Source organism: Epinephelus fuscoguttatus, linkage group LG17, assembly GCF_011397635.1.
Source record: "Epinephelus fuscoguttatus linkage group LG17, E.fuscoguttatus.final_Chr_v1".
Lineage (NCBI taxonomy): Eukaryota > Metazoa > Chordata > Actinopteri > Perciformes > Serranidae > Epinephelus > Epinephelus fuscoguttatus.
In genome coordinates, this window is record NC_064768.1 from 11,642,821 (window position 1) to 11,747,063 (window position 104,243).

At 39.6% G+C, this 104,243-nt stretch overlaps 4 protein-coding genes and 1 long non-coding RNA gene across 6 annotated transcripts; 4 read left to right on the top strand and 1 right to left on the bottom strand.

Moving 5' to 3' along the window:
* The first annotated feature begins 4,530 nt into the window (after positions 1-4,530).
* Positions 4,531-74,145, top strand: LOC125904445 (uncharacterized). The gene is made up of 15 exons (XM_049601839.1): positions 4,531-4,763; positions 11,498-11,764; positions 12,001-12,330; positions 12,505-12,843; positions 14,584-14,850; positions 15,780-16,109; positions 16,208-16,510; positions 26,118-26,384; positions 26,572-26,850; positions 47,183-47,245; positions 59,197-59,436; positions 71,255-71,362; positions 71,886-71,987; positions 72,362-72,379; positions 72,553-74,145. The coding sequence occupies exons 1-15, from the start codon at positions 4,544-4,546 to the stop codon at positions 72,621-72,623; spliced, it is 3,204 nt and encodes a 1,067-aa protein (XP_049457796.1). The 5' UTR covers positions 4,531-4,543; the 3' UTR covers positions 72,624-74,145.
* On the top strand, positions 43,703-46,464 carry LOC125904456 (major histocompatibility complex class I-related gene protein-like). The gene is made up of 4 exons (XM_049601853.1): positions 43,703-44,089; positions 45,084-45,231; positions 45,416-45,679; positions 46,172-46,464. The coding sequence occupies exons 2-4, from the start codon at positions 45,183-45,185 to the stop codon at positions 46,462-46,464; spliced, it is 606 nt and encodes a 201-aa protein (XP_049457810.1). The 5' UTR covers positions 43,703-44,089; positions 45,084-45,182.
* LOC125904458 (uncharacterized) lies at positions 60,077-65,293 on the bottom strand. The gene is made up of 3 exons (XR_007451452.1): positions 65,156-65,293; positions 62,325-62,369; positions 60,077-60,309 (listed from the first exon to the last, which is right to left on the bottom strand). It is a non-coding gene; the product is annotated as an uncharacterized LOC125904458 (long non-coding RNA).
* On the top strand, positions 65,774-68,961 carry LOC125904454 (major histocompatibility complex class I-related gene protein-like). Its single transcript, XM_049601851.1, has 3 exons — positions 65,774-65,925; positions 66,707-66,976; positions 68,669-68,961. The coding sequence occupies exons 1-3, from the start codon at positions 65,877-65,879 to the stop codon at positions 68,959-68,961; spliced, it is 612 nt and encodes a 203-aa protein (XP_049457808.1). The 5' UTR covers positions 65,774-65,876.
* Positions 74,146-75,630: 1,485 nt separating the features above from the next.
* LOC125904451 (major histocompatibility complex class I-related gene protein-like) lies at positions 75,631-103,418 on the top strand. 2 transcript variants are annotated; one of them, XM_049601848.1, is made up of 9 exons: positions 75,631-75,693; positions 76,195-76,295; positions 92,987-93,161; positions 99,499-99,777; positions 99,991-100,293; positions 100,371-100,478; positions 100,750-100,767; positions 100,869-100,929; positions 101,379-103,418. In XM_049601848.1, exons 1-8 carry the CDS (start codon positions 75,648-75,650, stop codon positions 100,922-100,924), a joined length of 1,086 nt encoding a protein of 361 aa, XP_049457805.1. In that variant the 5' UTR covers positions 75,631-75,647; the 3' UTR covers positions 100,925-100,929; positions 101,379-103,418. The 2 variants fall into 2 exon arrangements, with proteins under 2 accessions (XP_049457805.1, XP_049457804.1); XM_049601847.1 differs by lacking the exons at positions 75,631-75,693; positions 76,195-76,295; positions 92,987-93,161 and adding exons at positions 97,378-97,502; positions 98,727-99,002.
* Positions 103,419-104,243: the final 825 nt, after the last annotated feature.

Sequence of the window (104,243 nt, forward strand, 5' to 3'; positions counted from 1 at the left end):
GGCCTACTTTTACTGCAGTAAAAGTTTGAATGCAGACTGTAAGAAATGTAGGCTAATCTACACTGTGGTATTGTTACTTTAAAGTAGACTACAAGTTCTGAGTATTTCTTTCATCACTATATTGGGCAGATTTGTGCATTTTTTTAGATTATCCTAACGTTTTTCAATTCCTGTCCAGTGAAAACCATGTATCTCCAGATGTTTCAGATAAACTTAATAATGAAATGTTCCTTTAAAGCTTCAAAAACATGCGTCGCTTTAAAGCAGAAAGTAGCAGTTGTAAAATATATTTCCATGATCATTTATTAGCCATACAGTCCCCCTAATGACTGCTGGACACGCCCCCACTCTCCGCAGGTTCAGTATCGGTAAATGTCAGCTGACTCTGTTGAGCTCCAGGCTTACTTATCAAAAAAACAAGATGAAGACGTTATGTGTGGTGCTCCTCTTCTGTCACGTTGCATCTACAGGTGAGAGCTCACTGTGACATTTACCGATATAGGCTTCTTGTTTGTCATGTCGTTGTTGTTTGATGGGAACTAGGAACTAGTTTCACTTTCACACTGTCACACTGAATTTACAGTAACAACAGTGTTATGTGATCTCTCCTGAATAACTACGATAGACTGAATCATCGTGTATTTGCAATAACTTCCGGAGAGAAAATCCTTGCATCATGAAAGTCAAACGGTGCTGAGCAAACGCTGCCTTATTTAGCAACCTAAAAAGAGCCATCAAAGTTTAAAAGTAAGCTGTCTTTAGAATATGTTTACCGCTTTACCCTGCTGTCAGATAGTCTCCTCTGATGGGTAACTGAGGCCGTTACATCAGAGCCACCAGACCCATCTGACAAAAATGGTTAATTAAGCACAACACTGAGTTGTTTGTTCACCACGGCCTGTGCAAGTGTGCAAGAGAAACTGGAGCAAATATTTAAATATAGCTTACACTTGCACAGACAAGGCCATAAAACAGTGCAGGCAAACTGGGGCCTGTGAGGTGGGGGGCCCATAGAGAGTGGGCACTCCAGCAATGTGTTGGGTGGAGAATGAGCCCTTATGAGTGATTGCGCTCATTAAATTAAAAGCAGTGCAATTTGCTATGTATGCCCTCACAGAGTCAATAACTGCTTATATTTCTTTCTGCGTGGACTTAATAATACCGCAGAGAACTGTTACAAATCCAAACAATAGACCTTATTTCACAAAGACAATTAAAGAATGTATCCATAGGAAGAAGACAGCCTTTAAATCAGGCGACACATTAGCATTAAAGGCTGCAGTGAAAGAACTGAATCAAAAACTGAGTGAACCCAGAAGGCAGTACAAGGAGCGTGCGGAGCAGGACTTACAAAACTCAAACACAAAGAGACTATGGGAATCAATTAGAAAAATGACTAATATGAAATCTGAAAGGAAGCTGATAGTGGCCCAGGACGAAGGGGCAGAAGCTAATGAATTGAATGCTTTCTTTGCACACTTTGAAACTGACACCTTTAATGAATGTTGTGATATTATTAATTCCCTGTCCTGTAATGATGATGATAGGATGATGTTAGATCTGGGTTCTGTTATCAGAGTATTTAAAACCATACGCATGAATAGAGCGACTGGACCAGACGGCATGTCTGCTTTTTTACTAAAAACATGTGCAGAGGAACTATCACCAGCCTGATATCGTCTATTCCAACTATCCTTAGACTCACATACAGTGCCAGAGAGCTGGAAACAATTGGCGATAGTCCCAGTTCCTAAAAGGACATACCCGCAAGAAAATAACAATTACAGGCCAGTAGCCTTAACTTCAAACATGATAAAGTCAGTGGAGAAACTTGTGATAGAGGAACTTAGGAGAGAAACAAAGCAACACTTCAATTTCAGTTTGCTTACTCAGAGAACCGTAATACGAGTGACGCTATTTCCACAGTAACACATCTTATTTTGAAGCATTTAGAAAGTCCTATAGCATATGTCAGGCTGCTTTTCATTGATTTTAGTTCAGCCTTTAATTCGATTCATTCCGATATTCTCTTTCGTAAGTTATCTTAGTTAAATGTAAATCCTCGTATTATTAAGTGGTACTTCTCCTCTTTAGTAAAAAGGTCACGGGCGTGCCTCAGGGAACAGTCAATTCTTCCCTTCTGTTCACTCTGTATACTAACAACTGTGTCAGCTCACAACCCAATCAATTTGTTATTAAGTTTTCAGATGACACTGTCATCCTTAGCTTGCTCACAAGTAACTCTGGTGTCAGCATCCACACACAGGGGGTGGTTAGGTTTGTTGAGTGGTGCGACGAACACCACCTGCAAATTAATGGTAAAACTGGTAAAACAGTTAAGCAAGTTGTCTCCTATAAGTATCTAGAAGTACAGATTGATAGGGATATGAGCTGGCATTCACATGTGCAAAATGTCTGTGGAAAGATACATCAGCGCCTGCACTTCCTACGGAGATTAAGATTGTTTGGGGTCAATAGAAACATAATGATGATTTTTTACAATGCTAGTATTCTGTCTGTCTTAAGATATGGTATGTCCATCTGGTTTGGAAACCTGACTGTGAAATTTAAATCCCAAATTGCTATGGCAGGGAAGATAATGGGTGTGTCCACACCCCTGATCACTCCTCAAGTCATTTCTGAACAATCAGTGATAAGACAAGCTCGTAAAATCGTGTCTGATCCTGACCATGTACTGAATTCTGAATATGAGTTATTGCATTCGTGAAGAAGGTACAGAGTACCACGATGCACGTATAACCGGTACAAAAACTTGTTTATTCCGTTGTCGATCAAATTGATTATTGAGGAGTGTGTCTGATGTATGTATTGTGTATTTAATTTGATGCACTGAGATTAACTTGGTGACTAAGTGCTGTAATGTGTCTATTTTTATGTTGGTGACTCTATGTTGATTGTATGTATGTGTATGCTGACCCCTAGCTCCAAGTCAAATTTCTCTGAGCAGACAAATAAATGAACTTAATCTGAATCTTAAAGGCAAATCCATCTTTGTTATGTTTTCATTTCTTTTCTTTTTTTTGTAAAATAGTCTGTTGCATCTATAGCAATATTATATGCTTATTCAAAATAAACTATAATAAACTATTGAAATTGTTAAATTTAATGAATAATTTCCTATTTTCTTTGGTATTTTCTGTCATATACAGATTCGCAATTACGATTGTTTGGTAAATGTATGTTGACATTATCCAATGTCAAGTCTCTAATCACGTGACGAGATGATATGTGTACAATAGCATGCACTGGGGCCTATCATAATAGTGTGCACTGGGGCCTGTCACAGCTATCTTACGTCACTGTGACACAGATATAGATTTTTTAGGTGGCCAAAATATGTTTTTCCTGTGACCCCGTCCACAGAAGTATAATGTTGAGCTTCTGTGCTGGTAGATTTGGTTTTATCATAACAAAGCAACAGAGTAAGAAGACAAAGCAAGCACAGCAGAAGTGTCACATAGGTCAGACCACCATAATTTGAAGAACTTTATCTGTCATTATATGACCGAACATGCAATGAAACTGCACAGGGGGCTGACAACCAAGGGATCAATCAGTAATGTCAATAAGATAAAATACTTTATTTGTCCTACAGTAAAACACTCCCTGAAATATTTCCTCACTGCATCTTCTGGAGTCCCAAACTTTCCAGAGTTTGTGGGTGCTGCCATGGTTGATGACGTTCAGGTGGGTTACTGTGACAGCAACATCAAGACAGCAGAACCCAAACAGGACTGGATGAAAAAAATAATAAAGGCTGACCCACAACACTTGGAGTGGTACACTCTGAAGTGTTTTGGTAGTCAGCAGGTCTTCAGAGCCAACCTTGACAACTTGAAGCAACGCTTGAACCAAACTGGAGGTACAGTATGTTTATGTGTATTACATTTTTTTTACAAGTGAAATGCTTTCTCCCTCTGAGTCTGGTGATGATGTGACAACATCTGTTAATAGCCAATAGTGCTGGGATGCCACTTTGTCATCTCTGTCTCTCTCAGGTGCTCACATTTTACAGAGGATGAATGGCTGTGAGTGGGATGATGAGACCGGAGAGGTCATTGGATTTAATCAATACGGTTATGATGGAGAAGACTTCATATCATTGGACCTGCAAACGCTGACATGGACTGCTCCAAAACAACAGGCGTTTATCACCAAACTTAGATGGGATGCTGAGAAAGCTAGAATACAATACAATAAAGACTACTATACCCACAAATGTCCTGACTTGCTGAAGAAGTATGTGCAGTATGGGAGGAGCTTTCTGCAGAGAAGAGGTAGGATCACATGGCCAGATGTCCTGTTGCACACAGACTCAAAGTTCACGTGCCTTTTCTGTTTCTGATGCAATGTAACATTCCAACTGAAAGGAAACAATATAGACACATACCATCTTTGTTTCTCGGTACAGACTCATTTGTGTCTGTCTGCCTCTCCAGAGCATCCCTCAGTGTCTCTCCTCCAGAAGTCTCCCTCCTCTCCAGTCAGCTGCCACGCTACAGGTTTCTACCCAATCAGCGCCATGATGTTCTGGAGGAAAGATGGAGAGGAGATTCATGAGGATGTGTACCACGGAGAGATCCTCCCCAACCACAATGGAACCTTCCAGATTACTGTTGAACTGGACTTTTCATCAGTCCCACCTGAAGACTGGAGGAGGTTTGACTGTGTGTTTCAGCTCTCTGGTGTGAAGGACGACATCGTCACCAAACTGGACAAAGCAGTGATCAGGACCAACTGGGGTAAGACTGATAGGAGTTTTTTTTACTTGGCAGGATATCTCAAAGAGTGAGAAACAGATTTCTCTGAAATGAGGGGGACAGTAAGATAAACCAAGGAAGAACTTATTAGATATTGTTGTGCATAGTGCCACAGTTTTTCTTGCAGGAAATTTGTCTCACAAAACACAGACCAGGCTTAACATGATAAATACTAAATGCATCAAGCTGTTCTCATGCAGTGTTCAAATGAAGCCTATACCTACGAAAAGTAATGCATTAGACTTCATATATAATCTGCGTAATCGTGAGCCACTCATACATAACCCACGTAATTGTAAAAGCTGCAATCGTGAGGAATGCGCTGATGGGAGTATAGCAGGACGTAGTATAAAGAGCGAATGTCTGCATAAGGAGGCAGTTTGGGGTGGTGGATGGGTCAAACAAACGCAGGTGACGTCCGGTGAAATCAAGTGAACTACCAACCTAACTAATAGGGGCACTTATTTGTTGAGCGTTAATTCTTTATATATCATACAAACCTTTGTATGAGGACAGGTTTAACACATACTGTAATACATATGTAAAAACAAATACAAAAAAAATCCCTCAAATAGTCACATAAAACAATGTACAGCAGTGAAGATTTGTGCCTTTGTTGGAGACAATATTGAGATGACAGGAAGCAAGTTAGAGAGAGATGCAACAGATGTGTTTAATGGCTTTTCACATATAGATGGCGCTACAGTGGTAATGTAGTGAGCCCATGCGCCATGGGACAAGGAAAAAGAGCATTGAGCAAATGGCTCCACCATGTGGCTAATTTTGAAAGGTACTTTTTCATTTTTGCTTCTACATCTTGAGCTCTGATGTGAAGAAGCAGGATTCCAAGCACAGCTTGATAAGTTGTAGCACCGTATAACTTAATAGTAAATGACGTACTCATGAGAATATGCTGAACGAAAAGGGTAAGGGTAGGCTTTAGCTTGAGCCTACATCTTTTCAGTCTTTTTTTTTTTGTGTGTGTTTTCCTTTTTTTTTTCTTTTAAATTAATGCCTTAATGTTATGCATTCTTCATTTTGTTGATTCCTCCTGGAAAATTGTTAACAAGGACTGAAATTAATTTCTGCTTTGGGTCCAGTTTGTTCCTATGAGTTCCCTGTTGGTGGTGTTATTGGAATTGTTGTAGTACTTCTGCTGCTGGCACTGTGCATCACTGGACTCTTCATCTGGAGAAGAAACTATCATGGTGAGGGACAGAGATGTTTTTAGTCCACTAATGAATTCAGAATAAATAGTCTACCTGTGATAGTCTTTTCCTGCATATTTGTGCGGTAATCAGTCCATTTATTTGACAAGTGATAGTGAACCACAAAGAACATATTTCTCTTCTTTTATAAATTCTGACATGTGAATTATTTTCTAACATTGATTTCTCTTATCTTTATGTCAGGGTTCCAGCCTGCTAACAGTAAGTATTGTGGTTAGTCCTTAGGACAAGCAATTAATATCCTGTTCACCATATAAACCATTGTCCTGCATCATGTGGACACAAATATGATAAAGTTGTCACATCTCTGTTTATTTACCACTTGTCTTGACAGCGGGGCAGTGACGTTTAGAAGAGGCTGCTGAACTCCACTTAGTGAGGAGTCAACAAAATCACAAGTTCCTAGACAGGATTGTTTCTTAGAAAAAAAACATCTACAAAGCGCTGACTGATGCAGGACCAAGTGGCAACCTCGGAGGCTGAAAAATGCAACCAATGTGGAAGTGCCAAAAACTGCAGTTCAACTAGTGGCCACTTGAGGCTGGCTCCAAAACAGTCGATCCCCATAGATCCGCATGTTTAAATGCCCAACACCATAAATAATATATGTGTGACCCACTGCCGGGAGATTTAAAGAGCAGCTGGTAGGAGTTAGCAGATAACTCAAAGAAGAAGAGCAAGAGTTGAAAATATCTGCAAATTGGGAAAACAATGAGGCCCGGGAGCTCCTTACCCGCCGAGCAGAAGATGAGATCAGCTGCCATGTAACATCGTTATTTCCATGTTATGTCATTGTTATTTTTTATAAAACTCTGCCAATGCTGATGTTTTATGCTGCAGTGGAGGCCTACACTGTTGTGTTACATGTCACACCTGCCACGCCTCTTTTGCTTCCATGATGCCAGCCTGCCATCTAAAATCACTCATGGAGCAGCTTGATGCTGCGGTTGTAAAAATGCAATGGCGTCACAAACAAGGGACTTCACTGAGGTTCTTTAGCACAAGCTCTGTGTAAAAAAGGCTTATGAGTGAAATGCACTCTTCACTCCTCCACAGCTTCAACCTCTAATCCAACTATGGTCACAATTAGCTAAAAAAAAAAAAAAAGCAAGCTGGGGACAGCTGAAATCCAAAATTTGAGGCTTCAAAACAGTAGTCCACAAACCAATGGGTGACTTCACTGTAGCTGCTTCTATTATTTCACACAGTCTATGCACAGGACTGACAGAGCTGGAGGTTGCGTCTGATGGCTTTACGACTCAACAAATAGGATCACTCACACACACACACACACACACACACACACACACACACACACACACACACAGCTTGCGTGAGAATTAAAACTAATCATCACGGGCCATCAAACCCTCTCAGTGGGTCTTCACTGTGAGTAAATCGGACAGCTCCAGGATCAGCACACTGGACAGCATTCATGAGTCCACCATGTTGAAACACCACAGCTGTCTTTAAGCAGAGACAGCTGTGACAAAAATTATTCTATAAGCACTTTAATTGTGTTAGAAGTGGGGAAAGAGGGTATAGTCTGTTTCTTGTTTTTATTTATTTATTTATTATGTGTTTAGTTTGTTTTGTTTTTTTCTCATCTGTTCAAGCAGGTTTGTTCTCTTGTAACCAAGGATGTCAGTTCAAGGCAGCTGTAGTGAGATGGAGAAAGGCAACCTGTTATAAATGTAAAATGACTTGATGATGGAGGAGGAATAAAAGAGTGAGAGCAAAGTGGCAAATGTGTATACACACAGTTGTCTGTTAGTGAAGCATATGGCATATTTGTGAAAAACCCTAAATGCATTCCAAAGTAATCAAATGATCCATAGTTTTTGGTGGGGGGCACCAGGGTAAACCGTGGCCGGAGGCATAATGTTTTCGGGTTGTCTATCTAATTCTCCCGAACACAATATCTCAAGAACACCTTGAGAGAATTTCTTAAAATTAGCACAAATGTCCACTTTGACTGAAGAATAAACAGATCACAATTTGGCAGTCAAGGATCAAGCTAACTATGACCTCACAAAACATGTTTTTGGCCATAACTCAAGAATTCATATGCTAATTATGACAAAACTTCACACAAATGTCTAAAAGGATAAATAGAAAAACCTCAATTTGTGGTGTTTTACTAACGTTGTGTGTTTATTTGGAAAGAGGCTGAATGCAAACAGTACATTTCCTGTGGAAACGTGAGTGTATTTAGAAAACAGACATTGCATGTGACAGGCAGAACTTGACACGGCATCCCAGAACGTCAACAACCAACGCACCCAGAGTACTTTGCGTGTCATATCTCATCTTCCAAAGTCCACGACCAAAGGTTGATATGTGACGAGGTTGGAGCGAGAATGTGTTGGAATTGGTGACACTAATCTTGGGTGCCCACCCTGAAATTTTGCTGATTGTAATGCTGCCGTGTTCAAAGTGTCCATGTTTTCACAGACATGGATGTAAATTGTAAGAGAAATTTGCCCTGTGCATGGAGGCATAGATCCACGGTGTGGTAATTCTAGTGTTGTTGTTGGTTTTTTTTAAAAGCACTTAAGTTATCAAAAACATGTTTTAAAATCTGTCTGCCTCCTTTTACTGTGAGAGCTGAAGTGATTACAAATCATGTTTGATTTGTCCCTTTACATTTGTGGTTAGCGCTGTCACCTCACAGCAAGAGCCTTCCAGGTTTGAAACCACAGGCTAGCTAGGGCCTTTCCGTGTGGAGTTTGTATGTTGTATGCTCCAGCTTCCTTCCACAGTCCACAGACAAAGACTTGCAGCCCTATGTGTTCCACCCTGATCCTTAACACCAAAGCACATGAAGTAGTTGAAATGAGCTCCACCCTTACAAACTGTAATGTAATACCTATATGCATAGATGATTATAGCCTAGCAGCCTAATATGATATGATTCTAAGATGGGCCATTCTGCATAGAAAACTTTGGTACTTAACACTCTGATGCTGATACTTTGTACATTTACTGCAGTAAAAGTTTGAATGCAGACTGTAAGAAATGTAGGCTAAAGGCCCGAACATACTTGGGCGTACTATAAGCGGAGCGGACTCCGCGAGGAATGTCCGCAGTCATTCGGGCTTCCATAGTCGAGCGCACTTCCGCGTTGTAGTTTCCTGTAAAAATATCCGTGAAACACACTACCCACAATTCTTGCGCGTTGATGTGAAAAATACATGCCGAGCAGTCAGTGGTGCGCGGAGCGGAGTCTGCGCGGTTGTAAAATCTGAGCTTTGCGCGCACAGGGCTTGCGGACATCTGCTTTTGGTCCGGGTGGACCTCCGCGGAGTCCACTCCGCGTACTTTCTGCCTGAGTATGTTCGGGCCTTAATCCTACATTGTGGTATTGATACTTTAAAGTACACGTTCTGAGTACTTCTTTCATCACTATATTTGGCAGATTTGCACTTTTTTTTTAGACTACCCTACAGTTTTTCATCTCCTGTCCAGTGAAAACTATGCATCTTCAGATGTAGTGACTTTGAAAGTTTCAAAAAAACTTAATAATGAAATGTTCCTTTAAAGCTTCAAAAACATGCATCGCTTTAAAGCAGAAAGTAGCAGTTGTAAAATATATTTCCACGATCATTTATAAGCCATACAGTCCCCCTAATGACTGCTGGACACGCCCTCCACCCCACAGGTTCAGTCTCAAAGGTCAATGTCAATTGAGCTGACTCTGTTGAGCTCCAGGCTTACTTATCAAAACAAGATGAAGACGTTATGTGTGGTGCTCCTCTTCTGTCACATTGCATCTACAGGTAAGAGCTCACTGTGACTCTTATGGATACTTGTTATTGCTATTGCTGTAAAAGTTTGATTTTGGTCATTGTATCAATAGCGTGACACTGGGAACCTTAGTTTCACTTTCACATTGTCCCACTGATCTTACAATAATACCATTATGTGCATTGTTATTTTCTGTAAACATGACAGAACATTACAAAACTAACCATATATGCCTCAGTTATATGTATGCTATTAATAAATGGCCATTGTTGTGTATGTTGTGGTTATTTTGGGAAACGGTCATTTCATGTACATGTTGCTAATGCGAACAGATGTCGAAATGCGTTCTCCATCAAATAGTGTTCCCCGCCCCTTCATCTTTCTGCTGTTGCTTTTGACACGTGTAGCTGCAGATACATTCTGTTTGTTGCATACACGACATGCCAAACCCACCAACACCACAGTTATCAAAACCCTACTACAACAGGAAGTTGTAATGAACAAATATGAGGCCAAATCCACCAAAAATAATCCACTTTATAATTTATTATCCCTGAAGACATGACTCACCTTATAGAAAACTAGATGCTAACTTAGCATTTTCTTCAGGGCTTCCACTTCCAGACCAAAGAGAGAAGGGGCTGATTGTGACTGACATGGTAGGTGAATCATAGCTAGGGGGTGGGTCACCTCCAGTTGCAGCCATACCTACTTGTTTTTGGGTGCGCAGTAAATCAAGTCACTGAGGTCACAGGAAATGGTCCTGTTGCAAAAAAGCTGCTGCAAGGGATTTCAATTAAAGCTTTTTAGTTTCATTAATCTAAAGTTATTGCATTTGTACAGGGCAACCTTCAACAAATATATTTTTCAAGTGATGAAGCTGCAAAACTGGCTGCATAGAAAGACTGCTCATTAGAGAACAGCAGTGATTTATTTAAACACTTTAAATGACCTATGTCAATGTTTTCCTTTCCTCTAATATATAGCAATACACTAAGCAATGTAATAACACAATAATATAGTTTAGTTCTTCTGTTAAATGGTTGATACTTAATGAAAAGTTAAACTAAAGCCTAATGATTAAGCAGAATAATGGTCCTTGTCAAGGTGGAGCTCATTTTAGCTGTTTTATGCATGCAGGGACCACTTTATTAGGTACACCTGTAAAATGTAATACGATACAATGCAACGACTCAGTCATAAGTCCTACCTTTACAAGTTCAGTTTTAATTGACACTGTCAAAGAGGTTTTAATTTAACTATGGCTATGTTTAGGCCTAGTCCTGGGGCTTGCAGTGGCATTGAACTGGAAGCATTATATTGAGGCAGGTTTCTTATGTTTTGCTTTCCATTTCGTTTTATTTCATTTATAATGTACAGAATGCAAAAATCAGCAACCTCATTAGGTCTGACCAGTAAGGTTGCTAGCATTTTTCTTTTTTTGTTATTTTTTTAACATAGTTTTTTGTTTTAAAAAATACAGAAATGTAAAAATTCAGTTCAAAATCTGCTTTTCAGCATAAACTTTGCAGCGTAACTGTTGTGTTTTTCAAGGTCTTCTACAAACATTCAGCGGCTTTTGAGCTTTTGAGTTTTCTCATATCTTTCTGATAAGGGGCCTAAATGTGGTGAAAAATGTCTTTCTGCACCAGAAAACAGAACCTTTAAACTAATCTCCTTATAGGATGGCCATGGTGAAAAACTGAACTGAAAAAATGATGCCCTGTTTTTTTTTTTCAGTTGAACACTCCCTAAAGTTTTTCTTCACTGGATCTTATGGCATCCCAAACTTCCCAGAGTTTGTGGGTGTTGTGATGGTTAATCACACTGAGGTGATTTACTGTGACAGCAACATCAAGAGAGCAGAACCCAAACAGGACTGGATGAAGAAAATAATAGACGATGATCCAAAACACTTGGACTTGTACACTGATGAGTGTCATGTTGGTCAACGGTTCTTCGGTTCAACCATTGAAAGTCTGATGCAGCGTTTAAAACAAACTGGAGGTGAATTTATGTTTCACTTTTTGCTGCTACAATTTTTTATCTTCTTAAAAACAGTTAAGTAGATTAATTATTAGCTTAGCTCCAACAGTAACTTGTAACAAACACCACCAAAGAAGATATATCATCACAAAATATGATTTGATCATCAGAACATCTTTATGTAATGAAGAATTAACATATAGTTGTTTTAGTAGCTGCTTACGGCAATTACTGGTATTTGTCTGTCTCTCTATCAGGTGTTCACACTTTGCAGAACATGTTTGGCTGTGAGTGGAATGATGACACTGAAGAGGTTAAAGGCTTCAATCGGTTTGGTTATGATGGAGAAGACTTCATGTCTTTGGACCTGAGGAGAGAAACATGGATACCTGAAACACAATTTTCCCCTTTTGAGTTGGACTTTAATGAAGACTTGATGGAAATATACCAACAGACTCTTAACACCAAACAAGAGTGGGACAGTGACAAAGCTAAAATAAAAAACATCATGCATCTCCTCACTCAGCGTTGTCCTCAGTGGCTGAGGAAGTATTTAAGCTTTGGGAAGAGCTCTCTGCTGAGAAAAGGTAAAGTCACATGACCTGATGTAGACTAAATGGTAAAACAATGTTCATATGCCTGTCCTGTTTTAAATGTATAGTTACATTACAGTGAATGTGAAGCAACATGTAGAGAACCACTGTACATATATATATATATATTTCTCTCTTTACACTCCTCTCATTCTCTCCTCCCCCCAGAGCTTCCTTCAGTGTCTCTCCTCCAGAAGTCTCCCTCCTCTCCAGTCAGCTGCCACGCTACAGGTTTCTACCCAAACAGAGCCATGATGTTCTGGAGGAAAGATGGAGTGAAGATCCATGAGTTTGTGTTTGAGTTTGTGTTTGAGGTGAAGAATGAGTATACGAAGCTCGGAGAGATCCTTCCCAACCATGATGAATCCTTCCAGATGAGAGTTGACTTGTATTTTCCATCAGTCACACCTGTAGATTGGAACAGGTTCGACTGTGTGTTTCAGCTCTCTGGTGTGAAGGAGGACATCGTCACCAGACTGAGCAAAGCAGTGATCAGGACCAATGGAGGTAAGACTGTGACAGAGTTTTTTTTGTGAATGTTGAATGATGTTGATGATTGAGGTTCACATAGAAGAGTAAAAATGTTTAATCACTATTCACATATTGTGTGAAAACAGTGAATTAAGAATGGTCCAGAGATATTAGAGGATCATATTCCTCATCTCTTAATGAAAAAAGGAAAAGACCAGTATAGCTCTGCCAGAGTAAAAGGCAAAAAGGTGGAGGATAAAGAGTGTGTGCTACACAGTGACATGGACAAGTACCTGCAAAATACAATGCAGCTCATGCAGCCAAATAAAACCCCACCTTGGTATGGACATGTAGGAGCCAGGTTGGCCCTACCTAGCTAAGGCCTCATGAGACCTCACTAGGCAACGAGTTATACTGACTCTAAGACAAGCCACAGCTTTCGATGTCATATATATATATATATATATATATATATATATATATATATATGAGCCTGATTTGTAAAAGAGTTAGTCTAATTTGACTTGGCTTTTGTGTGTCTCTAACAAATAAAAGCCTTTTGAATCTGATCCTGCTCGCACTAAGTGTTATTAAATAATTTTTTGACTCCAGTGGTTCTGACGAAAGTGGTTTGTATAGTGCTAACATGTCAACTTCAACTTTATTTTCCCAAAGGGCTAATTTGTCTTGTTCCAAACTAGGGATGTTGTTTGTAACCTGTAAGTTGCAGGGTCACCTCCTGAAACATACTTTATTGTAAGTGTGACTATTTGACTTCTATGTGTGTGACTGAGTTGTTTTTTCATTACAAGAGGATCTCATGTCTTCCTTACCGATGACCCTGATAAAGGCTGCAAGCAGAAATGCCTTGGTCTTGCAAAAAAGTTGTTCTGTGAACTACAAGTGTTGCTGGAATTTTGACCTCTTTAGATTTCTTTCCTTCCCTTATGCACATTGGAAGGTGAAGTTGTGCCGGAGGTGCCATGTCATAATTCCGACATCCGAAAATCCGAAAATTACCCATTGTTACGAAATCTCAATGTTTCGACATCCCATTGGTTCGACCATATTAAACCCATTGTTCCGAAGTCCCGTCGTTCCGAAATCTCAATGTTGCAGTGCAAAAAGTTGAAAAAGCAAGCAGCAAGGGAAAGCAGCAAGAGACCGTTTTGTCATGTTGTTTACTGTTGCCATGACGACAACGGTCGCACTGTTTTGCGGAAGTAGAAACAATGATGAAAGTTATCATTTTAACCCAAACCATGATCTTTTCCTAACCTTAACCAAGTAGTTCTTGTGCCTAAACCTAACCAGACCTTAACCATGAAACAGTTATTTTGTAACAATGAAAAATGAGATTTTGGAACAACGGGACTTCGTAACAATGGGTTTAATATGGTCGGACCAATGGGATGTCGAAACATTGAGATTTCGGAACAATGGGATGTCGAAATAATGGGATGTCGGAATTATGAGTGGACCCCATGCCAGAACCCCCCCCCCACGCTTCAACAGTGTCTTCCTGAGACTGTAAACACAACAATGACAATGTGACAATCTGGTTTTTTTTATTTACTTGTTTTTGGGGTTGAGTAAACTGGTACCATTAATCAAAAAGCCTAACGAGAGTTTACTAATATTAATAATATGCCTATTGTCTTTTTCTTAGCCCAAAGTGATACAAACTCTTTGTTGTACTCAGGAATTTAACAACCAATCATACAAGAAAGGATGCAAATATGTCACTCAAAAATTGAAACCCTGTTTGTCCTCCAGTTGAACACTCCCTCAAGTTTTTTTCCACTGAATCTCATGGAGTCCCAAACTTCCCAGAGTTCGTGGGTGTCGTGATGGTTGATGACACTGAGGTGATTTACTGTGACAGTAACCTTGAGAAAGCAGAACCCAAACAGGACTGGATGAAAAAAATAATAGACAATGATCCAAAACACCTGGACTGGTACACTGATGAGTGTCGTGCTGGTCGACGCTTCCTCAGTTCAACCATTGAGAGTCTGATGCAGCTCTTCCAACAAACTGGAGGTGAATTTATGTTTCATTTTTTACTGCTACAACACGTTTTTTTAAATTTAATTCTGGTTTGCTATGTAGCAAATAGATGTATCCAATATGCACAAACATTCACTGACACACACAAAAAAGACACGTCTCCAGCACCCACACATTTATATACCCTCCTGTGACCCTGTGTCCTCATTTGAGGACACTGGGTTTGCTGCACCTTTTACTTCATTTTGCTTAACTTAGACCTGTTGTAGTTGTTAAGGCTCATTGATACTCCCTGTATGTCCATTTCAAACGTAAACATCACTGCCCCCATACCTCCATGCATCCTCTATGATGGCATAGATACAACCAATAGATGGCACTAGAGGGCGGAGCCAAAAGTTTGACACAACAACAAATGAGGCAGAGACAGACAGAATGCTCCATCCATCTGCGTATCTTTATTTAACATTGTGCATAAATGAGCCCTTAGTGGACATTTTTTATATCATCTAGTGGTAGCAAAAGCACAGTAAACAAGTCCATGTAAAAACAAGATGGCAGCCATCTCTGCCAAGTCAGTCTACAGCCGATACCGACGCAAAACTGGACAAGGTACATAACCTCATGAAATTTTATGGTTGAGACTTGTTTATTGATGCTTTATAACATTTGTAGTTACAAAGGCATACAAATTTGATTAATTTTAGCAACAGTAACAACTTATTAGGAAGTACTTGTTTGAGGAACTTTTAAAGCTTATTTTCTTAAAATCAGTCAAGTAGAACGGTTTTTATTATTAGCTTAGCTCCAACAGTAACTTGTAACAAACACCACCAAAGAAGATATATCACCACAAAATATGATTTGATCATCAGAACATCTTTATGTAATGAAGAATTAACATATAGTTGTTTTAGTAGCTGTTTACGGCAGTTACTGGTATTTGTCTGTCTCTCTATCAGGTGTTCACACTTTGCAGAACATGTTTGGCTGTGAGTGGAATGATGACACTGAAGAGGTTAAAGGCTTCAATCGGTTTGGTTATGATGGAGAAGACTTCATGTCTTTGGACCTGAGGAGAGAAACATGGATACCTGAACAACAAGTTTATATCTTTAAAAAAGGATATGGTGAAAACTTGGTGAAAACACTCCAACAGGTTTCTAACATCAAAAAGGAGTGGGACAATGACAAAGCTAGAATGACAAACATCAAGTATCACCTCACCCAACGTTGTCCTCAGTGGCTGAAGAAGTATTTGGATTATGGCAAGAGCCCTCAGCTGAGAACAGGTAAAATCACATGACCTGATGTAGATTAACAGGAACAGCAATTTCATGCTCAGTGTCAAATGTACAGTTACATTACATTGAATCCTTTTACTCCCCAGAGCTTCCCACAGTGTCTCTCCTCCAGAAGTCTCCCTCCTCTCCAGTCAGCTGCCACGCTACAGGTTTCTACCCTGACAGAGCCATGATGTTCTGGAGGAAAGATGGAGAGGAGCTTCATGAGAACGTGGACCACGGAGAGATCCTCCACAACCATGATGGATCCTTCCAGATGAGCAGTAACCTGAACGTTTCATCAGTCCCACCTGAAGACTGGAGGAGGTACGACTGTGTGTTTCAGCTCTCTGGTGTGAAGGAGAACATCGTCACCAAACTGGACAAAGCAGTGATCAGGACCAACAGAGGTAAGAGAGGAATCAGAAGTCCTTGTGGTTAAGTCTTATTTGTTCATCTGTTACTTGGCAGGATATCTAAAAATCTGCACATCAGGTTTCTGTTTTTTTGGTGGACAGTAAGACATATAACAAGAAAGAACTCATTAGAAATTAGGCATTAAGAGACATCACTGAGATGATAGAAAATAGAGATGCAACAAAGGTCCCCACGTGGACTCAAAATGGGCATGTAGTGGTCTGCGCTTAACCCCTTAGCTGCAGTTGAACCTCGTTAGACAAAGTTTCTGATGTGTTCTATTTGTCTAGAGTATGACTGATAGTGAAATTTTCCAAGATATGGTTTATTTAAACCTTTAAACTAATCTCCTTATAGGATGGCCATGGTGAAAAACTGAACTGAAAAAATGACACCTGTTTTTTTTTTCAGTTGAACACTCCCTAAAGTTTTTCTTCACTGGATCTTATGGCATCCCAAACTTCCCAGAGTTTGTGGGTGTTGTGATGGTTAATCACACTGAGGTGATTTACTGTGACAGCAACATCAAGAGAGCAGAACCCAAACAGGACTGGATGAAGAAAATAATAGACGATGATCCAAAACACTTGGACTTGTACACTGATGAGTGTCGTGTTGTTCAACGGTTCTTCAGTTCAACCATTGAAAGTCTGATGCAGCGTTTAAAACAAACTGGAGGTGAATTTATGTTTCACTTTTTGCTGCTACATTTTTTTATCTTCTTAAAAACAGTTAAGTAGATTAATTATTAGCTTAGCTCCAACAGTAACTTGTAACAAACACCACCAAAGAAGATATATCATCACAAAATATGATTTGATCATCAGAACATCTTTATGTAATGAAGAATCAACATATAGTTGTTTTAGTAGCTGCTTACGGCAATTACTGGTATTTGTCTGTCTCTCTATCAGGTGTTCACACTTTGCAGAACATGTTTGGCTGTGAGTGGAATGATGACACTGAAGAGGTTAAAGGCTTCAATCGGTTTGGTTATGATGGAGAAGACTTCATGTCTTTGGACCTGAGGAGAGAAACATGGATACCTGAAACACAATTTTCCCCTTTTGAGTTGGACTTTAATGAAGACTTGATGGAAATATACCAACAGACTCTTAACACCAAACAAGAGTGGGACAGTGACAAAGCTAAAATAAAAAACATCATGCATCTCCTCACTCAGCGTTGTCCTCAGAGAGCTCTCTGCTGAGAAAAGGTAAAGTCACATGACCTGATGTAGACTAAATGGTAAAACAATGTTCATATGCCTGTCCTGTTTTAAATGTATAGTTACATTACAGTGAATGTGAAGCAACGTGTAGAGAACCACTGTACATATATATATATATATTTCTCTCTTTACACTCCTCTCATTCTCTCCTCCCCCCAGACCTTCCCTCAGTGTCTCTCCTCCAGAAGTCTCCCTCCTCTCCAGTCAGCTGCCACGCTACAGGTTTCTATCCAAACAGAGCCATGATGTTCTGGAGGAAAGATGGAGAGGAGATTCATGAGAACGTGGACCATGGAGAGATCCTCCCCAACCATGATGGATCCTTCCAGATGAGCAGTGACCTGAACGTTTCATCAGTCCCACCTGAAGACTGGAGGAGGTACGACTGTGTGTTTCAGCTCTCTGGTGTGAAGGAGAACATCGTCACCAAACTGGACAAAGCAGTGATCAGGACCAACATAGGTAAGAGAGGAATCAGAAGTCCTTGTGGTTAAGTCTTATTTGTTCATCTGTTACTTGGCAGGATATCTAAAAATCTGCACGTCAGGTTTCTATTTTTTTGGTGGACAGTAAGATATATAACAAGAAAGAACTCATTAGAAATTAGGCATTAAGAGACATCACTGAGATGATAGAAAATAGAGATGCAACAAAGGTCCCCACGTAGACTCAAAATGGGCATGTAGTGGTCTGCGCTTAACCCCTTAGCTGCAGTTGAACCTCCATAGACAAAGTTTCCGATGTGTTCTATTTGTCTAGAGTATGACTGATAGTGAAATTTTCCAAGATATGGTTTATTTATAATACCCATCCATAAGGCTTAAAACATTACACAGCTGCAGCCACATTTAGAGGGCAGGTGCTGACATACAACATAAGTTTCAACAATATGAATGAACCCAAAGTCTGAATGCTCTGCTTTGGTTTCAGTTTCTTCTTCAGGGTTCCCCACTGGTCTTGTTATTGGAGTTGTGGTAGGACTGCTGCTGCTGCTGCTGTCACTCTTCATCATTGGACTTTTCATCTGGAGAAGGAACAATAATGGTGAAGAATAGAGATGTTTTTACTCCATGAATGAATTTAGAATAACCATCTGTGATAGTGTAATCCTGCATATTTTGTGTGGTAGTTCTGGCCCCGCCCCTTTGTGATGGTCCGACAAGCTGTTAGAGTAAGCATGGAGCCCACACTGTAACTAACTGCACTCCCTGAAGAAATATTATCATATTTCGGAAAAATGAAATAGTGATTCCAGAAGGAAGCAGACAGAGGGGTCTACAAAATGTGTTTGAAGGATATATGCGGGATGTCAAACTCACTCAGCAGTAAACACAGGTTAAAAAGACAAAGACAGTTAGAAGCTAAAGCTGAACTATAGGCTACAGATCACAGTGTAAAAGTGAACCACCACATCACTGCTGATCGCCACAGAAGACAATAAATATAAAGTGAAACTGTGTCTATATTGAACCAGTGTGTGCAGATGGACGGTGTTTGTCTTCGCCCCCATGCCACTGCCAGCACCGGGACCTCCGCTGCCGGACAGGCAGGGATCTCCGGGGAAGTCAAACATTAATCTGCGCACAATGCGATGACACACAGCTGGTTGAATATCAGCAAAGGTTTCATGCCTCCCTTCACTGGTTCCTGTACAGCAGGGTCAGTCTTTGTTTCAGTGCTCAGTCATTAAAAAGCAAAAGCAGCATGTGTATACATTCAGTAGGCTGTATCTTCAGTAGCTAGCTAGCTAACCCTACACTTGTCAGGGTTTGGTTTTGGTTTTGGAACAGGGAAGAAATGTACATATTTTTCCAACCTCTCCAGGTAACGAGTATCATTAATACACGACGTGCCCCAGGCACAACATTTAGCTCCAAATTCACATAACCACCCTGAAAATGAAGGAAATCTGACACGACTGCATTAGAGTCAATGGAGCACAGCTATGTTGTTGTCGGACCCTGGTCCCGATGTTAGGTTATGATTGGCCAGTCTGCGACCGGGGGGCAGGACTTGGCAAAGGGTCAAATCATAAGTAAAGGGTAGTCACAAAGAGCCTATTTATCTATTTCTTGTTGTATAAATTCTAAAATGTGAATCATTTACTAACTTTGTTTTCTTTCATCTGCATTTCAGGGTTTCAGCCTGCTAACAGTAAGTATTCTATCGTGAAATGTTTCAAACTGATTTTCTTTTTTCCCTTGTTGACAAGCAACTAATATCCAGTTTACCATATAAACAAAAGTCCTGCATAATGTGGACGCCAATATGAGAATCATTTCACTTTCACTATTTATTTGCTTCTAATCTTCACAGGGGACAGTGAAGATTAGAAGAGGATGCTGAACTCCCTGAGTGAGGAGTAGCCGAATCGACACCAATTTGACCTATTTCACAGAGAACTGAGTGAATTTTTTTCTAACCTGCCAGAGACCTTTGGGTCAAAAATCAGGTTAGCAGAGAACATGAAGGATGTCCAATGGAATGTTGAGTGCCAACTGGTGATGAGCCAGTTTAACACATTACTAATTTACCATTTCATGAGAATGCCAGAGAGTTCTGGGGAGTGTTCCCACTTGAGAATCGGTAGCTTCTTCCCTGGCCATCTTAACTACCAGGTGAAACTTTACTTTTAGAGTAAGAGTAAGAGTAATTAAGAAATGTTAGGATATATGTACAGTCCCCCATCAATATAGAAATGATGTTGAATGGCTTCATATATTTTCCCTGTACTTCCCAACAATCTCTCAGCTGTTGAACTGTGTATAAATTGTATTTCATCTGTGGTCTCTGGTGTTTCCACATATTTATCCATCTTGCCAAGTTGTGGTCATTAATTAGTTGTTTGCTGCTGTATTCACTGCATTTATTCTCCATTGCATTTTTTCATTCATTTGTATGTTTATTGGTTAAAAGTTGTGTGTTTTACTAGCCTTTCATTTCTAAAACTAGAATTACTGCCTCATAGTTGTATACCTCCACAAATCAGTCAAGTTGCACTTACAGTTTTGATCTGTGTCTGAAAACATGGATGCTTCACACACATCAGTTAAGTATGTGACCCCGTCTGTTCCTAACTTAGGTTGAATAATGGCTGGAAAAGTGTTTTTTGCAGAACATTATGATGTCAAAGTGGAGTTGACTTTTGACGTTTTGGATATAAAATGTCACTTCATCATTTTATCCTTTCATATATTTGACTGAAATTTTGTCAGAATTAGCAGATGAATTCTTAAGTTATGGCCCAAAACATGTTTTGTTAGGTCACAGTGACCTTTGACCTTTGACCACCAAATTCTTATAAGTTTGTTAATGAGTTCAAGTGGACATTTGTGCCAAATTTGAAGAAATTCCCTCGAGGCCTTGAGATATTGCGTTCACAAGAATGAGACAGCCACAAGATCACAGTATCCTTCACCTTTGATCTTCAAAATCAAATCAGTTCATTGTTCAGTCCAAATGGATGTTTGTGTCACATTTGAAGAAATTCCCCACAAGGTGTTTCTTGAGATGTCGTGTTTACAAGAACACGCCAGCGATAGCCTAGCTCCGGCCACAGCAATCACCAGCGGGGAGGCATAAAAAAGGTTGATTACGTGGTTTGTGTGCATGAAGTCACAAGTTTACAAACTCCAGGCTAAGACTGAAGGAATTAACTGCATGTCATTTTCCTTTTTTGAATTTAATGTTAAATTAAATTCTGTTACTCAATATAAATACTGTTTATTTCTGATAGCTGAAGTTGAGTGCAATAACCTAAACTTTCATACCAAATAATGTGTACGATGCATTTTAAGGGGATAGTACGTATGTTTTTTAAAATAGGGTTGTATGAAGTATCTATCCATAGTCAGTGTATTATCTGCAGTAGATGGCAGTCAGCACGCCCCCACTTTAGAGATGCAGGCAGGAGTCCTGACACAAAAGCTAAGCAATGTACTGCTGTGGACAAGGGGCAGCAGCAAAACATATTTTAGCCGCCTAAAAAATCAATATCAGGGTAAATGTACACTATATTTGAAATACTTTCACCACTCTACCTTTCCATCAGAGAGCCCTTTGAGGTGGGGAGCTGATGCTGTAATTTATGCTCTCATCAAAGCCACCAGAATCCATTGACAAAAACAGTAATTTTACCTCAGAACACAGGAGTTCCTGGTCTAACGCTGCCTTGGTCAGTTAGTTTGTGTTATTGTGTGCTTTAAAGGGTTAGTTTGGACTCAGCAAAGTCACACAATAACAGACAAACTAACCGATCGAGGCAGCAGTGGGCCAGTATCTCCCATAGTGTGTGTGTGAGTTTGTACTTAGTTACATTCCACCGCTATTAACGTAAATACATACATTAAATGATGTTTCCAAATCTTATTTAAAACAAAAATTAAAATTAAAAAGAAATAATCATGATAGCAGTTGTATTCTGTTTCTATTCAACACTAATTGCTGACAACTGCTAATATTTGTTATAATTAATTAATTGCATTAATTAATTTTTTAATTTTTAATTAATGTGAAAAGTAAAAAACAAACGTAATTAAGGGTAAAGAAGGTGTCAGAGTGCATAAAGTAAGTGATACTGCACCAAAAAGAAAACACATGCTTAATTCATGCATAACAATGCAATCATAATGATTTCATGAAGGAATTAGGATGCATGATGAACCCCTTAACATTATGTTCAAGTCACTTTGACTAAATGTGATTTATAGTTCATTGAATAATAAATATAAGTTTACTTCATGCATCATAATTTATATGCCACCAAGTTAGTTGGAAGCCAGGAAGTGAAGTGCCCTTCACTTCCTGTTTGATGCTATCTGTCTGCATCCTTCATGTCTTTCTGTCTCCTCCACACTTCAGATATTGACATAAGCAAAACTGTTTGTCATAAAATGTTAATTCCAACATAACACATGCTGTCGATGATAAACATGAGTTTCAGTATTTCTGAAGAAAAGCTTAATGCAGGCTATATTATAAACTGTAGGCAGTCCTCAGTCGCCGTAACTGTATGGAATGAAACAACTAGCCTGCAAAGAGAGGGGGGTCTCAGAGTATAACATTTTAGAGGAAGAAATACAAAAACAGTTTTAAAAAGTAAAAAAAGAAAATAAAATATGATATAAAAAATATTTTTTTTTAAATATAAAATGCAAAAAAAAAATAGTATAATGATGGGGTTTTGGGGTTTTTTTTTTACACGACATTAAAATGTCATGGAAAATGTGCCTACACCACAAAATAGACTTGGATTGCTATCTAGCCATGGTATCTCTCCATCTTGCACTCTTAACAGTGTGGGCTTGTGGCTTACTTGAATTTGAGTTTTTTACCTCCCGCGCCTGAACATGCGCCTCACTTATTCAAGTCAAGATCAGCTCTACCAAGAACATGATGAAAAGTTTATTTTTGTTGCTCCTCTTCTGTCATGTTGCATCTCCAAGTAAGACCACAATTTATTTCAAAGTGTTGCTATAACAGCAGATTAAATTAGTATATAATTTGTTTTAACACATAGGCCTACCATAAGGGCATGTAGCTTTCTATCTCTTCAAAAATTAGTTTTGGTTGGATTTCAGCTTTTAGATTTCTTGTTTTAAGCAGAATGCCTGTTCTCAATTGTTTATTTATGCTGCTGATCCTGTAGGAAAAAAAATCAAGAGTTGGTCACGGAGTTTGAAAATTTTCAGCTTTTTAATTTTTCACCCAGTTAAATTTAATATACAGATTTCAAAGAAAATTTCACATGACACAGTAACACAGTTCACAGTATGTTCTCTCTCTGCTGCAGCTCAGAAATAATGAATAGAAACTGGAAATCAAAATATGGATAAATTCTAAGCCGCTGCAGTCACACCAGAACTTTTAAATTAGGCTAATGAGAATATAATTTTAAAAGTTGGGGGGGTTTTTTTGTTTGTTTTGTTTTTGTTTTTCTGAAAATTCTTAAAATAGTTATAATCAAGATATTTGTTTGCCAAAATGAAACAATCAGATTTTTGTAAAATTTAATTCAATTTAAAAAAAAAAAAAAAAATAGAAACTTAGAATGAGAATCTGGTTTGTATACAACAAAATTCCTTTGGTTTATTAGTGCATAACATAAATACAGTGATAGAAAATGAAATTAAAAATAAAAGCAAGTATTGCAAAAATCAAGAAACACACACACATGCATGCGCACACACACACACACACACACACACACACACACATACACACACGAAGAAATACTATAAACTATAAACATATGGTACAATTTTGTGCAGAAATGTGCAAGTATTGTGCATGGAATGAGCAGTGGTTGAGGAAGAATTTAGCACCTTAAATAAAATAATACCACACTGTAAACATAAGCATAAAAAATACTTTGATTATCAAAATATATAGTTCCCAAGTATGTTGTACTTTACTTTACTTTTTACATTTCCATATGTTTTATGTGCAAAATGTAATTTGTAATATAACCAGTAACTGAAGCCATCACAAAGGGGCACGTCTAGATTTGGAGGACAATGGGGTCTTAGCCCGGACCATAGGGGTGTCCAGGGGGTTCCTCCTTCAGGACATTTTTTTTATGATGAAATTGATGCTTATTTTATGCACTCTGGCACCTTCTTTACCCTTAATTACTTTTTTTTTTTTTTTTTTTTACTTTTCACATTAATTATGAATTGTGACATTAAAAATATTAGCAGTTGTCAGCAGTTAGTGTTGAGTAGAAACAGAATACAACTGCTATCATGATTATTTCTTTTTAATTTTAATTTTTGTTTTAAATAAGATTTGGAAACATCGTTTAATGTATGTATTTACGTTAATAGCGGTGGAATGTGACTAAGTACATTTACTGAAGTACAAGCATGAATGGACTGAAAGATGATTAAATCCAGGGCTTTTTATAATTATTTGGACTACTCTTCTTTTTGAATATTATATATAGCTTTATATTTAGATCTGGAGCTGTTTATAAAATATTCAGGGCTAAAGCCTCTGATGCCCAGGTCTAATGACACCACTGCTGTCAGATAAATCTAATGAAGCAAATAGTACAATATTCCCCTCTGAAATGTAGACGTCTAAAGTGGCACAAGAAGAAATTACTGAAGTAAAGTACCTCATAGTACTTACTGTACTTATGTAAATGTACTTGATGGCATTCCACCACTGAAATGCAGTTCAATAAATGAAGTGAGCAGGGGAGTCCTGTAGTAGTGCAAGTTACGCAGTACCACAATGTGTCTTGCTAATTAAATATGGATGGAAATTATACTGGGAAAGAAATACAAACAAAAATCCAGCTTAAATTGGGTTTTAACACAGTGCAATTGCAAGAAAATGTATTATATTTAGGGTGCTTTTTCTTTTATTAGTAGTTGTTTTGGGCCTCCAGTGCACAGTTAGCAACTTTTAAGATTCATTTTCAGTTCTTCACTTTCTATGACATGAAGCGCCTTCTGCTGTTGTTGGTAGTGACCCATTTTAAAATCGTCTGCTGTGCTCAGCAGACGATTGTGACAACCAGTCACACAAAAAGAAAAACCACATAACAGAAAACCTGCTCCTTCTTCAGTGACTCACTCCCTGCTATTGTGTTGTCGTACATTAGAATGCCCCCTGGTCTGTGTTGCTTTGGCTGACTTGAGCCTTACTGACTGTGGGGTGGGCATTGGAGAGCCAGGGGGTGGCGGAAAGTGAGCAAAGATGGCTGGGTGAAGGTGGAAAAGGAAGATTAAAGTCACCATGACTCATGGGGATGTTGTGCTCATATAACTTGTCATACAGTTATTTGACTGTAGGTGGAGGTCTATGATGTACACAAGGTCCCAGGGAATGATTACTGTGGTCAGGGGCAATTGGAATTGTTGAATGTCAAGAAGTTGATGAAGCAGAGTATGACTGTTGCTCAACCCCCTTCCCAAGGGCCTGTACATTTTTTTTTCCAGATTCAATATGTGACCTTTAAGTTGTTCTTTAAGATAGCGTGGGAGTCTAAAGGTTGAGTAATAGCAGGAATAGCTTCTGAGGGCAAGCTAGAGAATGACATCTGGTATTCTGACAGATATCTGAGTGGTCTATGGGAGAGTGCTGGCTGTCTGTATGGTTTTGCTCTGTCCATTGAATTGTTTTGCTCCAGCTCAAAGGACCATTAAGAATATTTAGTTGACTGAATACTGATTTGTGCCTTAGGATAGTTTGTTTCCAGGACTATTAACAACTCAATCGCTAGTCAGTTAGGACAAAGGAGCTTCCTGTTTCCTTCCGTCCTTCTGTCACTCAGCACTGACCACCAGGCTGAATGTGGATGGAAATCAATCACACAAGATTAATAAACACGCAACAGGAAATGTTTTCTTTTTTTTTCACAGTGTATCACTCCCTGATACTGTTCTACACTGGATCGGTGAGAGTCCCAAACTTCCCAGAGTTTGTTGCTGTTGTAATGGTTGATGGAGTTGAGGTGATTTACTGTGACAGCAACACTACAATAGCAGAACCCAAACAGGACTGGATGAAAAAACTACTGAAAGATGATGTAAAACACATGGACTGGTACAATGATGAGTGTCGTCATAGTCACAGCTTCTTCAATACCACCGTTGAGAGTTTGATGCAGCAATTTAACCAAACTGGAGGTATATTTACATTTCACTTTTACCCACTGAAACATTTTTACCCTAGCTTGTTATGCAGCAAATTAATGTGACATGTCAGAATAAATCAGATACAAAATTAAAAAGTTGGTTATGTATGTATTTCAAATCACTGTGTTAGTCTCTGTTTCAGTTGTTAGTTGACTGCAGTCCTGTCTCTGTTGCTCAGGTGTTCACACTTTCCAGCGGATGTTTGGCTGTGAGTGGGACGATGAGACTGGAGAGGTTTATGGTTTTAATCAGTATGGTTATGATGGAGAAGACTTCATAGTACTTGACCTGAAGACAGAGACATGGATCGCTCCTAAACCACAGGCTGTCCCCATCAAACACAAGTGGGACAATGACAAAACAGGATTAGCGGCCATTAAAACCTATCTCGCCCAACAGTGTCCTGACCAGCTGAAGAAGTATGTGGACTATGGGAGGAGCTCTCTGCTGAGAAAAGGTAGAATCACATGACCCGATGTAGTTTTATGAAACAGTTTGTCCTGATGTAATTTAGCATTGCAGCAAATATGAAGTAAGACACACTGTATATCCGTGTCTCTGCAGATCTTCCCACAGTGTCTCTCCTCCAGAAGTCTCCCTCCTCTCCAGTCAGCTGCCACGCTACAGGTTTCTACCCAAACAGAGCCATGATGTTCTGGAGGAAAGATGGAGAGGAGATTTATGAGGACGTGGACTACGGAGAGATCCTCCCCAACCACGATGGATCCTTCCAGATGATCAGTGACCTGGACCTTTCATCAGTCCCACCTGAAGACTGGGAGAAGTACGACTGTGTGTTTCAGCTCGATGGTGTGAAGGACGACATCGTCACCAAACTGGACAAAGCAGTGATCAGGACCAACAGAGGTAAGGCTTCAATCAAAAGTGATGATGGTAGGAAATGCATGTTTAGTTTACTTCACCTCATGCATTCTGTTTTTGCTGAGTTGATGCAACCATATGCCCCTTGTTTCAATATAGCATCTTCAGTTTAGGTTTCTCTGTTACATGTTGAAGATCCAAAGTCATCTATATAGCTGGCCACCATATGATCGTCCCCCAGGTAACCACAGTGAGGGAGCTGCTTCATTTTGAGCAGCAAACCCCTTTAGCGTATTTAACTGTTAACCTTAGCCCGAACTGTTACATTGTGTTACTGTTACCGAACATTAGCTTCCACCAGATCACCGGTGGTGCGCAATGCAGTAAACTGAGGAGTAGAAAAATTCACCTTTTGACCAACATACATACCTGGTCAAAAATATTCTTGGCGGTTAACCAATTAACAAATTAACTGTTAATCAGTTCAGATCTTTGGTTTTCTATCCCCCAAAAGGGGCATGACCTTGATGTTTTGTGAGGTACCCATATGTGCTGGTCTAGTCAATTAGACATATGGAGCTAGTTAGTGGTGGTAATGTCTAATAAGCAAGTAAAGTCAGCAAGCCCTAGCAGATGATCTGCTAATACCTGGAAACTGTCTGTTTCATAATATGTGTTTGTATTGTCAATAGGTCTACACAATTTAAACTATTTAAATACAGCCATGGAAATAGGGTAAAATATTATGAAAATACTCTGAAAAGTTTTGAAAATTAATTGGTAAAAATGTGTGGGAACCCTTCTCATCACTTGGTAGATAATGTGGTCATGACATTATTAACACAGACACTTATCGGCTTTTTAACATAAAAATCAAAACATAGTCTGTCCCTGGCCCGGTCAAAAAAGACACTTGTGTGCCAAACCACCTGGTCGCCTGCCCCATCAAAAAGATATTTTCCACCTGGCATAACAGCTGTTCTGGGGTCAACCCTGCAATCCCTGGTCACATCTGGCCATGCTTTTCATACCAAATTCTAAAAAAGACAGCAGTTTACATAATGAAGTGCTGATGTGCTTTCTGCAAAACAACAAAAAAACAGAGATCTTCACTTAGAAAAACTTCGCAAGCACATGCAAGTTTTTCACATACTCCATGTGAAATAATGTTAGCAAGCTAGCGTTAGCTTCAGGTATGTTCATTCTTCATGTGTAACGTTGATCTTTGATGTTATGATAATGACATTAAGTTATATTGTAGCTAGAGGTCTGTTGGACTTTTGAATTCATTAAACCTCATTATTAATTAACTGAGGAAAGTTTTATTAATGAGTGCTGTGTTTTCATTATTTTGCACCGGCCCACACACCCTAAAAATATTAAAGTGGAAAGTAACTTGTACTGAGTAATTTGTTAACCATGTACTTTTACTTGAGTAGGTCTCTCCAATGGTAATTTTCACTTTTACTTGAGTCATTTTTTATGGGAGTAATTGTATTTTTACTCAAGTATAGATTTTCATTACTCTACCCACCACTGCTGAAATCTCTTAATAGTGAAGAGATGATTCATACAGCTAACTGTGTGTTGAACAAATACATTTTAACTGTATGAGTACAGACGACACTTTTTCATGGGCTATAATGATGTTTAGCCCAATCTCCATCACAGGGCAGTGCACTGACATTTGCACGCACTCATATGGCATTTAAGGAACAACTCACTAATATTGTACTCTAGTACATGCGAGCTAATTGTTTCTATTCACTCATATGTAAAGAACATTCTAAGCTGAACACAGGAGCATGTGATTTCCTGTCAACTGTGGTTAACACTGCCTTCCTGTTGATGGTAACACACCAACCATGAAATGTGTAGTGACAAAATGTCTAAAAAGATGTACCCCTTATATCAGGAGTGTCAAACATACGGCCTGTGGGCCAGAACCAGCCCGCCAAAGGGTCCAATCCAGCCCTGGGTGACTTTGCACACCCCATGTTGATGCATATGCAAAGGCTTAGAGGTTCAGGAGCAATTCAAACAGTGAGCAGATACGTCATGTAAAACACTGCCTTAGAAGCTGTTCCACTCTGACAGCTCTCTGAAATAATAAGTAGGCTACTTTCTGTGGTCATATTTAAAGATTTTGAACATTGTGCAAAATATTGTCAACCAGCAGCTTCAGAACAAAGGAACCTGTATCAGACTTCTTTCTTAGAACAATATTAGTGGAACCCTGCTGCTGAGGCACTGACAAAATTTAAGATTGTAAGGCAGGGGATGACTGAACCTGCTTTGTCAATAGCTTCCACTTTAGTAGAAAAAATATGAAAAAAAGTCACATGTAACGAAGGCTGAATGTGGATGGAAACCAATCACACAAGATTAATAAACACGCAACAGGAAATGTTTTCTTTTTTTTTCACAGTGTATCACTCCCTGATACTGTTCTACACTGGATCGGTGAGAGTCCCAAACTTCCCAGAGTTTGTTGCTGTTGTAATGGTTGATGGAGTTGAGGTGATTTACTGTGACAGCAACACTACAATAGCAGAACCCAAACAGGACTGGATGAAAAAACTACTGAAAGATGATGTAAAACACATGGACTGGTACAATGATGAGTGTCGTCATAGTCACAGCTTCTTCAGTACCACCATTGAGACTCTGATGCAGCAATTTAACCAAACTGGAGGTATATTTACATTTCACTTTTACCCACTGAAACATTTTTACCCTAGCTTGTTATGCAGCAAAGTAATGTGACATGTCAGAATAAATCAGATACAAAATTAAAAAGTTGGTTATGTATGTATTTCAAATCACTGTTTTAGTCTCTGTTTCAGTTGTTAGTTGACTGCAGACTCTGTCTCTGTTGCTCAGGTGTTCATACTTTCCAGCGGATGTTTGGCTGTGAATTTGATAATGAGACTGGAGAGGTTTATGGTTTTAATCAGTATGGTTATGATGGAGAAGACTTCATAGCACTTCACCTGAAGACAGAGACATGGATCGCTCCTAAACCACAGGCTGTCCCCACCAAACACAAGTGGGACAATGACAAAACAGGATTAGCAGCCATTAAAACCTATCTCACCCAACAGTGTCCTGACCAGCTGAAGAAGTATGTGGACTATGGGAGGAGCTCTCTGCTGAGAAAAGGTAGAATCACATGACCCAATGTAGTTTTATGACACAGTGTGTCCTGATGTAATTTAGCATTGCAGCAAATATGAAGTAAGACACACTGTATATCTGTGTCTCTGCAGACCTTCCCACAGCGTCTCTCCTCCAGAAGTCTCCCTCCTCTCCAGTCAGCTGCCACGCTACAGGTTTCTACCCAAACAGAGCCATGATGTTCTGGAGGAAAGATGGAGAGGAGATTCATGAGAACGTGGACCATGGAGAGATCCTCCCCAACCACGATGGATCCTTCCAGATGAGTGTTGACCTGAACGTTTCATCAGTCCCACCTGAAGACTGGGAGAAGTACGACTGTGTGTTTCATCTCTCTGGTGTGAAGGAGGACATCGTCACCAAACTGGATGAAGCAGTGATCAGGACAAACAGAGGTAAGGCTTCAATCAGAAGTGATGACGATAGGAAATGCATGTTTAGTTTACTTCACCTCTAATGCTGTGCATGCGCTCTGTTTTTGCTGAGTTGATGCAACCATATGCCCCTTGTTTCAATATAGCATCTTCAGTTTAGGTTTCTCTGTTACATGTTGAAGATCCAAAGTCATCTATACAGCTGGCCACCATATGATCGTCCCCCAGGTAACCACAGTGAGGGAGCTGCTTCATTTTGAGCAGCAATCCCCTTTAGCGTATTTAACTGTTAACCTTAGCCCGAACTGTTAGCACCACCAGCTGTGTTGACACTGCTAAAAGCACTAACAGAGCTAACAGTAGTTATCAATGCTAAAGGGGTTTTGGGTGTACTCACCATGGCAGCCTTCGGGGTGACCAGGTGAATGGGCCAGATGTTTCCACAGCAACACTGTTGGGCTAGGAGGGCGTTACAAGCAGTTATCACCAGATGAGTAGCGCCACTAGGCTAACATTAGCTTCCACCAGATCACCGGCGGTGCGCAATGCAGTAAACTGAGGAGTAGAAAAATTCACCTTTTGACCAACATACATACCTGGTCAAAAATATTCTTGGCGGTTAACCAGTTAACAAATTAACTGTTAATCAGTTCAGATCTTTGGTTTTCTATCCCCCGAAAGGGGCATGACCTTGATGATGTTTTTGGGCCTTTTTGTTGTTGATGATGTTTAATAAGTAAGTAAAGTAAGCAAGCCCTAGCAGATGATCTGCTAATACCTGGAAAGTGTCTGTTTCATGATGTATGTCTGTATCGTCAATAGGTCTACACAATTTAAACTATTTAAATACAGCCATGGAAATAGGGTAAAATATTATAAAAACACTCAGAAATGTTTTGAAAATTAATTGGTAAAAATGTGTGGGAACCCTTCTCATCACTTGGTAGATAATGTGGTCTGTAATTGGTCGTGACATCATTAACACAGACACTTATCGGCTTTTTAACATAAAAATCAAAACATAGTCTGTACCTGGCCCGGTCAAAAAAGACACTTGTGTGCCAAACCACCTGGTCGCCTGCCCCATCAAGAACCAGACTGCAATGCTTTTTGAGTTCAAACAATGCAAGTGAATCTAGAGTGTAAATGTTCTGTTGTTTCAGGAGAGTCCCATGTTGGTGCTATAATTATCAGAGCTGTTGGAGTACTGCTTCTGCTGGCACTTGTCTACGCTGGATGCTTTATCTGTAAAAGGAAACATAATGGTGAGGAACAAAAATTTTACTTCACTCTTTAAATACCTGTGATAGTTTTAAATAAATGTTTTTATTAAGTAATCAGTACAGTAGCCCCTGATGGTCAAAACAAGACATGTCAGAAAACACAACATTACAGAAAACACAAGGACATTGCTTTATATTGTGATTTGTGGAATGTTTTGTTTTTTTGAAATGTGGCTGTGTTTTGTGACATGTTTTACTTATCAAAATTTTGTTGTGTTTTTTTAAATGTTGCCATTTTGTTAAATGTTGTTGTTGTTTAGTGAAATTTCATTTTGTTTTCTGATATATCATGCATTGTTTTCTGAAATGTAATTTTGACCCTGAGGGCCACTATAGCTCAGGGTTTAATTTAAATCCTTTAAAAAAAATTGAAATATTGACAATAATTTTCTCTCATCTGGATTTCAGGGTACCAACCTACTAACATTCAAATGGACCAAAGCTCACTTTGAAAGGTGTCCATCCACAAAGGACTGACAGGACTACTGGTTCTGCTCAGGGGAGAAAAAAATATCAATAACTTTATTTGTACAATTATTTTGTGAGACGAGGGTAAAAAGGGTTAACACTTACAAAAATTTGCTATGCCTTTTAGCTACGCTCAGGTTATGGGTAAGGGACGTGACAAAGTGTCAGTATTTGGCGCCCTAGGGATGAGAAAGGGCTGCATCATCAGGGCAAAGTTTTTATTTGTCCACTACTTAGGTTTATGACAGAATATATGCACAGCAAAGTGTGCTAAATAGCTGTAATTGTGTTTTTGTGTTTAGTGATAATTAGCATGCTAACAAGCGAGACTAAGATGGCAAACATGGTTAACATTAGCCCCTTTTCCAACGCAGGATCTTTTCTCATTTATGCGGAATTTTGAAAAACCTCTGCGCGTTTCCACAGAAATTACCCGGGTAAAAAAAACTTTTAACCGGTGAACAACTTGATCACTCAAAAATGACTCAAGTTGACGGCAGCTACACTCGTTACTGTAAGTGACATTAACCCTTAGCGAGTAAGAAACCAATACATGAGTACAGAGCAAGCATGAACATCTAAACATGTAGACAGCAATATTCAATATGCTCTGTCCACACTCCACAGTCTCTCATCCACCGGCACTAATGTTACGTCTTACACAAGGACAGCACGATAGTTCAGCTGATTGTGAATTGTTACTAATAAGCTCAAATGACAGCTGTCTGCAGGGCTGCCCCTGACCAAATTGGGGCCCTAAGCGAAATTTTATTTGGAGGCCCCCATCCCAAATGTATCATAGGTACAAAATGACCGTACAACAACTTGCCATTTAACTTGACAACATTTACTGGCAATAACAAATGTACTGTAGATACAGTAGTTTGGCTGTATGAGTCAAATAAAATAAAAAATTCAACCTGAAATAAATAAATATTAAATAAAAATAACTTCAGACTGAAATAAATAAATAAACAAATCTGAGTCACAAATAGCCATCAATTACTCATCAAAAGAAAGTAACTTCCACCACCTCAATCCCCCACCCTTGATTAAACACTGAAAATAAAATAAAAGAGGGAGACAGGTTTTTCCTATTTAATCTTATTTTGTTATATTTCTCCCTCTCTCCTCTCTGGAGGCGTCCGATCTCCCTCAGCCCTCCGCCTCTCCCACCTTAATTAAACACTGAAAACAGAAATAAAATACAGAGACATTCTTTTCTATTTTCATCTTATTTAGCTATATTTCTCCCTCTCCTCTCTCTGGGAGCATCCAACCTCCTGGCCCCGCACATACCCCCGAGGCTCGGGTCTCCCCCTCCGTGGAGCCAGCCCGCCGTCCCAACCCCGCACATACTCCTGAGGCCCTTTTGGACGACATGTCGACAACTCTTCACCTGCTGCAGCTCTGCAAGTGCCTGCCAGCGCACCCCTCTGATTGTTCAGATGTGGAGTGCTGTCAATCATTGCAGCGACGCATGGGCGATCAGGTCTCTTCTCTCCTTCCTCGAGCTGATTCTACGCGCGCCTCACGGTAGCGCATGTGCGCATCCATTGCGCATATGTGCAAATGCGTCCCCTCGCGCAAAATGTGGCCCCCCATGAAACCACAGCCGTTTCCAATTCGGTGTCTGAGACAACACATCTCCTCCGAAGGTTGTGCTCCATGCAGAATCTCCTGACGCTCATTATGGAACACTGCGTGGCCCCTTCATGCTGTAAAATGTCACTGATTTCTGTGTGTCTTGCCACTCTCAAAAAGATCACAGATCAGGTCTGCATAAGACTGGAGTGCGGCCATAACTAGGCTACAAGTAGTTGAAAATGGAGCGCTGCTCTGCGAAGTTCAAAAGCTCTTTCGCAGATCTCCCTGCATTCCCCGAATTTGTCCAAATATCACAATAACAAAACAAAGAAATTAAAAACTTCATTTTCACATTCTTCTGTTTTAATAAAACAAAACAACAACTACAAAACATGTGATTTCTGTTTTGTTTTAGAAAAACGAAAGAACAAAGGGTACACGGATTCATTTGGCCATGTCTACTTAAAAATCTGAAATTCCTCCATACTGAGAGAAACTGGTTACCAAAGTAGAAGACACTGCCAGAACATTTTCTGATCTTCAGCTGTTCATTTTTTTTCCACCTGTTCAAGCAGGTTTGTTCTCGTGATGAGGAATCTAAGTTGGCAGCTGAAGTTGGCAGTGACAGATACATTGTGTTGAAAGTGCATCATTACTTAGAGATGGAAGTTTTGCAAGACATTAATGCCAGACTTGCCTGAGACGTTCATTTCTTGCTGAACTTAATATATGAAAGTGTTTCCTCTTACAGTCTATGAGGAAGTAAGATCAAAACTTGAAGCAGGTTTTATTGTTTGTTTTTTTACAAGGAAAGCTGTGAGACTGAGATGAAGTTTAAAAAACGCACACCAGTACAAGAAATTAAACAGCTTTTGTTTGTGTGTAGTTGAGTGTAGCTACAGTTATTATCCACCTTTGTCTGTGCAGCTGTCACAGTGCACAAGAAGAAATTTGCTGACATACAAATGACCCAGAATTTTATAATCTACTGTTCTGGGATCATTAAGAGAATATTTGAAGAAATCAGGTTCTAAGTACTTATGAACTTATAATGATAATATACTCACCAGATACTTGTTTCAGCCAAGTATTCCGCTCAACCCAACAATAAACTCATCAAAATCAGTGACAACAAATTTGTATTCACTGATTTTGATGAGTTTATTGTTGGGTTGATAACGTACTTTTTTCGAGTACCAGTCTCTTACACTTGTGATCAGTCATGATGTGAAGATTTCTCTGTAAATAGTTTTCTAATAAGTAATAAATGTATGAACTTCTGATCGACCCATATCAATTTCAGGCTTAAAATAACAACTTCTGGTTAGGTCCCACTCACTTTCAGTTTGAGGTGAGTTCTCCTGTTAACAGGTACTGTGTGTCAAATATAGATATGATAAGGAAGGATTTATTTTTAATAACTAAAACACAGCCACAAATCTTTGATCCACGTCATTCATAACTAGACTTTGAAAAGTATTTATTTTGTTTGGAGGCTACAGCACAACAAAGTAGGAAATAACAAAATTTGTCATATTGTAGCGAGGCAGTAACTTATTAAAGGAACATTTCATTGAAGCCGTTTTTTAACCACACTCATGCCATAGAACCACAGCAAAACACACCTCAAAGATTTTCAGATGGGTTTAAACACCTGAACTGTGTCTACACCACCAGAACTGATTTTCTCTCAAAATAAGCTTCCCTGAAAGGAGCAGCACCTTAACACTGGCCCAGGTAACATACAGTGCTATACAGCAACATTCTCTGAACATTCTCAAATATTACTGAAACACACATTTATTTATATATGAATTCTGCCCTCTGCTCCTTTTGCGGAAAATGGTCTGTGACCCTGTCATACCAACTGCACACACACAACACAACTACAGCTTTGTGATTCAACGAAAGAGCTGCTGAAAGAGACTGACTCTGTGTTAACTCTTATTATTCTGCTCTGTCACATTATTAAATAACACAAAAAAACAACTTGATCGTTTCACTCTTTATTTATTCACTTCTGCCGCCACACTTTCCTATGAAAGACAGTTTTAAGAAGGGATTTTAAAAGGTGCTAATGGTGTAGCATGTCTGATCTCAATAGGCAGAGTGTTCCACAGTTTGGGGGTCTGACAGCAGAGGCCCGGTCGCCATTGGTCATGAGCTGAGATCATGGAACAACCAGCAGACCTGCATCCACTGACCTAAGAGAACGTCCAGGCACGTACGGGGTCAATACATCCTTAATGTAATTTTTATCACATTATTATGTAGTATCAGGTGGAAATGTTCTCATACTTAATTATGTCCTTCTAGTTTACACTGACCACGATATTTTGTAATTTATTCCCCTTTGTTCTGTGCCGATCACAAGTGCAACTGCAAAACGTTTAAAGTCAGAGTCATATGTTGATCCTCATTTAATACTAGCTCTGACACAGTGTACTGACAGAGTGATCTTCATGGGAGTAAAACAAGTTTACCAACTTCTGTATCATCCATCCATTTGTCATCAGAACAGAGACACTCCCACCTCCCTACACAAGGAAAAAACACAGAAAACTAAACAACTTAATCAGCTCAGTCCTTTACCCCTACTTCTTTATAAAAACAAGATGAAAACGTTACTGTTGTTGCTTCTCTTCTGTCACATTGTATCTCCAGGTAAGATTACATTTTTCATCTTTGATTCACTTTCCACACAGCTCTGTATTTTGCTCCTGGGCAGCTCCAGGACACGCCTGCAGATTAGCTTCTCTAACTACAATTTGAAAAGTTTTTTTTCTTTTCTTTTTTTTTTTTTACAGAATCACACTGAATACATCATATCCGTGATGAGTGTGATGATTATAATGATGTGTGTATATTTATACTGAATGTATAAACCTTGTTTGCCCTGCAGTGAAACACTTGCTGGAGTTTTTCATCACTGTGTCTTCTGGAGTTCCAAACTCCAGAAGCTGCTGCTGTTGCTGCTGGAGTGGTTGATGGCATTCTCATAGGTTACTGTGACAGCAACAACAAGATAGAAACAAACCAGGACTGGATGAAAAAAATATTTGGAAACTTTCCTCAGCACAGGGAGCTGTACTTTCAGCAATGTACTGAGGTTCAGCCTTACATCCTTAAAGCCACAATTAACAATTTCAAGCAGCGCTTTAACCAAACTGGAGGTAGGCTTTATTATTCTTGTTTGTTGATTTTTATGCCTTAAAATACTCCTGCTTATGTGGCTGAATTACTTCACCCGTATTCTTTAGCCTGCTCTCTTTGATCGAATATGCTAAATTTGCTGTCTGTTCCTTGCACCCGCCTGAAGACGTGGTGATTGAACCTTTGAGGCCAAAGCACCTACATTTGGAATGCTCTACTTGCATCCTATGTACATCGTGAAATTGCCCTTAAAAAGGATTTTGTGATCTTCGTCTGTGAAAAGCACTATATAAATAAATTAATTATATAATAAATTATTTTTTCACTTAAAATATTTTGAATACAACATATTCTTATATGACCATGTAAATATGCATACATTACAGGTATCTGCAAGGTATTTAGAGCTGGGACTGTATCTGAGACTGCAGGCGTCAAACAGATGTCACTGTTGATAAGAGACTTTAATGTGCACAGAATGCAAGAGGACATACTCACTTTGTTTACTGCCACTGGCAGTCAGGGATTCATAGAGCAATAGCTACCATTGTGACTTTTAAACTGTGAAATAAAAGTTGAGTTTCATCAGTCATATAAAAAAAAAACTGCTATTATTGTCTGCTCTTGAATCATTAGAGCACCACAAAATTGGGAGGATCATACAATATATTTAAACCATCTTTCCTCTGAATATATCATCTGTTCATCATGGTTAATTACAGTCTTTGTCTCTCAGGTATTCACATTTTACAGAGTATGAGTGGCTGTGAGTGGGACGATGAGACTGGAGAGGTTAATGGTTTTAATCAGGTTGGTTATGATGGAGAAGACTTCCTGTCATTGGACCTGAAGACAGAGACATGGATTGCTCCTAAACCACAGGCTGTCATCATCAAACGGAAATGGGATGTTAATAAAGCTGACCTTAAAAACCTTAAGCATTTACTCACTCAGATTTTACCTGAGTGGCTGAAGATGTGACCTTTGGCAAGAGCGCCCTGCAGAGAACAGGTAGGATCACATGACCCGATGTTGTTTCATGGACACAAGTTTATACAGTCTACTCAGACTGAACTGTAATTGTATTATCACTCCAATCAGTCTGTCTGTCAGTTTTTCTTTTTGGCCGTTTTCTGTGGCAGTAACATTTGTATAGCCCTCTCCAATCAGTAGAGACTGATTTTTGCATGCTCTGCAACTTTCCAACAAAGCTAAAACCACCCCCTTTTCCCTCTCTTACTCCCTTTCCCTCCATTGTCTCTATCCCTCTCTCTGCAGCCCTTCCCTCAGTGTCTCTCCTCCAGAAGTCTCCCTCCTCTCCAGTCAGCTGCCATGCTACAGGTTTCTACCCAAACAGAGCCATGATGTTCTGGAGGAAAGATGGAGAGGAGATTCATGAGGACGTGGACCATGGAGAGATCCTCCCCAACCACGATGGATCCTTCCAGATGAGCAGTGACCTGAACGTTTCATCAGTCCCACCTGAAGACTGGAGGAGGTACGACTGTGTGTTTCATCTCTCTGGTGTGAAGGACGACATCGTCACCAAACTGGACAAAGCAGTGATCAGGACCAACTGGGGTAAGACTGGAAACAGATGTGATGGAAATGGAAAAACACACCTGTTTATTTTGTGTGTTTGTTTTTTGTTTTGTTTGTCCACTATAGTTAAATCATAAAGATGTTATACCCAGAAGTATTTGATACCAATTCTAATCATCTCCATCTAGTAGTTGAGACAAAGTGTGAATGTGTGTTGTGGTTCCAGTTTCTCCCTCACAGATTCCTGCTGATGCCGTTATTGGAATTGTTGTAGGACTGCTGCTGCTGACACTCTGCATCACTGGACTCTTCATCTGGAAGAGAAACAACCATGGTGAGCGAAGACATTTTCACTCTATTTGATTCAATATGTTGGTTTAACTCCAGGATAATAACCGTCAAAAACCATTAACTGCTCAAAATACCATGTGCATATGCTGACACAAAAAAATAGTATAATTCATTAGTTTTACTGCCAACAGAACACATTAGAGATAACAAGTCAACATATGACAAGTGTTAATTTGTTTCCTCACAAATAAAGCTGTTTCTTTTCTTTTCTTTAACATATAATACTGTAATCTCTCATCTGTATTTCAGGATTCAGACCTGCAAACAGTAAGTTTTCCTTTATTTGTTTTATCGATGGAAATTTTATGTATCTGCTAATATGTGCTTGTGAACATTAGTGATCAACCATTAATGTCCAGTCTGTTTGTCTGTTTTATTTAATTAGACATTTGTGTTAAACTGTCATAATTAGCATATGAGTTCTTGAGTTATTGCCAAAAACATGTTTTGTGAGGTCACAGTGACCTTGACCTTTGACCACCAAATTCTAATCAGCTCATTGCCAAGTGGACGTTTGTGTCAAATTTGAAGAATTTCCCAAAGGTATTCTTGAGATTTCGTGTACACAAGAATGAGAGGGACAAAAGGTCACAGTGACCTTTAACCACCAAATTATAATCAATTCATCCTTTAGCCTGAGTAGATATTTGTGCAAAATCTAAAGAAATTCTCTAAAGGCTACACTTAAGTACAGTCCAGAAACTGATATATGACTAAAATATATTTATCTATTTTATTACATTTTATTTCATTTATTTATTTTTGCTTTTTCCATATTGAATGTCAAAAATGTCTCAAATACCTTTCAGTTATTGAACCATTTATACATTTGTCTTGACAGGCTCCCAGTGAGGATTAGAAAATAACTCCACTGAAGTTACTGTGGATGTGAAGTTTCTGCAGACTCATTTGGAACACTTTTTGGTCTTCAACCTTATTTGGTTTATATTATTAAACATTTAGCCAGTCATCTGTCTTTGTTGGTGAACAGTATGAAGTTCAGCCCTTTGGCTGTCACATCATGAACCTCTGTTTGGCGTTTCCATTGTTGAAACGCTCTGAAATTTCTTAGTGCTTGTATATAAATCAAAGAATGACTTAGACCCTTAGACCCAACATATCAATGAGCTGGACAAACAAATCCTCCGCACACTGACGTAGCCTTTACTATACTTTATTTGAGGGAACAACGCGCTTCGCGTTCAGCGTCATCAGGTTCACCTCAGAGGTGAATCTGATGACGCTGAACGCAAAGCGCGTTGTTCCCTCAAATAAAGTATAGTAAAACGGAAATGGAAAGGTCGGTTAGCTCCTATATTAGGAAGTGGTTGGGTGCTCCTAGGTGCCTAAGTCGTGTTGCATTGTATGGAAAAGGGATACTTCAGCTGCCAGAGGACGTGACACTCAAGGTCGGCAGTTCAGGAGGCAGAGGCAGCTCTTAGGCATGCAGAGATTGTAGGTAATGTTCAGTTTGGCCAGGGAGGCCTGGGGCTTGGCTCATGCAAACCGGTATGGAATAAAGCAGGTCTCAAAGATAAAAGAAAGCTGGTCGTGGAACAGATACGTAGACAGGAGGAGATATTAAGGGGTGCAAAGGTAGTGGCCCAGGCTAAACAGGGACAGTGGTTGAATTGGGAAAGTGTAGAGAAGAGGAAGCTTAGTTGGAGGGACCTGTGGAGTATGGAGGAGAATTGTATTAGATTCCTGGTAGGGGCTACATACGATGTGTTACCAACCCCCCAGAACCTAAAACTGTGGGTAAATGGGGACCCATTATGCCCATTTTGTTCACGTACTGCAACCTTAAGGCATATTTTGTCAGGCTGTAAAGTTAGCTTGTCACAAGGCCGATATACATGGCAACATAACCAGGTGTTGAAATGTTTAGCTGCAGGCATCGAAGGGAAACAAAGACAGGTGAATTCAGAAGGTGTTAAGAATAGAAGTTTAGCGATTCAGTTTGTCTGTGAGGGAGAGAAACACAGAAGAGATAAGTTAGTGAGGAGGCAAGGGTGTGGCCGCCTAGAAGGTGCTTGTGATTGGGAAATGCAAGTAGATTTAAGGGGAAAGCTTGTTGTTCCCCAGGAAATAGTTTGTACCAAGCAGAGGCCTGACATAGTGTTGTGGTCAATGAGTCAACGGATAGTTTATTTCATTGAGCTGACAGTTCCTTGGGAAGACTCAGTGGAAGAAGCCTATGAAAGAAAAAAGCTTAGATATGCAGACTTAGGAGCAGATTTGTCCAGTGGAAGTGGGGTGTAGGGGATTCATAGCAAGATCAGCTGTCTCGCTCCTGGGGGAACTCGGAGTGCGGGGACAGAGTTTGAGGAAGACAGTGAAGGAAATGTCAGATGAAGCAGGTAGAGCAAGCCAATGGATATATAAGAGAAGAAATAATGTCAGTTGGGGGCTAGCAGGGGGAACTACTAAGCAGGGTACATAACTCCTTGAGATCAGGTGGAGAGATCCACCAATCAGTCCTCTCAGGAGGAAGTCCAGGAAGAGGAAGGTTATTTAAGTGTGGGAGTGGCCTATTTGAATCCCTTTTGTTTGAGACCATGCTGCAAGGTGAGTGTGTTTGCTGATCCTGTGAGTTATCTATCTCCTTTAACTTTAGCTTATATTGGAGTTGTGCTATGTAGCGTGTGAAATAGAGTATGGTGAATGTGCGAGGAAAGGTAATATCAGCATTGCTTCTACCTGGAGCTCGCATGTACGGAGCCTGGGTTTGGTTGAAGGTGGCAGTGCTGTTTGGGCTGAAAAAGCCATGTGTAAGTAAGGTAAAGGAGGTTGTTGGGTTGGTGTGGGGAGCAGTGAGACCTGGCATTAGGGGAGTGTCTCTGGGACGCCAGAGATCACTGTCTAGCCTCCTGGAGGTGTCGTGGGACCAACTAGATGAAACACTGGTGAAAGGAGGTTCCCACCTGATGACCCCAAAGACATGTTAGTTATCACTGCTCACTGGTCTGTATAGTTAAGCCTTGCCATAATAGCTTATCATAGGGCATAGGAGGTTATTCACTGAGTGCTGATCCTTTCTCTAGAGCACAAACTTCTTGTGTTTATTTAAATTTTGTGTTTGCTATTGTTTTGGTTGTTTTCTTTCTCTCTGGTTCTTTTTTTCTCTCTCTCTGTCTGTGTGTGTGTGTGTGTGTGTGTGTGTGTGTGTGTGTGTGTGTTTTGCATCCTTCCTGTTGATATGGACAGGATTTACAGTTTCCTCTCATGAACTAATTAAAGCCTGATCAAATGTTTTTTATTTGGATTTTTTTTCTTGAATAATGAGCACTACACACACTTCACACATACATAGGACTAGGAGGACTAGAGGACTTCACACACGTTTCAAAGTTAAAAGAAAGAAAGAAAGAAAGAAAGAAAAAGGTGCATTTCAGTAACTTTCCACTAGAGGGCAACAACAACTTTAAAATGTCATTCCTTTATTCCTCTGTGTTGATAAACTGGTTTCCAAAGCTGAGCTACACTGCCAGAACATTTTCTGGGTTCACCTGTTACAACAAGTTTATTCTTGTGATGAATCCAAGTTCCATACGGTGTACGGCCAAGACAACTGAAGTTTGCAGTGACAAACATACTGTGTTGAATATATATCATAACTTAACATAGAGATTAAAGTTTAGCAAGAGGTGAACACTAGAAATGTGAAGATTAGACTTTGGCTGTGTCAGAAATCAATCACTACTCACTACATAGTCTGCTTTATAGTGAGTTCACATTTTGTGGTGCTATCTGAATGTATAGTGGGAATAACTATACCCTATATAGTGGACTTAAAGTATCCCACAATGCACCGTAAAAAGTAGTCTGCAACCGATGGTCACTCACCGAGCATTGTCCCATCATATATCACATCATGCACTGCACTAAAGGAACGGGTGGACCATATGGGACGAACACTGAGACAGACGAGGGAAGAGAGAGCAACTCGATTACAACCTGTGTACATGTGTAACTTACAATGACATGTTGAAGTTTGTTTCACCAGTTTTTCTTTGCTATGTAATAAACTGTCAATTTAATGTGTAGCCATCGGCTCACAAAGAGGTAAGAATAAATTGACAGTTGATCTTTTCAAATACTTAACAGTTACTGTCCAGAGTTGGGCTAATAACTCTAGCTAATGTTAGCAAGCTGAGTCGCCGACAGCTCTTATTTGTGCCATAATGGCATAATGCATAACATTATAAATTAGATTCACAAGTTACTGCATGACTGACAGCTAAAATGAAATTCAACACAACAAAAGTAAAACGCAAAATTACTTACATTAATGGCACAGGTTACAACTGCAGTGGTCACTGTCGTCTTGTCTGTCTGCCAGTGTAACCTTATCAGTATATTTAATGTGAGCAGAACAGTGCATCTTTTAACACAATCGGCCACAAATTACTTTGTAACGTTATTTATCAACTTAAGGGAAAATCAATCAGTATAATTGAATGTTTTTATCACAAATATGCATGTCAGTATTTGTTATGGATACTTTACCTGCCACCATTGATATAAAATATCATAAAATTGTGCAACAGCGATGACGTAATTAATGGCACCAAGAAAATGACCTGAGTAATTTTCGAAAGTGTTTTTAATGTTACAGGTGAGCACACTATATAGTCCTCTACATTGAACTCCCTACATAGTGAGTAGGGAGTAGTGAATGAAAAAATGATTTTGGACACAGCCATCAACCATCCCTCTTCCTTGTATTTCTTAGAGTTGTGTCCCATGTTCCCTGTGACATGTTGCTATAGTGTGGAGGACAGAACAAAACCAGGTCCCGCCATGACAGCCAGAATGTGGGGCAGCTGGAGCCGGTGAAATGATCTCTCCTGGCTTCCCTACAATCAAGATGGCAGTGAAGATTACTAAAAGTGGGAGCTAAATGATCTCGTAACTTCAATGAATCATAACATATCTGGTATGAAATTAATCTGCAGATGTTCTCACTCAAAATCAGACCAAACTTTTCTATTGATGTCAGTTTCTGAGCCACAATGGGACAAAAAACAATTTCACCACCATTCAGTCTGTGCCCAGTGCTTGGATTCTCCCTCATGCTCATGACACTGACCGGTTATTAAGAGGAGAGAGGAGTCAGCAGTCAATGTGAATCATCACAACCACGAAAGGTCCTGAAGCATACAGTCAAAAATGTGGACACAAAATAGGAGGCTGATTGGACCAGTAGTTTGCAGGATTAGCTGTGGACAGACGGATACACACACTCATATACTGTAAGCACAAACTCATTTACACACGACCAAATGCATCATAATAAGCCTTAGAGCTTGTTGTGTTACCCTGATCTTTTCTTTTGTGTAAGCACAAGTTGGTGTTCTTTTTACAAGATTGTAGTTGTCTAATAAAATCAGTCAATCAGGACTGACATCATAACCAGACTGACAAAGCAGTGACCAGGAACACCTGAAGAAAAACTGAGATTAGAAATGACTAAACTGAGAAACACACATTTGATAATTATGCTGAATGGTGCCATTATTAGGCTTTCTTGTCAGTTTATCTTTTGTATTGTTAATGATTTTAAGATCAGTACTGAATTAATTAAATCACCTTTCAATCTCCTTTGATCATAAACTGAGATTGGAAGATCAGGTGGAAGTGTTCCCAAAGTTATAATTATGTCCTTCTAGTTTACACTGATCACCATATTTCTTAATTATTTCCCTTTGTTCTTATCTCACAAATGTGCCAATCACAAAGTTCAACTGCAAAACTTTCAAAACTGTCAAAGTGATACATTTTCTGAAGCACCAGTGACACTTAAAGCTTTGGATGTCAAAGTCACATGTTATTCTACATTTGATACTAGCTCCGACAAAACGTACTGACACAGTGATCTAAATTAGTAAAACAAGTTTCCCAACTTCTTTATCATCCATCCATCTCTCTAGAACAGAGACACTCCCACCTCCTTACACCGGGAAAAAACTCAGAAAACTACACAGCTGAATCAGCTCAGTCCTGTGCCCACACGTCTTTATGAAAACAAGATGAAAAACTTACTTTTGTTGCTTCTCTTCTGTCACATTGCATCTCCAGGTAAGATCACATTTTTCATCTTTGCTTCACTTTCCACACAGCTTTGTATTTTGTTCCTGGGCAGCTCCAGGACACACCTGCAGTTTAGTTTCCCTTTTACCTAATAAGATTGTATGTTTTGAATGGATCATACTAAATACCTCATGTTAGTAAGTGTTAAGATGATGACGTGTGTATATTGCAGTGAAACACTCCTTGAAGTTTTTCTTAACTGCATCTTCTGGAGTCCCAAACTTCCCAGAGTTTATGGGTGCAGCAGTGGTTAATGAACTTCTGGTGGCTTACTGCAACACAAGCAGCATAGAACCAAAACAGGACTGGGCGAAAATATTATTAGAAAATTTTCCTCAGCACATGGAGCGGTACACTCAAGAATGTACTGAGGTCCAGCCATACTTCTTAAAAGCCACTATTCATGGTTTAAAGCAGCGCTTCAACCAAACTGGAGGTAGGCTACATTATTTATGTTTGTTGTATTTCATTTTTTCCTGCTTAAATGTTTTGCATCCTCGTTTGATGTTTGGCAAACAGATAAAACTTTTGTCATGAACATGTACATTTGTTCATGTGCATACATTACAGGTTTCTGCGAGGTATTTAGAGCTGGGACTGTATCTGAGACTGCATGTGTCAAACGTGTCACTGTTTATATAACAGTTTGATGTGCACAGAAACCAAGAAGACATACTCACTTTGTTTACTGCCATTGGCAGTCAGGGATTCATAAAGCAATGGCTACCATTGTAACTTTTAAATTGACAAATAGACATTAGGTTTCATCTCTGATATAAAGAAAAGCTGTACAGATTTTCTGCTCTTGAATCATGAGCGTACCGCAAGACTGGGAGAAAAGCAGTGCATTACACAAAATATTTAAGATCATCTTTCCACTGGAGATATCATCTGTTCATCACGGTTAATTACAATCTTTGTCTCTCAGGTATTCACATTTTACAGAAGATGAGTGGCTGTGAATGGGACGATGAGACTGGAGAGGTTAATGCTTTTATGCTGTACGGTTATGATGGAGAAGACTTCATGTCATTCGACCTGAAGACATTGACATGGGTCACTCCGAAACCACAGGCTGTCATCACCAAACTGAGATGGGATGCCGAGAAAGTTATGAAAAAAATCATAGAGATTTACCTCACTAACAATTGCCCTTATTGGCTGAAGAAATATGTCTCCTATGGCAAGAGCTCTCTGCTGAGAACAGGTAGGATCACATGACCTGATGTAGTTTCATGGACACAACAACATTGATAGTCTGCTCAGACTGAACTGCCATTGTGTTATCACTCTAATCAGTCTGATATTACTTTCTGTTTGTTTTTTTCTGTAGCAGTAAGATTTGCTTTAGCTCTCACCAACCAGTAGAGACAAACAATTTTGGTTACTCTGACATTTATTTCCTGTGGTAGCCAGTGCACACTTAGCATGAGTTAAGTAAGTTTACAGAATTTCAGTGTTTCTATTGAATATTGACACTGGTCACTGTGCTTTACTGTACACTTAAAAAATGCCTGATCCTTTCTAACTGACTAAAATGAGTTTCTTCAGAGGTGGTGTAGTTCCTAAAGTGCTATATCATAGGCAACTGTACTTGCTTGAGTTTCTTGAAGATGTTTCGCCTCTCATCCAAGAGGCCCCTTCATTCTGAGGAAGAGAGAACTGAAGGGGCCTCTTGGATGAGAGGTGAAACATCTTCAAGAAACTCAAGCAAGTCCAGTTGCCTACAATATAGCACTTAAGATTACCATGACCTGGATGACTGAGAATCTTCACTGACATGATGTAGTTCCCTTCTCTGTCTCAATACAGATGATGTGAAAGTTGTGCAGCAAATGAGTTGTTATGTAGTACTGTCCAGACCAGAAAGAAATGTTGTTTAATTTTTTTTTAACTTAACCACTGTTTTGAGTCCATAAATGTCTCATGCTGTCCCCAGACCTTCCCTCAGTGTCTCTCCTCCAGAAGTCTCCCTCCTCTCCAGTCAGCTGCCACGCTACAGGTTTCTACCCAAACAGAGCCATGATGTTCTGGAGGAAAGATGGAGAGGAGATTCATGAGAACGTGGACCATGGAGAGATCCTCCCCAACCATGATGGATCCTTCCAGATGAGCAGTGACCAGAACCTTTCATCAGTCCCACCTGAAGACTGGGAGAAGTACGACTGTGTGTTTCATCTCTCTGGTGTGAAGGAGGACATCGTCACCAAACTGGACAAAGCAGTGATCAGGACCAACTGGGGTAAGACTGGAATCATGTTGAAAAAACAGATGTGAGAGGATCGTGATTAGTGGATTAGCAAGGAATGTTGAGTCTAAAGCCAGAGTTTTCCTTCCCATGACCGTGGCTCTTTTTTAAGGTGGCAGTGCTGTTTGGGCTGAGAAAGTCATGCGTAAGTAAGGTAAAAGAGGTTTTTGGGTTGGTGTGGGGAGCAGTGAGACCTGGCATTAGGGGAGTGTCTCTGGGACGCCAGAGATCACTGTCTAGCCTCCTAGAGGTGTCGTGGGACCAACTGGATGAAACACTGGTGAAAGGAGGTTCCCACCTGATGACCCCAAAGACATGTTAGTTATCACTGCTCACTGGTCTGTATAGTTAAGTCTTGCCATAATAGCTTATCATAGGGCTTAGGAGGTTATTCACTGAGTGCTGATCCTTTCTCTAGAGCACAAACTTCTTGTGTTTATTTGAATTAAAGGATCAAAAGCAGGATCTTCTTGTAACTTTCTAGAAAACCCACAACACTTTACAACCTGTGACATGCTAGGACCTGTAACACATACAGACTTTCAACTTAACATTCTAGAACCCTGCCATTTTAGAACTGCTGTACATTAAAGACTTTATGTTCTACAATTGTACCTTACTATTCTATGGCTTCATAATTCTAGAACCACAACATTCTAGAATGCATAAGACTTTAGTATCTGTGAGGAGCTAGAAACATTCATTTCAGAGTTGATACCTAAAAAAGACTTTGCTTTGAGTAGTAGCTGCACCCAATTGTCCCCATTCCATTAACCTGGTTAGATCGTCATGGTAACTTATGCTGTATGGCTAACCTGGTCAGGACCAGTCTTTGGTCTGAGTTTTGGATTGAAATCAGCTAAAAAGCAGCTTTCATAGCTCCTTTGAGTTGCATCACTCTATAAACAGTCTCAAGTCTATGAGGGACACGGATTCTGAGCTCAGTGAACATACTGTCAATGCATTTTGTCCAATTTATTTAGACCTAGAGTTACATAAATGCCACCAAAGTACAGTACAGTACAGTAACAGAAAAAGTTGATCACCACCTTTGTGCCAGCCGTTATCGCTGACTGATGCTTTTGGGTTTGCTGAACCAACTAACACAAAGAGAGCCTGGCTTTGTCGAACTTACTTTGTGGTACAGCCGTGTGTCTGTTTGATTTTGAATTGTTTGTCAACTAAAGCTATCATAACTACAGAGGTAATGGCCAAAGGCATTTGTTATTAATTCTAATATATAGAGTTGTTTGGATACTGGCTCTGATTTTTTTAAATCTTAATCCTTAATCTTGGGGTAACAGGATAAATATTGTTGACAACATTTGTCTTCTTTTCATAGGTTTGGCCATTATTTATATCTGTTCTGATAACATTGTGCTCATCCACTGCAAACTACATATATTCGTCTGTGAACGTTCTGTTGTGGTTCCAGTTTCTCCCTCACAGTTTCCTGCTGGCGCTGTTATTGGAGTTGTTGTAGGACTGCTGCTGCTGACACTCTGCATCACTGGACTATTCATCTGGAGAAGGAACAATCATGGTAAGTGACGCCATTTTTACCCCACTGTTTGATTTAACAGGTTCAACTCAAGGATAATATGTCAAAAAACATTATAACAGCTCTAAACACCATGTAGGTATACACAGTGGTGCACTTGAAATTTGAGCTGAGCACTTCACTTTCAGCTCTACCTGCATCGGTGCATGTGACCTGTTACACCTGCCAACTTTCACATTGAAAGTGAGACTCACACAATTGATACTTTTCACATGCTCTCACGACACATGTCGATTTTCTCACACACTGAAAAACAAATGTAGAAACTAATAACAAACAAAGATAAAGGCTCAGACAGAAAAGACATTACCTTCTGTAATTTCTGTCAGATCTGGCCCTGACTGTGGCTGAAGTGCAGATAAAGAAGGACAAATATGCCACATGGTGCGACTAAAAACTTTTGGGGGGCAGGTTAAAAGAATTTGGTGCATGTAATTTTAAAAGTTTTATGCACCGCTGCACGTATGCAGAAGAAGCCCTGTTTGTTTTACTCTTTGTACAAAATTGCAAGGTGGCACAGAATTCACAGGGATTGGCTGAATTTCAATAATTGTTGCAATCACAACATTGTGAAATCCTGGAGGGACTGACTGACTGTGACATTTATGGAAGAATTCTTTAAAACATGCAAAGTGTTACTTTATTTCCTTACATAAAATCTCTTTCTTTTCTTTAACATTTCATACTGTAATCTCTCATCTGTATTTTAGGATTCAGACCCGCAAACAATACATTTTCCTTCTTGAAAAATACAATTTATTTCTTTTATTATTACGAATTCAGTGTGTCTATCATGTGCTTGTAAACATTTGTAATCAACAATTAATGTCCAGTCCTGTAGCACATATGATTACTGAAAATTTGAAATTAAATTTCACTTAACTGTCTTATTCTAACTTTAGACTTTTCATCACTGTTGGTTGTCCATTTATTGATTTGTCTTGACAGGCTCCCAGTGAAGATTAGAAGAGGACTCCAATGAAGTTACTTTGGCATCTACAGAGTGTATGTATGTATATATATATATATATATATATATGTATATATATATATATATATATATATATATATATATATATATATATATATATATATATACACATGTTTACACTGCTCAAAAGTTTAAGGGAACACTTTGTGGCCACAGCTTAACACCAAGACAGTTAAACTTCAGGAATATCAATCTGTCTATTTAGGAAGCACAAGTAATTGTGAATCAGTTTCACCTGTTTTGGTGCAAATCAAGGGACAACAGGTGGAATGGAGAGGCAAAAGTGAGACAACCCCCAAAAAGGGAATGATTTTACATGTGTTGGCCACATACTGCTCTCTCCTTATCCTTCCTGACTGATTCTTCTCTAGTTTTGTGTGAGGTCAAAAGAGGGTTTGCTGTGTCTCCCAGCACAGTCTCAAGAGCATGGGAAAGATACCAGGAGACTGGCCATTACAAAAGGAGAGTTGGACAGGGCTGTAGAAGGGCATCAACCCAGCAGCAGGACAGGTATCTGCTCCTTTGTGCGAGAGGACCAGGAGGAGCACCGCCAGAGCCCTACAAAATGACCTTCTCAGCATGATGTGAATGATGTCTTTCGTATTTACTAAAAAAGAAAAGAAAAACACAGGACAGATTTTGAAAAAAAGGATCAATAAGTATATCCATTATTCAGTGATTTGATTTTTTTTTTTTTTTGAATAATGAGCACTATACACACTACGGAGGACAAAAGGAGCTCACACACGTTTCAAGGTTTTAAAAAGTGTATTTCAGTAACTTTCCACTAGAGGGCAACAACAACTTTAAAATGTGATTCCTTTATTCCTCTGTGTTGACAGAAACTGTTAGGCAAAGTGTGACGCACTGACAGAACATTTTCTGTTCATTTTTCCAACTTTTGTTGTCCAACAAGTTTGTTCTTGTGATGAATTTAATTTCTAAAGTACAACCAGGACAGCTGAAGTTTGCAGTGGCAGATATATTGTGTTTAGAATGCATCATTACTGAGAAACATAGAGGTTAAATTATAGCATGAAATGAACATCTGACTCCCCTTAGATGTTCTTTTTTTTTTTTTTGTTTAACTTATTATTTGAAAGTGTTTCTTCTTACAATCTATGGGAAAGTAAGATGTGAATCAAAAGTCGAAGCAGGTCAAGTTGTTTGTTGTTGTTTTTGTTTTGTTTGTTTTATTTACAAGAAAAGCTGTGAGACTGAGATGGAGTTAAGACATGAGTACAATAAACAAAAACAGCTTTTGTTTATGTGTATGTGCCCCCAGCGATATATATTGTGATCTATATTTATTTTTAAGGATTATTGCATTATTTTCCACCAGCTGACTTCAGTAGCTCTACTTGGTGAGAATTAATCATTAAATTATTAGGCTGATATTGCTTATTTCGGCCCCGCGCATCAGGAGCCGAGTTCAGCCTGATGCACGCGAGCGCACACACACACACACACACACACACACACACACACACACACACACACGTGCACACACACACACACAGGTGAGCACACTAGAGCGCGGCTCGGGTCGCATTTTCCTGACTGGACCGGACCCGAGTCCAAGACATTTATAACCGAGACAGTTATAACCCGGACCTACAGCACCGCACTGTGCACACAGTCTATGGAGCGGAGCCTGTGTTGCGTTCAGGCGTTGTCACATAAATACTGTAACAAATTCCAGCACTTGAATAAGCTATTTATTCTTTATTCCACTAAATTAGACATCTTTTGTTGGTCAGTCGTTAAAACAGATGCAAGTTTTACGCGCATCACTCGGCAGTTCAAACGTGCATGCTTAGTTTAATTAGGGCAAGCCACGTGTTGCAAGCCCTATTGCACACCTGTGCATGGCGATGCTTAAAAGATGTATTGTTCAGGTCTAACTGTCATAAAAATGACCCAGACCTTTATAATCCAGGCTTCTGTTGTGGGACTATAAAGAGAATAATAAAAATTAAATAGTCAGACTAGACACATATATATGTTGTTGTTGTTGTTGTTGTTGTTGTTGTTGCTGTTGTTGCTGTTGTTATACATATGTATATGTATATGTGTATATATATATATATATATACACATATATATATTTATATAAGGTCTGACACTATTTACCTTTTATTATTATTCTATTATTGTGATTTATTTCATGAGGGAATATCAGGGGCAGGGACAGACCAGGAAAAGGCCACAGCAGCTACATGGCCGTGGTTTTCTGCCATGCATGATGCCAGTGGGGGGAGGCCATCTATTGAGCCTCCTGTCCTGATTGATTCCTGTGATGGGGAAAACATGGCACCTGTGGCTGCTGTGGCCTCAGATGAGGGAGGGGAGGAGGAGGAGGCCTAGCCTGGCACCAGCAGCTGCACACAAGAGGAGATTGCAGAGCCATCAACCTCAACCAGCACCTCTCCACCAAAGAAAAGCAGCTGCCCTCCTGCAGTTTGTAAAGGAAGAGGCAGCCAGGGAGGAGGAGAGGTTCCAGGCCTCATAAAGGGCTAATGAGGAAGCCACAAAGAAATTCCTTGAGTTGTTTGAGAAACTTGTAAATAAATGATTTAATCCAATTACTGTTTTTGTTGCAGATCAGGCTACTTGTGAGCACAGAAGTTTCATTCCTTTTTGTCTTGTTTGTAAAGCAACACAAGATTCACATTGTGCCCCCCCCTTACAGGACATGGTGTAGGCACAACGATATCATCACCATCTTGGAGTGGTTCCAGGATGTCCCCTGCTGTCAAGCAGATGTTGTGAAGCACAGCACAAGTGGTGATGACAGTGGGTGCAAAAGTATGGTTTACCTCCAGAGCCTTGAAGAGCAGACACCTCCAACGCATCTTCATCATTCCAAAGGCTTGTTCAGTGATGGTGCGGGCCTCTGCATGGTGGCTGTTAAAGCGGCTCTGTACCCTCCCGTGCAGTGGCTCCCAATACGGAGTGATGATGGTCCCAGGCTGGTTGCTACATTGCTGTCTTGATGCAAATGTGGCATCCGTTTATTGCACCCACACACGTTCCTGTCAAGTTCCTGCCCAGAAGGCAGTCGCACAACCATTTGACGTAAGGCCGCAATCTTCTCTGCTCCATTGTGAACCAGTCAGCACACAGTAGACTTTGGGACCTGAAAAGCCCTGCAAACCACATTATAAGACAACCCATATGCCATCCAGTACAGGGTGATTAGAATTGTCACATGGTGTCCCCAGCCATGGATCCCCTCATGTGGCTGCAACCTCATCAAGACCTCCAAAGATACATGACTTACATGGTAGTCAGTCATCAGCTCCTGCTCCCCATCAAAGTAAATATTTAGGACGCATACTGTGGCATTAATTTGCCCATAAATGGCACCTGGTGAATTGTACTCAGTAATAAGTGCTCCAGACACACATGTAAGACAGTGCTAAATAAAGGTACTGGACTCATGTATGTAGGTATGGACTTTTAACCTTTTCCATGGATGTAAGATTTTAAGCCATGACAAAGGCAAAAGTAGATAGACAGATAGATAGATAGATAGATAGATAGATAGATAGATAGATAGATAGATAGATAGATACTTTATTGTCATTGTCATTTCCATTGCACATCCCCTTAGCAGCAGCAACAAAAACCTACATGTGCATGCATTAGTGCAAATTGTCATTCAGTGCAATTATTGCCCTGGGATAAAAATTGTTCTTGAACCGGTTTGTTCTGGTCTTAATTGTCCTGTATCTCCTGCCTGAGGGCAACAATTCAAACAGGGAGTGTCCTGTGTGTGTTGGGTCCCTGAGAATAGTCTGGGCTCTGCTGAGACAGCGGGAACTATAAAGTTCTTATTCCAGGGTGGGGAGAGGGCAACCTGTGTTTTTCTGGGCTGTGGTGATGACCCTCTGAAGCACCTTCCTCTCTGCTGTTGTGCAGCTGGTGTACCACACACACACACTATATGTGAGCACGTATGTAATGTTGACATTATACCACCTTTCACTACAGTTTCAATGTTTGTATCTGTAGGTGACATGAAGAGTATAGACTATATAGAATATAAACATTTCTATTTTACTCAGCCTTTCCTGTTTCCGTTTCAAAATCGAGGCCCTCTGACAATGTTTCTGTGGACAGACTCCCTTTAGTTGTTGACACAAGGCTTTTTGTTGCGAAATATTTGCATGACTGTGTTGTTGACAAAGCAGTTACTTGCATGGCTCCATAATGAAGGGAGTACTGGCTTTTAATTGTGGAAATATGATAGTTACAGCAGCAGGCAGCTCTGCAGCAGTGCTGCAGCATCAACGCTGTCTGTGTGAACACCGCAGGCATGCAAGCTTCAGCAATTTAGTGAGGTAGCCATCACACCCTGTTCAGCCAGGCAGCATGTCCCAGGTGATGCTGGCCAGTGAAGAGGAGTCAGCAGTCATTGCAGTGTGTCAGAGCTGGCTCAATTCTCTGACAAACAAACGCAAGAGGGAATGTAACTGCAAGTGATATTTATTTAACAAACGTAGTCAACAGAAACTAAGGCTAACAAAATACAACAATCTATATCTGTAATGTGGAAAGTCAGCAGTGACTGCGGGTGCATGGCTGTGTGTGTGTGTGTGTGTGTTGGAAGCAAACTAAACTGAAAAGGGACAACAGGTGAGCTGCAGGGTCAAGCCGGGAATGGGAAGCCAAGAGAGAGACCGGGCAGATTCCACAGGTGTTCATAGCCGCAGCCCCGCCCACTAAGGCACACATACAGATCCAGACAACCCCACCTCACTTGGGGTTGTCACAAGTGTGTCGATAAAACCTTTTTTGTCTTAACAATTTGTAATCACTACAAGCATGAGAGGTCCTTAAGCACACAGTCATAAATGTGCACTTATCAAACTTGAAAAGCAGTGATGAAGAATATCTAGGTTAAGACTGAGATTAGAAATGTCTAAACTGAGAAACATACATATAATATTGTTTTTGTTTTTTATTCTTGTCAATTTAACTTGAGTCATTTCTTCTAATCTTGTTTTGATGACTTCAGATCAATATTAAATTAGTTTAATGCTGACTAATGTTCACTTATTAAATTAGCCTCTTACTTTTATTACATTATTATGTGGTATCAGGTGTAAATGTTCTCATGCTTATAATTATGTCCCACATTGATCATTATATTTCTCAAATACTCTCCTTTCTTCTTAACCCACTAATGTGCCAATCACAAAGTTTAACTGCATAACTGTCGAACAAAATGAAACATTTTCTGAAGCACCTTTGACTCTTGAAGCTTTAGCTGTCAAAGTCACATGTTATTCCTAATTTGATATAAAGTCTTAGACAATGTACTGAAACAGTGATCTTCACAGGAGAAAACAAGTTTCCCAACTTCTATATCATCCGTCCATCTCTCATCAGATCAAAGACACTCCCATCTCTTACACAAGGAAAAACCGCAGAAAACCAAACAGCTGAGTCAGCTCAGTCCTTTACCCACACGTCTGTATAAAAACAAAATGAAAAAAATACTGTTGTTGCTTCTCTTCTGTCACGTTTCATCTCCAGGTAAGATCACTTTTTTCTTGTCACTTGACTCTTGCAGTTTAGTTTCACTTTTACCTCAGCTGGGTGTGATGATAATGTGTTTATAATTATACTGAATGTATAAACCTTGTTTGTCCTACAGCGAAACACTCTCTGAAGTTTTTCTTAGCTGCATCTTCTGGAGTCCCAAACTTCCCAGAGTTTGTGGGTACTGCAGTGCTTGATGAAATTCTGTTGGGTTCCTGTGACACCAACATCATGAAAGTAGAACTAAAACAAGAATGGTTGAAAGAGCTACTCGAAAACAATCCTCAGCAATTGAAGTGGTACAATGCAGAGTGTTCTGAGAACTTACATAACACCTTCAAAGCCTCAATTAATCACTTGAAGCAGCAGTTCAACCAAACTGGAGGTACAGAATTTATGTATTTTATATTTCACTTTTTATAGCAAAAATCTTCTGCATTCTGGTTTGTTATAGCCAGCACATTTACTGTATTTTCTACTCTGAACATGCACACATATTCATGTTCAGGTGCTCATTACAGGTGTCTGCAAGGTATTTAGAGCTGGGACTGTGTCTGAGACTGCAGGTGTCAAACAGGTGTCACTCTTTATACAAGAGTTTGATGTGCACATAATGCAAGAAGACACTGACTTTGCAGTCATTGGTCAATTCATGGAACAACAGCAAGAATTATATGAAAGTCATCACTCATATAAAGAAAAAGGGCACTAATAATCTGCACCTGAAAACTAGCAGTGAGTTTTTAAGATCATCAAGACATTTGTTCATCATTATGAATTACAGTCTCTGTTTCTGTCTCTCAGGTATTCACATTTTACAGAGGATGACTGGCTGTGAATGGGATGATGAGACTGGAGAGCTTAATGCTTTTACAAAGTTTGGTTATAATGGAGAAGACTTCATATCATTGGACCTGAAGGCATTGACATGGATCGCTCTGAAACCACAAGCTGTCACCACCAAACTGAGATGGGATACTGACAAAGCAAAACTAAATTTCTATGTGAATTACCTCACTCAGACTTGCCCTGAGTGGCTGAAGATGTATTTGGCATCTGGCAAGAGCTCTCTGCTGAGAACAGGTAGGATCATATTACCTAATGTAGTTTCAAGGACACAGACTCAGCTGCTATTGTATTATGATTCCAATCAGTTTTTGTCCGATTTCTGTGGCGGTGAGGTTTGATTTTGCTCTCACCAGTCAGTTGGGACAGACAGTTTTGAATGCTCTGACATCACTTTCTATCAGAGCTGAGACTGTGATAGACAGTGCACAGTTAGCATAAGTTTAGTAAGTTGGTAACATTTTCTTCAGCCCACATCTGTAATGCATTATGAGGGCTTTCATAGTATATTATAATGCATTCGCTATATAACTACACTTGTAAACACATAATGCTTTCTGATGCTTTATATCGGCAGCCATAAAACATTATTGATGTGACATTTTAAGTGTCAAGTGCCTCATGTATGCTCTTGACTACAATCTAGAGGTTGACTGATGGGGCTTAAAATGCATTATACTACCTATACTCAACTATACACACATCAAAAATCAGCTGTAGCAAGAACTGATTGTGTGCTACAATAGTCCATGCAGTATGATAACTTATCATTGATAAATTATTATTGTATGTGTTAAGTAAAGTGAAGTACATACTGATGCAGCTACAATAATGCATGCTTCATCATAACATTTCATTGTTGGTGTTAAGTGAAATGTTGTGCATTTTAATGCACCATGTAGTGATTATTATGTAATGCCTACCATAAATTAAATACTTTGAAAATACTTTCAAAGACTAAAGTGTGACACCCTCTAGTATGTAAAGACAAAGGGCCTCATGCAGCAACATTTTCTTGACTTGTCTCCTGACAACTCTCTTGACTGACTGTTAAATAAAGAAAGTAAACATATTTTCCTGACGTTAAAGGAAAATCTAAAAAAACAGAAATAGCAAAGCATTTGTGATGATGTAAATGTGTCAGCAGCAGCAGCAGTGGCAAAAGTATTCAGATCCTCAAATAAAAGTGCTAATACCACACTGCAAACTACTCTTTTATTCATAAAAGTCCTGCATTGAAAATGTCACTTAAGTAAAAATATGTACAGTCAGGAAAACATATTTAAGAAGGCTGTTGCCACAGCAGCCTGGGTTCGAATCCAGCCTGTGGCCCTTTGCTGCATGTCATGCCCCCTTCTCTCTCTCCCCCTTTCAAGCTTACCTGTCCTGTCCATTAAAGGCAAAATGGCCAAAAAAAATATCTTTAAGAATCAAAGGTCTTTAAATGCAGAAAAGTTTAGATTAACTTATTTAAACAAACTAATTAAAAAGAAAAGCAGCGACTCCTTATATTTCAGAAAGCCGGAACCATGAAATGTTTTTGCACGAAAAATAATGTCAACAATTATCAAAATAGTTGCCAATTAATTTTCAGCTGCACTTGTATATTTTCATATGGTTTGTATGCAAAAATCTTATTGTGTACAGCAACTAGTAACTAAAGTTATTAAATAATTGTAGTTTTTTAAAATGTACAATATTTCCCTCTGAAGAATAGTGGAGTAGAAGTAGAGTTTGCATTAGATTAAAATACTCAAGTAATGTAAAAGTACCCCAATTTACAATACTTGAGTAAATGTACTTAATTACATTTCAGCACTGGTCAGCAGGGGGATGCAAAGTAACTGAAATGACAGTAATTGGGATCAATGGACTAAATATAGTTGTATTACTTTTGCCCACGGATTTAATACTCCAATCATTGCAATTACTCTTCAGCATAATACCAGTAATCTAAATTTGATTTGAGTTTTGTGATGGACAAAGAAAATGTGGACTGTGAAAACAAAATGCCTTTTATCTTATCTTGGCAAGAGTGCTCTCAACCACTCTTGAAATTTTAGCTAATCTTAGAGAGAGTAAAAAAAAAGACATCACTGAATATCATTGAATTGTCATTTAATTTGTTGCATACATTCATGGTCCCCAAAGAATGGATCATAAAAACCTTTAACCTCTGGCTTTTATCTACTGCCATCATCAGGTCAAAATTTATGTTTAGCTAATACTTTTCTTTATGACCAAATACCAGCAAAACTAAATACACAGACACCAGCCTTAGCTGTACTTTATGTTTAGTGTTAATTGGCAAATATAATTTTGCTAACATGCAGAACCAAGATGGCATTACACCCACCAAACCTCAACACATTGGAATTATCATTGTTAGCATGTTGACATTAGCATTGGCTGCAACAAATAGCCTATCTACCACTGCTACTGACATGAATCAGCATACAGACTCTCTGTGCTTACAACTGTGACTTACCTCTACAAACACACATATGTTTTCAGTTGCTTCTATTTCTCTTGGTTTTTGCTATTCCTTACCTTGTTTTCTCTTCATTGATTTTTTTCATCCTTCTTTTACTCTGTATTCTTAACTTTGATGTTTGCTTTTCTCATCTTTCTCCATCCTTTTTCTCTGTCTCGTTCCCTTCCCCTCCATTATCTCTGCCATGCCCCCCGCCCTAGCCCTTCCCACAGTGTCTCTCCTCCAGAAGTCTCCCTCCTCTCCAGTCAGCTGCCACGCTACAGGTTTCTACCCAGACAGAGCCATGATGTTCTGGAGGAAAGATGGAGAGGAGCTTCATGAGAACGTGGACCATGGAGAGATCCTCCACAACCACGATGGATCCTTCCAGATGAGCAGTGACCTGAACGTTTCATCAGTCCCACCTGAAGACTGGAGGAGGTACGACTGTGTGTTTCATCTCTCTGGTGTGAAGGAGGACATCGTCACCAAACTGGACAAAGCAGTGATCAGGACCAACTGGGGTAAGACCATAGATTTGAGATGGCATCTATTCATTCTGGTGGAGTTGCTCACCTGGCACAAGTTTTCTAGCTTCTGAGTTTACTTCCGCGATATGAACCCCAGTGAATATGTGCAGTAGTGTCTTTCCCTCTGGCCCTGCCCACGAGTTCCTGCTTGGCTTATAGGCTTTACATTGTGATGACATCACAGGTCACAGATTTTAGAATCTGTTTTCTAAGGTCAAGGAAAGTTTTACAACTTTAAAACCACCATGGCTCAAACATTCACAATAAAGAGTCGTAATTTACCTTGTTTGTAGCTCGAGGTGCTGTCAGAAGTTTTACAGATGTCTCTTTTATGGGGAAAATACTTTTGGGACTGCAGGCAATTTTTTGCTGCAATACCACAAGTGTCCTCTTGGAAAAATTTGCTGCGAGAATGAGCAGCATTCCTGGTGGCCTGGAGACTAGTCTCGTCACCTGGAGACTGAGATCAGGCGTGAAGGAAATTGAAAATACTCACCTGTTTGTTTTGTTTTTTTCAAGCCAACCCTATATCATAATTAAAGAAGTTATGCCCACAAAAATATTGTATCAGGTCATCATCATAAATCATTTATTAATCCTTATTAATCTTGGATTTACAGGATAAGTGCTTTTTAACAGTTGTGTCTTATTTTCATAGTTTTGTACATTATTTTTCTCAATTGTGATAATATTGTCCTTATCAAAGCCATTGTAAACTAAACATATTGACTTTTATCCAGTGGTTGAGACAAAGTTTGAATGTTCTGTTGTGGTTCCAGTTTCTCCCTCACAGATTCCTGCTGATGCTGTTATTGGAGTTGTTATAGGACTGCTGCTGCTGACAGTCTGCATCACTGGACTCTTCATCTGGAGAAGGAACGATAATGTGAGCTATTTTTACTCTACTGTTTGATTTAGCACAGGTTCTGCGCCTCATTCACCAACACGCGCATAGAAATCTACTCTATAAAATAACGTGCAAAAACATGCAAAAAGGTCCTCAGATTCATGACTCATGATCACTGGCCAGTTTTATATTTACCATCTTGTGTATGTTAGTGAATCCAAATGATCAGTGGAGTTTGCATGCTCTCCCCGTGTCAGCGTGGGTTCTCTCCGGGCACTCCGGCTTCCTCCCACAGTCCAAAGACATGCAGATTGGGGACTAGGTTAATTGGTAACTCTAAATTGTCCGTAGGTGTGAATGTGAGCGTGAATGGTTGTGTGTCTCTATGTGTCAGCCCTGCGATAGTCTGGCGACCTGTCCAGGGTGTACCCTGCCTCTCGCCCGATGTCAGCTGGGATAGGCTCCAGCCCCCCCGCGAACCTCAAGAGGATGAATGAATGAATATTAAGGCTTTGTCACACCAGTGTGGGCAGTAAGTGAGCATCTGTGAATGTAATAATAATAATAATAATAATAATGATAATAACAACAATTTCATGGCACTAAAAAATTGTGGGAGTAGCCATCATTAGAACACAATTAATTTCATAGTTATTAAATACATTTGGCCAGATTTAAATATTGTCTATTAAAGCTTTTTAAAGAATGTGGTTTTAATAGGCTATAGTTCAAAGGTGTTTACATTTTCTAAGTCAGCTGGGCCTTCATCATTTGTGGGTACCCATGGTCTGAGGCAGTTCTAAATGTGTTTGCAGAGTACGAGCAAATGCTGGTGAAAAAATACTGATGAATCCCGGATTTGTGTGTAAAACACTGGTACGCATGGTTAAAGCTGAGATTGGTGCTTATCACTGTTTGTGAATGAGGCCCAATATGTTAAAGACATTGTGCCAGAAGGACACAGTAGAAGTCCATCACAGATGTACTGCATATATAAAAGCCGCTCTCCTACCTTTATATTCAAAGCCGAAATCTATGAAATTTATGGAGGAATTCTTCAAAACATGCAATTGTTTCCTTAGTTTCCTCTCATAAAATATCTTTCTAATGTTTTCTTTAACATTTGATACTGTAATCTCTCATCTGTATTTCAGGATTCAGACCTGCAAACGGTAAGTTTTCCTTTCTGAAAATAAAATATATTTGTTTTATTGAATGAATTTAATGTGTCTGCTATTATGTGTTTCTAAACATTAGTAATCAATCCTTAATGCCTAATCCTGTCTCTCATGTGATTACATAATTTCACTAATTTTCTGCCTTTAGCTTCGGACTCTTCATCACCATCATACAACACAGCTGACCGCAGTGAGTAGATCATTGTTTCAACCAAGCTGTGCACATGACACAATGTCCAAGTTCCATAACCCACAAAATCATTCCTCATAAGAGAGATTTTTTTGGGGTCAGTGTGATGCAGTGTGGTTACAGGAAGCACATAGAACTACATACACACATTTGATGCCTGTTGGGACAGAGATCAGTGGTGGAACAAATATTCAGAACCTTGACTTAAAGGTATACCATGTAGGGCTGTCGGTTACTGTTTGTAAATATGCATGACACTGAAAGTAACTGCCAACCCCGGATTCCCTGTTGTTTGGCGTTTTGCCTCACTGTATTTGCATTTTATTCAGTTTCTTTTAGATATGTGCTGCTTACAGTCTGACACCTGGTCAGTACCTTTTTATAAAGCCCTGACCACACCCGAGCACTGTGGGGCTATGACCATAAACTTCCCAAACACAGAAAAAAAGAAAGTACAGGCAAAGGGCAGAGTCTCTGCAGACAAACACACCGCCACACACTGGAAGATTCCCTCTGAAATGTATGGGAATAGAAGTATAAAGTAGCATGAAATTAAAAGTACTCAAGTAAAGTACAGTGCTGTTATTGCAAAATTACACCTATGTACAGTCTAAAAACATATAAATTGCTTACATAATGAACATTAATAATGTCTCAAATACCTTACCAATTATTCAGTTTGTCCCTTTATTATTTTTTCTTGACAGGTTCCCTGTGAAGATTAGAAGAGGACTCCAATGAAGTTACTGTGGCATCAAAACCGTTATCGATATATTATATACAGATATCAAAATATAAATAGAATATGTAGATATGAATAAAACAGACAGAACATCACAGGATAAGTCAAACTGCTCCGGTGTGAATTTATTTACGCAACAAACAAGATCATTAAAGTGACAGGAGTAACTGATGCCACTGTCCAGCTGTTTCTACAAACTCTTTCTGGAATTCTTATTAGTCTTGGACCTTCTCTGGTTCATATTATTAGACATTAGGCAGTCATCTGTCTTTGATGGTGATCAGTAGGACGTCCAGCCCTTTAGTTTCCATGTCATGGACTCCTGTTTGATGTTTCCATTCTTGAAACACATTAATGAAGACTCTGCAGTGAGCCCAAGCTGTAAACCACAGATTTAAACTTTATTTGTCAAACTTTGTTGGAAGTCAGATGATGGTTTCTGGACACACTGTTTAAGCTTTCACTACACTCTGAACCTGTGTTACAACCCAGGAATAGAAGTAACACAGAGGCAGTTGAGGTCTGACAGAGTTATTTATGGCAAGAGGAAGAACAAAATTAAAGTGAAGGCATAGGAAACGTATTTTGGACTTTAGCAGCAGACAAGCACAGACAGAGCTTCTGTGGAGGCAGGCAGTATCTCAACAAGATGAAGAAAGTATTCCTGTTGCTTCTTTTCTGTCAGGTTGCATCTTCAGGTAGGATTCTCTTGTATTTTTTCTAAATTGATTTCCAAAATAAACTCTTATCTTAAAGCGTTGATTTTATCTTTCTTGATAACATTTCTTTTAATTTTCTTTAAATTTCTGTGCATTTTACACAGGGATAGTCTACTTATACAATACAGTATATTACGTACTGTTAAGTAGGCTACATTTGTTAGAGTTATATAGCCTATACAGTTTGTAGTTGGAGCTGCATCAGTTTGGGTGCGTGGGAACTGTTCACACTGTGACCTGCAATTCAGACAGTGCAATCATTTTAGTACCGTTAAACCACTGGGTCTTACTGCCGTTGTTTTTGGGTGCAGGGATTGAAACTCACCGCAGGTCACAGGAAACGTCCTCATACACAAACAGATGCTTCACACAAGAGAAAGTAAAGAGAAAGTTAAAAAGGTTGAGTTTGCTGCTGCAAGTGCTTGTGAGACCATATTTAACAAATATATTTTCTGATGCAAGTGATGAAGCTGTAAATAAAGACTGCTCATTAGAAAACAGCAGTGGTTAAAACGTCCTCTGTTGATGTTTTCCTTCAGAGTAAAAAATAGCAATACAATTGTAATGAAATAATGCCCTCTGTAAGCAGTCAAAGTGGAGCTCATTTCATTTGCATTATGCATGCAGGGGCCACTTTATTAGGTACACATATACAATACAAACCCAGAGCTCAGGTGTAAATTATACCTTTACAAAGATCATATAAAGTTCAGTTTTAATCGACCCTATCATAGTGGTATTAATTTAACTATATAGATATTACTGAGGCTGCTGTGTGTTGAACTGGAGGCATTTGTCTTTCATTTAATTTATTTCAGTTGTGATGCACGTAGTGCAAATATCATTTTGCTAGCTATTCTTTTTTCCTTTTTTTATTTCTTTTAAACTTTGTCATCATAAAGTAAAAATGTGAAGTCAGCAAACGTATAAATACATTTTCTCACATTTGGAAAAAGAACAGCCAGATGTTTAATCAACTGATGGCAAATCATTTTTAAAAGTAACACATATCTAAACTATTTATATATGTAATCATATAACAATATTTCTGTCTGTTAAAAAAAACTTATACCTGCCCATTTCCTTGGTTAATCTGATCATTCAGATAGTTATGTCTTTATTGTTGGTTCAGTGATATTTTATTTATTGTACTGAGTTTTATGTCTTCATGTTTTTACTATGCTGTTGAACATGTCGTTGAACGCATCAGCTGCTTCAGCAGATTCTGAGTTTAGTTCCGTTTTCGGTCACCAACCACACAGTTCGTTCACTTTCTGTAATGGCTCATGCCATACTAAGATTATCAGGCTACAGACGCCGGACAATCCCCATAGACCCCCAAAGTTAAATTGCCCAACTTTACATCAGAAATAAACATGTCTACAGCCTGGTACAAAAAACAGTTAAAACGCTTTTGGTCTCTGGAGCTAATTTCTTCCTTCATCACAACTGTACAAGGGTACATTTTGACATAACTCACCCATTTACATTTTATTAAGGCTTAAATGTATGCAATTGTCACAGGCTGTAGTGATAGTGTCCTCAGCAAACCTGGTCTCACTTGATTACCAGTGCTTGGTCAGTGACTTCCGGCATCAGACACTAACGCAAAAAGCCGTCCTGTTATTAGTCTGGTTACCGTTATTGTTTAAATGGTGCCTGGCAGCATCAGGGGGAGACCTGGTGGGACAACAATGAAAGTTAAGCAGCAGAGGTTGAAGTAGGGTGGGTGGGAAAGGTGGTGGATGGGTCCAACAACCACCGACCCTCACCCGGGAGGCCAGTGTTCGCTTCCGGTAAGACTGTAAAGCCAAACCCTGTTCTTCTCTCCTAAACCCCACCATGTGCTTTTGTTGCCTAAACCCAGGCGTGTGTGTGTGTGTGTGTTAGCGAAACATAACTACATGCATTTGTTGTTGAAGGAAAAAAAACGTAGATTCAGTGTATCAACATAGTGCATTTATTTTATTTTGTATTTTGAAAACAGATAATGGATGTAACAGACAGACGTTGACAGAAAGTCAACAACCAACCTACCTACGGTACCTTGCATGTCATATCTCAGCGTGGACAGTCCATGACCAAACATCGATATCTGAAGAGGTCAGACTGAGAATGTGTTGCCTCGGCTTCTCAATCAGATCCCTCTCTCCTCCACAGCTTCACCCTCGTGTACAAATAATGGTCCCCTCTGCCTCCAGAAAAAACAAAAACAAGATGGCAACAGCCATAGTGCCAGACCTGAGGCTTAAAAACAAGAGTCCACAAACTAAGGGGTGACAACATGGTAGCTATGTCCATTTTTTTCAGTCTATAGTTTAAATATCATCCAACTAATTTATTAAAATCTCAATTATTCCTGTATATCTATCATAAGGCACACTAGAGTTACCCCAGTTTGAGCACTGGTTACAGTAGATAACCAAGAAAATGTATATGTTTTAACCAGTATGCAGTCCTATTTCTTGAATCCAAAGAGTCCAAGAAGCTTTTTTATGTTTTTTTTGTTGTTGTTTGTTTGTTTATTTTTTTCAAAAATCCAGATAAAATATTAATAATGCTGCATGGTGTCGCATTTATATAAAATGAAATACAAAATTCAAACACCTCCCCACCCCAATAAGTTTCGTACAGTCCCTTATCTAGTTGCGCCAGAGGCACTTCCACCTCCCTCCGCGAGCAAATAGCGTTGCACGCACAAGTGACACAGCAGGAGACCCAGCTCGGTCCTCTAGTCACACGTCTTTCTCAAAACAAGATGAAGCCGTTATTTTTGCTGCTGCTCCTCTGTCACATTTCATCTCCAGGTAAAATCACATTGCACTTTCCACTCGGCTCTGTATTTTGCTCCTGCGTAGCTCCAAGACACACCGGTAATTTAGTTTCACTTTCACTTCAACGTGATATGTCTGATGTGTTTCTGTTACATCATACTAAATTTATAGATGAAGAGTGTGATGATGATGTGTGTATATTCAGTGGCGTGATGTTTTTTTCATTATAGGGCCCGAGGGGGCACATTAATCAGGTCTCTGGACATTTTCGCGTCAAACACTTCATTTCCTGCATTCTGCTGATTTTTTTTCACGATTGCTTTGTAGCGTTTATTTTTCTGTAGATCAACGTATCTCTTTAATGTTATGTCAAACTGGGGTTTATAGGAAACTTTAAATATACGTGCAGAGCAGCCAGTTCAACACTTGTTAAAACGCTTCATTCTTACTCTTACCTCTCTCTTCTTTTTGCGCTATCTCTGTGTTCGGGATGTGAAATCATGACGTCATGACTTAACTTGGTCGGCTTCATACTTCATTTGGGGGGGTGGGGGGTCACAACAGGGGGAAATGCGAGACTGATTACCCAAGGCCCCAATAGGAAGGGGACCCTCAAGAAGCCTGAAATAAATTGTTTGTTTTTCTCAGAAAGTAATGTCAAAACTAAATTATTCATTATTTGTTTATCTAAATTTGTTTCCTTTGTATAAAGTTGAATGTGCAAAATGGTTTTGTCCACCCCTCCCAAAACCTATGTCCACATTTATAGCCTATTTACAGTGAATGTAATGTATGAACCTTGTTTGTCCTGCAGTGAAACACACCCTGAAGTTTTTCTTCACTGCATCTTCTGGAGTCCCAAACATCCCAGAGCTTGTGTCTGCTGCAGTGGTTGATGAACATCTGGCAGCTTATTGTGACACCAACAAAAAGATAGTCGAACCAAAACAGGATTGGATGAAAAAATTATTGGAAAACAATCCTCGGCACCTGGAATGGTACACTCAAGAGTGTTTTAAGATTCAGCCTAATCAGTTCAAAGCCAAGATGGAGAGCTTGAAGCAGCGCTTCAACCACAATGGAGGTACAGTATGTATTATATTGTATTTAACTTTTTGCTGCTAAATTCTTCTGTTTTGTTTATGACATAAAATGACCCAAACTCATTCCAGCCTTGAGAAATTCAAAAGATCAATCAATAGTAGAAATATCATCACAGTTACACACACACACACACACACACACACAGGAGGAGAAAAAGCAGGAAGACATCCTTAATTTCCTTCAGTAATAATCACCACCCGTTTACTTCCATTCAAGTTCATTGCTTTAGATGGCAAAGCAAATTCCCATCTTGGCATCACATGGAGTTCAGCTTTGGTGAACCTATTCCTGCTACCAAATATGACCGCTTGTGTGGTGTTCACACTCTGCAGAAGTACCTCATCTTCAAAATAGAAGGGTTTTTTATGTTTGAGATCTGGTGCTCTATCTTCTTTAGACTTTTGGTTAGGCATTCTTAAATGACCTCTTTCAGCTACTTCTTCTTTTCAGTTTCTGTGTGTGCACATGGCCCTGCAGTCTCATGCCCTTATATGGAGATTGCCAGGGCGTTTACCTATGCTTATTAGGACTGACTTTCACATACTTTCAATTTAGGGGGACAGTGGGATTGATCATTTTAAAAAGATGTTGTGAATCTGATGCGGACTTTTCTTAGGACTTTTCTTAAGAACAAATTTAAGAAAACACTAAAATAAGGCCCATTGATTGTTGCTGTCTCTAGTCACCTGATACTGTATGATAGTAGATGAAAAATACAAGCTGTCCCACACGAGAGATAATGCCTGGTTGGCAGTGAGTTGAAAGACAGGCATGGAACAAGTAAACGGAAAATGTACTGATAACATTATGTCTTGGGGTTTTTATTAGTAAACCAGCTTACACTAGCTAGGTAGCTAGCTTTCTGTGTGCGTCACAGCAGGCACTGCCCACATTCAGCACAAATATTAACCTATCAGGTAACTCAACTCAACTCCATTTACTCATGTGTGACAGGGCCCTAACACTTGAAAAAAATATTAACAGAGTATGTAAGATTCTAATATTGTAGGCTTAAAGTCTTTATCATGTACAGTATGTATAGAAAAACTTAATTTGCACAAAATCAGACTAACAAATTTAAAATCTTTACACAAAGATTTTCTAGTACACGTAATGTTTGTGGTCAAATATCTTGAGTCAATGAGCTTTGGATCAGGGAACAGCCAGGTGTTTCCCATCATGCACTGAAATTTTGCATTCAGCAGAGCAACCTAGAGTACCTGATTCTAGAAACTGCAGCTACCTCGACCTGATTTGACTACCATTACTGATGTCAGATATCAAAGGCAAGTCAAGATCAAGAGAGATGCAACAATGGTCCCCAGCTGGACTTCAACCAGGGACGTTGCAGTTCATGGTCAGCGTTTTAAACCCTAAGCCATTCAGTGACTTTGAGTGATTTTATAGAACAATTTGATATGCACAGAATCCAAGAGGACAAACCCACTTGGTTTCCTGACTGGGACAGTCATCTGGAAATTTAGCTACCACTCTAAATTTGAAACTTTGAAAAAAAAAACAAAACACTGGGTTCCGTCACTCACTTAAAGAAAAAGTGCACTGATTATCTGCCCTTGAAATACAAGACTGGGAGTATAGCCGTGCATTTTTTACCACTGGAGATATAATCTGTCCATCATTGTAAATATCAGTCTCTGTTTCTGTCTCTTAGGTGACCACATTTTACAGAGGATGTATGGCTGTGAGTGGGACGATGAGACTGGAGAGGAAAATGCTTTTAATCAATACGGTTACAATGGAGAAGACTACATATCATTGGACGTAAACACATACACATGGATTGCTCCAAAACCACGGGCTGTTGTCACCAAACTGATCTGGGATGCTGAGAAAGCTAGGACAAAATGCAATCAGATGTACCTTACGCAGATTTGTCCTGAGTTCCTCAAGATGTATGTGGCCTTTGCCAAGAGCTTTCTGCTGAAAACAGGTAGGATCACATGACCTGATGTAGTTTTGTGGACACAACAATGTTCATGCAGTCTGTTCAGACTGAACTGCGGTTGTATTGTTACTGCAATCAGTCCGACATGACTTTCTTTTTGGTCATTTTCTTTAGCAGTAAGATTTGATTTGGCCTTCAATCAGAAGAGGCTGGCACTTTGGTGACTTTGGTGATCCTCTGACTTTTCCTTTAGCACCATCTAACTGACATTTATTTGTCCATACTCAAAAATCTCAAAACCAATTGTATGGATTGCAATTAAGGTTTTTTGTTGTTGTTGTTGTTTTTGAAAATTGATTCTTCAGCAGTCTCCCCTCATCACAAAGGTAGTTAAGTGTTCGGACTAAAGGCTTAGACAAACCAAACTTAAGAGAACTAGTGGCAACGAAAGCCCCCTGCTGCGTCGGCTGACTTTGGCTGAGTCTCAAAACTTGCACATGAACACACAGCAAAGACAACAGCCAACGGGCAACAAGCACATATGTTTTGCGCTTGCGTGAGAGTAAATACCCCTTCATATGAGCAGACAGTGGTAGTCAGTAATCATCATTGAAAAAGTGAAACAGAAAGAGCATCTTAACACCAGTTAGCCAGTTAGCACATTGACAACACAATCCAATGCTGATGGAACAAAGCATATTTATCTTGCGCCATGAACAATAAGACAAACCATCATGTTATGTTTCTGAGCTCAGTGTCTAAAAACCCCCATTTTGTAACAAGTTTGTTTTGGTCTCACTCCCTCTTGACTTAAGCTGTTTGTTTACTTTCCTCATTTCCGTTCTCCTCTCGTGAAGAGAGCTTAACTTCCAATCAAAGTGATTTAAATTCACCAAGGGGCTTTGCACACGCCAATTCAACATGCTGTATCACCAGAAAAAAACCTGACTAGCACCAAAGAGGGCCGATGGTGCAGAACACACTGCACCAGCTATGGCGGCAGATGCTCAACGACAGTTCAACATTCACCGACGGCTGACCGTCGGCTTGGTGTGTCAGGGCCTTAATGTTACCCTTTTCAAAACAAGGTCCAAGATCATCTTTTTGGGTGGACTTTAAACCATGGATGCTGAGGTGGAGAAAAACCACTGGGTGTAGAAGACGCCTTGTTCGTTCATGGAGTGGTGTCACAATCACTAATCATTAGACCAAGCAATGCGAACAAAATGTTGGCAAACCAGTAGTCTGCTGCTGTTGTTGTTATTTCTAGCGTATGTTCGACACACAAAGCAGCAATTGGTATGCGCAAATTGGGAAGATGACATCATTGTTTCCCAAATGCTTCGTTTTTCACATCCACACAGATACACAGTAACCAGAGTTTTAAAAAATCTGCACCAAAGAAGGCATTTTAAAATATCTCAGTTTTATAAAACTCGTCTACTTTGCATGCAGACAAGTGGCCAAGAAAATATGTTTACAAAAATATCTATATACGCATAGACAGGGCCTAAATTTGGTACCCAAATAGCATACTGCGATTAACATTTAGCTCAAAGCGCTGCTGTACCTCATTACAACCTCATCAGGCTGCTAGCATGGCTGTAGACTCTGTGGATTTAGTTAGGTTACTCTGTTTGACATTGGCCAGCAACAATGACCTACATTACTACTGATATGAACCAGCATGGAGACTCACTGTGCTTACAACTGTGATGTCTTGAATTACTTCTCCTTTCCTTTTTCGCTATTCCTTGTGTCGATTTCTCCTTATTGAAATTTTCTTATATTCCTTTCCTTTTAATTTCTTACCTTTCACTGTTTCTCATCTTCCTCCGTCCCCTTTGTCTGTCTCCCTCCAGACCTTCCCTCAGTGTCTCTCCTCCAGAAGTCTCCCTCCTCTCCAGTCAGCTGCCACGCTACAGGTTTCTACCCAAACAGAGCCATGATGTTCTGGAGGAAAGATGGAGAGGAGATTCATGAGGACGTGAACATCAGAAAGATCCTCCCCAATAACGATGGATCCTTCCAGATGAGTGCTGACTTGAACCTTTCATCAGTCACACCTGAAGACTGGAGGAGGTACGACTGTGTGTTTCATCTCTCTGGTGTGAAGGACGACATCGTCACCAAATTGGACAAAGCAGTGATCAGGACCAACTGGGGTAAGACTGGAAACAGATGTGATGGAAATGGAAAAACACACCTGTTTATTTTGTGTGTTTGTTTTTTGTTTTGTTTGTCCCCTATAGTTAAATCATAAAGATGTTATACCCAGAAGTATTTGATACCAATTCTAATCATCTCCATCTAGTAGTTGAGACAAAGTGTGAATGTGTGTTGTGGTTCCAGTTTCTCCCTCACAGATTCCTGCTGATGCCGTTATTGGAATTGTTGTAGGACTGCTGCTGCTGACACTCTGCATCACTGGACTCTTCATCTGGAAGAGAAACAACCATGGTGAGCGAAGACATTTTCACTCTATTTGATTCAATATGTTGGTTTAACTCCAGGATAATAACCGTCAAAAACGTCAGATCGTCAAAGAGTGAGATAAGAGGGTGCTGAATGCAACTGCATGTCTGTGGTTTATTGGGGACTTTAGCTTTTGTTCTCAGATTAAGTATCATCTTCAGAAAACTAATAAAAAAACAATTAAAAAATTTAAGTAAAGCAATGTGTTGCTTGTTTCAGGATCACTGGTCAGATAATGTGGGCCTAACAAGATTGTTTAATTTTCTTAAAGTCATAGAAAGTTTAAAGCATTTTATAGACCACATTGTCTAAAACACAAATATAACAAGACCAGTGAGACCTACACAACATGATTTTATTCCATTGTATCTGCTTTGCTGAATTAAGGAGAACTTTAACTTTGAACATTTAAGTGTATATTTATTCATTTATTTACAGTGTCAGTGTCACTGACCTGCTCTGTCTGTACAGGTCTTAATTATTAGTATTATACTTTTTTGTTCAACAGAGAAGCCCAGTGACATGACCATCCCCATCACTGCTGCAGTGGTTGTTCTTGCTCTCATCCTCATCGCTGCCACTGGATTCACTGTTTACAAATGGAAGAAAGGTGAGAGAGAAAAATGGAAAGATCATCTGCTCAATTGGCTTTTTCAGTACTTTGATATTAGTCTTTGAGTTGATGCTTTTATCCAAGTTGCAGAACTGAAACAAGAATCAGCTTCCTGCATCCCGTAAGCTAACTAACAGTAAGGGCTGTCAGGGTCAGAGCCTGTTAGTCATGATAATGTGACTATACCACGATCATGTGGGAAAGAAGAGATAAGAAATCAAGTAAGGTTGAAACACAAGGGTAGAATGGATTTATTTTTTCTGTTTGAGTAAGTAGAGGAGGGGATCATATTCAGTGGAGAAAAGCTAACAAAAGATATTCTGGCATTTACAGCTGTAACTCAAATGATTTGTCTTTTGCTTTAATTTCAGCAAAAAGTCCTCCACCTCGTAAGTAAAAACTTTTATTTTATGGCAGCCGATCTGAAACACACTTCATGCTGTACATTGAAAAGGTTTCAAATTACTGTGAATATTAACTTCTTCAAGACGGTTTCCTGTATTTACTGTTTAGAAAAGTTCAATGCAGAATAAACACTAACAGTTTGTGTCTGACCTTACAGCTCCTGACAGCAGCTCTGAGCTCACTGAGAAACTCGATCCAAGTTCGGCTGATGAACACAGAAAAAAGTAAATAACTTGGCATGTGTCATATTATAGTTTTAAAGAAGCAAAAGACATTTAAAGATGGCTTCATGCAGCAAAAGTATAGTAGTAGTCACAGTATATGTATTGATATTTAAATGTAAGATATGGTTTCATTTCACATTTTTTTTATTTTATATTTCAAATGTGAATTTTATGAAAATGTTTTATCATTTATTAACACTGATGCAACAGTGTGTTACCTATCTGTCTTGAAGCACATTAAATGAGACAGACAGTGATGGTGGTTGGACTACTGAGCCATGGCATTCACATGTAGTTGCCTGAAGCCAGTTGGGCCAGTCACTGTAGTTGAGCCTGAGCAGGTATAATGTAGATATAAAGTAGCAGAGTATTGGCTCTTTGCTTGGGTGACTAAAGGATTTAAAGGCAGCTTTGAGATGCGTTAGGTCAAGGTCAGAGAATCGCGTTGCTTGTCAGAGGACTCAATAGATCCATGACAGCACGACCAACTGCAGGTCCTGATGAAAGGTCAAAACAGTATTTAACATGCATACTGAGCTTCAGCCACTGAAGGTCTGTCACCACAGCTGCCATCTGCTCTCATGCCAGCAGAGTACTGTCCTAGCTGGAAGCAAGGCAGGGGGACCACAGGGTGCACTAGCAAGCTAATTGTCATCTCATTCGTGGTCCAGTGAACAATAAATTCTTCAAATGCAGTGCCCCATATTATTTTCCAAGCTACTGTAGCTGTCATATTTTGTGGAGAAGGACCCTCACTTGCACCTGTGGCAACACAAATTCAGCTTGCTTGTGACCCAGCATCGGGGGTTTGATGCTTGACCGCCTCGACTGTGCACCAGATCAGCAAACTTGCTGCTGTTACATAGGTTAAACCTGGCGCTGAGATTTTGAGCGGACCGAATTTGAGTTGCTACAGCCTTTAACTGAAGTCCATCTCCACAAAATATGACAGCTACAGTAGCTTGGAAAATAGCGATATGGGCTGTAGCAACTCAGATTCAGCCAGCACAAACCCTGGCGCTCCTTGCTGCATCAATAAAGGGAGCACAGTGTGTGCTAGTTAGCTAAATCTTGTGCTGCTGCTTTGTTGTGAATCTGTGCAAAAACCACACCTCATTCATTTGAATATGTACAAAATGGAAATAAAAACAGCTGGGTAATAAATATGCTATTATGAAATAAATATATCCTGAAATAAATAAATGTGCAATTATGGAATTAAAGTACCCGTAATAATAAAAGTAATCTTTTGAAAAAGGTCCTTCAAAGAAAAAAATATTTATTTATTTATTCAACTATGATAACTAATTTATTTCAGAAGCATAGGCTTATTTGTGTGTTTATCTATTTGATATTGACTTAAATGTGTGTAAAATCTGTGTGAAAGGTTACAACATCATTTGACATGAATACATGGCTTCCATAGGCATTTTTGGCACATTTTTCTGTGTATTGATAACCATAAATGAATGTCTAAATGGAATCTGTTGCTCTTTCTTTTTGTGTTGATGTTTTGCTTTTTAATAAAGTCCACAGTTTTCAAAGGCTGGTCTATTTTTGTAAGTCCACATACTCATCTGTGACTGCAGTTGCAGCAATATAAACATAACCTGTGCAGGAGCCATTTAAAATGTGTAGTTCTATTTTTATAATTATACAATTCTGTGTACATTTTATCTAGAGACTAAAACACTTCTGACCACTAGATGGTACTGTGTGCATAGTCTATTAGGGAATGCTGGTTACAAGTGATGTGAATTAGGTGGGTTTTTTTTTTTTGTTTGTTTGTTTGTTTTGTGAGATTATTTTTGGGCATTTTTTGCCTTGAATTATAGGAAATCTAAGATAGACAGGAAAGGTGGGAGAGAAAGGGGGAATGACATGCAGCAAAGGGCCCCAGGTCAGAATTAAACCTGGGCCCTTGCAGAGGACTTGGCCTATATGGGGGCGCACACTCAACCAGCTGAGACAAAGGTCGCCCCATGAATCAGGTGTTTTAAGGTCACAGTGGAAGGGGAAGTCATTTTGAACATAGGTGTGGGAATATGTGGGGTTCCATACAAATGGACCCAAGTGGACTCAGCAATACTCAACATTTACTTGAACTCTCCATTAGCAAAGCACCTACCTTTGAAAGTAGATCCAATCAATCCACACAATCTGTCAATTTGTCACTAAAGAGAAGCATCACCAAGGCTAATCAAAGCCTCCAGCACTTCAAGTACTGGAAAAACAAGCTTATTCACAGTAGTCATTTGGGGTGGTAGTCGCTTGATATGTACTATTAATAGAATAGAATAATAACATTCCCTTACAGCGGTAATGATCTGATCTCTCAGAGAAAGTCAGTGTTTCTTCATTAAAAGACATTAAACTGAATCAAAATTTGGAGTGAGTCTGATGATATTAACTTGACACACTTTCTTATCCCTCAACACAATCTCCACCTTTAATTTGTGAGGCAAAAGGGAAAGTAAACTAAAAATAGAAGCAGGTTAAACAGGTTGTAATTACAGGAGAAGCTGAGAGACTGAGATGTAGAAAAAAGAACAAAGTTGAAGATAAACAATAACACAAGTACTCTGTGTCCTACCTCCTTGCCTCATATCTGACAGGTCAAAGTCTGTGTCTTGCACGATGCAGTGTGTTTTTGGAATTGAGCAGCAGACAAGTGCAGGCAGATCAGAGCGAGCTTCAGTGGAAGCAGGCAGGAGCAGATCCAGCAACAACCGGTAACTAATATGTAAATGAAAAACACGAAGCCTTGAAAAACAAGATCTGGTTCCGTACACATTAAAGCTTATAATACAGTAACACCATCAATAATAATCATAAAGTCAAATTCTTAGAGGCCAGAGGGAAGTTTTTGTTCACCTACAAGGAGTTAATAACTGGTGAACACACCTCTTTTTTTTTCAGAAATCAAATGCTCATCCTATTAAACCAGGAAACATCATTGGACTATAGAAAAAGTTCATATCAGCTAACTCCACTTAGCTCTCCAGCTCAACTTCTTTTTCAAACCAGGATGAAGTCATTTTTGTTGCTCCTATTCTGTCATTTTTCATCTCCAGGTAAGAACATTTTAGACCTTTATTTTTAGCTCTTCCCTGTAACAGCAGTTTCATTTGACCTATGAGCTCCTGTGCAGAGTAGGATGTGTGTCCATTTACAGTATTCATTAGAGTATAGGAGTATACAGCCTGTCTTTCATAGACTACCCTTAAATATGTATGTATATGTATGTATATCTATGATTTGCTTAAACTCAATAAACACAATACAAGAACAATACCTTTAAAATGAACTTAAGGAAAAATGTTCTGTTGCAAGTGAGGAGCTGAGTGCTGTAATTGTTTCAGGAATACCATAATGAGGTGTGTCCTGTAACTAGCTTTTATACAGTTATTAGACACTGTACAATAAATTATTAGGGATTTACTATTTTTTCCTTTTTTTTGCTCATGCTGGTAGAGCAAAAATCAAATGCTGTGCTCAACAAACTGATGACTACTCATAATAATGCAACTATGCAACATAGTCTATGAATGTCTGAATGTCTATTTGTCTTTCAGTGAAGCACTCTATGAAGGTTTTCTACACTGCGTCCTCTGGAGTCCAAGAGTCCCACAACTTCCCAGAGGTTGTGGCTGTTATGCTGATTGATGGCGTTGTGGTGGGTTACTGTGACAGCAGAATCAAGACAGCATTACCCAAACAGGACTGGATGGAAAAATTAAGAGACAGGGATCCTAAGTTCTGGAAGTGGTACACAGGGGAGTGTACGGTGCACCAGCAGGTCTTCAGAGATGATTTTCTCACTTTGAAGAAACGCTTAAACCACACTGGAAGTATGTTCCTTTCTTCCTCAATAGTGTTGTCACCCAGAATTAACTGAATCCTTTGCCTCAGTCATATACAGAAGAGAAAGAAAAACTCACATGCTATACTTAGCTAAGGAAGACTGCTAAACAGGGTATCTCTTTCTGAAACTCTCCTTCAGTGGAAGCTTTTAAAGCAGCCTCGGGACAGTCTCATCTGTAGTTTCTAAAAAAAAAAAAAAAAAAAGAGGATATGAACTGTGTTAGGATGTCACTGTGTTTCCCAGCAGTCTCTGCCTCTCTGTCTCTTTAAGACGTCCGCACAGTCCAGATGATGACTGGCCTTCATGGGGCCAATCTCTCTCTCCCCCAGGTATCCACATTTTACAGAACATGTTTGGCTGTGAACAGGATGAGGAGACTGGAGATATCAGCGGTTTTCATCAATATGGTTACAATGGAGAAGACTTCCTTGTTTTTCATCTGGAGACACAAACATGGATTGCCCCAACACCTCAGTCTGTCATGACCAAACACATGTGGGACAGAGACAGATCCAGAAATGACCTTTGGAAGAACTTTATTCACCGTGTTTGTATTGATTGCCTGAACAAGCTTTTGGACTATGGGAGGAGCTCTGTGATGAGAACAGGTAGAATCACATGACCTGATGTAGTTTCATGTTATGATTATCATTTTATAATGTGCTTGTGACATTACTATGAATGTGCGTCAATATATTGAGACCTAAAACTGAAATGGGTTCTTTTGTCAATATTGTCAAACATTTCTCTCCCTCCCTCTCCCCTCTTTTTTAAAAAATCTGTTTCATTTTCTGACTTCTTAACCTTACTCCTCTCTCTGCAGACCTTCCCTCAGTGTCTCTCCTCCAGAAGTCTCCCTCCTCTCCAGTCAGCTGCCACACTACAGGTTTCTATCCAAACAGAGCCATGATGTTCTGGAACAAAGATGGAGAGGAGATTCATGAGGACGTGGACCACGGAGAGATCCTCCCCAACCATGATGGAACCTTCCAGATGAGCAGTGACCTGGACGTTTCATCAGTCCCACCTGAAGACTGGAGCAGGTACGACTGTGTGTTTCATCTCTCTGGTGTGAAGGAGGACATCGTCACCAAACTGGACAAAGCAGTGATCAGGGCCAACCAGGGTAAGTGGCTTCAACATCAGGCACATCCAGTTAAGTAGTGGAGACAAATGAATGTGAATGTTGTGTTGTGGTTCCAGTTTCTCCCTCACAGTTTCCTGCTGGTCCTGTTATTGGAGTTGTGGTAGGACTGGTGCTGTTGACACTCTGCATCACTGGACTCTTCATCTGGAGAAACAACAATCATGGTAAGGAAGAAAGATGTTTTTACTCACCATGAAGCCATTTCACTTTACTGTTTCAGCACAAAATGCAGACTACAAGATAATATTTAGGGGGGAGTCTGAAAAAGTGAATAAATGATGTGACCTGGCTAATATTCAGTATCTTGACAGAATATAGTACTGGCATTTGGCTCATGTAGTGAAAGTTTATCTCATATCTTTCAATGTGATATACCTGATAATCTCATTAACTTTTGATCTTAAATGTTTATTGATGTGATCATTCATATTACAGGTTTCAAGCCTGCAAACTGTAAGTATTATGTCAGATTGTCTGCGTTTCCCTCTCTCTCTTTGTTGAAATAAATACAGTTTATAGTTTTAAAATCAACTACTAACACTTTTCTTGTTTAGCTTCAGACTCTTCTTCCTCTCAAACCACTTCGGTCACAGACGCAGCTCTTGATTGATCACAGTGAGTACTTCATCATGTCGAATACTCTGTGCAAATACTGGGTACGCTTACATGCACACTAATATTCCACTGAATATGACAATATTCTGAATTTCAAAAAAAAGAATATATTGTGCATGTTAATGTAGTGACTGTATGTAGAATCTCTCCTTTGTTGCTCCTCCTGAAACTAACTTCCACATACTGACATATTGATATGATACTTTTTAATACTCTCTCTTTGATAAAACTGTGAATCCTTTAAGTGTACAAAAACTGTTGACAAGCAGCTGATTTTAATTATATTATACACTAAAGATTTCATAATTACACATTTTGGACCAAACATACTGCAAATAATATGAAAGCAAATACTGTATAATTCAAAAACTAAATCCAGGTCTTGTTGTATTTTTTACTCTCTCTCTCTCTCTCTTTACAGCTATCCAGTGAAGATAAGAAGGACCAGTCAGGAAGTCAAATAAAACTGGTCAAGTGTGTATTCACGATCAGATTTACATGTTTCAGGTGTCCAGTGTATAAAGTAAAGAATAATTATCTGAGAAGTAACAGAAGATTTGCTGATGCTGCTGTCCAGCTGTTTCTACAGACCCTTGGTAAAGAGTGATTACTTCAGCAGCTTGCAGAGACCAAAGACATTAAGAGTGAAACCAGAAAGAACACAGAATTATTTTTCCAGGAAGACTTCTTGGGTTTTCAGACATGTACATTTCTACTTTTAAGTTACTGGACCTGTTTTTACTTCAGTCGCCTTTTGCTTTTTTGGGGGAAACAAAATATTGTACATTTTGCCGCCTTTTAGTTTTAGTTGTTGCTCTTTAAAGTTGCAATACAAGTTTAGCTATGATTTGTTGCGGCTGAACGCAACCATGGTTTCAGCCCAACAAAACATAGCAAAACATCTTTGTCAATGTGTTATGTGTGCGACCCACTGTGGGAGATTTAAAAAGCAGCTGATAGCAGTTGGCAGCTAACTCAAAGAAGAAAACATCTGCAAATAAGGAAAACAATGATGTCCAGGAGCTCTTTACCCTGTCACTTTACCTTCTGTCACTACTGTACACCAGTATCATTCAACCCATCCTTCTCTACTGTTCCCCGTTTCTACAACATGCTGTCCACCACAAACAGAAACAAACTAACAAAAATAACACACACCGCATCCAAAATTATCAACCATCCCACACCCAACCTCACAGAACTCAACCACCGATCTGTCACATGTCTCGCACGAACTATAACCAATGACTCGGATCACCCTCTCAACCCACACTTCACACTGATGCCGTCTGGGCGCAGATACAGGACCCTGAGATGGAGACGGGCACGTTTTAACAAGAGCTTTGTCTCGACTGCCATCTCTGCACTCAATGTGTTTGACAGTCAATGTTTTGCATTGTATTTTAGAATCATTATTGTTAAATAAAATTACTGTAAAGTCTAAATGCATTCATGTATGTGGGAGTTTTTTTCTGTTGTCAGAGAAAGTAGGTGTTGCAACTTCTGACCTATGAACTTTATTTGCCAAGCTTTGTCAGAGTCAGATGTTTTGTGGACACACCATTTAAAGTGGTCCTCAGACTTTTTTTCCAATAACATACCCACTTTGTTTTTTGTTTTGTTTTTTGGTTTTGTTTGTTTCTTTTGTCAGCCAAGAACCCCTGACTAGATCAGAGCATTTTTTGTAGAAAAAAACCCCACTACAGCACACTGCTATCAGTGTCTGATTTACTAAACTGTTGCACTCATAATTTAGTGATATAACTGTTTTAAGAATAATGCATGACTGATATTTTTTTAAAGTAACATTTCAAAATCATCTCATGTACCCCATGCAGTACTCCAAAGTACCCTGAGGGTAAAAATGTGGTTATGTTTAGGCACAACTTCCACTTAGTTATAGTTAGGAAAAAAAACATATTTTGGCGTAAAATATTTGGTGAAACACAAGTAGCTGGAGACACGGCCACTTGTAGCTAAAAAAAAAAATCCAGCTTGTTGTTTGTCTTGAACATTGGTCTGCCATTCCATCCACCACCCCCTCCACTTCCTGATGACAACATCAGCTTATATCCTACACCGATCAGCCAAAACATTAAAACCACTGACAGGTGAAGTGAATAACTTTGATTATTTAGTTCCAGTGCATTGTTCTGCTGGGAAACCGTTGGTTCTGGCATTCATGTGGATAGCACCCTTGGAACAAATAATCAAAGTTATTCACTTCACCTGTCAGTGGTTTTAATGTTTTGGCTAAATGGTGTATGTCACTTTAGAAACATTGATATGAAACATAGAAATGTAACATATCTGTGGTGTGCAGAAACGGACAATGCCAACATTTTCTCCTGGCGACTGGGCTGGTCTTTTTTACAACCCAGGTCTCTGTAGGGAAAAAGAAGCAACACAGAGGAGATTCAAGTCTGACAGTTATTTATTGCAGGAGCAAGAACAAAATTAAACATGTTAGAAAGGAGAAGAGGCTAAATTTTGCATGTTACACGATACAATGTGTTTTGGACTTTAGCAGCAGACAAGCACAGACGGAGCTTCACTGAAAACAGGTAGGAACAGGTAACAGACTCTCAAACACAGAACCGGAAAATGACTAAAAATAATTTTTAATCTTGACGAGTAATTAACAGATGAACACGCCTTACACTCAAGAAAAAAAATATTCCCATCTCGTTAAACCAGGAAACAGCTTTGGACTGAAGAGGAAGTTACATCAGGTGACTCTGCTTTGTTCTCCAGCTCTACTTAATTTTCAAAACAAGATGCATTTATTTCTCTTGGTCCTTTTTTGTCATGTTTCATCTTCAGGTAAGAGGACATTTAAAGATTTTACTTAAACCACTGATTTAGCTTAGTTTGATTTAGCCTGCAAGCTCCTGTAGAGCTGGATAACACCATAACACCAACTCTATTTCTCTAAGTGATTAATTCATAAAGTTAACATGCAAAAGATGTTTCTTCAAAGCATCTTTCTTTCAAGACTACATACAATAATTTAAATAGGTATTAAATGATTCATATGAAATTTAGTAAACAGATCTTGTTGCAAGTGAGAAGGTAAACACTTTCAGTGTTCGAGTGACTTCAAATTTCAGGGATACCATCATGAGGTGTGACCTGTAAGTGCTGTCTTTTTATAGAGCTGTTGGAAACTGGCCACATAATGCTTGCTCTTCAAGACACAAATACTAATAATAAGAATAGGGCTTTGGAGTAGTCTTGTTCTTTACTGAGAAAATTCTGTGCTTAAGAAACTGACAACCAGTTATCCAGAATGACGTCAGAAAAATGCAAATCTATGACCTGAAAATCTCTTTGTCCCACAGTGAAACACTCTTTCAGGGCTTTCTTCACTGCATCTTCTGGGGTCCAAACCATCCCAGAGGTTGTGGCTGTTGCGCTGGTTAATGGCGTTCAGGCGGGTTACTGTGACAGCAAAATCAAGACAGCATTACCCAAACAGGACTGGGTGGAAAAATTAAGGGACGGGGATCCAAAATACTGGAGGATGTACACAGAATCATGTGCGATGTACCAGCAAATCTTTAAAGAAGAATTTAACATTTTGAAGCAGCGCCTAAACAAAACTGGAGGTATGTAACTGTTTCTCCTGAATACACAGTCAGACACACACACATTACTCAGACTGAGGAGAGGAAGAGAATATTGTTGGACTGGTCCACCGGCTGCAGGGTCTCAGTGGGTGTAATGTTCAATCCAGGATCAGGTTTTATCTGCTGGTCGGGACTCCACCTCAGTGTGTGTGTGTCTGTTCCTGCAGCTCACATGAAGCCACAGTACCTTCAACAGTGGAAACAAACTGTTGGTGTCAGTGAAGGCAGTGTGTCTCTGTGGTGAAATGTGAACTGTGTTAGGATGTCACTGTGTTTCCCAGCAGTCTCTGTCTCTCTCTCTCTCTCTCTCTCTCTCTAAGACATCCACACTGTCCCAATGCTGATTGGCTGTAAGTGGCTTTCATCAAACCAATAACAGCAGGAGGTGTAGATCGTCTATTTTGTTCTCTATGGATCAGTGTGCCTCTGTGGTAAAGATGTGGTATCAACTAGATGACCGGACTGTGATCTCACTCTGGTTTACTGGAGTCTCTGTTTCTGCCTCTCAGATGTCCACATTCTACAGAAGATGCATGGTTGTGAATGGGATGATGAGACTGGAGAGGTTTATGGATATCAACAGTATGGCAGTGATGGAGAAGACTTCCTAACATTTGACTTCAACACAGAGATATGGATCGCTTCAAAACCACAAGCTGTCATTACCAAACACTTTTGGGACAGACAAAAAGATAAAAATAAGTATTGGAAAGACTTCTTCACCCAGGTGTGTCCTGACTGGCTGAGGAAGCATCTGAACTATGGGAGGAGCTCTCTGCTGAGAACAGGTAGAATCACACGACCTGATAGTTTCATGATGAAATAACAATGTACAGAACAATTTTCAGTCTCTAATGTACAGTTATGTTAAAGATAATGCCTGAGGATGTGTCCATTATCAGGAATTAATGGCTGATGGGGAGGTGTGCGCATTGGACAGTTAATTACATTTAATATCACAGAAATGCTTTTGATACTTAAGTACGCTAAATATCAGATGCTTTAACACTTTTACTTTAGTAATGTTCTAATAGGTGACTTAAACTGCAAATTCATCTTCTGGTAAGATATCTTTACTTCTACTTCTACTTCATCCACCACTGTCTACCACAGAACAAAGTAGGAAATAACAACAGTAAACACAATTAAAATAGAACAGAAAGAATAGCCATATGCAGGCTACTTATGTACTTATGGTAGGAACACAAATATCAAGTGAAAATGAGGCAGACAGAACAAAACTGTGTCATAGTCATAGCAGCTGGAATGTGGTGCATCTGCGTCTGGTAGAATTGTCCCTCCTGGCTCCCTTATAATCAAGGTGGCAGTAAAGATGACGAAAATGGTTGACTTATTCATCTTGTATCATGCCTAACTTCAGTGCATCATAAAATATCGAACATGGAATAATCTACTAATGCTCTGGTTTAGAATGTGACCGAACTTTTCTACTGGTGTCAGTTTTTGAGCCACAAACTTTGTGGCTCAAAGAAGGCCAAAATGTGGCCTGCAACAGACTTGCGGACCTTACTGACCGGTTAACCAGGTTTTTTAACCATCTGGAATCACTGCGACCATGAGCATACAGTCACAAGTGTGTAATTTGCGAGATTAGCTACAAACAGATGGATACACACACACGCAAACAAACGCATCATACTGGCAGCAGTCATGGCAGCTTGTGTGTTACAGTCTCCATCCTGTGGTGTTCAGAGGATGGGGCACTGATGGACTGCACTCAGTGTTGTAAATAGATTGTAAACAAAACTGTTCCTGTTGCTATGGTTACTCATATTAGATACAGGCTGATACTATCAAGTGCAACACACACCGCCGCCCATCAAAACGCCCACCTCCATTATATTCTCTATGAACAAACCATGGAACAAACCCACACCGGCGCCAGCCGATGCACCGCGCCGCTCTGCCCACCGCTCTATTTCCAGTGGGGCCGGCGCTGCGAGAAAAGCCTTTTATGTACGTCTCAGCCGCCGTAGTATCACTGCCCACGTTATTAAGTTTTTCGAATTTTTAATAAGACGATTTTGATAAGAAACAGAGATATTGGATAAAGCGAGATACCCCACTCAGCTCACGTCCTGATTCAGTGACGTCGGCGCCACGTCCCCGTAGGAGACTTGCGGCAGCTCTGAATGTATTGTCGTCAATGAGGAAAATGAATGTGATCACAATTTATGGTCAATTCTTTGGCTCTGTAGTCACTAAAGTAAATATTGGGTTCATTTTCCACAAGCCACACATCTTACCAACATTCTGACACTAAAGCTGCATTTTTCATCCACACAGATCAAGAGAAAGTTAACTTTGTTTGAGCCCTGTCCGTCTCAGAAAACAGTGAGATCTTGATAAACAGGCGGTAAAATCAGGCGCAAAATCACAGTTAGCTTACAAACAGTTATTTACCGCTGGTAATAAATAAAAACTGCCCGAGCTTTGTGCAACAATAGGCTGCAAGAATAATAGGAAGAATGTATTTTCATTCCCAAAGGAAGCAGACAGGTAAACTAGTGTCACTTTCAGTCAGCACTGTGGGTGGGCCAGCTGTCACGTCAGAGATTGAGGGAGAACAGGCTCTGATTGGAGGGAGAGCTAACCACACCCACTTAGGAGACAGGAAGAGTAACCGTTCTCTTAACATTGGATAAGCCTACGGTGGGGTATCTCCTTTATCCAATATCTCTGTAAGAAACTCACCCGTAAAATCCAAGTTGTTGTTGCCTCAAAGTTTTTCCTCTTCTTCTTCCGTTACTAGCAGTTGGCAACCGTTGGCAACTAGTGAAGGTACAGCCACCTAGCGGGCTGGGGTGGGAAATACACTTTAGTGTCGACGGTGCTGCTGCGCACCGCTGCCAATGTGTGTTGGGGGCCAGCATTTGACGGCCACAGCGCCGCGCCGGCGGCAGTGTGTGTTGCACTTTATGTAGCCAGCGCATTCATTTAGAATGGTGAATGAACTGTTTCACCGGAACTACATAGTAGGTGTCCTCGATCAAGTTTTACTTTTTAAACACATTTCTGTCTGTCTGTCTGTCTGTCTGTCTCTGCAGAGCTTCCCTCAGTGTCTCTCCTCCAGAAGTCTCCCTCCTCTCCAGTCAGCTGCCACGCTACAGGTTTCTACCCAGACAGAGCCATGATGTTCTGGAGGAAAGATGGAGAGGAGATTCATGAGGACGTGGACCATGGAGAGATCCTCCCCAACCATGATGGAACCTTCCAGATGAGCAATGACCTGGATGTGTCATCAGTCCCACCTGAAGACTGGAGCAGGTACGACTGTGTGTTTCATCTCTCTGGTGTGAAGGAGGACATCGTCTCCAAACTGGACAAAGCAGTGATCAGGACCAACTGGGGTAAGTGGCTTCAACATCAGGCACATCCAGTTAAGTAGTGGAGACAAATGAATGTGAATGTTGTGTTGTGGTCCCAGTTTCTCCCTCACAGTTTCCTGCTGGTCCTGTTATTGGAGTTGTGGTAGGACTGGTGCTGTTGACACTCTGCATCACTGGAGTCTTCATCTGGAGAAACAACAATCATGGTAAGGAAGAAAGATGTTTTTACTCACCATGAAGCCATTTCACTTTACTGTTTCAGCACAAAATGCAGACTACAAGATAATATTTAGGGGGGGGAATCTGAAAAAATGAATAATGATGTGACCTGTAGTGAAAGTTTATCTCATATCTTTCAATGTGATATACCTGATAATCTCATTAACTTTTGATCTTAAATGTTTATTGATGTGATCATTCATATTACAGGTTTCAGGCCTGCAAACTGTAAGTATTATGTCAGATTGTCTGCGTTTCCCTCTCTCTCTCTTTGTTGAAATAAATACAGTTTATAGTTTTAAAATCAACCACTAACACTTTTCTTGTTTAGCTTCAGACTCTTCTTCCTCTCAAACCACTTCGGTCACAGATGCAGCTCTTGATTGATCACAGTGAGTACTTCATCATGTCGAATACTCTGTGCAAATACTGGGTACGCTTACATGCACACTAATATTCCACTGTTATTCAGAATATGACAATATTCTGAATTTGATGCAGGTCAAAAAGCAGAATATATTGTGCATGTTAATATAGTGACTGTGTGTAGAATCTCTCCTTTGTTGCTCCTCCTGAAACTAACTTCCATATACTGACATATTGATATGATACTTTTTAATACTCTCTCTTTGATAAAACTGTGAATCCTTTAAGTGTACAAAAACTGTTCACAAGCAGCTGATTTTAATTATATTATACACTAAAGATTTCATAATTACACATTTTGGACCAAACATACTGCAAATAATATGAAAGCAAATACTGTATAATTCAAAAACTAAGTCCAGGTCTTGTTGTATTTTTTACTCTCTCTCTCTCTCTCTCTCTTTACAGCTATCCAGTGAAGATAAGAAGGACCAGTCAGGAAGTCAAATGATACAGATAAAACTGGTCAAGTGTGTATTCACGATCAGATTTACATGTTTCAGGTGTTCAGTGTATAAAGTAAAGAATAATTATCTGAGAAGTAACAGAAGCTTTGCTGATGCTGCTGTCCAGCTGTTTCTACAGACCCTTGGTAAAGAGTGATTACTTCAGCAGCTTGCAGAGACCAAAGACATTAAGAGTGAAACCAGAAAGAACACAGAATTATTTTTCCAGGAAGACTTCTTGGGTTTTCAGACATGTGCATTTCTACTTTTAAGTTACTGGACCTGTTTTAACTTCAGTCGCCTTTTGTCTCTATACGTCATATTCTGCTTAAGAAATCGTAATACCAAACTCAAACATGTTAACATTTGTTTTTGACAAGACATTACGTAGTAACTGTCTTCAGTACATGCATGTTAGTTTTTAATGTACTTAGTTGTTAACTGATTTACACTGGTGAACTATAAAACATCAATGTGTTAGTCGTAGTTCTCAGATGCTAATTACATATAATAATAATAATAATAATAATAATAATAACACATCAGCGCCTTTCAAGACACTCAAGGTCACTGTACATAGAGAATAAATAAAAGCAACACAGCAGCAATAATGAAACATTCAGAAGTTAGCAGCAGGCAATGACATTTAGCAGTGATAGGCTTGTTTAAACAGATATGTTTTAAGGTTGGATTTGAAAGTGTCCGGGGATTGAATATTTCACACATATGTTGTGTTATGTGAACATATGTTGCAGAAATGGTCTCCACTTTGCACCAGTTCAAATGGCAATAGGAAAAAGTTGTTATCATTTAGGGTTTTTTTTTTACTTTTTTTTGGTAAACAAAATATTGTATTGCTACATTTTGCTGCTTTTAGTTCTAATTGTTGCTCTTTAAAGTTGCAATACAAGTTTAGCTATGATTTGTTGGGGCTGAACGCAACCATGGTTTCAGCCCAACAAAACATAGCAAAACATCTTTGTCAATGTGTTATGTGTGCGACCCACTGTGGGAGATTTAAAAAGCAGATGATAGCAGTTAGCAGCTAACTCAAAGAAGAAAACATCTGCAAATAAGGAAAACAATGATGTCCAGGAGCTCTTTACCCTCTCAGCAGAGGACAAGATCAACCGCCATATAACAGGGACAGAAAATGATAGTTATTGCCCTGTTATGCCATTGTTATCATTTATAAATTGCTGCTGACTTGCATGTTATATGTCACACTACAGACTGTTGTCTTACATGTCACGCCTGTCATGTCTCTCTCATAGTTACTGTGTGCCCTCTACAAACAGACTTTAAGACTTCAAGTCCTCCATGCAGCCACATCTGAAGCCTGTTGTAGAAAAGCGATTTCAGATGAAAAGAGGATTTTCACAGAACTAAAGGAGACTGACAGATGTCTTCCTGCTATAAAAGTGAAGAAGTGACCATACATGATGTGTATAATATTTAAATATAAACATTTTATTTCACACTGTAGGATTATACTCCACATTTTGTGAATTTTTCATTCATTCATTCATCTTCTAACCGCTTCATCCTCTTGAGGGTCGCGTGGGGGCTGGAGCCTATCCCAGCTACATCGGGCGAGAGGCAGGGTACACCCTGGACAGGTCGCCAGACTATCGCAGGGCTGACACATAGAGACAAACAACCATTCACGCTCACATTCACACCTATGGACAATTTTAGAGTTACCAATTAACCTAGTCCCCAATCTGCATGTCTTTGGACTGTGGGAGGAAGCCGGAGTGCCCGGAGAGAACCCACGCTGACACGGGGAGAACATGCAAACTCCGGGATCGAACCGGCAACCCTCTTGCTGTGAGGCGACAGTGCTAACCACCACACCACCGTGCCGCCCTTTGTGAATTTTTATGAATCTTTATTTTATTTGCTATTTGTTATGCATTTATTCATTCATTTACACTGATGCAACATTGTGTTTCCTGTTGAAGTTTCTAAGCATGTTAAATGAGACAGACAGTGATGGTGGTTGGGCTCCTGAGTGGGTCATAGCATTCATGAAGTTTCCAATCAAGTCAGTTGTACTAGCCACTGTTGTTTAGCCTGAGCAGATATAATGAAACTATAAAGCAGCAGAGTATCGGCTCTGTGCCTTGGACAGTGAAAAATTTAAAGGCAACTTAAAGATGTGTTAGGTGAGGGTTAAAGAATGGTGTCACCTGTCAGAAAAGCACAGCCGCAGGACCTGATGAATCAATACTGAGCTTCCATTGCAATTTTTGCCTAAGATTTGGCACATTATTCTGTGTATTGATAACCATAAATGAATGTCAAATTCAAATGTATTTCTCTTTCTGATGTTTTGCTTTTCAGTGAAGCCCCCAATAAATCTTAAAGTAATCTTAAGTAAGTAAGTAAGTAAGTAAATTTTATTTATATAACACTTCTCACAGAGAGGACTCACAAGTGATGGTTAGAATCTTGTGCTGGATCCTGAAATTAACAGGGAGCCAGTGCAGGGATGCCAGGACTGGAGTGATGTGAGTGAACTTATGAGATCTGGACAGAAGCCTGGCGGCAGCATTCTGTACTAGTTGGAGGCGGTCTAATGAAGTTTTATTGAGACAGGTGAAAAGAGAATTACATTAATCTTGACATGAGGAAATAAAAGCATGGATGATCATTTCTAGCTCGGAATAAGTTAACATGGATCTGAGTTTGGAAATGTTTTTGAGGTGGAAAAAGCAGGAGCGAGTGACAGTTTTGATGTAGTCATCGAAGAGCATGGCCTGATCAAATGTGACCCCAAGGTTTCTCAACTTGGGGTGCACATTTGCACTGAGGGACCCTAAGCAGCTGGCCACTTTAGATGCTGAGGCATCAGGTGCAATAATTAAAATCTCAATTTTAGCTGCATTGAACTGAAGGGAGTTAGTAGCCATCCAGTCCTTAATTACATTCATACAATCGTACAGTGAGTCAATTCCATCGGTCCTATCAGGCTTAAAAGAAAAATGTAACTGGAGGTCATCTGCATACATATGGTATGAGATACCTTCAAAATTGCTGATGACATCTCTGAGAGGGAGCATGTATAGCGTAAAGAGGATAGGCCCAAGCACTGAACCTTGGGGCACCCCGCAAGAAAGGGGGGCAGACTCTGATTTATGAGAGCCAACAGCCACAGAAAAGGATCAATCAGACAGATAGGATTTAAACCAATGAAGAGCGGTCCCTGAGATTCCTCCCCTGTCCCTCAGCCTGTCTAAAAGGATGTGGTGATCAACAGTGTCAAAGGCTGCACTGAGATCAAGCAGAACCAGGATAGTGGATTTACCGGCATCAGAGGCCATCATGATGTCATTGGAGACCCTGAGAAGGGCAGTTTCTGTAGAATGTAACTGACAATAACCGGACTGAAATTTATCTAAGATATTGTAACTGTTCAACGCTGTCACTAACTGGTACGCAACTGCTTTTTCTAGAATCTTAGATACAAAGGGCAGCTTGGAAATGGGCCGGTAGTTACTAAGAACATCGGGGTCCAGATTGGGCTTTTTGAGAAGCGGCTGAACAACCGCTTGCTTGAAATGGGATAGGACACGACCAGAAACCAGTGAGCTATTGATTATGGAGAGCAGAGATGGACCAATAGTGCTGAAAACATTTTTCAGCAAAGTTGTGGGCAGGCTATCCAGCGGACTAGAAGAGATCTTCATAGTGCACACAAGATCTGCTAAGTCTTGTAAGGAGACAGGTGAGAAATTGTCAATAATTGACTGTTGTTTGGGAGGATAAGGTAGGGAGGAGGAGGGTGTTATACTGGCCTTGACACTGGCAACCTTATTCACAAAAAACATTAAAAAATTGCTACAGTCCTCATCAGAGGACACAGGTAGAGCAGGCGGTTGCACACCAGTAATGCTACTTATAGTGTCAAAAATGACCCTGGGATTTCTCTTGTTGGAGATCATGAGATTTTTAAAATAAGAGGCTCTGGCTACCCTAACAACAGAATTGAATTCAGCTAACAGTTCTTTAAAATAAAGACGATGTACATGAAGCTTGGATGATTTCCACAAGCGCTCAGCTCTCCGACATTTACGACGAAGGCAGCGGATGTCGTCGTTCAGCCAGGGAGTGGGATTAGCTGCGGGGATAGTTCGAGGCTTTAAAGGAGCAATCTTATCAAGAAGAGCAGAGCAGTGTGAGTTAAAAGTTAAAACTGGAGCGTCAACATCAACATTAATACTAACAGGCTGCACCACCCTGTTAAAAGCGAATGAGAATTTCTCTGCCAAGAGGTTATTTAAAATACGGGTGAGTTTTGTACGCTTGCTGGTTGAACAATCAGAAATAATAGACAAATTAAACAGGATGCAGTTGTGATCAGTGACAGGCAACTCCTCAGAGACGATACAATCAATGTCCAAACCAAGTGTAAAAACAAGGTCCAGCGTGTTTCCCTTAATGTGTGTCGGGCCATTGACATGTTGCACAATACGAAAAGATTCGGTGAGATTTATAAAATTATTAGCAAAGGAGTTTGTGGTGTCATTTACAGGCAAATTTAAATCCCCAAGCATTAAAATTCTTTGAAATTTAGTGATGGAAGCCAAAAAGTCACTGAATTCAGCCAGAAAGGCGCCAATAATACCAAGAGGGCGATAAATTAAAATACAGTAAAACGGGTTAGAGCGGCCAGCTTTAGAAATAAGCAGTTCAAATGAGGTAAAAGTTCCACAATTCACTCTCCTCGAGGAGAAATTGTCTTTGTACAACAAAGCAAGGCCACCACCGCGGCCAGTGGTCCTTGGGGCACATATGAATGCGCAATCAGGCGGGCATAGCTCCTTCATGGACACATAATCTTCATCCCTTTGCCAGGTCTCGGTGAAAAACATGAAATCTAAATCTCTAGCGATGAAAAAAATCATTCAGCGTGAATGATTTGTTACTGATCGTGCGAGCATTCAACAATGCCAGCTTAAGAGACTTGGGACCAGCTTTGCAGACAGATGATTGTGACAGTGGTTGCAGATACCGGAAGTTGTGGGTTGTGTGGTTTTGACGTTTGTGATGTCTGTTGTTCATTACTACGGGCATGAAGGTGGGAGTTTGTGGGACAGTAGAGACCAGCCCAGTAGTTGGGGCAATAGGAAAGCAGGAGGGATTGTCTGTAGAGGTTAGTGGCAGCTGGAGCCTGTAGCGGGAGCTGCGGGAGGTCTACAGAATGGCCCCGGCCCCATAAAATTACCCCGAAGTTCCTGCGGTGGAAATGGGCCTAATGCTCCGTAGAAGAAGAGGCAGGCACTGAGGAGGGGGTGTAGCACGTAAACAGTCACACATGTGTGAGTGGCGTTGTGTGTACAGTATGCTGTATGTTGGCTGCTAACACGTGGCTTCCTAACTTGCTCGGGTGAAGTCCGTCATGTCGATAAAAGGAGGGGCAGTTCCAAAATAAGTTAAAATTGTCAATGAAATAAAACCTGTGGATATTGCAGGCGGTTCGGAGCCAAGACTGGAGTTGAAGGAGCCGACTGAACCGCTCTGCGCCGAGGCCGAGTGTGGGAAGAGGGCCGCTGATGAAGATTGACATCCCGCAGTTTTTTAAGGCAGAAAACAGACGGTTAAAATTGCTCTTTAGCAGCTCAGACTGACCCCGGACCACGTCGTTGGCTCCGATGTGCAAGATCAGACGTTTAATGGAGTGTGGAAATGATTGCAGTAGGTCCGGGAGTTTATCTCTGATTTTTGTGACAGTGGCTCCTGGAAAACAGTGGGTGGTGGAATTAAAAAAGCGAATGTTCCTGGTTATGGAATCACCCACTATGACGGTGGTTGGGGGGAACAGTGCAGAGCAGCCTCCTTCACGATCCTGCGCCTGGAGGAGGAGGTCGTGGACCTGAATGGGGGTCCCGAAACAGACCCCCCAACCCCTCGGGCTGCTGGTAGTGAATCAGTCGAAGGGCAAACGGGAGGAAAATGGACAGTACCTTAATATAAAGCGTTACCAAAAATCCTTATATCTGCCCCATTTCCTTGTTATATCTGATCATTCAGATAGTTATATCTTCACTGTCTGCTTTGTGTTATTTTGTCTGATGCACTGAGTTTTATGTCTTCAGTTTTCATTCTGTTGTTGAACGTGTCTTTGAAGTCAGCGTCTTCAGCAGATTTTGTTTCATTTTCAGTTACCAACCACACAGTTCATTAAAGTATGAACTAAAGTATGATTTTGAACTACCTGGACCATAGTTGATTATTTCCATTCTGTTAGTTTATTCTTATCCACTACATTCACACAAGATGTTTTATTTATTACTTCTTGTTGTTGCAAGTGAGGAGCTGAGTGCTGTAATTGTTTCAGGAATACCATAATGAGGTGTGTCCTGTAACTAGCTTTTATACAGTTATTAGACACTGTACAATAAATTATTTTTAGTATTATTAATTATTTTTTGCTCATGCTGATAGAGCAAAAATCAAATGCTGTGTTCAACAAACTGATGACTACTCACAATAATGCAACTATGCAACATTAAACATGTTAACATGTAGTTTTAAAAAAAACTGTGAACCTATTTGTCTTTCAGTGAAGCACTCTATGAAGGTTTTCTTCACTGCGTCCTCTGGAGTCCAAGAGTCCCACAACTTCCCAGAGGTTGTGTCTGTTATGCTGATTGATGATGTTGAGGTGGCTTACTGTGACAGCAGAATCAAGACAGCATTACCCAAACAGGACTGGATGGAAAAATTAAGAGACGGGGATCCTAAGTTCTGGAAGTGGTACACAGGGGAGTGTACGGTGCACCAGCAGGTCTTCAGAGACGAATTCATCAGTTTGAAGAAACGCTTAAACCACACTGGAAGTATGTTCCTTTCTTCCTCAATAATGTTTTTGTCACCCAGAATGAACTGAATCCTTTGCCTCAGTCATATACAGAAGAGAAAGAAAAACTCACATGCTATACTTAAGTAAAGGAAGATTGCTAAACAGGGTATCTCTTTCTGAAACTCTCCTTCAGTGGAAGCTTCTAGAGCAGCCTCAGGACAGTCTCGTCTGTAGTTTCTCACAGGAAGAGGATATTGTTGGACTGGTCCACCAGCTGTAGGGCCTCAGTGGGTCAGGTTTAATCTGCTGGTCAGTACTCCACCTCAGTGTGTGTGGAGGTAAAGTGCTGGTCTCAGTGGAGGCCGTGTGTCTCTGTGGTTAAAAAAAAAAAAAAAGAGGATATGAACTGTGTTAGGATGTCACTGTGTTTCCCAGCAGTCTCTGCCTCTCTGTCTCTTTAAGATGTCCACACAGTCCAGATGATGACTGGCCTTCATGGGGCCAATCTCTCTCTCCCCCAGGTATCCACATTTTACAGAACATGTTTGGCTGTGAACAGGATGAGGAGACTGGAGATATCAATGGTTTTCATCAATATGGTTACAATGGAGAAGACTTCCTTGTATTTCATCTGGAGACACAAACATGGATTGCCCCAACATCTCAGTCTGTCATGACCAAACACATGTGGGACAGAGACAGATCCAGAAATGACCTTTGGAAGAACTTTATTCACCGTGTTTGTATTGATTGCCTGAACAAGCTTTTGGACTATGGGAGGAGCTCTGTGATGAGAACAGGTAGAATCACATGACCTGATGTAGTTTCATGTTATGATTATCATTTTATAATGTGCTTGTGAAATTACTATGAATGTGCATCAATATATTGAGACCTAAAACTGAAATGGGTTCTTTTGTCAATATTGTCAAACATTTCTCTCCCTCCCTCTCCCCTCTTTTTTAAAAAATCTGTTTCATTTTCTGACTTCTTAACCTTACTCCTCTCTCCCCAGACCTTCCCTCAGTGTCTCTCCTCCAGAAGTCTCCCTCCTCTCCGGTCAGCTGCCATGCCATGCCATGCCATGATGTTCTGGAGGAAAGATGGAGAGGAGATTCATGAGGACGTGGACCACGGAGAGATCCTCCCCAACCATGATGGATCCTTCCAGATGAGCAGTGGCCTGGACGTGTCATCAGTCGCACCTGAAGACTGGAGCAGGTACGACTGTGTGTTTCATCTCTCTGGTGTGAAGGAGGACATCGTCACCAAACTGGGCAAAGCAGTGACCAGGACCAACTGGGGTAAGACTTCTATCAGAAGAGACAGGTGTGAGAAAGATGCATTTGCTTTAATTGTCCTGCGGTTCATGATTAATGTTCTGTTCCGTGAAGAGTCGGCACCATCAAGATGGTTTTCAATTAGCCAACAGGTGCAAATTTATGTGTCAAAGCTGCCCACAAAAGTGAAGCTCTAAACAAAAGTGTGGTTTTATGTTGGTTTAGCTTTTATCATCCAGTTCAGTTAAGATTTTAACGATATATTTTTTTTTAATTTTTTTGTTTTATTATTTCAAACCAATGCACGCCTGCATGTGTGGACAGGAGGCATTATTAAATAGATGGATGTACTTCTACTGCTACTGCTTTGTCCATATGGTCTTAGACTTATTGTTGTTTATTTGTTCAACAGAGAAGGCTTCTGACATGACCATTCCCATCACTGCTGCAGTGACTGTTCTTGCTGTCATCCTCATGGCTGCCACTGGAGTCATTGTCTACAGAAAGAGGAGAGGTAAGAGAGGAAAATGGAGAAGTTATCTTAATTTGGATTTGCAGTTTACAAAAAGAAAACTGACAGACCAGACTGACAGATTGTGTCATGGAATTTTTTCAAGTGGTCAGATCTTAAACATCAGGATAGATGGCGATGTGGTAATGCATCTGTTGTGGCTATGTTAGATTGATGACTGTAACATGACAATGATGAAACAGATTATACTTTGTTTTAGTACCTTTCACACCAAGGTTACATTCAAGCCAACAGATTCAGCTCCCTTCTCACTCTCTAACATACTTCTCACTGTGGAGCTTGGCCAGGGAGAATATGAACTTAGGCTCTTCTGATCTGTGTGCTGAATAAGACCCAGGAAAGAGCTCATCCTCTCGGTGATGGTTTGGAGGCGTCAGAATTCCATGGAGACTGTTTCAAAACCAGTTAAATACTCATTGTAGCTGGGGTTAAAAAAAATTGCCAAACAAACCTCAATTAATTTTATGAAGCCACCAACGGAAAGACTGTAGCATGATGATAAAAAATGTATCAGGCAAAGGGTAGAGAGACAAAAGATAATTATTTAACGTGAGTAGGAGAATGAGCAAAAGAGGCGTTCAGATTCAGTGGAAAAAATATATATTCAGCCATTTACGACTTTTACAACTGAAATTATTTGTTATCTCTTTTTGTTTCAGCTGAATGTCCCCCATGTCGTGAGTAAAACTTGTACTCTCTCTATTTTATGTGGTCTGACATGCATTTGTATCAGAATCAAGATTAAGTTAGTGAACCAGGTCATTGATTCTGACCGATGAAGATGTCTTTTTGGTCTAGATAAAACATCTCAAGCTGGCCCTGTTTCAGAAGCTTCTCATACTGAAAACTTTATGGTGGATCTGTAGAGGCATTCTGAATGACCAGCCTCTGCAACAGAATGTAGCAGCTGTTTAACAGCAGGTCAGTACAGGATACATGGAATAACAGTGTGTTTTTCCTTACAGCTCCTGATGAGAGCTCTGAGCTCTCTGAGAAACTCAATCCAGAAACATGATTTGCAGACACATCAGGGACACTGTGAATTACTTCAAATGGGATGCAGAGCAGTATTGACTCCAGTGAAGCAACACCTGAAATTATAAGATTCCGACAACAAACCTTTATTTTAAAACCCCTGAAAACTTGCTTTAAATCTTGAGTATCATATTGTCTTAATATGAGGTTTTCCCCGAGAAATACACCAGAAAAAGTGGGGTTGTTATTATTCAGGGTCTAGACTAGACTTGTAAATGTCAGTATACATTCACAACAATAGGTGGCGCCAAATATCCGTAAAACAAGTGTTTCCTTTCTGACTAAAGCTAGCCACCAACCCTCACAGTCAGCTCACAGTGCCAGGTGCCTGAAAGATGAAGAGACTTAGTGCCATCTCACCACAAAGTGGCTCAAAAGTTGCCAAGTTGTGTTGTGTGTTGGTGTGGTGTCATCAGATTGGACAGATGTTGCTGAATTCTGATTGGTGTAAGGAAGTTTGATGAGGTGAAAAGAGAAACAAGCCTATGAGGCACAGATACTCAAAACTCTTTTACATCAAAGGCTGACAAAGTGTTTACTTTTTGTTATATTGTGACACTGACTTTATAAAATGATGAAGACAAAGAATTCAAACAAAGGGCGATACTTTCAAAGCACAGAGGGTAACTGAAGACCTCAGCTTACAAAATCTTGAGTATGTGGTTATGTGGAATTGGAATATTTACAGTGATAGGTTTGTACTCTAACAGCCTGTTTGTTGTACTCATTCACTTCCCTGTATCTGTACATGCCTTGTAGTGTACATGCCTTTTCCTAAAAAAAAAAATAAAAATCTAAGACCACTACCACCCCAGTGGAGTAGAGGTAAAAACAATGTCTCTGTATATTTCTTTCAAATTGTGCTAATGGTTTTGCTAGATTCTCAACCAACACTCAGCATGTTAGAATGTCTGTGTTTGACAGCCAATGTTCTGTTTTTAATTTACAATCATTATTGTCAAATAAAATTACTCTAAAATCTAAAATGCATTCATTTCTGTGGGGTGTTTTTTCTTTCTGTTGTTTTTGTTACAGAAGTTATCTGTAGGGGAAAGGAAGCAACACAGAGGCGGTTAAAGTCTGAGTAAGCAAGTGAGAAATCATGTGGTCAACTTCTATTATTGGAAAACCAGGGTGGGGTGAGAATACTGTGCTGCACACGTCCATCAGTAGCCACAAAGCTTTAATAGTTTTAAATAATTAATTGTTTAGATATTGGGGAGGGTATTGCATTTGTTTTAAGGAGTGTTAAAATAAAATATTAGAAATGCTGGATGCCCCCCCTCCCACCCTCAATAAATGTGTCTAATTCAGTTGGGTCATATACAGTCTAAGAGTGAAACAAGTTTTTCAACTTCTGTAAAACCCACCCATCCCTCTTCAGAACAGAAACACTCTCGTCTCGAGGAAAAAGCATTGGACGGATTACAAAACAGCTGAATCAGCTCGGTCCTCAGTCCGACACATCTTAATCAAAACGAGATGAAAAAAATACTGTTGTTGTTTCTCTTCTGTCGTGTTTCATTTCCAGGTAAGATCTCATTTTAAATCTTTGCCTCACTTTCCACTCTGCTCTGTATCTTGTTGTCTTGTTCCTGCATAGCTCTGAGACACACCTGCAGTTTAGTTTCCCTTTTTCCCCAACTTGAAAAGACTATGTTTTGACTGGATCGTACGCAGGGCTGTGCCTGACCAATTTGGCACCCTAGGCAAGATATTTGCTGGCGCCCCCCGACTCACGGTCCGGTTCAAACCTCGGTTTTCAAAAACTACTGAAGAAACATTTCAAAAACTTCCCGAAAAATGTCTGGAGTTTATTAATTATTAAACAAATGTTGCACTGCAATAAAGAACATGAACATTACTTAAGTTATATTAACTTACAGTTCACAATAAATAAATAAAAACTTGTTAATCTCTTAACAGTCTACATTCTCTAAATAATCTTTTTTCTTCACTGGCAGTTTGTGTGTGGGAGCTGTTAATAAGTGCATATTGATAGTTTATTAATCTTTATACGACACTGTTCCCACTTTAGATCCGGTAGCTGCAAAGGATCATTATTTACTATTAATAAGTGCATAATTAGGCATTTATTAACCGTAATATGGCATTTATATTAACTTCTTATAGTCTCATTCATGTTAATAAACACCTTATTAATTTCATCTTATAGGGTCTTATAGTGTCTTATAAACCAGTAATAAATGTGGTTATTATTCTATAATTAACCCTTATAAATCATAATTAATGTAAATAGACATCTTACTAATATTTAGTATAGGTTTATGAACTGTTACCAAAGTTTCTATTAAGTGCTTATAATGCTTCTATAAGCAATAATAACTCTGTCATTTAGTTTAAAAAAAACTTAAAGTATGAACTAAAGTATGATTTTGAACTACCTGAACCATAGTTGATTATTTCCATTCTGTTAGTTTATTCTTATCCACTACATTCACACAAGATGTTTTATTTATTACTTGTTGTTGTTGCAAGTGAGGAGCTGAGTGCTGTAATTGTTTCAGGAATACCATAATGAGGTGTGTCCTGTAACTAGCTTTTATACAGTTATTAGACACTGTACAATAAATTATTTTTATTATTATTAATTATTTTTTGCTCATGCTGATGGAGCAAAAATCAAATGCTGTGCTCAACAAACTGATGACTACTCACAATAATGCAACTATGCAACATTAAACATGTTAACATGTAGTTTAAAAAAAAAACTGTAAGCCTATTTGTCTTTCAGTGAAGCACTCTATGAAGGTTTTCTTCACTGCGTCCTCTGGAGTCCAAGAGTCTCACAACTTCCCAGAGGTTGTGTCTGTTATGCTGATTGATGATGTTGAGGTGGCTTACTGTGACAGCAGAATCAAGACCGCATTACCCAAACAGGACTGGATGGAAAAATTAAGAGACGGGGATCCTAAGTTCTGGAAGTGGTACACAGGGGAGTGTACGGTGCACCAGCAGGTCTTCAGAGACGAATTCATCAGTTTGAAGAAACGCTTAAACCACACCGGAAGTATGTTCCTTTCTTCCTTAATAATGTTTTTGTCACCCAGAATTAACTGAATCCTTTGCCTCAGTCATATACAGAAGAGAAAGAAAAACTCACATGCTATACTTAAGTAAAGGAAGATTGCTAAACAGGGTATCTCTTTCTGAAACTCTCCTTCAGTGGAAGCTTCTAGAGCAGCCTCAGGACAGTCTCGTCTGTAGTTTCTCACAGGAAGAGGATATTATTGGACTGGTCCACCAGCTGTAGGGCCTCAGTGGGTCAGGTTTAATCTGCTGGTCAGTACTCCACCTCAGTGTGTGTGGAGGTAAACTGCTGGTCTCAGTGGAGGCAGTGTGTCTCTGTGGTTAATAAAAAAAAAAAAAAAAAAAAAAAAGAGGATATGAACTGTGTTAGGATGTCACTGTGTTTCCCAGCAGTCTCTGCCTCTCTGTCTCTTTAAGACGTCTGCACAGTCCAGATGATGACTGGCCTTCATGGGGCCAATCTCTCTCTCCCCCAGGTATCCACATTTTACAGAAAATGTTTGGCTGTGAACAGGATGAGGAGACTGGACATATCAGCGGTTTTCATCAATATGGTTACAATGGAGAAGACTTTCTTGTATTTCATCTGGAGACACAAACATGGATTGCCCCAACACCTCAGTCTGTCATGACCAAACACATGTGGGACAGAGACAGATCCAGAAATGACTTTTGGAAGATCGTTTTTCACCATGCTTGTATTGATTGCCTGAACAAGCTTTTGGACTATGGGAGGAGCTCTGTGATGAGAACAGGTAGAATCACATGACCTGATGTAGTTTCATGATATGATTATCATTTTATAATGTGCTTGTGACATTACTATGAATGTGCGTCAATATATTGAGGCCTAAAACTGAAATGGGTTCTTTTGTCAATTGTCAAACATTTCTTTCCCTCCCTCTCCCCTCTTTTTTTAAAAATCTGTTTCATTTTCTGACTTCTTAACCTTACTCCTCTCTCTGCAGACCTTCCCTCAGTGTCTCTCCTCCAGAAGTCTCCCTCCTCTCCAGTCAGCTGCCACGCTACAGGTTTCTACCCAGACAGAGCCATGATGTTCTGGAGGAAAGATGGAGAGGAGATTCATGAGGACGTGGACCATGGAGAGATCCTCCCCAACCATGATGGATCCTTCCAGATGAGCAGTGACCTGGATGTGTCATCAGTCCCACCTGAAGATTGGAGGAGGTACGACTGTGTGTTTCATCTCTCTGGTGTGAAGGACGACATCGTCACCAAACTGGACAAAGCAGTGATCAGGGCCAACCAGGGTAAGTGGCTTCAACATCAGGCACATCCAGTTAAGTAGTGGAGACAAATGAATGTGAATGTTGTGTTGTGGTTCCAGTTTCTCCCTCACAGTTTCCTGCTGGTCCTGTTATTGGAGTTGTTGTAGGACTGGTGCTGTTGACACTCTGCATCACTGGAGTCTTCATCTGGAGAAACAACAATCATGGTAAGGAAGAAAGATGTTTTTACTCACCATGATGCCATTTCACTTTACTGTTTCAGCACAAAATGCAGACTACAAGATAATATTTAGAGGGGAGTCTGAAAAAATGAATAAATGACATGACTTGGCTAATATTCATTACCTTTACAGAATATAGTACTGGCGTTTGACTCATGTAGCGAAAATTTATCTCATATCTTTCAATGTGATATACCTGATAATCTCATTAACTTTTGATCTTAAATGTTTATTGATGTGATCATTCATATTACAGGTTTCAAGCCTGCAAACTGTAAGTATTATGTCAGACTGTCTGCGTTTCCCTCTCTCTCTTTGTTGAAATCAATACAGTTTATAGTTTTAAATTCAACTACTAACACTTTTCTTGTTTAGCTTCAGACTCTTCTTCCTCTCAAACCACTTCGGTCACAGACGCAGCTCTTGATTGATCACAGTGAGTACTTCATCATGTCGAATACTCTGTGCAAATACTGGGTACGCTTACATGCACACTAATATTCCACTGTTATTCAGAATATGACAATATTCTGAATTTGATGCAGGTCAAAAAACAGAATATTTTGTGCATGTTAATATAGTGACTGTATGTAGAATCTCTCCTTTGTTGCTCCTCCTGAAACTAACTTCCATATACTGACATATTGATATGATACTTTTTAATACTCTCTCTTTGATAAAACTGTGAATTCTTTAAGTGTACAAAAACTGTTCACAAGCAGCTGATATTAATTATATTATACACTAAACAGCTGGAACAAAGATTTCAAAATTCTACATTTTGGACCAAACATACTGCAAATAATATGAAAGCAAATACTGTATAATTCAAAAATTAAATCCAGGTCTTGTTGTATTTTTTACTCTCTCTCTCTCTCTTTACAGCTATCCAGTGAAGATAAGAAGGACCAGTCAGGAAGTCAAATGATACAGATAAAACTGGTCAAAGAAAGAACACAGAATTATTTTTCCAGGAAGACTTCTTGGGTTTTCAGACATGTACATTTCTACTTTTAAGTTACTGGACCTGTTTTAACTTCAGTCGCCTTTTGTCTCTATACGTCATATTCTGCTTTAGAAAACGTAAGACCAAACTCAAACATGTTAACATTTGTTTTTGACAAGACATTATGTAGTAACTGTCTTCAGTACATGCATGTTAGTTTTTAATGTACTTAGTTCTTAACTGATTTACACTGGTGAACTATAAAACATCAATGTGTTAGTCGTAGTTCTCAGATGCTAATTACATATAATAATAATAATAATAATAATAATAATAATAATACATTTTATTTATCAGCGCCTTTCAAGACACTCAAGGTCACTGTACATAGAGAATAAATAAATAAAAGCAACACAGCAGCAATAATAAAACATTCAGAAGTTAGCAGCAGGCAATGACATTTAGCAGTGATAGGCTTGTTTAAACAGATATGTTTTAAGGTTGGATTTGAAAGTGTCCGGGGATTGAATATTTCACACATATGTTGTGTTACGTGAACATATGTTGCAGAAATTGTCTCCACTTTGCACCAGTTCAAATGGCAATAGGAAGAAGTTGTTATCATTCAGTTTGTTTGCTTTTTTTGGTAAACAAAATATTGTATGGGGCGGCACGGTGGTGTGGTGGTTAGCACTGTCGCCTCACAGCAAGAGGGTTGCCGGTTCGATCCCGGGTGTGGGAGCCCTTCTGTGCAGAGTTTGCATGTTCTCCCCGTGTCAGCGTGGGTTCTCTCCGGGCACTCCGGCTTCCTCCCACAGTCCAAAGACATGCAGATTGGGGACTAGGTTAATTGGTAACTCTAAATTGTCCATAGGTGTGAATGTGAGCGTGAATGGTTGTTTGTCTCTATGTGTCAGCCCTGCGATAGTCTGGCGACCTGTCCAGGGTGTACCCTGCCTCTCGCCCGATGTCAGCTGGGATAGGCTGCACCCCCCCTGCGACCCTCAAGAGGATGAAGCGGTTAGAAGATGAAAATATTGTATAGCTACATTTTGCTGCCTTTTAGTTTTAATTGTTGCTCTTTAAAGTTGCAATACAAGTTTAGCTATGATTGATTGGGGCTGAACGCAACCATGGTTTCAGCCCAACAAAACAAGCAAAACATCTTTGTCAATGTGTTATGTGTGTAACCCACTGTGGGAGATTTAAAAAGCAGCTCTTTACCCTCTAAGCAGAGGACAAGATCAACCGCCATATAACAGGGACAGTAAATAATAGTTATTGCCCTGTTATGCCATTGTTGTCATTTATAAATTGCTGCTGACTTGCATGTTATATGTCACACTACAGACTGTTGTGTTACATGTCACGCCCGTCATGTCACAGAACTAAAAGAGACTGACAGATGGCTTCCTGCTATAAAAGTGAAGAAGTGACTATACTTGATGTGCATAATATTTAACTGTAAACATTTTATTTCACATTGTAGGATTGTATTCCACATTATGTGAATTTTTATGAATCCTTATTTTATTTGCTATTTGTTATGTATTTATTCATTCATTTACACTGATGCAACATTGTGTTTCCTGTTGAAGTTTCTAAGCATGTTAAATGAGACAGACAGTGATGGTGGTTGGGCTCCTGAGTGGGTCATGGCATTCATGAAGTTTCCAATCAGGTCAGTTGGACCAGCCATTGTTGTTTAGCCTGAGCAGATATAATGAAACTATAAAGCAGCAGAGTATCGGCTCTGTGCCTTGGACAGTGAAAAATTTAAAGGCAGCTTAAAGATGTGTTAGGTGAGGGTTAAAGAATGGTGTCACCTGTCAGAAAAGCCGCAGGACCTGATGAATCAATACTGAGCTTCCATTGCAATGTTTGCCTAAGATTTGGCACGTTATTCTGTGTATTGATAACCATAAATGCATGTCAAATTCAAATGTATTTCTCTTTCTGATGTTTTGCTTTTCAGTGAAGCCCCCAGTAAAAAAAAAAAAAAGACTCTTAAGTAAGTCTGAGCACTCATTTGTTTTAAGACCATGAGAGCTCATCACACACACTGCAAATGGATACAATACAAACAAATAAATAAAAATCTTCACCAATTTGGTGACACATGTGCAGCATTTGGAAAGTACTGCAAGATGCTTAGAATATAACAAAAACTGTTTCCAAGGGATACTAAAAAGTAATGCACATGGCTGGGACGCTTGTTTCCATCATTTGTGTATTGTGTCTTATGAAGTTACTGAAGTTGTCTGTCTCTCACTGTAATGGATTCAGATATTATGATAATAAGAAAAAGGCTGATTCTAGGATAACATAAGATATCTGCAATAATATCTTCATTACAATGTTAAAATGAGCCAAAAACAAAATTTTGAGGTCATTCATTCTGGCAGCGCTTTTTTCAAATGCTGCACGTCACAAAATTGATGTTTTCATGTATCTGCAAAATGATGAAAATGTTTTTTAATATGCTTTTGTTGTGTCCATGTGTTTTCTTAATTTGTGGTGTGCTGTGCTCTCAGGGCCACCATACAACCGTGACTGTAAAATGAATATATTACCTGAGCATTCAGTATTCTTATAAAGGAGTTGGATGGGTAGGTTGATATCAGTGTCAAATCAGTGTCAAATCTGAGTTAGCTCCTAGACAAGGTTACTTAAGCTTTGCATGAACAGTGGAAGTCAGGAGAAAACAGCCAACCAACAGCCTAGCTCTATGAAAGATGCCTTCTAAAAACTTGGAACCATAGACTGTAAAAATGGTAGACGTAGCTTCCATGAAGTCACCCATC

Excerpts from the sequence above, each read along its gene's own strand:
- LOC125904445 (XM_049601839.1), top strand. The coding sequence starts at position 4,544 with ATGATGTTCTGGAGGAAAGATGGAGAGGAGATTCATGAGGATGTGTAC. Across the intron at positions 16,511-26,117 it reads AGTGATCAGGACCAACAGAG|TGTATCACTCCCTGATACTG; the intron begins GTAAGAGAGGAA and ends TTTTTTTCACAG. Across the intron at positions 26,851-47,182 it reads GAGCTCTCTGCTGAGAAAAG|ACCTTCCCTCAGTGTCTCTC; the intron begins GTAGAATCACAT and ends TGCTGTCCCCAG.
- LOC125904456 (XM_049601853.1), top strand. The coding sequence starts at position 45,183 with ATGAAAAACTTACTTTTGTTGCTTCTCTTCTGTCACATTGCATCTCCA. Across the intron at positions 45,232-45,415 it reads CTGTCACATTGCATCTCCAG|TGAAACACTCCTTGAAGTTT; the intron begins GTAAGATCACAT and ends TGTATATTGCAG. Across the intron at positions 45,680-46,171 it reads GCGCTTCAACCAAACTGGAG|GTATTCACATTTTACAGAAG; the intron begins GTAGGCTACATT and ends TTTGTCTCTCAG.
- LOC125904454 (XM_049601851.1), top strand. The coding sequence starts at position 65,877 with ATGAAGCCGTTATTTTTGCTGCTGCTCCTCTGTCACATTTCATCTCCA. Across the intron at positions 65,926-66,706 it reads CTGTCACATTTCATCTCCAG|TGAAACACACCCTGAAGTTT; the intron begins GTAAAATCACAT and ends TTTGTCCTGCAG. Across the intron at positions 66,977-68,668 it reads GCGCTTCAACCACAATGGAG|GTGACCACATTTTACAGAGG; the intron begins GTACAGTATGTA and ends TCTGTCTCTTAG.
- LOC125904451 (XM_049601847.1), top strand. The coding sequence starts at position 97,454 with ATGAAAAAAATACTGTTGTTGTTTCTCTTCTGTCGTGTTTCATTTCCA. Across the intron at positions 97,503-98,726 it reads CTGTCGTGTTTCATTTCCAG|TGAAGCACTCTATGAAGGTT; the intron begins GTAAGATCTCAT and ends TTTGTCTTTCAG. Across the intron at positions 99,003-99,498 it reads ACGCTTAAACCACACCGGAA|GTATCCACATTTTACAGAAA; the intron begins GTATGTTCCTTT and ends TCTCTCCCCCAG.